We start from the raw sequence: 129,896 nt of genomic DNA, 5'->3' as shown, positions 1-129,896 counted from the left end.
AGACCAAAACACTTCTAATATCAAACATTGAAATCAATGTAACCTATATATACACTTAAGAAAGATTAATAAAAAGAGGCCAGGCCAGGGGCTGTGGCTCACGCCTGTAATCCCAGCACTTTGGGAGGCCGAGGTGGGAAGATTGCTTGAGCCTCGGACTTCAAGACCAGCCTAGGTAACATGACAAAAGCCTATCTCTACAAAAAAAAAAATTAAAATAAAACCAAAATACAAAAAATTAGCCAGCCATAGCAGCACACACCTGTAGTCCCAGCTACCTAGGAGGTTAACATGGAAGGACCACTTGACCCTGGGAAGTCAAAGCTACAGTGAGCCATGACTGTACACCTCTCTACTCCAGTCTTGGCAACAGCGTGAGACCTTGTTTCAAAAACAAAACAAAAAATGAGGCTGGGAACAGTGGTTCATGCCTGTAATCCCAGCACTTTGGGAGACCAAGGCAGAGGGTCACTTAAGCCTAGGAGGTTGAGGCTGCAATGAGCAATGATCACACCACTACACTCCAGCCCAGGAAACAGAGTGAGACTGAGTCTCAAAAATAAATGAGAAAGATAATTATTTACCCAGTTTTTCCAGTTGAGGGTCGACAGTGGCCAAAGCCTATCCAAGCAGCTCAAGGTACAAGGCAGGAACCAACCATGGATAGGATGCTACGCTATTGTAGGGTGCACTCACATGCATGCCACCACTTACTCAGACCAGGACAACTGAAACATGCCAGTTAACCTAATGTGCATCTCTTTGGGATGTGGGCAGAAACCAGAGTACACAGAGAAAGCAGAGAGAGTCCAAACTACACTGGTGACCCAGGCTACGAAAGTGATTTGCTTTTTTTCTCATCAACATTGGAACAAAATAACATCATTCAAAGACCTGCCGTATTTTGCTTTAAAAGAAATTGCCAAACTGTCTCCCAAAATGGTTGTACCATTTAGGGTCCTTTTGACGCGTTCTCATCGTTCTTTGAGCTATTCCTTGCTTTTTGGTCTAAAATGTTCTAATCCAGGCGTCCCCAAACTACGGCCCGCCCGTGGGCCCCCTGAGGCCATTTATCCGCCCCCCTCCGCACTTCAGGAAGGGGCACCTCTTTTATTGGTGGTCAGTGAGAGGAGCACAGTATGTGGCGGCCCTCCAATGGCCTGAGGGACAGTGAACTGGCCCCCTGTGTAAAAAGTCTGGGGACGCCTGTAATCTAATTTCTTCTTACACTTTCTTTGACCCAGCCCTCAAATGAGGCATTACTCTAAAGAGCTCTGATTCTTTTCATTGAAGAATGGTATTTCAGTGTTAAGATCTAAGCACTGGCATTCATTGTAATAGATGCCACTGTCCCCAAACTCAGACCTACTTTTGCTCTCTTTCTGCCGTTAAGAAACATACTGTCACAAGTTCTACAGCTTCAAGGAAATGAATTCTGCCAACAACCTGAAGGAGATTGGAAACCTCCGATGAGAATGCAGCCCACCAATGTCATGATTGCAGCCTCTGAGACTCTGAGCAAAGGACCCATCTAAGCCATCTCCAGACTCCTGATCCACAGAAACTGTCAGATAATAAATACGTGTTGTTGTAAGCCACTAAGTTTGTGGTAATTTGTTGCTGAGACATAGGAAAGTTATGTGGGGTGTGGAGGGGTGCGCAGATGGAGGGGAGGAGAGAAGGGAAAGAAGAAGAGGAAAGGAAGAGCTCTGGAAACGTGTTTTTTTTTTTTTTTTTTTTTTTTTTTTTTGAGACGGAGTTTCGCTCTTGTTACCCAGGCTGGAGTGCAATGGCGCGATCTCGGCTCACCGCAACCTCCGCCTCCTGGGTTCAGGCAATTCTCCTGCCTCAGCCTCCTGAGTAGCTGGGATTACAGGCACGTGCCACCATGCCCAGCTAATTTTTTGTATTTTTAGTAGAGACAGGGTTTCACCATGTTGACCAGGATGGTCTCGATCTCTTGACCTCGTGATCCACCTGCCTGGGCCTCCCAAAGTGCTGGGATTACAGGCTTGAGCCACCGCGCCCGGCTACTGTTTTTTTTTTTACAAAAAAAAAAATATCGGTATAAGTAAAGGAAAAATTATTGATAATGCTTAACCTTCGGGATTGGAAGGGTGAGGTTAAGGAAACTTTTATATATAATCCTTTATATATTTTTTAAAGTCACGGATTATAGGTAAGATTTACTTTCTTGGTTGTGATTTTCAGCATTTTTATGTGTTTGTGTTGTGTGCCTCCTTTAAACCTTTTTATTTTGAAGAATCATCTAAGCCGAGCGCGGTGGCTCAAGCCTGTAATCCCAGCACTTTGGGAGGCTGAGGTGGGTGGATCACGAGGTCAAGAGATCGAGACCATCCCAGTCAACATGGTGAAACCCCGTCTCTACTAAAAATACAAGAAATTAGCTGGGCATGGTGGCGCGTGCCTGTAATCCCAGCTACTCAGGAGGCTGAGGCAGGAGAATTGCCTGAACCCAGGAGGTGGAGGTTGCGGTGAGCCGAGATCGCGCCATCGCACTCCAGCCTGGGTAACAAGAGCAAAACTCTGTCTCAAAAAAAAAAAAAAGAATCATCTAATATATATTTTTTAACTAGAAATAAAAATAGGCTGGCAACATGGCTAAAGCCTATAATCCCAGAACTTTGGAGGCGAGGTAAGCGGATCGTTTGAGCCCAGGAGTTCAAGACCAGCCTGGTCAACATAGCGAAACCCTGTCTCCACAAAAAATACCAGAAAAAATTGTCAGCATGGTGGCACATGTCTGTAGTCACAGCTACCCAAGAGGCTGAGGTGAGAGGATCACCTGAGGCTGGGAGGCAGAGGTTGCAGTGAGCCACTGCTCTCCAGCCTGGATAACAGAACCAGACCCTGTCTCAAAAGAAAGAAAGCAAGAAGGAAGGGAGAAAAGAAAAGAAAAGAAAAGAAAGAAGAAAGAAAAAAGAGGGAGTGAGGGAAGGAAAGAAGGAAGGAAGGGAGGGAGGGAGGGAGGGAGAGAAAAGAAAAAGAAATAAAAATAAAAACTGAGGTGCAGTGGCTCACACCTATAATCCCAGTACTTTGGGAGGTCAAGGCAGGTGGATCACTTGAGGCCAGGAGTTTGAGACCAGCCTGGCCAAAATGGCAAAACCCGGTCTCTACTAAAAATATAAAAATTAGCCTAGCATAGTGGCGGGCGCCTGTAATCCCAGCTACTCAGGAGGCTGAGAGAGAATTGCTTGAACCCAGGAGGCAGAGGTTGCAGTGAGCCGAGATCGCACCCCTGCACTCCAGCCTGGGCAACAGCCTATGTCTCCAAAAAATAAAGATCACAATAAAATGGAAAAAAAAAAAAAAAAAAAAAACCTGAAATGGGTGATTTCAACCTTTAACCAGTCCGAGTAGCCTCCTTTGAACTAAGAGGGCTGCAGTGAAGGTCCATGCTCACACCTGAATCTGCAAGGTCATTGGAGCTGATCTCACCTGAAACTGTCCTGCTATACAGAGAATCAGGACAAGGTATGGGGAGCCTTCAGGAACTGGGCAAACATCTGCAAGTCCAGGGAAGGGAAGGTGTGCCCAGGCCCCTATCTCCCCATGGAAATGAGTCTGTGGGCTAGCTGTGATGGTAGGCACTAGAGTTATGGAGATGAATAAAATATATTTCTTGCCCTCAAAAGGTTTACCAATGACAAATCACATCTGAAATAATAATTTTTACATAGATCTATATAGCCCCTAACAATTTATAAAACACTTCCTTCTTCTCACTTGATTCTCCCAAAAGCCATATGGGGAAGCCTCATTTTACAGATGAGGAAACTGAGACCCAGAAGGAAAGCGACTCACCCAGAAGGAAAATGACTCACTCAAAGTGCACATACCAACTGCCTTTTGCCAACTGCTTTCATAGCCATTAATTCATTTACAAGGGGCACAGCCTGGCTGAGGAGAGGGACCTAGAGAGAACAGTGCTGGGCTCTGAGATTGCGTGTGTGGTGTATTTCTATCAAGTGACACATTCTGTTCAGCTGCTTGAGCCAAGAATTCCATCCAACTCAGCAGCATGTAGGGAGTCAGTTCTATTCCAAAGGGCAAAGCTGTTCCGTACATCAGTATGGAAGGAACAAAAGGATCTCTCTCTCACTCTGTCCTCTGATTCTTACTTAGTCTACTGTCCTAGGTCACTTTGCATTTTCTGACTTCGAGATAGGGCTCGCAATGCTATATGCAAGTGTTTCTTGGTTTTCACTAGAATATTAACCTGCATAACGGCAAAAATACTTAATTTTTAGGTGTCTTCTAAGACTGTTTCCTTTTTTAAAAAAAAAAAAAACTGCTACCTTCAGTAAGAAATAAAACCCATGTATGTAGTAGAAACAACTTTTCTTAAAATAATACTTATCCTTAGTCTGTGCAAATACTGATATTTTATATTCTATTTTATATAAACGCTAATCTTCTAAATGTAATGTGGCATTCTGGATTGAAACCTAGAACAGAAAAAGGATATTAGGGAAATACAGGTGAAACCCAAATAGAATCTACAGTTTAGTTAATAATAAATGTTAATTTCTTACTTTTGGCAAATGTACCATGGTTATGGAATATGTTAACATTAGGGGAAGCTGGGTGAAAAATAGGTGGAAACTTTCTGAACCATTGTTGTATGTTTTCTGTAAATTTAAAATTATTTCAAGGCTGGGCGCGGTGGCTCAAGCCTATAATCCCAGCACTTTGGGAGGCTGAGGCGGGTGGATCACGAGGTCAAGAGATTGAGACCATCCTGGTCAACATGGTGAAATCCCGTCTCTACTAAAAATACAAAAAATTAGCTGGGCATGGTGGCGTGTGCCTGTAATCCCAGCTACTCCGGAGGCTGAGGCAGGAGAATTGCCTGAACCCAGGAGGCGGAGGTTGCGGTGAGCCGAGATCGTGCCATTGCACTCCAGCCTGGGTAACAAGAGCGAAACTCCGTCTCAAAAAAAAAAAAAAAAAAAAAAAAAAAAAAAAAAAATTCAAGCCGGGCGCGGTGGCTCAAGCCTGTAATCCCAGCACTTTGGGAGGCCGAGGCGGGTGGATCACGAGGTCGAGAGATCGAGACCATCCTGGTCAACATGGTGAAACCCCGTCTCTACTAAAAGTGCAAAAAATTAGCTGGGCATGGTGGCACGTGCCTGTAATCCCAGCTACTCAGGAGGCTGAGGCAGGAGAATTCCCTGAGCCCAGGAGGCGGAGGTTGTGGTGAGCCGAGATCGCGCCATTGCACTCCAGCCTGGGTAACAAGAGCGAAACTCCGTCTCAAAAAAAAAAAAAAAAAAAAAAAAAATTCAAAAGGAAAAATTTATTTAAAAACAAAAATTTCCAGTCTTGACCATTTAAACTGATTTCATGACCTACTCATGGGTCAGAATTCACACTCTCACTCATTGTAATGTCTACCATCTTTTTGGATAATGCTGGCGGGAATCATTGCAGTGATTTATAAAAGCTCGTTATTGCTCTTTCTCCAACACACGCACACACGCATGGGCCACGGCCCACCTCTCACAACCCTTGGTCTTCTCTGCCTTTTCTTACATTCACTTCCGTCTATATGGCCTGCCTTTGAAGGGCTCTCCCTGCCTGAATCATCTGAGCAACCTCAAAAGTACACACAATACATATTTGTTAAATGTATGCCCAAAGAAATAGTTGCATTTTTAATACACTTGCTTGTAAATTTTCCTCCCTCTTCAAATTGCAAGAAATGTTTGTTTATACATAGAAACCTAATATAAAGCCTTATGTAAAATTAAATTTTCCAAAATTGGCAGAAAGTCTTTAACTTTTCATATTAATGAGTGATACCCATTCACTACTGGAAAAAAAAGGATAATTTTTAAAGGGAGAAAAATTAAATTCTAAAAATTTACTTATAATCCTACCCGAAATATCTGTTGTTAACATTTTTTTTTCTTTGTTTTGGGATGGGGTCTCATTATGTTTCCCAGTCTGGTCTCAAACTCCTGGGCTCAAGCAGGAGTCTGGCCTCCTGAATATCTGGGACTACAGGTGCATGGCACCATGCCTGGTTTATTGTTAACATTTTGATGCGTAATCTCTTCCACATGTATACATGTAAATAAATATCCTTTTTAGACAAATGTTCCTATTATTCGTACAGTTTTAGAGATGTCTTTACTCAAACTGTTCCCTTATTCTGGAATGCATTTCCTCCTTTTTATCCTTCACTGCATGGTTCCTACTCATCTTTCTAGATCCAATCCATGCTCCCACCTCTGGGAAGTCTTTTATGCCCACTCTGCCCTTCTCAACTGTAGATAAAGTAGGTACTACCTCTTAGGTATTTCAGTGATACTTTGGTTATGCCTTTATTACATTTTGTGACTTAATTAGTTGTTTACATGCCTGTCTGTCCCAGTGGTCAGGGAATGTTGATTTATGTGAGTTGATGTGGGCCCTGGGTCCACATTGCTCCCAAAGCACTAAGTTGGTTTGTGTTGACACTGCACATGCGCACGTACACACACACACACACACACACACACACACACACACACACACACACACACAAAGAGGGAGAGCGCAGTAGGCTTTCTGTCATTTTGGCTTCTACGGAACAGAATGGATACAGCCTGGCTAAATGTCTCTCCTTCTTGACTTTCTCTTGCACTCACCTGATAAATCTGCCATCTGGCATAAGCCAACATTTCCATCTCTGCTTCTACACCTGGCTCTGAAAGTGGCTGGAAGGCCTCTGAACACACATATCTGAGATAAGGAAGTTCTGACCATAAGTGGGTGGAAGAAATTTGCTCCTTTGGAAAATTTTATTACAATCAGTTCATAAAAATGAAAATTCACAAACACAGAATTTATATAGCAAAGATGAATATACACAACTCAGATTCAACTGGGGGTCCTTCTGCCCTTAAAGATCAAGACAGAATTTACAGGACTCCTCCCTCCAATTCCACATCTGGAAATCCAAAGCCTTCCTCAAGATTTCAGTTCTAGCTGAGTGCAGTGGCTCATACCTGTAATCTCAGCATTTTAGGAGGCTGACGCTGGAGGACCATTTGAGCCCACGAATTCAAGACCAGCCTGGACAACACAGTGAGACTTGTCTCCACAAAAAATAAAAAAATTAGCTGGGTGTGATGATGCATGCCTGTGGTCCCAGCTATTCAGGAGGCTGAGATGGGAGAATTGCTTGAACCCAGGAAGTGGAGATCGCAGTGAGCTGAGATCGTGTCACTGCACTCCAGCCTGGGCAACAGAGCCAGACTCTGTCTTAAAAAAAAAACAAAAAACCCACTCCCATTGAGCAGTTTTGGGGTTAGTAGAATTTGCTGGCAGTGTGGAGGATGAAGGGGAAATACAGAAAAGTTTCACATCCATAGCAAAGCAAACAATGAAAACAGAAGGGTGGCTATCTGCCACAGGCAAGCTTCTCCAACCTTTCACTCCCCGGACTCAGTCTCTCCACTGACTCCTCTCTTCTTCATCCTTCTCTCTTCTCTCTACTTCCTGTAGTGGCATCTCTTCTCTGTGCCTGCTGAGCATTCACTGAATTTGACCCCTCTTCTCGGGTAAAAAGAAACAGCTTTCCCTTGGGGAACCACCCTCACCCCTTCTCTCAAAAGGCTTGAGCAGGGATGATCCCACCCTGTTAGTGATCCAAACAAGTGACCTGTTGGTGCATCCCTGCATCCCCCTCGCCCAGCCCCCTAACACCCCACCCCTCCCCCTCCTCCATCCCCACATTGCAGCTCAGGGACAGGCTTCTGGGAATGCTTGGTGAGTGAAGAATTCTTGCCCCCAGGGTCTCTGATAGGAAGATCAACATTGCTCCTGGTGTCTTTGCCACCCCATGTGAAGGCCTGCTTGAGAATGAATCAAGACACAGAAAAACAGAGTCAAGACATGAAGAAGAGAGCTCAGATATGTCTGAGCTCTAGTCCCTGAATCCAAACATGTCTAACTAGATACCTGGGGGTTTTTTTTTATTCCACTCTTGCCAGATAGAGTTAAATTTCTGTCATTTGCAATTGTGACCACCCTGACCAATAACTTCCTCCTTCCCCTTCCTTTTCAGAAGCAATAAACCAAATTCCTCTCTGCTTCATGCAAAGCAGCTTCCCCTTCTCTGAACTGGGAATCTGCTGACATCTGTGCCTGCTGGGAGTTTAAAATGTTTTCACTAAGATAGTTTTCTCATTATGACATATATTGGTGCCAAAGATTAAGATGTCCTTTTTTTCCCACCTTGTCACAAAAATATTTATATAATTGAGACTGTGCTGTAAATACAATTTTGTATCCTGCTTTGTGTGGTGTGTGTGTGTGTGTCTGTGTGTGTGTGTGTGTTTTCCTTTTTAAAATGTTCTTAATACCTGCCTTTTTCAGTTTTTGATCAACGGGAACTACGTATATGCCAGCCATATACAAAGGCAACTAACATTTTATGTTGGTAATCTTCCCATGTCATTAAAGACTTCAGAAATGTCTAGTATTTTCAACCAGCACAGAATATACAATCACACAGTTTTAAAACTAAACCTTTATTGTTGAACATTTAGTTTTAGTTCCAAGTTTTGTGAATCATGATAGACACATAACGCTGTCTAAATCTTTCATCATTTCTTAGGACAGATTCTCAGAAGTAGAATTTTCAGAGGAATTTTTTATTTTATCCCCCCCAGAAAAATGCAAAAAGAAATTTACCAGTCACTGCTGTAGCAGTGTCTGCCTCCTCTAACCCCACATAGCTAGAAGAGATCTGGCTTGAAGTGTCTTCAGATGGCGGAAGCATCAGGCTTCTTTGCAGGAGCTTCCTGTTCCCTCTGAGTGCCCTGCCTCAGCTGCCCTCAGGGAGTTGTTAACTTGCCAGCAGCTGCGCCACTCCACCAAGCAGTGGGCGCCCTGTCAACCGCACAGACCTTGCAAGGCTGGCATGGTGCACGTATCTGCTTGTAAAAACTGTATGAAAAGAATGGCATTCAGGGCAAGCCCAAAAAGGAGAGATACCAAGATAAGAAAGTCAGGGCTAATTGTGACCAAATTTTCTTTTCAAAGCTCTTCACTTTTTATTTTTCTTTGTTTTCCTTAAGCACGTGTGATTTATGATGGTAAAAAGTTAATTTATTGGGGAAAGCAACAACAACATGAATTTCTCAAATTTGGCATGAGACTGGAGATGATCTTCTGGCTCCTGGGAAAACAGCTGTGAGTTATCTGGCTCGGCAATGCTGCCTGCAAATCACCGGCTGACTCAGAAAAATGCATCTGCACTTTAGTCACCCGAAGGAAGGGCTGATTCCCTCTGGGGCCACCACAAAGGGCAATCGATGACTATCTTCCAGACCTGGAAGAGGGTTCCAAACTGCAGTGTGTAAAACCAAGGAGTGGAGGCTAAAACCAATCAGTGGGGAGCCTCCAAGAGACAGATCTTTTACTCACTGCCAGAACTTCTTAGCGGGCAGAGTAGTGCAAAGATAAAACCAGCTGCTCCAGGAGGTGGTGGCCTCCGCATCCTGTGCAGCATTAAAGCACATGCTGAGGCCAGCTGCCCTGGATGGGTTGGTGGCCGTTCAAGGGCAAGGCAAGAGAGCAGTTCTCAAACTGTTTGGGTTCAGGACCTTTTTACACTCTTAAAAATTATTGAGAACCCCAAAGAATGTTGTTTATGTGGGTTATATAGATTAACCATATTAGAAATTAAAATTGGGGCTGGGCCCTGTGGCTCATGCTTGTAATCCCAGCACTTTGGGGGGCTATAGTGGGTGGATCCTGAGGTCAGGAGATCAAGACCATCCTGGCCAACATGGTGAAACCCTTTCTCTACAAAAACACAAAAAGCTAGCTGGGCATGGTGGCGTGCGCCTGTAGTCCCAGCTACTCAGGAGGCTGAGGCAGTGGATTCGCTTGGACCTGGGAGGCGGAGGTTGCAGTGAGCCGAGATCATGCCACTGCCCTCCAGCCTGGTGGCAGAGCGAGACTCCATCTGAAAAAAAAGAAAAAAGAAAGAAAGAAATTAAAATTGGCAGTTACGAAGTATTAGGTCAAGCATGGTAGCTCATGCCTGTAATTCCAACTGTTTGGAAGGCTGAGATGGGAGGATTGCTTGAGCCCTGGAGTTTAAGACCAGTTTGGGCAACAAAATGAGATTCCGGCTCTACAAACAAAAGTTTAAAAATTAGCTGGGTATGGTGGCACATGCCACTGGAGAATCACCTGAGCTCAGAAGGTAAGGTTGCAGTGAGCCCTGATTGCACCACTGCACTCCAGTCTGGGCAACAGAGCAAGATCTTGTCTCAAAAATAAATAATAAAATACTTATTAATCTTTTGTTTTGTTTTGTTTTGAGATGGCGTCTCTTCTTTCTCCAGCCCAGGCTGGAGTGCTGTGGTGCAATCTCATCTCGGCTCACTGGTCTCCACCTCCCATGTTCAAGCAATTCTCCTGCCTCAGCCTCCCAAGTAGCTGGGATTACAATCACCCACCACCATGCTCAGGTAATTTTTGTATTTTTAGTAGAGACAGGGGTTTTACCATGTTGACCAGGCTGGTCTCAAACTCCTGACCTCAAGTGATCCGCCCGCCTCAGCCTCTCAAACTACTGGGATTATAGGTGTCAGTCACTGCACCCGGTCCCTATTAATTTATTTTAAAAACAACCTTAATAAATTATTTGTTAATATAACTAGCAGATTTCCATGAAAAATAACTATACTTTCTAAAGCAAAAAGAAAATAGGGATAGGAGTAGCATTCCTTATATTTTTGTGATCTCTTTACTACCTAGGTTAATGGAACACCTGAGCATTGAGCTGGATATTTGCTTCTACATCCATTTTTTTTTTTTTTTTTTTTTTTGAGATGGAGTTTCGCTCTTGTTACCCAGGCTGGAGTGCAATGGCACGATCTCGGCTCACTGCAACCTCTGCCTCCCGGGTTCAGGCAATTCTCCTGCCTCAGCCTCCTGAGTAGCTGGGATTACAGGCACGCGCCACCATGCCCAGCTAAGTTTTTGTATTTTTAGTAGAGACGGGGTTTCACCATGTTGACCAGGATGGTCTCGATTTCTTGACCTCGTGATCCACCTGCCTCGGCCTCCCAAAGTGCTGGGATTACAGGCTTGAGCCACCGCGCCCGGCCCTGCTTCTACATTCAATCTGTTTCAGTGTGTTCTTTGGGTTGAAGTATAATTTTAAAAAATCTTACGTGTGGTTAGAAAAGACAGGAGTATTCTAATTGCTTTTTTCAGATCAGTGTGAATATTCTTTGATACTGCATTAATACTAGACGAGTGGGAGTTTCTTAAAGGTTGTTGCAATGTGGAATCTGAAATCATCAATGAACTTTTCACACTGTGTATACTTGTGTGAGAATGAGACTGAAAAAGGCAAATAATATCTTAGCATTATTATGAAAGTGGGTTTAACTTTACGGACACCTGAAAGAGGTTTTGGGGATCTATCTCTGTGTGTTCTGAGATCATACTTAAGGATTGCTGAGGTAGGGACTTGAAAGAGAAGACTTTTCAGTCATTTATTCATTGCCTACACATGCATTGAGCACCTAAGGTGTTAGGCACCTGAAAACACTTATGAGTGCTTACCATTATCCAGACACCATATCAAGTATTCTACAGACATTACTTCATGTAATCTGCAAACAATCGTATGAGGGAAATTTGCCTGTTTTTACAGATGAGGACACTAAAGGGTAGACAAGTCAGATACTTCCTACCAGATCACACAGCCTGATAGCCTAGTGGAGCCACGATTTGGAGACAGGATAAGAACCATGAGGCTAAAACGGTTTCTCAGTACATTTATTTATTTATTTTTTTATTTCAGTAAAATATACATCATGTAAAATTTACCATTTTAACCATTTTTAAGTGTATCATTCAGTGGCATTAAATACATTCACAACATTGTGCAACCATTGCTACTGTTTTTTTTTTTTTTTTTGAGATGAAGTCTCACTCTGTTGCCGAGGCTGGAGTACAGTGGTGTAGTCTTGGCTCACTGCAGCCTCCACCTCCCAGGTTCAAGCGATTCTCCTGCCTCAGCCTGCCAAGTAGCTTGCCCGCCATCAGGCCCAGCTAATTTTTGTATTCATAGTCGAGACAGGGTTTCACCCTATTGGCCAGACTGGTCTCGAACTTCTGGCCTCAAGTGATTCACTCACCTCGGCCTCCCAGAGTGCTGAGATTACAGGCATGAGCTACCATGGCTGGCCATTGCTGCTATTTATTTCCCTGGCTTTTCTCATCTTCCCAAATGGAAACTCCATGTCCATTAAACAACAGCTTCCCGTTCATCTCCTCATCCCCTGGGCTTGATAACCACTATTCTACTTTTTGCCTCTATGAATTTGCCTATTCTAGGTACCTCATGTAAGTGGAATCATACAGTATTTGTCCTTTAGTGACTGGCTTATTTCTAGTAACGTCCTTAAATTTCAATCACGTCGTAGGTGTAGCAGAAATACTTTCCTTTTTAAGGATGAATAACCCATTGTATATATATGTCACATTTTGTTTATCCTCATTTGTTGATGGGGGTTTCTCGGTACATTTTAAATAAACAGTGACAAGAAGTGTGAACAGTGCTATGTCAGAAGTAAAAGCAGGTCCTAAGGGGGAACAATCAGCCCAGCCAAGTCGAGCGCCAGGGACTGCCTGAGCTGAGACTTGAGGGATTGGTGGGAGCTGGCCAGGAAAAAGGTGGCAAGGGAGGAACTCCAGAGCCTAGAGGTGTAAGAGGGAAAATTGTAGCCAGTTCATCCGGGCTCCCAGTCAGGTTTGGATGGAAAGGGGCACAAAGTGAGGTTAGAGAGGCCGGGCGCGGTACCTCAAGCCTGTAATCCCAGCACTTTGGGAGGCCGAGGCGGGTGGATCACGAGGTCGAGAGATCGAGACCATCCTGGTCAACATGGTGAAACCCCGTCTCTACTAAAAATACAAAAAATTAGCTGGGCATGGTGGCTCGTGCCTGTAATCCCAGCTACTCAGGAGGCTGAGGCAGGAGAATTGCTTGAACCCAGGAGGCGGAGGTTGCGGTGAGCCGAGATCGCGCCATTGCACTCCAGCCTGGGTAACTAGAGTGAGACTCCGTCTCAAAACAAAACAAAACAAAACAAAAAAGCGAGGTTAGAGAGGCAATGACAACTGACAACTGATATTACAAGACATTTACAATGGGCCAGGAACTGCACTAAGCCCCTTGCTTGTTTTAACTCATTTAAACATTACAGCAACCCTAGAGGAGAGAAAACTAGCTCTTCTTGAGCGTACACTGAGGGCTAGACACTATTCTCAGTGCTTTGCATGAAGTAGCAAATTTAATCACCCAACGACGTGAGGCTGGAACTGTTATCACTCCCATGTTATAGACAGGAAAGTAAGGCATAGAGAGGATTCAAAAAATTGCCCAGCATCATGCCAGATCACACTTGGCTTTGAACCCAGGTTTCGGCAGCTATGCTTGTCACTACTGTGTCTGACCATTGAGGACATAAGGACAAGGTAAGGAATTTAGATTTTTAGCTAGCAGGCCCACTGGACAGGTTTAGGCAGAAATCAGCCAGTTCTGATTTGTATTTTATAATCATCCCATTAATAACTACTGTATGGTAAATGACAGGCAGGGACAAGACAGAAAGAACAGGAAGCCAGGTGAGAAGGGGAATGGAGGAGGGGTGGTAACAATACCGGGAAATGGTGGGTGGGAGGGTTGAAAGAAATTAAGGAATCAGAATAGTTAACATATGGTGGTTTATTTATTTATTTTCTTCCTGATGGACTGTCCTATGACACATGGTGATTTACTGAAGAGGAGTCAGGGATAACTCCCAGGTTTCTGAGAGAATAACAGTGCATTTCATAGAGATAGAGGGTACATGGGAAGACCAAGCTTAGGGTTGGGGAGAAGCAAGGGATAAAAATAAAAAGAATACGAGAATGACTGAGTCTTCAGCACATCCAAGGAGAGTGATCTAAGCATATAAGCTCCATGAAGATAAAGATCTTCATCTCTTTCTTCCACTGATGTGGCCCAGTGCCAAGAACAATACCTGGCATATGAAGATAACCACATAAACAATTGTTGAATGACTGAATATGGGTCTAGCGAGGAAAAAAACTCTGAATTGGAGGTTAGGGAATTACAATGAGAAATGGAGCTACATAGCTGGCCAGCAGCATGTAGAGTGACAAGAGTTGTGAGGACAGAGCTCCAGGGACCCTAGCCTTTAAAAGATAAACAGAGGAAAAGCAAGTGAACCCTAGAGAGACTGATGAGTGGCCAGAGATAGAGAGAAACCAGGGGACGTGGGACTGTCAAAGGCCATCAACAACCAGAGCACCTTCAGGTCCTCTCGTCTTTACTGGGTCCTCTGGTCTGCTTCTCTAACCAGCAAAGGGGCACTCAGATTTGGAAGGTAAAGTAGCCTTTGCAGCTCTGTCTTCTTTAAGCTTCATGCATATTAAGAGCAACTAAGGTTTGAACAGTGCTTTCCAGTTTGTAAAACATGCTTTCTCAGATTCTTCTTTTTCGAATTTCAAATCCAATGTACTTTTTTCTTTTCTTTTCCAGACAGGGTCTCACTCTGTCACCTAGGCTGGAGTGTAGCAGTGCAATCATAGCTCACTGCTAACTCGACCTCCGGGCTCAAGCAATCCTCCCACCTCAGCCTCCTGAGTAGCTAGGACCACAGGGGCACACCGCCACACTCAGCTAATTTTTAAAAATAATTTTATAGAGATGGGGTCACCCTACATTCCCTGGCTGGTCTTGAACTCCCGTCCTCAAGCAATCCTCTCACTGTGGCCTCCTAAAGTGCTGGGATTACATGTATGAGCCACCACACCTGGTTCCTCAATATACCTTTTTACTAAACTTTTTGATTCAGGTAAAAAGTATTTATAATGAGATGCACTATTTTTTTTCTTTTTTTGAAATGGAGTCTTGCTCTGTTGCCAGACTGGAGTGCAGTGGTGTGACCTCAGCTCACTGCAACCTCCGCCTCCCAGGTTCAAGTGATTCTCCTGTCTCAGCCTCCTGAGTAGCTGGGACCACAGGCACAGATTCTAAAGGTCAGAGCAGCTAAGAATTTGCTCACGGTCTCATAAGTGGGTATTGAAGACCAGCCTTTTCTGACCTTAATTCTCTATGCCTCTCTCCCTACACAGGGATTCTTTAAAATGAGCCAGCATCTGCTGACAGGCCTGAGTCTCATGACCTCAAATGAACCCCAAAATCCATAATTTTGTAAGCCTACATTTTCACTAGTAAACTACTAAATGAATTTTCCATTATAAAATGTGATGTTCAGAAACAAACACTGGGCTGTTACAAGAGTTTAAATTTTCAGTATTCCACAAGGAAGTCTGTCTGCCAGGCCAAACTTGGCAAGCTCAGTTTGCCTCCTTCTGTTCATGGCCTCACACAGATAACTGGTGATATAGTTTGGATATTTGTCCCCACCCAGATCTCATGTTGAATTGTAACCCCCAACGCTGGAGGTAGGGCCTGGTGGGAGGTGTTTGGTTCATGTTGGGGTGGACCCCTTATGGTTTGGTGCTGTCTTTGTGATACTGAATGAGTTCTTATGAGATCTAGTCATTTACAAGTATGTGGCACCTCCCACTGCACTCACTCTTGCCCCTGCTTCTCACCATATGAAGTGCCTGCTCCTGCTTCACCTTACACTGTGAGTAAAAGCTCCCTGAGACCTCCCCAGATGCCAACTAGATGCTGGTGCCATGCTTCCTGTACAGCCTGCAGAACTATAAACCAATGAAACCTCTTTTCTGTATAAATTACCCAGTCTCAAGTATTTCTTTATAGCAATGCACAAACGGCCTAACACAGCTAGAATGCCCTGAACTTGGGGAATAGACACTGTTATCCGATCATCAAGTCCTTGGTGTTGTCTTGAGTTTGTCATGAGTTTCAATTGCTGCTGTTCTTCCACTTTAATTTTAAATTACTGTTAGTTTACCTTTCTCTTGTTGCTTTAGGTTGTTAAGTATTATAGAACATTTAGGGAGACATATTTTCATCAGCAGCATTTTTGTCCTATCATTTGCTAACAGCTAGACTTTAAGATATGTGTATGGGCCGGGCACGGTGGCTCAAGCCTGTAATCCCAGCACTTTGGGAGGCCGAGGCGGGTGGATCACGAGGTCAAGAGATCGAGACCATCCTGGTCAACAAGGTGAAACCCCATCTCTACTAAAAATACAAAAAGTTAGCTGGGCATGGTGGCGCGTGCCTGTAATCCCAGCTACTCAGGAGGCTGAGGCAGGAGAATTGTTTGAACCCGGGAGGCGGAGGTTGTGGGTGAGCCGAGTGCGCCATTGCACTCCAGCCTGGGTAACAAGAGCGAAACTCCGTCTCAAAAAAAAAAAAAAAAAAAAAAAGATATGTCTACTTTGTGATTCCATTATGACATAGCCATACCTCCATTGCAAAATCCAATGTAAATATTACCTCTCTAAATTTTGTTTTCATGATCATACTTCGGTAGTGATATGTGTGACTCCCTGTGAAAGGGTGCTAGTTAAACAACTTGCAACATGCTCTCAATATAATGCAGTAAATCACTGAGTTATTATTAACTTTATCAGGAACTGTTTATCACTCAAAATTGTATGAAAGTACATGTTCTTCCAGTTATATATACAACTGTTATTATTTAATGTGGTAACAAGTGGGAACAAGGAAATGGGAAAGTTTATTGAGGTTTAGGAACTATTTCTACACTGTATACCAGGAGGCGGTAATATGACATAGTTGAAAACTCAGGCTTTGGAATAAAAATGACTTGTCTACACGCCAGATGTGTGACTGAGGGCAAGATGCTTCTCTGTTTGTTTCAGTTTCCTTGTGTTTAAATGAACCAAATACCCATTACCATAAACACATATTTTGAAGGTTAAATGAGATAACTATATGCCTGGAACAAAGTAAATTATATCATTACTGTTTTTCCCTATATGTTCTCTTATCAGGTAAAACCACAGAACTTGCCTTCCCTATGGCTTCTCCAAGATTTCACCAGGTACACAAATACTATTTGGTGATACAATCTGTCAAGCGACCAAGATCTATCTTTTTGAAAAATCTGAGTAGAATTCTATTTTAATAACTGGACAGGCCAGGTGTGGTGGCTTACGCCTGTAATCCCAGCACTTTGGGAGGCTGAGGCGGGTGGATCACCTGAAGTCAGGCATTCAAGACCAGCCTGGTCAACATGGTGAAACTCCATCTCTACTAAATATACAAAAATTAGCCAGGCATGGTGGTGGGGGCCTGCAATCTCAGCTACTAGAGAGGCTGAGGCAGAAGAATCACTTGAACCCAGGAGACAGAGGTTGCAATGAGCCGAGATCACGCCATTGAGCTCCAGCCTGGGCAACAGAGCAGAACTTCATCTCAAAAAACAAACAAAAAAAACCTGCCCAATCTTGTAGACTCGTAAGTTATTTCTTTATCCCACATCCAGAACATAAAAGTTCAAGGCCCCGCTTTCAGTTATTTTTGGTACAGTGTATACTCAGAAGTGAAATTGCTGGATCATATGAGAATTCTATTTTTAATTTTTTTAGGAACCCCCATACTTTTTTTCTATAGCAGCTGTACCATTTTACATTCCCACGAGTAGTCCACAAGGGTTCCAAAACTACTTACTTTTTATGTATTTTTAAACTTGTAATATGCAATACTAATTTTATTTTATTTTGAGACAGCATCTTGCTCTGTTGCCCAGGCTGGAGTGCAGTGGCACAATTATGGCTCACCACAACCTCAGTTCCCGGGCTCAGGTGATCCTCTCACCTTAGCATCCTGAGCAGTTGGGAATACAGGAATGTGCCACCACATCCAGCTAGTTTTGGTATTACAGTACTAATTTTTAAAAGTAAGATGAACATTATTGTTAGTTCTTTAAAGATCTTTCAGAGATAGACTAAGCCTAGACACAAAAATCCAATTTTGGAGTCATTAGCATATAGACAGTATTAAAAGCTATGAAGACTGGATAAGCTCTTCTAGGGAGTGTTAAGTGCTTACTATGTGAAGCACTATTCTAAATGCTTTACAACTACTATCTCATGTAACTCTTATAATAACCCAGTGAAGTAGTTATTAACCCCCACCTTACAGTAATTTATCTAAGGTCCTGTGGTGGTTAAGTGCTTAAGTGCTAGAGCTGGACTTGGAACCAGAGCAATCTGACTCTAACTCACAGAGTCAGACTTTAGCTCCATGACTCTAGCTCATGGAGATGAAGCTTCATAGCCTCTCCCTCAACAGGTCCCTTCCTAGATTGGCAGCAGTATAGCTGCATGGTCATATGTTTTCAAAATTTTGCAAAGGTAAAATTGACTCATCACAATCACTTGAAACCACTTTTTCTTTCCCCTGCAACGACTCCTCATGTAGGGCAGCAGTGGAATGACTACAGACATTTTTGGAACACAGCTAAGGGGAAGTTGAATTGAGCATACCTTTAGTTTGGATTTACGTAGTTGGAGATTGCTATGGTTCCAATGTCTTCTCTAAAACTCAGGTTGAAATTTAATTGCCATTGTAACCATATTAAATGGTAAGACTGTTAAGAGGTGACAGGGGCATGAAGGCTCCACCCTCATAAATAATGTCACTATCAGGAGACTGGGTTAGTTATCTTGAGAGTGGGTCTGTTCTAAGAATCAGTTTACCAGCACTTTGGGAGGCTGAGGCGGGTGGATCACGAGGTCAAGAGATCGAGACCATCCTGGTCAACATGGTAAAACGCCGTCTCTACTAAAAACACAAAAAATTAGCTGGGCATGGTGGTGCGTGCCTGTAATCCCAGCTACTCAGGAGGCTGAGGCAGGAGAATTGCCTGAACCCAGCAGGTGGAGGTTGCGGTGAGCCGAGATCGCGCCATTGCACTCCAGCCTGGGTAACAAGAGCGAAACTCCGTCTCAAAAAAAAAAAAAAAAAAAGAATCAGTTTAGCCCCCTTGTACCTGTTCACTTTGGCACACTCTTGCCTTTCTGCCTTTCACCATGATGACACACCAAGAAGTGCCTCACCAGATGTCAAGCAGATGTCAGTGCTATGGTCTTGGACTTCTCAGTCTCTAGAACTGTGGGCCAAATAAATTTCTTTTTTGAAATAAATTGTCCAGTTCGCAGTATTCTGTTATAGCGACACTAAATGGACTAAGATATACTTATGTAGCTCACAATAACCTTTACATATGGTTATTGAACCAACAGAACCGACATTATGACATGATGATGCAGAGACAACAATATTTATCAGTATTTAATATGAATGCATACTATGGTGTCCAGCATGACACATATGTGGGCAATGGAAGAGAAGCAAAAGTTGACAATAATGGAACTAGAAGTTAGTCTGTGGAAAAATCTTCCAGTCATCACATGTGCAAAATTATAACGGGAGGATTTAGTACTCACTGACAGCTAGTTGAAATAGAAGTTCTCTTATGTCAAGAGTATCCTCAATAATTCAGCAATCCTTTTTTTTCTTTTTGGATAAAAATTGTATAAAATTGAATTTATCAAAAATTGTATTTTTTAGGGCACATTGCCAAAAATAGCGAATAAGTCTGTGTGTAGCATCTTCTAACACCAAATAAATGTCATTTTTCCAGAATAGTTCTCCAATTCTCTGACACCAGCTGCGTGTCCAGCAAGTCAATTCAATATTGATATTAAGTCCCAGAGGTAGCACTGATCTCAGTCTCTTGCTGAGCATGCTCTTGCTTCAGATGCCATTGGTGAATGGGGGCCCAGGATACCTATACTTCTGCCCAGCCAACTACAAATTCAGGGGTTTTCATGACACCCTTCTTAGACTCAATAATTCATTAGAGTGACTCACAGAATTCAGGAACGTGCTACACTTACAGTTTTATTATAAAGGATACAGATGAACATGAACAGTCAGATGAAGAGGTACATACCACAAGGTCTAGAAGAGTCCCAAACACAGGGACTGTGGAGTCAGGGTGTTCCACCCTTTTAGCACATGGATGTGTTCACTTAACTTAAAAGCTTGCCAACTCTCGTTATTCAAGAGCTTTTATAATTCAGTCTCCAGCTCCCTTCACTTTCCTGGAGGTCAGAGGGTGAAGCTCAAAGTTCCCACCTTCAACCTGCATAGTGGCTCACTCCTGTAATCCCAGAATATTGGGAGGCCAAGGTGGGAGGATCACTTGAGGCCAGGAGTTTGAGACCAGCCTGGTCAATACAGCGAAACCCCATCTCTACTAAAACTACAAAAATTAGCTGGGCGTGGTGGTGTGTGCCTGTAGTCCCAGCTATTCAGGAGGCTGAGGTGGGAGGATGACTTGAGCCCAAGAATTTGAGGTTACAGCAAGCTATGATTGTGCCAGCGAGCTATGACTGTGCCACTGCTTACAATGAGCTATGATGACGACTCCAGCCTAAGTGACAGAGGAAGACTTTGTCTCTGAAAAAAATAAAAATAAAAGTTCCCACCTTCTAATAATGGGTTTGGTCTTTCTGGAGACCAGCCCCCATCCTGAAGCAATTTAGGGCCTCCACCCTGAGTTGCCTCATTAGCATAAACTCTGGTTATGGTGCAAAGGGGTGCCTAATGAACAACAAAAGACACTCCTATCACTCAGGAAATCAGGGTTTTAGGAGCTCTGTGCTAGGAACTAGGGACAAAAAGCAAATATACATATATATATATATTTTTTAGACCACAGTCTGTGTGTGAAGTTGCATACACATCCAAATCAGAGTTCTAATTTCTCATTTATTTTATTGAAACCTTTAAAAACATCTTTCCAAATTTCAATTTAAAGTAGAATGTAAAAATTATATCAACTTTTTGAAGAAATTTTGACCATTTTATTTGTGTTCAAGTTCCTCTTCCAAGTCTTTGAAAATATATTTTAGCATTCTTCTTTTTCTTTTTCCAAGATGGGGTTTCACCATGATGGCCAGGCTGGTCTTGAACTCCTGACCTCAGGTGATCCACCCACCTCGGCCTCCCAAAGTGCTAGGATTACAGGCGTGAGCCACCACGCCCGGCCCTTATTTTAGCATTCTTTTTTTTTTTTTTGAGATGGAGTTTCGCTCTTGTTACCCAGGCTGGAGTGCAATGGCGCGATCTCGGCTCACCGCGACCTCCCGCCTCCTGGGTTCAGGGAATTCTCCTGCCTCAGCCTCCTGAGTAGCTGGGATTACAGGTACATGCCACCATGCCCAGCTTTTTTTTTTTTTTTTTTTTTTTTTTTTTTTTTTTTTTTTGTATTTTTAGTAGAGACAGGGTTTCACCATGTTGACCAGGATGGTCTCGATCTCTTGACCTCGTGATCCACCCGCCTCGGCCTTCCGAAGTGCTGGGATTACAGGTTTGAGCCACCGCGCCCGGCCTATTTTTAGCATTCTTAATGCTAAAATGGATGGACTATTTTGCTACATTTTAACTCTTTTCTTTTTGAGACAGAGTCTCACTCTGTCACCCAAGCTGAAGTGCAGTGGCGAAATCTTGGCTCACTCTAACCTCTGCCACCCGGGTTCAAGCAATTCTCCTGAGTAGCTGGGATTACAGGCACACACCACCACACCTGGCTAATTTTTATATTTTTAGTATAGACAGGGTTTCACCATGTTGGCCAGGCTGGTCTCGAACTCCTGACCTCAGATGATCCACCCTCCTTGGCCTCCCAAAATGTTGGGATTACAGGCATGAGCCACCTCACCTGGCCTACATTTTAACTCTTTTTTTTTTTTTTTGAGATGGAGTTTCGCTCTTGTTACCCAGGCTGGAGCGCAATGGCACGATCTCAGCTCACTGCAACCTCCGCCTCCTGGGTTCAGGCAATTCTCCTGCCTCAGCCTCCTGAGTAGCTGGGATTACAGGCACGCGCCACCATGCCCAGCTAATTTTTTTGTATTTTGAGTAGAGGCGGGGTTCCACCATGTTGACCAGGATGGTCTTGATCTCTTGACCTCGTGATCCACCCGCCTCAGCCTCCCAAAGTGCTAGGATTACAGGCTTGAGCCACCGCGCCCGGCCATTTTAACTCTTTAAAGAAAAGTTCAAATTGGTCTATGTGTTCAAACTACTACATGTATAAAACAATACACACAAAAAATCATACAAAAAGCAAATGTTATAATTCAAACCATCTAATTCATTTTCTTCTTGATATCCTCATAGTCAACAGAGCATCTACAAATAGGATGCTATGAAACAGGAAAAAGTCTTGAAAATTAAAAATATAAATGCTAAAAAAAAATCAATGTAAAAGTTCTAAGATGGTAAAAGAAACCTCCCATATACTAGGAAAAAAAAATGCATCAAATTAAAGACAAAAATAGCAAGTCTAGCATATAACAAACAAGAGATCCAGAAAGAGAGCAGACAAAATGGCAAAGACAAAACTGACAAGTGTTAATAGAAAAGAATTACCTGAAGTTAAAGGACATGAGTCCTCAGACTTAGAAGTTCACAGAAACCTAGCATGATGAGGGACTTAAGGTCCACACTCAGACACACTGTTGTGAAATAAAAGGGTCACAAAGATAAAGAGGAAAAAAACACAGGTCACCTATGAAGGATGGCATCTAACTGACATAGGATGTATCCTGAGAAATGGGATATCTGAAGACTGTTGAATAATGCCTTCCAAATTCTGAGCAAATAAGACTTTACAGTTGTACAATTTAAATTGAGAAGCAAGAATATCACTGAGAATAATATAACATCTGTGTCCATCTTCAAAAAAAACCACATTAACAGTTTTTCTTTTTTTTTTTTTTTTTTTTTTGAGACGGAGTTTCGCTCTTGTTACCCAGGCTGGAGTGCAATGGCGCGATCTCGGCTCACCGCAACCTCCGCCTCCTGGGCTCAGGCAATTCTCCTGCCTCAGCCTCCTGAGTAGCTGGGATTACAGGCACGTGCCACCATGCCAAGCTAATTTTTTTGCACTTTTAGTAGAGACGGGGTTTCACCATGTTGACCAGGATGGTCTCGATCTCTCGACCTCGTGATCCACCCGCCTCGGCCTCCCAAAGTGCTGGGATTACAGGCTTGAGCCACCGCGCCCGGCCAGTTTTTCATTTTTGTTTTAGAATTTTTAGAGTGAAAAACATAGAAAACCCCTTACTCCAAGGCAAATATTCTCACAAATTAGATTGTAGTTTTTAGTCTACATTTTCATACTTTTAGAACCTGTGTGTGTGGCTATAAGCAATAAAGGGTGAGATTCATGTGTTTGAAAAGTATCTGAATTAAAATCTTTTTTTTTTTTTGAGACCGAGTTTCGCTCTTGTTACCCAGGCAGGAGTGCAATGGTGCGATCTCGGCTCACCACAACCTCCGCCTCCTGGGTTCAGGCAATTCTCCTGCCTCAGCCTCCTGAGTAGCTGGGATTACAGGCACGTGCCACCATGCCAAGCTAATTTTTTGTATTGTATTTTTTAGTAGAGACGGGGTTTCACCATGTTGACCAGGATGGTCTCGATCTCTTGACCTCATGATCCACCCGCCTCGGCCTCCCAAAGTGCTGGGATTACAGGCTTGAGCCACTGTGCCCGGCCTTGAATTAAAATCTTACAGTGTCTAGCCTTCTGTTCACTTGCCTCCTTCTCTATTCTATTTATAAGCAATGTAGCTGACTGCCGGGCTACATCCTGATTTAATTGGCCCTGAAACTTATACAATTTGGAGGACTTCTTTAAGAAAAAGAATATTAAATTATGAGCATAAAATTATATCTGATAGTAAATTTGTATTAAGAGTGGGAAAGGAAATTATAACAAGTGACGAGTTTTACAGTTGAGAGCCAAAGAAATACAATATTTTTATTAAATAACTGCATGACACAGTTCTGTATATTTATTTTCTCTACAACTTTTGGCTGTTTACTTTTTGATAGCCTCTTCCTAGGACAATGATTTTGTAATATCATTTGCTTTTTTTTTTTTTCTGTTTCTTTTTTTTTGGAGACAGAGTCTTGCTCTGTCACCAGGCTGCAGTGCAGTGGCACAATCTTGGCTCACTACAACCTCCAATTCCCTGATTCAAGCTATTCTCCTGCCTCAGCCTCCCGAGTAGCTGGGATTACAGGTATGCGCAACCACACCCAGCAAATTTTTGTATTTTTAGCAGAGACAGGTTTTCACCATGTTGGCCATGATGGTCTCAATCTCCTTACCTCATGATCTGCCTGCCTTGGCCTCCCAAAGCACTGGGATTACAGGTGTGAGCCACCGTGCCCGGCCTGTAACATCATTTTCAATTCAGCAAATGGAAAGATACTCAGTTTTGTCTCTATGGTTGACCAAAGTTTGTTCTTTGCAACTGATAATTTGGAAAAGTTTCTTTCTGCTTCACATACGACATTATTGGTAATGTTCTCTAAACTGTTAGGATTGTTATCAACTTTGGGAAAGCCTCTCTCTTACATTTTGAGTTCTTCCCTTTTCATAGCAACCTGTTCTTATGTTGTGGATGCAACATCTTTATGAGAATACCAAAGAGATGATTCTTTTAAATTTGTTTAGTTTATTTGGCTTATTCCTCTGAGTTATCTCCCCTTTCCTTCAGTTATTGCTTTATTCCGTTAGTTTAACTCATCCTTTTTATTTTACTGAAATGTTTTTGCTTGCACATGTTTGAGAAGGAGGGCAAAGAAGAGCTGACGGTGACTTCTGTGTGGGAAGGTAGGTGGGAGTTGTGTTACTGAAAGCTATTTATGATGACGAGCAGACAGGGAACCAACCATTATACAGTATTTGGCAAACCTGAAATAGAGGCTAGTCCTAAATCATTCAGTTTCTTTAGAATAAAACATCTTTCTTGCAAGGGTTGAGGAAGGAGCCTGGTGGCTTTGCACACAGGGAAGTGGGCCGGACTGATTATTAAGGTTTCAGCTTGCTAGCTCAATTCTGCCATGATAGTGGTGGCAAAAACATCGAGAACACCAGCATACACACCTCCACAATGATTTGTCTGGAAGATCTATCACCTGTTAAGGTTACCCTTCCTAGGAGTCTGTCTTGCCATCATCTTTTCAGTGTCAGCACTGGCTTAGATGCCTTTTTATAATTTTTATTCCTTTCAGCATTAAGTCTCAGAGACAGCTATGTGTTTGGAGTATTGCCTGCAAGCTATACAACGCCCTCAGCTCCGAGGCCCCTCCCCTTCCATCCTCACTGCTCAGAAAATACTTCCCAACACCCATCTCACCAGAGGGAAAGCAAGGTGCCAAGAGGTGACAAATAGCAATGCCACATTTTTAATTTTTAAAAACTAGGTCAGTCACAGATCTGAATAGCACTGAAACAAAGCTACTTTAATTTTTTCCCCCTAAGTCAAGGTCTAATTATAAGTTGCAAGAGCAACTAAATCAGAAGTGTGCATTTGATTAAAATATGAACACTGTCTTTGACAGGTGGGTTTTGCATTGACTCTATGTCCCAGCTCACAGTGAGGGTAGTCTCCAGTTTGACTTAGAAACACAGAGCCCCAAATCCTTAGTGTTTGTAGCTTGCAATATGCATAACAAGGTAGGGGCAGGGGCGGGGGGCGTTCCACACCATCCCAACACAAAGGCGAGGTCAAGTTGATCATGTCCAGTGGCACTTTGGTAGGTGGATAAGGATTTTCCTTCAGGGCACCATAACCCCTTGAGAAGGCCTGGTCCCCTCACTTTCTGTTCCGGGGCTTACAAGAGTTGATACTGCTAACATGAGAAGGATCAGATGGGGAAGGAAAGCTGGCCACTGCCTCCAGGGCAGAGAGCTCATTTCAAATCGGATGCTCATGGGCAACCAAATTTTGCAGGCAGTTGTTAGTCCACTCCAGACAGCAGCATGAAGGACAGCTGGTCGCCGAAGCAGTTCCCCTTTGTGGTTCCTCCTCCCTCCAGTTTTCTCTCTCCTCCCCCTATTTCAGATTTATCCACGTCTTCCTCTTCTGTGGTCCATGGTGAGTGCCACCCCCACCCTCTTCTCCTTCTACACCAGACTGCGGTCATTTATTTTGTCTCTGTGAGCAAGAAAACCTGCAAGTTTGCAGACCAAACTTTGTGTTTGGAGCAGTATTTCTAATCTTTGGAGGTGACTCATGTCTACCGGTACAGGCCAGGAGTGGGGATGGGAGCTAGCATTAGGGATAGCAATGGTTACCGGTACAGGTTTGATGCTGTCTGTGGTACTGGTAGAGCATGGTGAGGGGAGGAATAGTTCTATCTTTTTTAAAAAAAGATTCCCTCCTGTATAAACTTTTTCAATTAATTGACCAACTTCTAGTTCACAGAAGAGGTCTCTTACTATGCTATTACTAGCTATAATACATTGAATATCTATGAGTACCTATTATGTGTCAGCAGTGGTTTAGATGTTTTTCACTATTTTTATTCCTTTCATCAACCTTCCAAGGTGTATGCACTTATATCTGCATATGATAAAGAAAATGAGGTTCCTAGCAGGGTGTGGTGGCTCACATCTGTAATCTCAACACTTTGGGAGGCTGAGGCAGGCAGATCGCTTGAGCCCAGGAGTTCGAGACCGGCCTGGGCAACACTGGTGAAACCGCATCTCTACAAAAAATACAGTAACTAGCTGTACATGGTGGCAAATGCCTGTAGTCCCAGCTACTTGGGAAGCTGAGGTGGGAGGATGGCTTGAGCCCAAGAAGTTGAGGCTACAGTGAGTCATGATGGCACCACTGCACTCCAGCCTGGGTGATGGAATAAAACCCTGCCTCAAAGAAAAAGAAAACAAAATGAGGTTTCCAGAGGCTCTTTACCTCACTCAAGATAATCCTGCAAGTAAATAATGGAATACGAATTTGATTAATAATCTTTCTGGCCAGGCATGGTGGCTCACGCCTGTAATCCCAGCATTTTAAGAGGCTCAGGCAAGCAGATCAACTTGAGGCCAGGAGTTCGAGACCAGCCTGGCCAACATGGCAATTCCCATCTCTTCTAAAAATACAAAAAATTTAGCCTGGCACGGTGGTGCATCCCTGTAGTCCCAGCTACTCAGGAGGCTCAGGTGGGAGAATCACTTGAGCCCAGGAGATGGAGGTTGCAGTGAGCTGACACTGGGCCATCGCACTCCAGCCTGGGTAACAAAGCGAGACTCCATCTCAAAAAAAAAGTCTTTGGCCGGGCGTGGTGGCTCAAGCCTGTAATCCCAGCACTTTGGGAGGCCGAGGCGGGTGGATCACAAGGTCGAGAGATCGAGACCATCCTGGTCAACATGGTGAAACCCCGTCTCTACTAAAAATACAAAAAATTAGCTGGGCATGGTGGCACGTGCCTGTAATCCCAGCTACTCAGGAGGCTGAGGCAGGAGAATTGCCTGAACCCGGGAGGCGGAGGTTGCGGTGAGCGGAGATCTCGCCATTGCACTCCAGCCTGGGTAACAAGAGCGAAACTCCGTCTCAAAAAAAAAAAAAAGAAAGTCTTTGTATTGAAAGACTGAGAAGAGACTATGTGTAGGGAGAGGCCAATAGGCTATCCAGACCAGAATCTTTGTGATAATGGTGGAAAGGAAGCACTGATGGAAGGCCTGTCTGTTACTCCTTAACTCATGATCAAGAGTGTCCTCTCTAAATTCCCGTCTACTTATATCCCCCTATTAGGAAACTAACACATTTATTAGGTATTTACTATGTGCCAAGTACGGTGCTGGACACCTGCCACTTCATCTCATTTGCTCCTTATTCCATTCGCATAAAATGAGAATTATTAGCCTCATTTATCTGACAAAGAAATTGATAGGGTCATTAGATCACTTTCCCAAGGTCAAACAGCCAGTGAATGATAGAGCTATGATTTGAACCCATGACTTGGAGAGATTCCAGAGCCTGTTCCATGTGGCTTCCATGAGAGGGAACCTATTCCTTTTGAAGTTACTCCTGTGGCCCCTTTAAGTTTCAGGATAAATCATTTTGGGACTAAGTATAAGAGAGTCATGGCCGGACACGGTGGTTCACACCTGTAATCCCTGCGCTTTGGGAGGCTGAGGCAGGCTATCACTTGAGGTCAGGAGTTTGAGACCAGCCTGGCCAAAATGGTGAAACCTTATCTCTACTAAAAATACAAAAAATTAATCGAGCTTGGTGGCTGGCACCTGTAATCCCAGCTACTTGGGAGGTTGAGGCAGGAGAACTGCTTGAACTCAGGAGGCAGAGGTTACAGTGAGCCAAGATTGAACCACTACACTCCAGCCTGGATGACAGAGACTCCATCTCAAAAAAAAAAAAAAAAAAAGACAGTCACCTGTGCTGGAGCTCTTCAAGCCTTCAGGATGAGTTAACAAATCAAATGTTAACTGAGAACCTGGATGACATAATGGTGTCGGTGTCTAAAAACATCTAGAAAAGTTTCCATCTACATTTATGAACATCTGCTTCAGCTCACTAAGGGACATGTGGAGACAAGAGCATGCAGTGATGTGCTAGTCTGAGGCTTCCTGGGGCAGGGACTGTCTCATTCATCAGCTTCCACAGCTCCTAACACAGGATCAGCACATCAGAATTAGGGCCATTTATTGTGTACCTACTGTGGACCAGATAACAAGCATCATCTCACTTAATCTTCACAAAATCTAACAATCCTATTGGCTCCAATTCACAGGTACAGACCGTAAGGCTCAGAGACACTAAGCAACTTGCCACTAATGAGTAGGTGGAACTCAGACCATCAGAAGTTTCTCAAAAAAGGTCATAGTTGAGCTGGATCCTGGAGGATACATTTGAAGAGGAAAATATGAACAAAGTCCTTCTAATTAGCAGCAACAGGCAAAAAGGAGGAAAAGAGCGTGATGTTACCTAATCCAATAGCAATAATTTAATTTAGAGTAACTGTTAAGTCTTTCCAAAACATCCAAATTAGCTTTCATAGACATATTAGCTCAACTTCTTTTTACACTCATATTTCATAGGTTTCCATTGTACATTTAATTTAATTTAATTACACCATGTGTGCCTGGCAAAAACTGGTTTGTTAGCAAACACCATTGACTCCTGGTAAGCATATAATTCAATTGCTGCTGAGTCAAGTCCTTTATGCCTCATTTTTCTCATTTGTAGCATGGCAGTGTTATGTGGCTTGAATGAGTTAATCTGTATAAATCTGTATAAAGAGATTTATAAGCACTTAATAAATGTTTGGATGAAGAAGCATACAGGTATAACTTAGTTGATATGTTTCCCTCAAGGAATGTGGAGCATCAGCAAACCTTGTGCGTGACTTGGTTACATGAAGGAACATTACCAGCTTCTCCTGTGTTATGGGGTGGTTTTATTAGACAAGGATGTCTTCTGTGGATCACAGAAAATTCCCACCCAAATGTTATTTTCATTCTCATTCTCATTCTCTGGTTTTCTGATGAAATGTGCACTTTGTCCCCAGGATACCTGATTCATTCCTTATCCAAAAGCCTTCTTATTTGCAGGTCTGGCCTGAAGGCAGGAAGCAGCACAAAAGCAGTGTCTCCTCCTTCAACATTTGAATGATTGCCATAAAAATAAACAAATAACAGCCTTTTTATACTCTCAAAGGGACACTTACAACAAGTGTCTTAATATCTCCCCAACTACAGCAAATATATGTTCAGGAGTATCAGGTTGCAAGGTATACACAAATTCCAAGAGCACTGCTGCAAGCAAAATATGCCATACTCTCTGATGTTAGAGAATTCTCCAAGTTGACTCCATTTTTTGGTTGCTGGCAGCCAATCATAAGCATCCTAGAAATGCTGCACCTTTAGTGGAAAAGTTGGAATCTAAGGCCATCCAGGGTAAGATGACGGAAACAGGAAAGGCTTTAGAGGCAGACATGACTGGATCCAAATTCAGGCTGTATCACTTGTTTTTAGCTGTGCAATTTGGTCAAGTTACTTAACCTCTCTAAGCCTCAGTTTCCTCAAATACACAAAGAATATTCTTTGCTGCATTAAATTCTTAAAAAGTCTTAATGTGGCAAGGCAGAAATCCACCTAGTTTAGAACTGGACACACAGTGTGCATTCAATGATGGTGGCCATTATTATTTATTATTTTTCAGTGTAACTCCAACATTGACCCTTAGGTGTAATGAAGCTATAGAATGTCATGCTTAAAAGCCAGGCTAGGGCCGGGCGCAGTGGCTCAAGCCTGTAATCCCAGCACTTTGGGAGGCCGAGGTGGGTGGATCACAAGGTCAAGAGATCGAGACCATCCTGGTCAACATGGTGAAACCCTGTCTCCACTAAAAATACAAAAAATTAGCTGGGCATGGTGGCGCGTGCCTGTAATCCCAGCTACTTAGGAGGCTGAGGCAGGAGAATTGCCTGAACCCAGGAGGCAGAGGTCACAGTGAGCTGAGATTGCGCCATTGTACTCTAGACTGGGTAACAAGAGCGAAACTCCGTCTCAAAAAAAAAAAAAAGAAAAAAGCCAGGCTACCTGGGTTTGAATTCCAGATTTTCTGCTTCTTAACTGAGTAAATATGGACAATTTTTTTTTTTTTTTGAGACGGCATTTCACTCTTATTACCCAGGCTGGAGTGCAATGGCGCGATCTGGGCTCACCGCAACCTCCGCCTCCTGGGCTCAGGCAATTCTCCTGCCTCGGCCTCCTGAGTAGCTGGGATTACAGGCACGTGCCACCATGCCCAGCTAATTTTTTGTATTTTTTTAGTAGAGACGGGGTTTCACTATGTTGACCAGGATGGTCTTGATCTCTCGACCTCGTGATCCACCCACCTCAGCCTCCCAAAGTGCTGGGATTACAGGCTTGAGCCACCGCGCCCGGCAAATATGGACAATTTTTTAAAACTATCTGTGCTTCATTTTCCTTCTCTAAAATGGAAAAAGTAACACAACCTATCTCAAAGTGTTGTTATCAGAGTTAAATAAGTTAGCATATGTAAAATGTTTAGAATAGTGCTTAGAACACATTAAGGACTATATGAGTGTTAGGTATTATATAACTGCTGTATTATAACTGTCTCTTTAACTGTGAGCTGTGCGATATGGATTCTTTTCTTTTGTATCTCCAGGGTGGCAAAGTGACTGGAGCAGATTAATAGTAATTGAATAAATGAAGCATCCCATATGCCATGCTAGTCAAGACTTTCCCTAATTTAACCAGTTTAAACTAACTATATGGTGGCTCGTGTCTATAACCTCAGCACTTGAGAGGTTGAGATGGGGTGATCAGCTGAGCTCAGGAATTCAAGATCAGCCTGGACAATATAGTGAGATCCTCTCTCTCCAAAAATAAAAATAAAAAATAGCTGGGTGTGGTGACACATTCCTGTAGTACCAGCTACTCAGGAGGCTGAGATGGGAGGATTGCTGAAGCCCAGGAGTTCAAGGCTGCAGTGAGCCATGACTGTGTCACTGCACTCTAGCGTGGGTGACAGAGCAAGACACTATCTCAAGAAATAAAATAATAAATAAACTAAAGAAAAAATAAGGCAATTTATTGCTGCTCATATTTAAATAATCCAGGAGTGAATTTTGCTTCAGGCATAATTAGAACCCAGGGCTCAAATAATTTAAGGAATTGTCTCTGGCATTTCTGCTTCATTGGCTCTCTCCACATGGATGACATTATAGCCACCAGCAACCCAAGCCTCAGAGCCAGCCACTGTAGCACTCAGTGGAAAAAGAGACTCTTCCAAAATATCTGGCCAGGATGGAATTTTAATGTGCTCAGTTTGAGTCATGCACCCATCCTAGTATTAACTTCTGTGGTCAAAGAAATGAAGTAATCTGATTGGTTAGGTCTGCCCCATGGTGTAGAAAGGAAGGGGCAACCCTATGCAAACATACAGATTTCCCCAAAGGAAATAAGATTCTATTACAAGGATGAAGGGAAAGGGATGCTGGGCAGGCAAAAATGCCAGATGCCCGTACATAGGCCAAAGAACAGTTGTCAAGCCCATTGGTCCTAGATCAGTAGTATCCCAAACTTTTTGGCACCAGGGACCGGTTTCGTGGAAGACAGTATTTCCACAGTATGTGTGTGTGGGGGGAGGGATAGTTTCAAGATGAAAGCTGAAACCTAATGCACAAGTGCATTGTATTTATTGTACACTTTATTTCTATTATTATTACATTGTAATATTATTACATTGTAATATGTAATGGAATAATTATACATCTCACCATTATGTAGAATCAGTGGGAGCCCTGAGCTTATTTTCTTGCAACTAGACAGTCCTACCTGAGGATGATGAGACAGTGACAGATCATTAGGCATTAGATTCTCCTAAGGAGCACACAGCCTAGATCCCTGACATGCACAGTTCACAATAGGGTTCATGCTCCTAAGAGAACCTAATGCCATCTGACAGGTGGCAGAGTTCAGGCAGTAATGAGAGCCATGGGGAGGGGCTATAAATACAGATGAAACTTTGCTCGCCTGCCACTCACCTCCTGCTGTGTGGCCTGTCCTAGATTATTCCAGACAATAAGATTCTGCCTACTTTTAACAGACCTTTTAAGAAGAATACCTTAATCTTTCTAAGTCATTATTCCAGATTTCAATAATCCCCACATAAAGTTATTCTTAAATTCAATATTAGTTTAACTTCCTTGGTATTCAGGGTATTTTTCTTTTAGTTTGTTCTACTGTAGAAATGAAAAAAAAAAGGCTAAGCAAGTTCTTTAATCTATAAATTAACCTGAATACTTTTTATGTAGGAATGACAAATAGATATATTATGACTATGGGCTACCTGGAGAAGCATGGTGAGAAGTCAGATCTAATGGGAAAGAAAGCTGTGATCAATTAGTGAAGTCTGCTTGTCCCAGGTTCTAGAGAGGAGAGTGGTCACACGGTTGGCTGTGTTTGCCATCTCTGATTTTTGTAATTCTTCACCTTAAAAACAAAAGTTTTATCTACTTACAGGGTTAAAAATTATCCCCCAGTGAATCAGCAAAGAGAGTGTGATTAGCATGTTTTTGATGCAAAAGAACACTGAAAACCACTCAGCACTCTGCTTGGATTTGCTGAGGTGCTACCTCAGGTGTTAACAAAAATGAGATGTGTGAGAGGAAAAATCATTATACCCACCAGCAGCACTTCCTTCCACTCTGATCTCATTGTCTGAAGTGTAATCACTGACACCAGATGTGTTTTTGTGGCATCGTGGCAGCTGACAGCTAACGATGAGCAAGTTAGTCTGATTTGCAGTAACTTTTCCTATTTATTTTGTTCCATTAATATACATGGACCAGACTGAATTGTCTTCCAGAAGATTCTATTTTGCCTGTCTCCATACTACCTTTTTTATTACAAGCAATTTATAATAAACAAAATTAAAATAGTATTGTTTAAATGCCCACCACTCACATTCAACAATTATTAGAATTTTGCCATATTTGCTTCATCTATCCCTCTCCTTTTTCTATGCAAGTATTTCAAAGCAAGTCTCAGATTTCATGCTATCTCTCCCTTGATACTGAATACACAGATATTTTCTTACATAGCCACACTGCCAGCAACATACCTAACAAAAGTAACAACTCTTCGGTATCATTGAATACTTAGACAATTTTTATACTTTCCTGTTTAATAAATATATTTTTTATGGTTAATTCACTAGAATCAGAATCTGAACAAGGTCCTCACGTTGCATTTGAAGGTTATGTCTTTTGAGTCTGTTAAAATCTACAATAGTATCTCCCAGCTCTACCCCACCCTTTTTTTCATGTCATTGCTTTGTTGATTAAACTAGCTCAATAGTTCAATAAAATATTCCATATTCTGGATTTATCCATTTATTGATAAGTGTCACTTAAACTTGAGTCTGTATCCCCTATATTTCACATAAACTAGAAATTAGTCCCAAAGGCCTTATTAGATTTGGATTCTTTTTCTTTTTTTTTTTTCCTCCCATAAAGGGGGTATCTCAAGAGGTACATAACTGTCTGGCTGTCCCATTTGAAGCATAGTTAACATTGATCAGTGGTTCCAGGGGTGTGGATCTTTCTATTGTAAAGTTCTCCCAAGCATTGCTTTTTTGAGACTGAGTCTCACGCTGTCGCCCAGGCTGGAGTGCAGTGGCACGATCTCAGCTTACCACGACATCCGCCTCCCAGGCTCAAGCAATTCTCCTGCCTCAGCCTCCTGAGTAGCATCACCATACTGGCTAACTTTTGTATTTTTTAGTAGAAATGGGGTTTCAGCATATTGGACAGGCTGGTCTCAAACTCCTGACCTCGTGATTTGCCCACCTTGGCCTCCCAAAGTGCTGGGATTACAAGCATGAGCCACAGCACCTAGCCTTCAGAAGCTTTTTATCTAATGCTTTCATCCCTTATTAATTTTTGCAAAGTGATGACCACCCCCCCAAAAATTCTATAATTCCTATCACATTTTTTTAGCTAGAATATGTCTGTAAAGAACTTTTCCTCATCAGTTAGTTCTATTTGGTCACCTGGAAATGTAGATTATATTGGGAAGGCAGGATAATACTGTTGCAGGATTTTGCTCCTTAATTCAGCTAATACCAGGTTCTAGTCACAAGTCAGGAAAATTTAGACATGTGGACACACTGAAGGGTGAGTAGAGCAGAATTTCACTGGGCAAAAAGGGGAAGAAAGAAAAAACTCAACAAAGTGAGATGGAGTCCTACTAACAGGCCTCTCACCTCAGGGAGTGAATCCCAGGCCACCACACAGGAACTGGAGGCCAGGTTCCTCCCCCTGCCAGGGGCTTCACCCCATTTCCCCAGTGCATATGTGGGCATGCTCAGACAAAGCCCTGGGCAGGTATGCCTAGGCATTTGGCTGCCTCATTTCCCCCTCTAAAGAAGTACACCTAACTGTTCTAAAGATAAGGATAGGGATGAAGACCACTCCTTTTTTTTTTTTTTTTTTTTTTAAGATGGGGTTTCACCATGATGGCCAGGTTGGTCTTGAACTCCTGACCTCAGGTGATCCACCCACCTCGGCCTCCCAAAGTGCTAGGATTACAGGCGTGAGCCACCACGCCCGGCCTGAAGACCACTCTTTTTTTTTTTTTTTTTGAGACGGAGTTTCGCTCTTGTTACCCAGGCTGGAGTGCAATGGCGCGATATCGGCTCACCGCAACCTCTGCTTCCTGGGTTCAGGCAATTCTCCTGCCTCAGCCTCCTGAGTAGCCGGGATTACAGGCACGTGCCACCATGCCCAGCTACTTTTTTGTATTTTTAGTAGAGACGGGGTTTCACCATGTTGACCAGGATGGTCTCAATCTCTCGACCTTGTGATCCACCCGCCTCAGCCTCCCAAAGTGCTGGGATTACAGGCGTGAGCCACCGCGCCCGGCTTGAAGACCACTCTTAACTGCTTCCTGCTGATAGGGGAACTCTGTCAAATCTCCCTCAGAGGTCTATCTAAGGGTCCCCAGTAAAAAGGGCCATTGTCCAAGGCTCTGGTTACATGAGCATTTGAAGTATGATTGCCTGAAGGGGAGATGAGACAAACTGGGTTATTAGAAAACATGTATCAAAATGAAAAAAGGTTGGGGTAAGGACAGCTAAAAAATCCTGAGACCTTTTACCGGTTTGCACAGGGAAAGGGAGACCAAAACCCCTAGCTGGTGAAACAAAAACTTTTACCCTTTTACCAGCATGCCAGGCTCTGGCTTCCCTTCCCCTAAGCCCAATCCTAAGCCAACCAGTTTAAGGTTTGGGAAATTAACTTTTCCCAGTTTGAAGGATGCATCTGAGAGGAGTGTCCCATACTATGGAGACACAATTACCTGTCAGTGAAGAGAGGACAGAGAAGGAAAAAGGAAAAAAGAAGGCATTTTTTCAAAGGAGTCCCAGGGGGTCAGGATGCATTTGAAAGGGGTATAGAAAGATGAATGGCTACTCATCTAGAAAAAGGGGAGCAGGCATCCCTGGTTCCTTTCTCTTCCTAGGAAATATTGGGGGTTTGTAAGGGAGAGAAAGTGAGGTGTTGTGCTTTCTCCTATCCTTATATCCCTATGTCCTGGTGACAGTGACAGGGTGCCACCCATGGGTGTCGAAGTGGCTTTCACCTATGTTAACAGGGAGGCCCCGGGAGTGGGAGTATCTATCTTACCCATATATGCCCTATGTCCCCTGCTGTCCGTAGCCTTGAATTCCCTATACCTCATTTATGCCATGGATACTAGCATGACCTTTACGGATCTTTATGAGAACGTTGGCTTAACTAGAAGGAAGTAGGCATGCTGTGCCTTTTAACTTCTGTTATTGTCTGCCTCCGGATCCCTCAGATTCAGTTTTCTTTCCTACGGCTTTGACTCAAAGCTTAGAATTGAGTTTGGGTCAAAAATGTGCCTCAGGGTGAGGGCAGGTGCATGCACTCCTTATCATAAACCGAATGTGAAGGTGCAGCTGGGGAATTGAGTCTTCCTCGGAGGGAAAGAAAAGGATGTCTTGTGACACACCCAGATATCTGGTGGCTATAGTTATGCTTGCCAAGATTCTATAGTTACGCTTGCCAAGATTCGGGTGCATGGGGCTTGGCTTGGTTAGCTCCCTTGCTTGGTATTACTTTCCCAAAAAGGAAACGTCCAGGGCATCCTATTTATTCCCATCACCTGGCAGAATCTGCAGGCTAATAGCTCAGACCAGAATATGGATCCGGATTTTTACGTTACCCATCCCTTTTGTTCTTTCTGGGCTGCAGCCAGAGATTGCTGGTTGGTTCACAGGAACAAGCAGGGTTAGCCTAAAATATAGGCAAAACCTTAAAAACACCTAATAAAGCTAGAATTTAATGATGATATTTGAAACATCATTTTACTCTCTCTTGTCCTCATTTTCTTTCTTTCTTTTTTTAATACGGAACGCTTCAGAATTTGCGTATCATCCTTGTGCAGGGGCCATGCTAATCTTCTCTGTATCGTTCCAATATTAGTATATGCGCTGCCGAAGCAAACACCTAGTCCTCATTTCCATTAAAAACAAATAATGACAGGACTGCATTGTTTGTAAAACAAACTTTAGTCTTATTCTTGGCCTAATTATTTGCATAAAATATAGCAAGAATAATTATTTCTACATCTGACTTTTAGATTACTCTGTTTCACCAGGAATCTCAGATGAGACCTTTTAAAGCCAAGCCCAGCCATGGGTTTGTATCCTCAAGTATCTGCAAGTTGAGTAAACTCCTCTTTCCTTCAGGTCCCAGGAGCATGTGGTTCCTGGGCCTGTTGGAAAGTGACATTCTTTACTCACCACAGGTTGGGAATCCTATATGGGGACTGTATAGACAAGGGTGTGAGACCAGTTTTCCCAAGGGGCTTTTCTCAGTTCTGCAAGTTGAGCTTGACTCCTTAAATGGAAGCATATCCTTCCGGTCAAAGCCTTGGTAAGACAACCAGTTTCTCCAATTGCATCCTGTTGCAAAAGAAAACAGATTTTTATTGCACTGATATAAACAACTATATTGCCATAAGGATACTCACAGATGGTTTCCAAATTCTAGAGGAACCAGGCAAACAGAAACAAACATGCCCCAAATTTCGTCCATAGGAGTATACCTTTCTCAAGTATTAAAGTCCATAACTAGCTCAAAATAAGTTTCCTTGAGTCTGAAAACAAAACAAGGATTAGCAACGTTCCAAGCAAAAGTCAAAAAGATTACTTCAGTTTTCTATTAGTTCAGTCCATTCAGTTAGCTCCTGCTGTGCTTGACATTCATAAACATTTCACCTCTTCGTGAGTCTTGACTGCTTTTCCTTTATTCCAGTGTCACAATCTCCGAGGTTATGAGAAACCTGTATTTGAGAGCACCTGTCAGAGTCCTATAGCTTATTATAGACCATCCTTTGAAAAGGACCGAAACAAGACAATAATTGTCTGTGAATAACAAAATATCCAAGGTAGTTACAGTCAGAAATGCAATTGACAAAGAAGTTTGGTTATCTCTGTGGCTTACAATAACGTAACAACCTTGATTATGACTGACAGCATATATTTTAGACATTAGAATTTTAGAAATATCATACAATTTTGGAACATACATTAGTATTATCCACCAAAATATAATCCAAAGAAGACTGAACACCATTTTGGCAATACCATGTAACTAAACATGTAAAATAATCCTGCTTACCTCTCTTTTGGATACTCCAGGGGCCTTCTGTAGCATCCAAAAACCAGGCATCAGGAAAGACAGTTTTGAAACTGAAGTTTGATTTCTGTTAAATATGGTAGCATCTGTTAAATATGTTGATGTTATGAAATAGAATTGCAGATTACAAGTTATTTTGCCAAAATTATGACTCAGAAATTGAAGAAAGCAAAAACTTTTATAACCCTTTACAAATTTTGCTAAAGAGCAGATTAGTGCCTTAAGACTACCTTGTTGTCCTTTTATTTCAATGCTTAATCTACAAAAAAAAAAAAAAAAAAATCCAACCATATAATGCCCTTTTGAACTTTGTCAGTATGTTCACACACAGAATTTTTGCAAGATTAAATTTTACAATTCTTCCATCATTTGTTTAAACCTTCAGCTTTATCTTCTCTAATTCAAAAGAATCCTTCAACCCTAGGCAAAATTTTACATTTCCATGACTTCTTATAATATTTTACTAAAAACACATCTTACTGTTCTTACATGCCTTGCACATAAATCTATTTCCAGTTTAAATTACATGTTACAATGGTAACTTATAGCAATTTTTAACTTTAATGTAAAACCTGGTAAGTTGTTTTAATTATGTGCTACATGCAGCCAAGGTTTGACTCCTTCCAGCATAATTAAGGGCACGGTCAATTCCATATGTCCGCAGGCCTTACCAACTGTGAAGCAGGCAAGTCAAACAGTTCTCAAAAACCAAAAAGGCAGTTTATAACCTTTAAACATTTAGCAAACCTAGTATTTGAACTGCATAATTTAGTTCACCAATTTACATTTTGACAGCATCTGCATTTCACCAATAATCTCTAAGGCTGTTTTTGTTTCTCAAAGATTAAAGTCACATGAATGAAAAAGTACCACAGCTTTTATCTTCCCTTTAAAAAATAATTCATCCAAGTGCTTATCTTCCTTTAGGCCAGCCGATTAATTAGGACTCTTTTTATAGATATCACACATACAACATATATACAATTACACAGACAGGCAGAAAAGGATGCAGTGGTTATAAGATTTTTCATTTACCAGTCTCCTAATTGGCTTATTGGCCTCTTACACATGAATTAAGAGTGGCAAGACAAAATAGAGAAAAGAATTCAGTCAACTGAGAAAAAAACACTTTTTCCAGCAAACAAGATCCAAGAAAAGAAAAACAAAAAAGCCTTTTAAATATCCCTATAATTTGGATATCTTTTAATTAAGCTGAGCACTCTTTAAGAAAATCCTTTTAAATACCTTGTTCCCCAACATTAGCCACTCGAAGTGGCCAATACTTCTGGCTTTCAAACTTTACTAAAGGTGACCTCAGAGAAAGGAAAATACAAGGTGGTTCATGGAGGGGAAGAGGAACAACAAACAGCAAAAGGTTTTGCAGATACCGAACCAGAAAGGACTCAGTCCCTAAGCCAGGATTGAACCCAGCTGCCACTATAAAACGGCAGAGGCTAAACAAAGCATTGCTGTGTTACAGGTCATGCTTTCAAGAATGTGAAACAAGATGGAGGTCTGCAGCAAAGTTTGCTGCTGACTATACAGAAAGTCATGCAAAGCACACTAGACAGCCTAGACCAACAGCCTAGACACACTAGACCAACCTTACAAATCCTTTTTCCTTTATCAAACCGGTTTTTTTTTTTTTGAGACAGTCTCACTTTGTTACCCAGGCTGGAGAGGAGTGGTGATCTCAGCTCACAGCAGCCTCTGCCTCTCGGGTTCAAGGGATCATCCTGCCTCAGCCTCATGAGTGGCTGGAATTACAGATGTCCAGCACCATTCCTGGCTAATTTTTGTATTTTTAGTAGAGAGAGTGTTTCACGGTATTGGCCAGGCTGGTCTCCAAATCCTGACCTCAGGTGATTTGCCCACCTCGGACTCCCAAAGTGCTGGGATTGCAGGTGTGAGCCAATGCACCTGTCCCCTTAATCAAAACTTTACAGAGAATATAAACAGTGATGGGATCCTGGCCTAGAAAAAATTATTTCTTAAAGGAAAAAGAGTCTTTTTTTTTTTTTTTTTGAGACAGAGTTTTGCTCTTCTTACCCAGGCTGGAGTGCAATGGCGCGATCTCGGCTCACCGCAACCTCCGCTTCCTGGGTTCAGGCAATTCTCCTGCCTCAGCCTCCTGAGTAGCTGGGATTACAGGCACGCACCACCATGCCCAGCTAATTTTTTTTGTATTTTGAGTAGAGACGGGGTTTCACCATGTTGACCAGGATGGTCTCGATCTCTTGACCTCGTGATCCACCCGCCTCGGCCTCCCAAAGTGCTGGGATTACAGGCTTGAGCCACCACGCCCGGCCTTGGAAAAAGAGTCTTTAACTTAAAAGCTAATTCCTGACAGGGTGGAGAAAAGGAAAAAAAAAAATTAAAAGTGCAGGGTTGGAAAGATGCCTGGGGAAATAACTTCTTTTTTTTTTTGAGACCGAGTTTCGCTCTTGTTACCCAGGCTGGAGTGCAATGGCGCGATCTCGGCTCACCGCAACCTCCGCCTCCCGGGTTCAGGCAATTCTCCTGCCTCAGCCTCCTGAGTAGCTGGGATTACAGGCACGCGCCACCATGCCCAGCTAATTTTTTGTATTTTTAGTAGAGACGGGGTTTCACCTTGTTGACCAAGATGGTCTCCATCTCTTGACCTTGTGATCCACACACCTCGGCCTCCCAAAGTGCTGGGATTACAGGCTTGAGCCACCGCGCCCGGCGGAAAGAACTTCTTAAACAAATGGGTTCCTCCAACAGGGAGAGAAACTTAATTGCTGTGCCCTATTGGGCACCCTTGGGCCAGAGGCCATGTGCCCCAGCCCTGGCCAGGAAGGAAGAGGGAAAGCCGCCATTTGCCCATTCACCCTGAAAATAGCAGGCAGAGGCTGACATTCCCAAACCCCAGGAGCGACTGTGGGGAAAGGAGGCATAATTTCCTCTACCCTCAGAAGTACAAGGACAAAAAAGCCTAGAAGTGAAGGGGAAAAATATTTTTTGGCTTGCATCTTACACTTCCTCAAGCCCATGTCTGGGCACCAAAATATTGCGGAATTTTGCTCCTTAGTTCAGCTAAAACCAGGTTCTTGTCATAAGCCAGGAAAATGTAGGCACACAGGCACATTGAAGGGTGAGTACAAAGGATTTTATCGGACAAAAAGGGGAAAAAAGCAAAACACACACACAGACACACACACACACTCTCCGCAAATGAGAAAGAGTCCTGCTAACAGGCCCCCCACCTGACAGACTGAATATCCCACCACAGAGAAACTGAAGAGGCCAGGCTCCTCCGCCTCCCTCCGGCTCCACCCTGTTCCCCTCGTCCACCGTGAGCATGGCCAGATGAGGCCCTGGGTAGGTTCCCTCATCTGCACAAAAGTATCTGATGTAGACACTTGTGGGGCGGTTGAGAGATTCGCCAGTGACCCCCTTTTTTGCCCAGGCATTTGGCTGTCTCAGGACTTAGTTATTTCCCTCTAATTGCCAATTTTCAAAGTAAGGATTAGATACAGCCCATGGTATCCAATAAGTTTGTTTATCTATTTATTTGTTTTGGCACTCTTTCCCCTCATGCACACATTGGGTTTTTACATATTCTATGTATTTCAACTGCATTCGGTCACTACTTTTTCAGAAACTTAAATTATTCCATCTTTCGCCAGCTGGAGCCCCTTCCTGTTGGTTCATGGGTTATTTTTAAACAACCCACTGATCTTTGGTAACTTTACAGCTTTTAGCTCAGCAAGATAGTTTAGCCTCATCTTGTACATGTACCACCCTAGCTTTGGAATCAGCCATCCAAGAAGTTCTGATTCCTTTTTGTGGGAAATGTCATTTAGGGACCACAATCTGGGCACCATAAGTTGCTCATTGCTCATGGGTTTTTCATACTTCCAGGCCTTTCTGAAAAGTACAAAAATAGGATATATGTACTTTAAAATGGAGGAAAAAAACTTTGACGTTTACACTGATATTTCTAATTCAAATTTATATTGATTTATTTATATTAATGTCTTTGATTTTATATCTCTCTTCTCTTAAAAATCTTGGTTCCTAACAATATTAACATAATTACAATATAATTATTACTTTATCTTAAACTATATAGAAAATAGCTTAAAAATACTAATGTAAAGACTACCATACCCAGCCTAAGTCATCCATTCTGATGGATATCTATTATTATCTCTTGGAACCTGGCACCTTTTGAACACCCTTTTGATGTTTGGAGAATTTCCTGTTTCGAGCCCCACCAAATTAGAAGGCAGAATACTTACTCCTCCTCTCCTTCATTTGCAGCTAGGACACAGGGACGTGATTGGTGCTCCTCCGATCACATGCACTTGTGAGAAGTTGGTGAAAGGGGCAATGTAAGAGTTAGTTTCTGACACAGAAGTGACATTGATGCCTTCAACAGCAGCAGTTACAGTCATACTGAGCTCCTTGCAGGATAGTCGCTGAGTGGTAATGGGCAGTGGCCGCAGATTTCTCATCAGGCCAATGTGCTACATAATTGGGGGTGATTTTCTTGGAGGCTTAACCTCACGATTGTTTCTTCGAGCCTTCTCAACAATTCTGAGTCAACCAATGGTCTTTTAATAAACCCTTTTTCTGCTTCATCTGTCACCATCAGCTTCTGTCACTTGCAGCCAGGAAACAGCTGACACAGCAGACCCTGGAGGTCAGAAGGGGATAATTTTAGGCATCACAGAGGCCTGATCATCCTCTTTCTCTCCCACCCTTCACTGTAAGAGTGCTTGTGAGTTCTGGGATAGAAGGAACTGTGGCAGACTGAAAAGAACTGGGTCATTAGGGCCCCAGCAGCTCCTCCGCAGGAAAACCCTTTGAGAACAATCAGTCGTAAGAAGCAGAGGGTGCTTCCTTGATTTCTGGAGGGGAAGAGGGTCAGCTGTTGGTAGCTGAGATGAGGTCAGCAGAGACCCAGCAGAGCTTCTGGGATCCAAAGAGCAGAAGGATGTGAGATCAACAGACTAAGCATCAGACTAAATCCCTATCCCCATCCCAAAGGCTCTTTGAAGGAATAATTGGAGCAGGAAGTCCTGAGGAAAAAATAAAACTTGCAAATAATAAAAAAAAAAAGGTGGGTCTAAAGAACCAGCATTGTGATCATCCTTTTTTTTTTTTTTTTTTGATACAGAGTTCCACTTTCATCACCCAGACTGGAGTACAATGGCATGATCTCAGCTCACTGCAACCTCTACCTCCCGGGTTCAAGCAATTCTTGTGCTTCAGCCTCCCGAGTAGCTGGGAGTACAAACGTGCGCCACCAAAACCTGGCTAATTTTGCATTTTTAGTAGAGATGGGCTTTCACCACATTGGCCAGGCTGATCTCAAATTCCTGTCCTCAGGTGATCTGCTTGCCTCAGCCTCCCAAAGTGCTGGGATGACAGACAGGCATGAACCACCATGCCAGGCCTGACTTGGGGTAATCTTGCAAGTGGATCCTTCTGGACCCAGTGGCAGGCTAGACCAGGTCACATGTACTAAGGTTGCTAACCTGTCATTCATAGCAAATATTTTCCTTCGGATTGTCATTTGTCCCTTCATCTTGTATTTGTTGACATAGATATTTTAACTTTATTTTTAGTCAATTCTACTGATATTATTCTTTGTGATAGCTTCCATTTCTTTTATGTTTAGACGGTTTCTTCCTTTTCCAAAAATATGTTCAATTTCTCTTATGTTTTCTTTCCATTTTAAAGATGGTTTTTATTTATTATTATTATTATTTATTTATTTATTTTTTTGAGATGGAGTTTTGCTCTTGTTACCCAGGCTGGAGTGCAATGGCGCGATCTCGGCTCACCACAACCTCCGCCTCCTGGGTTCAGGCAATTCTCCTGCCTCAGCCTCCTGAGTAGCTGGGATTACAGGCATGTGCCACCATGCCCAGCTAATGTTTTGTATTTTTAGTAGAGACGGGGTTTCACCACGTTGACCAGGATGGTCTCGATCTCTTGACCTCGTGATCCACCCGCCTCAGCCTCCCAAAGTGCTGGGACTACAGGCTTGAGCCACCGCGCCTGGCTTTATTATTATTATTATTTTGAGATGGAGTCTCGCTCTGTCACCCAGGCTGGAGTGCAGTGGCGCAATCTCAGCTCACTGCAACCTCTGCCCCTGGGGTTCAAACAATTCTCCTGCCTTAGCCTCCTGAACAGCTGGGAATACCGGCACATGCCACCACACCTGGCTAATTTTTGTATTTTTAGTAGAGATGGGGTTTCACCATGTTGGTCAGACTGGGCTCAAACTCCTGACCACATGATCTACCTGCCTTGGCCTCCCAAAGTGCTGGGATTACAGGTGTGAGCCACCGTGCCTGGCCTTTTATTTATTTATTTATTTTTTGAAATGGAGTCTCTCTTTTCCCCAGGCTGGAGTGCAGTGGCATGATCTTGGCTCATTGCACCTCCATCTCCTGGGTTCAAGCAAGTCTCCTGCCTCAGCCTCCCGAGTAGCTGGGACTACAGGTGCTCACCACCACTGCCAGCTAATTTTTGTATTTTAGTAGAGACGGGGTTTCACTATGTTGGCCAGGCTGGTCTTGAACTCCTAACCTCATGATTCACCTGCCTCAGCCTCCCAAAGTGCTAGGATTACAGGCATGAGCTGAACGTGGTAACGTTCAGCTGCTAAAAATGGTTTTATTTTTTACATTTAATCATTTACTCCATCCATAATTCATTTTCTTTTGTTAGATGTAAGAATTGTGAATATGTTTTTAAAATAGGTTCTTCAGCTGGGCACAGTGGCTCATGCCTGTAATCCTAGTACTTTGGGAGGCCGAGGAGGGTGAATCACCTGAGGTTAGGAGTTCAATAGCAGCCTGGCCAACATGGTGAAACCCCATCTCTACTGAAGGTACAAAAATTAGCCAAGCATAGCAGCACACACCTGTAATCCCAGCTACTCAGGAGGCTGAGGCAGAAGAATGGCTTGAACCCAGGAGGCAGAGGTTGCAGTGAGCTGAGTTTGTACCATTGCACTCCAGCCTGGTGTCAGATAGACTCCATCTCAAAAATAAATAGGCCAGGCGCAGTGGCTCATGCCTGCAATCCCAGCATTTTGGGAAGCTGAGGCGAGCAGATCACCTGAGGTCAGGAGTTTGAGACCAGCCTGGGTAACATGGTGAAATCCCATTTCTACTAAAAATACAAAAATTAGCCAGGTGTGGTGGTGCACACCTGTAATCCCAGCTACTCAGGAGGCTGAGGCAGGAGAATCACTTCAACCTGGGAGGCAGAGGTTGCAGTGAGCTGAGATCGCACCATTGCACTCCAGCTTGGGAAACAAGAGCGAAACTCCGTCTGAATAAATAAATAAACATGTTCTTCATATACAAAAATTAGCTCAGGAAGGATTAAGGACTTAAAAAAGTAAAACCTAAAACTGAAAATCCTAGATGAAAACCTAAGAAATACCCGTCTGGACTCAGCCTTGACAAAGAATTGATGACTAAGTTATTGAAAACAACTGCAATACAAACAAAAATTGGCAAATGGGACTTAAACTAAAGAGCTTCTGCACAGCAAAGGAAACTATCAACAGAGTGGACAACCTACAAAACAGGAGAAAATACTTGCAAAGTATGCATCTGACAAAGGCCTAATATCCAGAATCTATCAGGAACTTAAATCAACAAGCAAAAAACAAAGAACCCCATTAAAAAGTGGGCGAAAGACACTTTTCTTCTCAAAAGAAGACATATAAGCAACCAACAAACACATGAAAAAATGCTCAACATCACTAATCATCAGAGAAATGCTGATTAAATCCACAATGAGGTACCATCTCACACTAGTCAGAATGGCTATTACCAAAAAGTCAAAAAACAAAAGATGTTATTGAGGCTGCAGAGAAAAGGAAATGCTTGTACACTGTGTTGGTAGGAATGTAAATTCATTCGGCCACTGTGGAAAGCAATTTGAAGACTTCTCAAAGAACTAAAAATAGAACTCTCATTTGACCCAGAAATCCCATCACTGGGCATATACCCAAAGGAAAATAAATCATTCTACCAAAAAAACACATGCACTCATATGTTCATCACAGGGCTGTGGCTGTGCACAATAGCAAAGAAATGGAATCAACCTAGGTGCCCAGCAATGGTGGACTGAACAAAGAAAATGCCATACATACACACTATGGAATATACAAGGCCATAAAAAATTACAAAATTATGTTCTCTGCAGCAACATGCATGCAGCTGGAGGCCATTATCCTAAGCAAATTAATGCAGAACAGAAAGTCAAATGCGTGTTCTCACTTACAAGTGGGAGTGAAACATTGGGTATATACGGACATAAAGATGGGAACACACTGCAGGCTGCTAGACAGGTGAGAGAGACAAAGGCGCAAGGGTAGAAAAACCATCTGTATGGTACTATGCTCACTACCTGGGTGATGGGGTCAATTATACCCCAAACCTCAGCATCATGCAGTATATCCATTGCGCAAACATGCACGTGTACCCCCGAATCTAAAATAATAGTTGAAAGTTTTTTTTAAAAAGGTACTTATCCTTAAGAGATGCATACTAAAATATATAATATCTGAAATTTATGTCAAAATAATGCAATGGTCAAGGAGAGGGAAGGATATAAATAAAACAATTTTTGGTTGGGACTTGTTAATTATTGAAGCTGGATGATGGGCACGTGAGGGTTTATCATTCTATTCTTTCTACTTTTAAAATATGCATTATTGTAGAATTTTTCCATAATAAAATGTTTTTCAAAATGAGAATTTAAAAAATATAATGACAGTGAAGTTGCAATGGGAACTGTACATTTTTCCAATCGGGTGAAGTCCCAGTTTTTCAGAGTGTTGTGTTTGGACCAGATCACAGTCTTGTATAATCTGGCTGCACCTTGCCAGTGTCAGAGAACATCAACAACAGCAAATTTTTACTGAGATCCTGCTGTGTGTCAAGTCCAATCAGACAGAAGCGTTCTTTTATACCAATAGAGAGGCAGACAGAGATGTTCAATATACTGGTAATAAAAATAGGAGAATGAAATCATTGCTTCCACAGAAAGGCCCCAATGAGTCTTCCAAAATAAACACATATTATTTGTGTGATTTTTCAACTATACCTTTATCAAGAAAAGAATAAAACATAATCAGACCATGGTGTATTGCTGTTTAAAATGATCCACTAATGTTCTAATTGTCATCAGGACAAAGGCCCTTAGACATGCCTGCGTCACATCTGGACTTTTCCTCCTTCTCCAGCTCCGTCTCCTGCCCATCCCCACGTACTTTAAATTCAGCTACAGGAAGGGACTTACAGTTCCCAGAACACGGCCCCTGGAGTTTGCACTCCGCCAGAGAAGTTTCATTCATTTCATCTGCATTCATCGATCTCCTAGCATGACTCATGTCACCTGCATGCCGTGCTTGCTCTCTTCCCTACCTGGATCGCCCTTCTCCCTCAGTTTCATTCTTCAAGTTTCATCTTACTTGTCATCTTCTTTGAGAAACTTTCTTTGAACCCAAGCTGAGCAAGCTTGCCCTCTTCTGTATTCTCTGTGTAGGGGAGGATTGGAGGAAAGAAGGGCACACATCTTATTTCTCCCACTAAATTCTGAGGTTAGGGCTAAAATCCTGTTTATTCACAGTATGTGGCTCAAGGCCTGAGTCATAGTAGAAGATCAGTGAGTGAGTGTTAAATGAATGAATGAATGAATGAATGAATGAATGAATGAAGCTTCCTCACTAGAATGTAAACCCACAGGGCAAGAATTTTTGTTGTTTTGTTTTGCTTTCTCTTCAGCACACGGGACAGTACGTGACACACAAATATTTGTCAAAATAATTAAAATTACCTGTCAAAGAAAAAGCAACAAGTCTATGTTAAGGTTCATATCCAAACTAACCATTTGCTGGTTGTCAGCCTATCTATGGATTAGTAGAAGACTTTGACCTTGAGCTTAAAAACAAATTAAAGACAAAAAGTGCTTTGAATGTTGAATACAATGAAATGTTTTTCAAACTTTACTGAGTTATAACTTGGATTTTAAAGTGTGAAATATGCCGGGCACTATAGCTCACTTCTGTAATCCCAACACGTTGGGAGGTCAAAGCAGGCAGGTTGCTTTAGCCTAGGAGATTGGGACCAGCCTGAGTAACATGGCAAAATCCAAAATCTACCCCCTCTCCCCAAAAAAATGCTGGGTGGCATGCACCTGTAGTCCCAGCTACTAGGAGGCTGAGGCTGGAGGATCACTTGAGCCTTGGAAGCAAATCACACCACTGCACTCCAGCCTGTATCAAAAAAAAAAAAAAAAAAAAAAAAAAAAAGGTCGGGGGAAAAGCATGAAATTAAAACTTATCTCTAAGTCCAAGAATGATTGGGACTTTTTTTTTTTTTTTTTTTTGAGACAGGGTCTCACCCTTGTAGCCCAGGCTGGAGTACAGTGACAGGATCTCAGCTCACTGCAACTTCCACCTCCTAGGTTCAAGCCATTCTTCTGCTGTAGCCTCTGGAGTAGCTGGGACTACAGGCATCACCACCACGCCCAGATAATTGTTGTATTTTTCATAGAGACATAGTTTCACCATGTTGGCTAGGCTGGTCTAGAACTCCTGACCTTGTGATCTGCCTGCCTAAACCTCCCAAAGTACTGGGATTACAGGCATGAGCCACCATACCCGGCCAAGGAGCAGGCCATTTTCTATGTGGCCGTATTATTGACCCAAAGGAAAAAAAAAAAAAGAAATACATGCAGCCAGGGAGCAACTCATGATTTCCCACATCAGGAACAACCAGGACGCAAGGAAAGCCTTACATCATGAATGACATCACTTTAGTGACCTAATTTCTACAGGACAATGGAAAAATTTCTTCTTGCACAAACCTTGCAGCAGCTTGGACCAGCAACTTCATAGTGGGAAGATGGGAGGGGTCCATGGACAAAGGACAATTGTTGGCCTTTCCTTGACAGAAGGGTGGTTTACAAAGTGGTCTTTCTCAGGAGTCTGCCTGGAATGAATTGTACAGCACATGACAGGTGTTCTTACATAAGTAAGGCAGAAGTGGATTCAATTGGGTTTCTTTTCTTTTTGAAACCATCTTTCTCTGGAACTGTCCTCTCTAAAAGTGACTAGAACAACAGGAGGGGAAAGTGAGATCTTGAACTACCCAGGGAATCAGGGTGGCATTTCCTTCCCCTTTCTTTCCTCGTCTACCTTTGCATGCTTGTCATCCGCTGGGACCTCTTTGGAGAGGAGGTTTTATTCCCCTGCTTTCTTTCAGAATCCTGCCTCACATAATCTTTACTAGCTCTTCCTAAAGAAAACTAGGACTCCCATTTATTTTATTCAGCCCACCACTACATCCAGCCTTGAAAACATTGCAACCTTTGCCTCCTGAGTTCAAGTGATTCTCCTGCCTCAGCCTCCCAAGTAGCTGAGATTATAGGCACACACCAACATACCTGGCTGATTTTTATATTTTTAGTAGAGACGGGGTTTCACCATGCTGGCCAGGCTGGTCTTGAACTCCTGACCTCAGGTGATCTGCCCACCTCAGCCTCCCAAAGTGTTGGGATTACAGGCGTGAGCCACCACGCCCAGCCTGTCTGTTCTTATTTACTCCACATTCACTGTAGCTTCTGTCCTGGGCCAAGTTCTGATGATAAACAGAGGGGAAGGCCCAGGTCCTGTCCTCCAGGGGTCACAATCACCTATCCTGATGTAACAGAGAAATGTCTAGAAGGCTCTTGGAGTACAGGAAAGACACTCCCCGACTACAGAATCAGGGACAGCATCTCAAAGGAGAAGATGTTTAGCAGAATTTTGAAAGACAAGCAGAAAGTAAGGGGAGGGCATTCCAAGAAAAGAGAAATCCCATACAAAGGCAAGGAGATGGGAAAGAGTAGGCCCTTTCAGAGGACTGCACATGGTAGTGAATCACTGGAGAGCAACGTTTATAGGGAGGAGTCGTCGTGCTGGAGCAGTGACGGGGTAGGCCATGAGGAGCCAGGCCAAAGAGTTAGGATGTCCCTGAAGGACGTACAGCATAAGAATGGCAGAGTCTGATTCATCTTGTCTATCTTTTTCCCAAGTACATTTTCTTCCTCTTTTTTCTTATTGAAGTGAAATTTACATAACATAAAATTAACTTTTTTAAGCTGAATACAGTGGCATTGAGTACATTCATAATGTTGTAAAACAACCCCCTCTATCCAGTTCTAAAACATTTTCACCATCCTAAAAGGAAATTTTTTTTTCTTTTTTTTCTTTTTTGAGACGGAGTTTCGCTCTTGTTACCCAGGCTCTTGTTACCGAGTGCAATGGCGCGATCTCGGCTCACTGCAACCTCTGCCTCCCGAGTTCAGGCAATTCTCCTGCCTCAGCCTCCTGAGTAGCTGGGATTACAGGCACGTGCCACCATGCTCAGCTACTTTTTTGTATTTTTAGTAGAGATGGGGTTTCACTATGTTGACCAGGATGGTCTCGATCTCTCGACCTCGTGATCCACCTGCCTCGGCCTCCCAAAGTGCTGGGATTACAGGCTTGAGCCACCGCGCCCGGCCCTAAAAGGAAATTCTATACCCATTAAGCAATTACTCCCCATTCCTCTCTCCTCCAAGCCCCTGATAACCACCAGACAGTTTTCTATCCCTGCGGATTGACCTATCCACTCAGTGCTTTCTTCCTTTAAAAATTTATGCAAGTAAAATGGATTTATTGTAAAAGAATCAAGATAGATGAACAGAAAGAGAAAACTAAATATTGCTATCATCTTAGTACCTTGGGTAAATTTTGTATGCTGTGTATCCTGCTAAACAATTTTCTAAGGCTTCTCTCTCTCCGCTCCTCCGTGTGTCACCCAAGCCCCATGTATTTCACAAGGTCCTCCAACCTTCTGGAGTCTCCTCAACCTTTGATATTATAAAATAATTGGCCAGGCGTGGTGGCTCATGCCTGTAATCTCAGCACTTTGGGAGGCCAAGGCAGGCACATCACCTGAGGTCGTAAGTTTGAGACCAGTCTGACCAACATGGAGAAACTCCATCTTTACTAAAAATACATAATTAGCTGGATACAGTGGCGTATACCTGTAATCCCAGCTACTTGGGAGGCTGAGGCAGAATCTCTTGAACCTGAGAGATGGAGGTTGCAGTAAGCTGAAATCAGGCCATTGCACTCCAGCCTAGGCAACAAGAGTGAAACTCCATCTCAGGAAAAAAAAAAAAAAAAAAGAGAGAGAGAGAGAGAGATAAAAGAATCCTGCTCAAACCCCTATCCTATGAATGTCACAAGTCCCAAGTCCCTACCAATAGCTCTGAAGGGTCTCATATTGGGCCAAAGGTATGTTTCTTTTCATCAACCTCTACCTCTGATTTTCTGCCTTGATCTCCACCCCTCATTATACTTCCTGGGCACCTTGCCCCTTCTTCTATAATGTATAACCCTGTTGGATACTTCCTCAATGTCTTCTCTCCCCAAAAGATGGCCTAAATATGGTTGTGTGTTTAGCAAACTTTTAGGAAAGATTTGGAGGCTAGAGGGGATAGCTTATATTGAAGCTAGAGAACATCTTGAAACCAAGTATTGGAGAGCAGTTCTTTTAAGAGTCCACCAGTCACTCCTGGCACTGGACAGTTCTCACTGCCCATGCCTCCACCAGCTGCCCACCTTCTCCCCTTCCTCCCCTTTTCATTTTCCAAATTTAATCTCCTCCAGCTGTAAACTCCAAAGCACTCATTTCCAATTCCCATTTCCTTTTATGCAGGGCCATTTGTTCCTCCTTTTGTTTGTTCCAACTGACAGATTCTAAATTATTCTGCTAACTCAAAACAGTCTCTCTCTATCAGAACACTAGTGCCAGCTTGTGAGACTAATATTTTCCCCACCACTGGCTGCATTTCCAGATTGCCTTGTTATTTTAAATGTCCTTCCTTAATTTGTCCAGGGGGTTTTCAGAGTTTGTTGTTGATGTTGTTTTTAACTTTTAAGTTCAGAGCTACATGTGCAGGTTTGTTATACAGTTCGCAGGGCTTTAGCGTACAGATTATTTTGTCACCCAGGTAATAAGCATAGTACCCAATAGGTAGTTTTTGGATCCTCTCCCTCTTCCCTCCCTCCACCCTCAAGTAGGCCCCAGTGTCTGTTACTTGTTTCCTTCTTTGTATCCATGTGGACTTAGTGTTTAGCTCCTGCTCGTAAGTGACAACATGTGGTATTTGGTTTCTTGTCCTGCTTTAATCTGCTTAGGATAATGGCTTCCAGCTCCATCTATGTTGAGTTTTCAAGTTTTTACTGGAAAACCCCCAATAAAAAACTAAGTAAATAGGTGGGGGGGGGGGGGGGTGGCTCATGCCTGTAATCTCAGCACTTTGGGAGGCTGAGGTGGGTGGATCACTTGAGGTCCGGAGTTCAAGACCAGCCTGGCCAACATGGTGAAACCTCGTCTCTACTAAAAATACAAAAATTAGCCGGGAAAGGTGGTATGCACCTGTAATCCCAGCTATTCAGAAAGCTGAGGCAGGAGAACTGCATGAACCCAGGAAGTGGAGACTGCAGTGGGCCAAGACTGCACCACTGCACTCCAGGCTGAGTGACAAAGCAAGACTCCATCTCAAAAAAAAAACCAAAAAACAAAACTAAGTAGATAAATATATCCTTCTATAAATTTTTTTTTTGTTCCTAGCCATTCTTTGACTTCCGTTGAAATGCCTATATATTTCTAGTCAATAGTGTATTTTCTTTTTAATTTAATTTTGTTTTTAGGCTAGTCAAGTGAAGCAGTGTGAATGAAAAAGTATTTTCACTTATTGATTTGAAGAAAGTCTTTGAATGTTAAAGAAAATAATCTTTGGTCTGGATGTGGTGGCTCAAGCCTGTAATCTCAACACTTTGGGAGGCTAAAGTGGGAGCATCACTTGAGCCCTGGAGTTTAAGACAAGCTTGGCCAACATAGTGAGACTCTGTCTCTACAAAAAATGAAAAAGTTAGCTGGGCATGGTGGCACATGCCTGTAGTCCAAGCTACTTGGGAGGCTAACGCAGGAGGATCACTTGAACCCAAGAGTTTGAGGCTGCAGTGAGAAGTACTCCTCTGCACTCCAGCCTTAGCAACAGAGTGAAACTCTGTCAAAGAGAAGAGCAACAAAAAGAATCTTTGGTTAAGGATACTTTCCTCCAATGTAATTTGTCTTTCAATTTAGTTTATGATAAATTTTACTACAGAAAAGTTTTATATTTTCATATAACCAGATCTATCATCCTTTATATTTTAAGCCTTTTAGTTTCATCCCTTACCCCCAAAGTTTTATAAATATTCACCTGTATTTTCTTCTACTTACATTATAATTTTTAATCCTTCTGGAATTTATCTTAGTGTACTATGTGAGTTTGGATTTAACTTTGTTTTAATGATTATTCATCTTCACACTCTCTCCACTGACATGAGGTAGATTTATTATATTCTAAACTCATACCCATTTGGATGTATTTCTGAACTGTCTCTTTTTTAGCTAAAACAGCAATGTTTTAGTTATTATATCTTCCTAGTTCACATTAATATCTGATAGGAAAAGAACTTTTAACTACTGTTCTTCCTACAAGTGTGCTTGACATTCTTCATTTGTTTATTTTCTAAATAAATCTTAAAATAGTTTATTTTTACATTCTAAAAATGTTCCTAGGTATTTTTATTGGGATTTTGTTAAATTTATAGGTTTGGCCAGGCACAGTGGCTCATGCCTATAATCCCAACACTTTGGGAGGCCTAGGTGGGCAGATCACCTGAGGTCAGGAGTTTGAGACCAGCCTGGCCAATATGGTGAAACCCCATCTCTACTAAAAATACAAAAAATTGGCTGAGCATGGTGGTGCACACCTGTGATCTCGATTGGTTTGAGATCAATATTCTTTAACATATAAAATGTTAACGATGATTTTTCTTAAATCAAAAATGTATGTTGAGAGGAGTGACATTAACTATGTGGCAGAGTAGGAAGCTCTACAACCTCCATCCCTCAACCTCCATCCCTTTCAATAGCAGAAGGAAAACTGGAAAATTCATAAATATGTGAGAATTAAACAATACACTCTTGAACAACTATTCTGTCAAAAAAGAAATCAAAAAGGAAAATTTAAAATACCTGAAACAAAAATGAAAAAACAACTTACGGGATGCAGCAAAAGCAGTATTAAAAGGGAAGTTCATAGTGAAAAATGCCTACATTTAAAAAGAAGAAAGTCCAGGCACAGTGGCACACACCTGTAATCCCAGCACTTTGGAAAGCAGGCAGATCACTTGAACTCAGGAGTTCGAGACCAGCCTGGGCAACCTGGTGAAACCCCATCTCTACAACAGATACGAAAATTAGACAGGTGTAGTGGCACATGCTTGTAGTCCCAGCTTCTTGGTACTCTACGGTAACAGGATGGCTTAAACTCAAGGAGGCTGAGGCTGCAGTGAGCCAAGATCAGGCCCCTACATTCCAGCTGGGCGAATAGAGCCAGACCACATCTCAAAAATAAAATAAAATAAAATAAAAAATAAAGAAAGATTTCAAACAACATGACTTAACAAGCCAAGGAAATTTTTTAAAAAGAATAAACTAAGCCCAAAGTTACCAGAAGGAAGAAAATAACAAAGATTATAGCAGAAATAAATCAAATAAAATAACACAATAGAATCAAATTAATAAAACTGAGCTGGTTTTCTTAAAACATAAAACTAAATTGACAGACTACGAAAGAAAAGAGAGAATACTGAAATAAATACAATCAGAAATGAAAGAAAAATAGATATCACAGAAATAAAAAGGATAAGAGACTATTATTACATGAACTATTACATGCCAGCAACAAGCTGGACAGTGTAGAAAAAAAGAACAAATTTCAAGACACATCCAATCTACCAAGACTAAATGAAAGTCTGAACAGATTTATAACTAGTATGAAGATTGAGTCAGTTACCAAAAGTCTCCCAACAACAGCAAGAAAAATACCCAGGGCCAGATGGCTTCACTGGGGAATTCTACCAAACATTAAAGAAGAATTAACATCAATCCTTCTAAAACTCTTCCAAAGAATTGAAGAAGGAATACTTCTAAACTCATGAGTATAGCAGTACCCCAGTACCAAAGCTAGACAATGACATCACAAGAAAAGAAAAGTATGGTCGGGCACGGTGGCTCACACCTGTAATCCCAGCACTTTGGGAGGCTGAGGCCAGTAGATAACCAGAGGTTGGGAGTTTGAGACTAGCCTGATCAACATGGAAAAACCTCATCTCTACTATAAACACAAAATTAGCTGGGAGTGGTGACATGCACTTGTAATCCCAGCTACTCAGAAGTCTGAGGCAGGAGAATTGCTTGAACCCAAGAGGCAAAGGTTGTGGTGAGCCGTCATTGTGCCATTGCACTCCAGCCTGGGCAAGAAGAGTGAAATTCTGTTTAAGAAAGAAAAAAAAAAGAGAGGAAAAGCCCTGATGAATATGGATGCAAATATTCAACAAAATATTAGCAAAACAAATCCAGTAACATATTAAAAGGATCATACATCATGATCAAGTGAGATTCATCCCTGGGATGTGGGGATGATTCAAAATATACAAATAAATAAATTTAATATATCACATTAACAGAATAAAAGATAAAAATCACATAATCTTCTGAATAGGTGCAGGAAAAGCATTTAACAAAGTTAAACACCCTTTCATGATAAAAACTCAACAAATGAAGATGAGAATGAAATTACCTCAACATAATAAATACTATAAATGAAAAGTTCTCACCTAATATTACACTAATGGTGAAAACAGAAGAACAAGGCAAGGATACCTACTCTCACCACTTCTGTTCAACATAGTACAGGAAGTCCTGGCCAAAGCAATTAGGCAAGAAAAATAAATAAAAGGTGTTCAAATTAGAAAGAAAAAGTAAAATTTTCCCTGTCTGCAGATGACAATTTCTCATATGTAGAAAACCGTAAAGACACTATCCAAAAAAAAAACCAAAAACCTATTAGAACTAATAAATAAATTCAGTGAAGCTGCAGGGTATAAAATATAAAAATCAATTGCATTTTTGTATGCCTACAATGAACTATATGCAAAGGAAATTAGGAAAATAATTTAATTTAAAATAGCATCAAAAAGAATGAGATACTGGGCCAGTGCAGTGGTTCACGCCTATAATGCCAGCACTTTGGGAGCCCAAGGTGGGCAGATCACCTGAGATCAGTTCGAGACTAGCCTGGCCAAGATGGCAAAACCCCATCTCTACTAAAAACACAACAATAAGCCAAGCATGGTGGCAGATACCTGTAATCCCAGCTATTTGGGAGGCTGAGGCAGGAGGATCACTTGAACCCAGGAGGCGGAGGTTACAATGAGCCAAGATTGTACCACTGCACTTCTGCCTGGGTGACAGAGGACAGAGAAAGACTTCATCTCAAAAAAAAAAAGAATGCAATGCCTAGAACTAAACTTGACTATAAGGGTGAAAAGTTGTATACTGAAAACTCAAAAGCATAAATAAATGAAAAGACATCCATTGCTTAAAGATTGGAAGACTTGGTATTTTTAAAAATATCTATCCTGAGGGATCCAAGATGGACAATTAGGAGCAGCTCAGAACTGTAGCTCCCAGTCAAAGCACAGAGGGTGAGTGGATGCCACATTTCCAAATGGATTTTTATTGCCCACAGACCAGGAGATTCCCAGGGGGAGGAGCCCCATGGGTCACCAGCATGGCTGTTTTGGCTGGTGTGGCTGTTTTGCTGGAGCCGTGGCACCGTGATTCTCCGTACAAAATACACAGGTCCAGGCACCATTTTAGCTTGTGATTGGAGCTCCGGGAAGGCAGAGTCACCTATTCATCTGATTAAAATGGGGACTGAAACAGGAAACCAGGCAAGGAGATTTCCAGGCAAAAAAAATGCCATGAATCTCAGCGCTGCTGTTTTATCCAGCACAGTGGGTCACCACATGGGAAATCAAACAGATCCTGGCACCTTTTCAACAGGTGACTGGAACACCTGGGAGACAGTCAACCGTTCAACTAAAAAAAAAAAAAAGGCTCTGAGGCAAGGAGCCTGGTGATCAGGCTTGGCTGCTCCCACCCCCACAAAAAAACAGCAATCAGAAATGCTCTGGATTGAGAGTTTCACAGCAAGCACAGCTGAACCTGGGATGGTCCAGCTCTGTGGGGGAGGAGTATCCACCATTATCAAGGCAGTCCACCACTACAGAGGTACTTTGCCATTGCTGAGGCAGCCCGCCATTGCCGAGGAAGCCTGCCATTATAGAGAGAGTCTGCCATTATAGAGGCAGTTCTAACTACACTCGTATAAACAGGACTGCAGGGAAGTTCATATGGCAGCTGGGCGGAGTGCACAGCAGCTCAGCAAAGCCTCTGCAGGCAGACAGTGACTAGGCTGCCTCCTCGCTGGACAGGGCAGCCCTGAAAAAAAGACAGCAGCACAACAGAAACTCATAAATAAAGCCCTAACTCCCCGGGACAGAGCACCTGAGGAAAAAAAAATTTTTTTTAAGGGGGGTTTATGAGTTCTGCTGCAGCAGACTTAAACATACCTGCCCAGCAGCTCTGAATGAACAACGGAGCTCACAGCTCAGCACTTTAGCTCCTATAAAGGACAGACTGTCTCCTTAAACAGCTCCCTGACTCCCATATATCCAAAGAGTCACCTCATAAAGGAGAGCTCAGACTGACATCTGGTGGGTATCATTGTGGGACAAAGATAGCAGAAGAAGAAACAGGCAGCAACCCTTACTGTTCTGCAGCCGCTGCAGGTGATCTCCAGGCAAGCAGGGCCTGGAGTGGACCTCAGCAGTCCTACAGCAGAGGAGCCAGACTGTTAGAAGGAAAACTAACAAACAGAAAGAAATAACTTCATTATCAACAAACTGGACATCCACTCAGAGACCCAATCTGAAAGTCAACAAGTACAAAGACAGGTGGACAAATCCACAAAGATGGGAAGAAACCAGCACAAAAAGGATGAAAACACCCAAAACCAGAATGCCTCTCCTCCTACAAGGGATCCTACAAGGGATCACAACTCCTCACCAGCAAGGGAACAAGGCTGGATGGAGAATGAGTGTGAAGAATTGATAGAATCAGGCTTCAGAAGGTGAGTAATAAGAAACTTCTATGAGCTAAAAGAACATGTTCTAAACCAATGCAAAGAAACTAAGAACTTTGAAAAAAGATTTGATGAAATGCTAACGAGAATAAACAACTCAGAGAGGAATATAAGTGAATTGATGGAGCTGAAAAACACAACACAAGAACTTCATGAAGCATACACAAGTTTCAACTTCCGAATTGACCAAGAAGAAGAAAGGATATCAGAGGTCGAAGATCAACTCAATGAAATAAAATGAGAAGGCAAGATTAGAGAAAAAGGGTAAAAAGGAATGAATAAAGTCTCTATGAAATATGGGACTATGTGAAAAAACCTAATTTACATTTGATAGGTGTACCTGAATGTGATGGAGAGAATGAATCCAAGCTGAAAAATAATCTTCAGGCTGGGCGCGGTGGCTCAAGCCTGTAATCCCAGCACTTTGGGAGGCCGAGGCAGGTGGATCATGAGGTCAAGAGATCAAGACCAACCTGGTCAACGTGGTGAAACCCCGTCTCTACTAAAAATACAAAAAATTAGCTGGGCATGGCGGCGCGTGCCTGTAATCCCAGCTACTCAGGAGGCTAAGGCAGGAGAATTGCCTGAATCCAGGAGGCGGAGGTTGCGGTGAGCCGAGATCGCGCCATTGTACTCCAGCCTGGGTAACAAGAGCGAAACTCCGTCTCGAAAAAAAATACTAAAATAAATAAATAAATAAATAATCTTCAGGATATTATCCAGAAAAACATCCCCAACCTAGCAAGGCAGGCCAATATTCAAGTCCTGGAAATACAGAAAACACCACAAAGATATTCCTCAAGAAGAGCAACCCCAAGGCACATAATCATCGGATTCACCAGGGCTGAAATGAAGGAGAAAATGTTGAGAGCAGCCAGAGAGAAAGATTGGGTTACCCACAAAGTGAAGCCCATCAGACTCACAGCAGATCTCTCATCAGAAACCCTACAAGCCAGAAGAGAGTGGGGGCCAATATTCAACATCCTTAAAGAAAAGAACTTTCAATCCAGAATTTCATATCCAGCCAAACTAAGCTTCAGGAGTGAAGGAAAAATAAAAATAAAAAAGTACTTGCGAACAAGCAAGTACTCAGAGATTTCATCACCACCAGGCCTGCTTTACAAGAGCTCCTGAAAGAGGCACTAAACAGAGAAAGGAATAACCAGTACCAGCCACTCCAAAAACAAACCAAATGGTAAACAGCATCGACACAATGAAGAAATTGCATCAACTAATGGGCAAAACAGCCAGCTAGCATCAAAACGGCAGGATCAAATTCTCACATAACAATATTAACCCTTGGCCGGGCGCGGTGGCTCAAGCCTGTAATCCCAGCACTTTGGGAGGCCGAGGCGGGTGGATCACGAGGTCAAGAGATCAAGACCAGCCTGGTCAACATGGTGAAACCCCATCTCTACTAAAAATACAAAAAATTAGCTGGGCATGGTGACGTGTGCCTGTAATCCCAGCTACTCAGGAGGCGGAGGCAGAAGAATTGCCTGAACCCAGGAGGCGGAGGTTGCGGTGAGCCGAGATCGTGCCACTGCACTCCAGCCTGGGTTAACAAGAGCGAAACTCCATCTCAAAAAAAAAAACCAATATTAACCCTAAATGTAAATGGACTAAATGTCCCAATCAAAAGACACAGACTGGCAAATTGGATAAAAAGCCAATACCCATTGGTGCGCTGTAGCCAGGAAACCCATCTCACATGCAAGGATACACAAAGGCTCAAAATAAAGGGATGGAGGAAGATCTACCAAGCAAATGGAGAGCAAAAAAAAGCAGGAGTTGCAATCCTAGTCTCTGATAAAATAGACTTTAAACCAACAAAGATCAAAAGAGACAAACTAAAAAGTTTCTCCACAGCAATAGAAAAAACTTAACGCAGTGAAAAGGCAACCGAAAGGATGGGAAAAAATATCTGCAAACCATGTAACTGGTAAAGGATTAATCTAATAAAATATATGAAACTTCTACAATTCAATCGTTAAAAAAAAGAACCAAAACCTAATACCCTAATACACTATTGAAAAACAGGCAGAGGACCTGACCTGAACAGACATTTCTTCAAAGCAGACATATAATTGGCCAATAGGCATACGAAAGAATGTTCAACAGTATCACTAATCATCAGGGAAATGCAAATCAAAACCACAATGAACTATAACCTCCAGCCTGTCAGGACGACCACTATCAAAAAGACAAAAGATAACAAGTGTTGGTAAGGATGTGGAGAAAAGGGAACACTTGCACACCATTGGGGAGAATGCAAAATGGTACAGCTACTATGAAAAACAATGAAATTTCTTCAAAAAGTTAAAAATAGAACTGCCATTTGACTCAGCAATTCCACTTCTGGATATTTCTCTAAAAGAATTGAAATTAGGATCTTGAAGAAATATTAGCATTCCAATATTCACTGCAGCACCATTCACAACAGCCGATGTAGACACAACCTAAATGTCCATCAACAGATTAACAGATAAAGAAAATGATGGTACATACAGACAATGGAATACTATAAGTGACAACATGGATGAACAAGTAGGACATCATTTTAAGCAGAAAAACAAATATGGCATAATTCTACCTAGTCCAATTCATAGAATCAAAGAGTGAAATGGTGGTTACCAATGGCTGAAGGAGGGGGAAACTAAGAATTAATAATCATGGTGTATAAAGTTTCAGTCAAGTAAAATGAGTAAGTCTAGAGATCTGCTGTACAGCATTGAAACTTGGTCAACAATAATGTAAACTTCAAAATTTGTTGGCCGGGCACAGTGGCTCACATCTATAATCCCAGCAATTTGAGAGGCCAAGGCAGGTGGATCACCTGAGGTCAGGAGTTCAAGAACAGCCTGGCCAACATAGTGAAACCCATCTCTAGTAAAAATACAAAAATTAGCCAGGCGTGGTGGTATGCACCTGTAGTTTCAGCTACTCAGGAGACTGAGGCAAGAGGATTGCTTGAATCCAGGAGGCAGAGGTGGCAGTGAGCCAAGATTGTGCCACTGCACTCCAACCTGGGTGATGGAGCAAGACTTTATCTTAAAAAAAAATTGTTAAGAGGGTAGATCTCATGCTAAATGTACTTATCACAATAAATTGTTTTAATGTATATTGATTTTTATCAAATTTTTTAGCATTCTGTTGAGATGATCATATGATTTTTCTCCCTTAATACATTGATTATATAAATTAAGTAACTAGGTACATTTTTTTAGAGATGGTCTTGCTCTATAGCCCAGGTGGAGTATAGTGGTGCAATCCGAGCTCACTGCAGCTTCTAACTCCCAGGCTCAAGCAATCCTCTCACTTCAGCCTTCTGAGTAGCTGGGACCACAGGTGCATGTCACCATGTCCAACTAATTTTTTTAAAATTTTTTTCTAGAGACAGGGTCTCACTATTTTGCCCAGACTGATCTCAAACTCCTAAGTTCAAAGGATCCTCCTGCCTTGGCCTCCCAAAGTGTTAAGCTTACAGACATGAACCACCACATTCAGCCTAAATAGGTACTTATAACATTAAATTATTCTTATATCCATGAAGTAAACACTGTTTCATTATGGTGATTTGCATTTTAAAAATATAACTGTAGGTTCATTTTGGGAAATGGATTGAAAGAAGCCAAGGCCAAAAGCAAAGAGAACATTTAGGAGGCAATTACAGTTTTGAAAGAAAACAATGACAGTAGAAATAGAGAAGAGGTCTGGATCTAAGAGCTATTTAGGAGGAAAGATCAATAGGGACTTACTGGACTGGGCACAATGGCTCATGCCTGTAATCCCAGCATTTTGGGAGGCTGAGGCAGGCAAATCATTTGAGATCAGGAATTTGAGACGAGCCTGACCATGATGGTGAAACTCCATCTCTACTAAAAATACAAAAAAATTAACTGGCATGGTGATGGTTGCCTGTAATCCCAGCTGCTGGGAGAGGCTGAGGCAGGAGAATTGCTTGAACCTGGGAGGCAGAGGTTGCAGTGAGCCAAGATCACACCACTTCACCCTAGCCTGGGCAACAGTACAAGACTCCATCTCAAAAAAAATAAAAAATAAAAAATAAAAATAGTGATTTATTGAATGTGAGATGTGAAGGAAAGATATGAGTTCAAGAGAACTGCCCAGTTTCTGGTTTTGTGACATTTACCAAGACAGAGTCACAGGAAGAAAAGCAGGTTTGGTGGAGCTTGGGGGGCAGTATAGAGAATGAGTCAATTTTAGCAATGTTACATTTGACATCCTGAGTTGTGTAGGGCTGAGGGTCCCAAAGGGTCGTGAGGTGTCCCTTATGCTGTGCTGAGGCACAGGATCCGAGAAATAAAGAGACAGGACACAGAAGTACAAGGATAATGCAGCTAGGCTTGAGGGGCCACACCACCTATGAGCGGAGTCAGGCGAGGCCCTGAAAGTCCAGAAGCATCAGTAATTTATTGTGTATAGGGGGCAGGGCAGTAAGCAAAGGCATCTTTAAGGATAGTGACAGGGTTGTGAGCAATAAAACAAGGGGTCCACCCCCATTAGGTCACCTAGGCTAGGAGGTGGACAGTGTGCAGCAAGGGGTCCATTCCCATTCGGTCATCGAGGCAAGGAAGTGGGCCATGTGTAGTAGGGGGTCCACCCCCATTAGGTCACCAAGGCATGGAGGTAGGCCATGTGCAGTGAAGAGGGTGCAGTGTGCAATACTTCTATCTATGGGCATGCTACTTCTAAGATTTACGGGAGGATGCTTTAAGTCACACAGCAGTAACAGAGCTGTCAGGGTTACCGCCACCTGCTGGCAGCTTCCAATGAGTTCTATAGGCAGATGCTTTTCAAGCAGCACAGTAACAAGAGCTGATAAAAAGTTCACAGTCACCAAGGTGCGATTATCCAGAGGGGTTTTGAGCCCTTGGATGCTCGGATGCTCGAGAGATTGCCGGTCTCAGGGCAGCCCTCCACAAGAACTGGAGCAAGGTCCTACAACTCCTTTATCAGGAGGAGTGGCTCTTGCCCCAAGCCTGCCATACAGCAGGTATCTTTACAATACTGAACATTCTCCCCTGGGCCATGGATTCTTGTCCTGGTATAACCGTTTTTCCCTTAAATCATGCTCTGCACTGTGTCTGCTCTAGACATTCCTCCGATAATAAGCTGCTTATTCCTTAAATCATGCTCTGTACTGTGTCTACTCTAGGCATTCCTCCGATTATGAACTAAGATATTATGTGTGTGTGTGTGTGTGTGTGTGAGAGAGAGAGAGAGAAAATAACTGAGTGGTAAGATAATCTTTAGGCAGGTATCTTTACAATACTGAACATTCTCCCCTGGGCCATGGATTCTTGTCCTGGTATAACCGTTTTTCCCTTAAATCATGCTCTGCACTGTGTCTACTCTAGACATTCCTCCGATTATAAGCTGCTTATTCCTTAAATCATGCTCTGTACTGTGTCTACTCTAGGCATTCCTCCGATTATGAACTAAGATATTATGTGTGTGTGTGTGTGTGTGTGTGTGTGTGTGTGTGAAAATAACTGAGTGGTAAGATAATCTTTAGGCACTCATTCTATGAAATAATATATGATTATATATAGAGGATTATATAAGGAAAATAACTGAGTAGTAACACTATAAACTGAGATATTCTCCAAGCCCTAATCCTATAAACTAATATATGATTATATAAAGCATTATATAAAAGGAAATAACTGAGTAAACTGAGATATTCTTCAGGCCTTAATTGTGCCAGGATTCTGTTCTGCTTAGCTCTCCTTCCTCGGTACCTACATGGGAGGTTACCCACAAGTTGAACATCCAGGTAGAGACAGGTAAACAGTTACACACATAGATCTGGAACAGAGAGATTTGGGCCTCAGATACTGATTTAGCAATGATCAGCACAGAGAAGACAGCTAAATGTGGAGAGTGAGAATACAAGAAATAAGGCTGAAAATGGAACCACAGAAAATAGCCAGTTTTAAGAGATAGAAAAAGGAAGACGTCCTTAAGAAGATACAGCCAGAGAGATAGGAACATAACCTATTCTGTGAATCAGGAAAACTTTTAAAAGGAGGACAGAGCTTCAGGTAGAGCATGGCCAGCTGTGTCAGATGGAGCAAAGCTGTCCAATAAGACAAGGACTAGAAAGGGTTCTCTGGATTTTCCAAGACCTCTTTGACGACCTCAGCAAAAGAAGTTTCAGTAGGAAGGTGAGGGCGAAGTCACCTGTGCTGTTAATGGGGCATAACCTCGTGCTCCCTGTCATATCCCTTCAACTGCTTCCTTCACTCCAAAGACACCACTCGCCTCCTACACCCCTGGGCCTCTGCTGAGTTACCTGAGTTACCTGAAGTCCTTGACTTGTGTGGCCTACACACACTCCCTTCTGCATTAAATTGCTCCTCCACTTTCAGAGAGAATGAAACATTTGCCACACCTACCACAGGGCATGGAATTTTGCTTCCTGAGCTGGTACAAATGGACCAGACGATGCACCATGGAAGCTGCACAGCAGAAGTAAGAGGGAATTATTTTCTTGTGGGGCAAACTTGACAAATGGGAAATAAGAGACAGAAATGAGGCAAACAGATACATTTTTCTCATTGTTCCCTTCCATTTTAAGGTATGATTCCTCCTTGCAGCCGTGCCAGAGAACTCCCGTGGCTAAAGGACCCTACCTGCTAAGTCACCTGCTGTTTCTCATTGTGGCTTGTTTGAAGCAGGGACAAGCATTGTAACACATCATCCTGCCTCTGCTGATTTACCTTTGTCTTCATTTTTCCCTTTCTAAGCTCCCAAAAAGGGAATCAGCACCTGAATCCTGACCCCAGGCTCTGCAATCTAGAGAACCTGGGCTAAGACACAGTTTTCTAGGTAAATTGGTAAATTGAATGGGATATAACATAGTAGAGAAAGGCAGTGTAGATAATATTTTCAAGAAATTCCCTTCCCAGTGAAGAAAAGGAAAAAAGTGGATTTGGGGGAGGGAGAGGAAACAGGTCCCAAAATTGTTTAGAAAGTGCCTGCAAAGCTGATATAGTCTTTGGTTAAAGTTTTGCTATAAGAAAAAACATTTGGGCAGGCACCATGGTTCACGCCTGTAATCCCAGCACTTTGGGAAGCCAAGGCGGGCAGATCACAAGGTCAGAAGTTTTAGACCAGCTTGGCCAATATGGTGAAACCCTGTCTCTACTAAAATTACACACACACAAACATTGGCTGGGCATAGTGGCATGTGCCTGTAATCCCAGTTACTCATGAAGCTGATGCAGGAGAATCACCTCAACCCGGGAGGTGGAGGTTGCAGTGAGCCGAGATCCCGCCACTGCACTCCAGCTTGGATGATACAGTGAGACTACATCTCAAAAAAAAAAAAAACATTTAAATCAACTCTTCATTTAGACTACTTGAGCCAATAGGCTGTCTAGAGCATGTGTTCTGTTTCTCTGATGTTTCAATATAATGTAATAAGAAAGGGAATAACAAGGAGGGTACCATAATGGAGTGAATAGGGATTAGATTTGAGAAAGGCAGAGTTGGACAAGGTAGGAAATTGTCAAATTAGAAGATGAACGGAATATTAAACATCTGTGTTAACGCAGTTATTGATCCGGCTCAGACTCACATATTTGCTGTATTTCCTAGGTCAGGTTATCCAAAAAACACAGTAATATGGTTTTATTTATAGATGACTACCAAAAGTACTAGTAACATCCAGGAAAAGCTATCATCCAGAGACGTCTATTTACTTTGCTACAACAGAACCAGCCTTTAACCCAATTCAACTTAACAAATATTTATTTGCCCCTGCCATGTGGGGGCTCTATGGAAGTAGGGTGGTTGGGGACATAGGGACTCTTCTCAGATGAATAAGATCCACTGGTAATCTAAAGATGACTATAATCTCAGAGTTAGAAATAAAATAGAGCATACAGATTATTAACATTGAAGGTCTGTGGTGGTTAATTTTATGTGTCAATTTGACTGTTAAGAGATACCCAGATTACTGGTAAAACAAGATTTCTGGGTGTGTCTTTGGGGGTGTTTCCAGCAGAAATCAGCATTGTAATCAGTAGACTGAGTAAAGAAGATCCCCTTGCCGGGCACGGTGGCTCAAGCCTGTAATCCCAGCACTTTGGGAGGCCGAGGCGGGTGGATCACAAGGTCGAGAGATCGAGACCATCCTGGTCAACATGGTGAAACCCCATCTCTACTGAAAATACAAAAAAATTAGCTGGGCATGGTGGTGTTTGCCTGTAATCCCAGCTACTCAGGAGGCTGAGGCAGGAGAATTGCCTGAACCCAGGAGGCGGAGGTTGCGGTGAGCCGAGATCGCGCCATTGCACTCCAGCCTGGGTAACAAGAGCGAAACTCTGTCTCAAAAAAAAAAAGAAGATCCCCTTGCCAATGTGAGCAAGCATCATCCATTCTGGTGAGGTCCTGGACAGAACAAAAAGTCAGAAGAAGGGTGCATTTGCTCTCTCTTTTTGGAATGCCAATCCTCTCTCTTGCTCAAGGGCATCAGAGCTCCAGATTCTCTGCCTTTGAACTCTGGGACTTACACCAGTGGCCTCCCAATTTCTCAGCCTTTTGCCTTGGACTGAGAGTAACACCATCAGCTTCCCTGGTTCTCAGGCCTTCAAACTGAATTAACCACCTGCTCTCCTGGTCCTCCAGCTCAAAGACAGCATATTATGGGTCTTCTCAGCCTCTATAATTGCATGAGCCAATTCCCATAACAAATCCTCTCTTATGTATCTAAATATATTCTGTTGGTTCTGTTTCCCCAGTGAACCCTAATACAAGATCAGATAAAAGCCATAAAAAAGGACACAAACAAAATTCCAAGGAAGTCCGAGGCAAGGAGATATTATGTTAGTGGAAAATAATTAAGAAAAACTTAATTGAGAGAGGTGATATGCTTCTTAAACATAATTTTAATAGTTGGATATGGGGGGAGGCTGGCCGGATATGAGTACATCCAAAGGCACAAAAGCAGGAAATAAGAGTAGAACTGAAGAATGGTAGACCTTGACAGTTTTGAAGGATACATCCAAGATCTTTTAGAACCTTAAATGTTCCTATGCACCACTATATGATGAAATTTTTCTCATAAAATGCACACATGATGCTGAGTATATAGCTACCAAGCTACACATGCTATAAAGGATGGACCATCAGCTAGGCTAACTTAGTAACTAACTATGTGACTTGCTTTTTTAAAAATAATAAATGCTAGAAATTCATTTCTCCCAGTTCTGGAAACTGGGAATGTCGAGATCAGGGTGTTGGCAATGGTCAGGTTCTGGTGAGGGACTTTGGGGTTGCAGGCTGCTGACCCTTCATGGCATCCTCACACGTTGGAGAGCAGAGCCCACCGGCTTGCCTCTGTATGTCCATGTCCTAGTGCACAGGATTCAGATTTAGGTGTCAGCAAAATGATGCATGACCAGCATTTACTCAGGAATGGTAAAAACCTTAAATGTTAAATCCATAAATATCTACTGCCCACAGCAGTTCCATTTGGCTGCAGTGCTCAGCACGAATCATCCCAGAGACGAATCCTGCTTATTTTAAAATGAATGAGAACATTCTATCATTTGTTGGAAATTTCGTAATATTTCTTCTATGATGAGTCACTTCTGCATGAACACACTCGGTGTTTTGTCTTCTCTCCTATCCCACCTCTTAGCTAAAACAAAGGGAAAATGGATTTGCAGATCAAGAATTGGAGAGACCCAGCCTTTCAGGAGGCTTTGTAGGCCCATGATAGCTCCCTGACCATAGGTCAAGAAATACTGTCTGCCTTTTCTTTCTTTTCTTTTCTTTTTTTTCTTTTTTTTGAGACAGAGTCTCACTCTTGTCGTCCAGACTGCAGGGCAGTGGTGCAATCTTGGCTCACTGCAACCTCTACCTCCTAGGTTCAAGCGATTCTCATGTCTCAGCTTCTGGAGTAGCTGGGATTACAAGCACCCACCACCACACCTGGCTAATTTTTGTATTTGCAGTAGAGTTTCACCAGGAGTGCCAAGCTGGTCTCAAACTCCTGCCCTCAGGTGATTCACCTACCTGCCTCGGCCTCCCAAAGTGCTGAGATTGCAGGCATGAGCCACCACGCCCAGCCTGAAATAGTTTTAAGCACAAATTTTAGAGATAAGCAAGACCTTATCATACTGACTGGAAAAAAAAAAACCCTAACATTGGTCACATCCCAGTTTCTCTCTGCTTCCTCTGGCAGCCTTTAAGCTATAGAAAAGGAGATTGCATAAAGAAACACATTTAAAATTGCATAAAACAAACAACAATGACAACAGCAGCAAAACCCACAAAACCATGGTCTTCACCACTTGACTCACTGCCAGAAACAGTAGGCACTGGCCAGGCACAGTGGCTCATGCCTGTAATCCCCACACTTTGGGAGGCCGAGGCAGGCAGATCACTTGAGGTCAGAAGTTCAAGACCAGCCTGGCCAACATGATGAAACCCCATCTCTACTAAAAATACAAAAACTAGCTGAGTGTGATGACATGCACCAGTAATACCAGCTACTAAGATGGCTGAGGCAGCAGAATCATTTGAACATGGGAGGCAGAGGTTGTCCTGCACTCCAGCCTGGGCAATAGGGCGAGACTCCATCTCAAAAAAAAAAAAAAAAAAAAAGTAGGCACTGAAAGAACAAGAAGCAATGACCAACAAGAACCTCTGTCCACAAAGCAAAGCCCTGATGAATAACTGACTAACTGAAGCCTAACTATGTTTTCAGATGCTGCAACTGAGGGCTTTAGCAGGCAGGAGCTATGATCAGAGCACTGACTATTTGAGAAGAAATAAGTACCGATTCGACTCATGGTCATTATCTTGAGCTACTAATACTGCAATTCTGATTCTGACAAAAACCTCTAAAATCAAAAAGAAAATGTCCTACTTATTGGAAAAATATTTTTCTGTTCTCTTGGTGTTGTAACACATTGAATGGATACTGTAAAAAAGAATTAAAGCCGTCCTTGAGCACACTGCTTAAATCATGAATTAAAAAGGGGAGAGAGCATTTCTTTTTTGTCAGCAATCCCTAAACTTCATCTCTAAAGGCCTTAAAATGGGTAAATTGACAGACTATTGGTCAGCAGTTAAATGTGATCCTTAAGAGGCCGGCAGATCACTTGGGCCTGGGAGTTCAAGACCAGCCTCAGCAACATGGAGAAACCTTGTGTCTACTAAAAACAGAAAAATTAGCTGGGCATGGTTCTGTTCCCCTAGCTACTCGGGAGACTGAGGTGGCAGAATCACCTGAGCCTAGGACACAGAGGTTGCAGGGAGCTGAGGTTACACGACATTACTCTACTCCAGACTGGGCCACAAAGCAAGACACTGTCTGAAAAAAAAAGAAGGCTATATATGGCCGGGCAGGGTGGTTCAAGCCTGTAATCCTACTTGAGTTCAGGAGTTCAAGACCAGCCTGAGCAACAGCGTGAGATCTTGCCTCTACAAAAAATTTTAAAATTAACCAGATGGGGGGGGGGGGACACATGCCTGTGGTCCTAGCACTCAGGAGGCTGAGACAGGAGGATTGTTTGAGCCCAGGAGGTCGAGACTGCAGCAAGCTATGATCATACCACTGTACTCCAGCCTGAGTGACACTAAGACCCTCACTTACAAAAAAAAAAAAAAAGCTACATAGAAACATGAGTAAATGACCCTTGAAATAATGTTTTGAGTGAAAAAAATCAAAATAATAGCCTGCACTTATTTACAATAGAATTTACAATAGAAAAAAGTGAAATGGTTGTATTAGAATGTGAGATTTGGGTAATCTTTATTTTCTTCAAAACTTTGATATTCTTAACACAGCAACTGATCAATTAAAATAAATATAATCAAATAAAGGCAAACTAATGGCCGGGCATGGTGGCTCATGCCTGTAATCCCAGCATTTTGGGAGACTGAGGCAGGCAGATCCCTTGAGGTCAGGAGTTCAAGACCAACCTGGCCAACATGGCAAAACCCCGTCTCTACTTAAAAAAAAAAAAAAAAAAAAAACAGGCTGGGCGCAGTGACTCACACTGTAACCCCAGCACTCTGGGAGGCTAAAGTGCATGGATCACGAGGTCAGGAGATCGAGACCATCCTGGCCAACATGGTGAAACCAAGTCTCTACTAAAAATACAAAATAAGCCGGGCGCGGTGGCTCAAGCCTGTAATCCCAGCACTTTGGGAGGCCGAGGCGGGTGGATCACGAGGTCGAGAGATTGAGACCATCCTGGTCAACATGGTGAAACCCCGTCTCTACTAAAAATACAAAAAATTAGCTGGGCATGGTGGCGCGTGCCTGTAATCCGAGCTACTCAGGAAGCTGAGGCAGGAGAATTGCCTGAACCCAGGAGGCAGAGGTTGCAGTGAGCTGAGATCGCGCCATTGCACTCCAGCCTGGGTAACGAGAGCAAAAACTCCGTCTCAAAAAAAAAAAAAAAATACAAAATAAAAAATTAGCCAGGCTTGGTGGCTTGTAGTCCTAGCTACTTGGGAGGCTGAGGCAGGAGAACTGCCTGAACCACAGAGGCAGAGCTTGCAGTAAGCCAAGTTTGCACCACTGTTCTCCAGCCTGGGTGACAGAGCAAGACCTGAGGTGAATGGATAAATAAAATGGTACACATACACAACAGAGTATTATTCATCCATGAAAAAGAATAGAATCCTGTTATTTGGAACAACATGGGTAGAACTGGAGATCATTATATTAACTAAAATAAGCCAGACACAGAAAGAAGAATTTTGCATGCTCCCAGTCATTTGCGGATGCTAAAAATTAAAACAATTGAACTCCTGGAACTAGAGAGTAGAATGATGGCTACCAGAGGCTGGGAAGGGTAGTGGGTTGGAGGGGGTGCACAAGAATAATTAATGGGTACAAAAATACAGTTAGAATGAATAAGATATAGTACTTGGTAGTACAATAGAGTGGCAATGGTAAACAAGCTATTTTAGAATAGCTAAAAGAGGCCAGGCATGGTGGTTTATTCCTGTAATCCCAGCATTTTCAGAGGCTCACCTGAAGAGGATCACCTGAGGTCAGGAGTGTGAGACCAGCTTGACATGGCGAGCGCCTGTAGTCCTAGCTACTCAGGAGGCTGAGGCTGGAGAATCACTTGAACCTGAAGGGGTGGGGCAGATGTTGCAGTGAGCCGAGATTACACCACTGCACTCCAGCTGAGGAGACAGAGCTACATTCCATCTAAAAAAAGAAAAAGAAAGAAAAAAGGAAAAGAGCATAACTGAATTGTTTGTAAAACAAAGAAAGGACAAATGCTTAAGGTGAGGGGTATTCCATTTACCCTGATGTGATTATTACACATTGCATGACTCTATCAGAACATCTCATGTACCCCATAAATATATACACCTACTACGTACCCACAAAAATTAAAAATAAAGCATTTTTAAATCCCCAATCTTGGCCACATTCCAGTGCTTTTTGAGGTCAGGATGGAAGAATCACCTGAGTCCGGAAGTTTGAGATCCACCTAGGCAACACAGCAAGACTCCCGTCTCTAATAACAATAAAAAAAATATTAGCCAAGCCTGGTGGGGTCAATGCCTATAGTCCCAGCTACTTGAGAGGTTGAGATGACAGAATCCCTTGAACCCAGGAGAGGTTGAGGCTGCAGTGAGCTATGATTGCCCCACCGCACTCCAGCCTGGGTGACAGAGTCAGACCATGTCTCTTTAAAGAACAAACCAATCCTAGCATGACCTGACCCTGCCTGCCACCTCTATTCTTTTCCTCTTGCCCATTATGCATCAGGCATCTGGGCTTCATTTCTGCTCCTGTATATGCCAAACGGTTTCCTTCTTCAGGACCACTGCACATGCTCTTCCCTGCCCGAAATGGACTTCCCACGCCTCCTGCCACAGCTGGATTTAGCTCATGTTTCAGACCTCAGCTCACACATCACCTCTGCAGAGAAATTCTCCCTCATCCCGTGAAGGGGAAATCATCCTCCTCTGCACTGCCTCGCCCTGCCTGGTTCTCTCAAAGCAGATATCACACTCAAAAATCAGCTTGTTATTTATTGAATTCCTTGTCTGCATGTTCTCCTCCCAAACTCACGCTGAATCAGAACAGAAGCTCCCTAAGGCAGGAGTCTCATCTTGTTCATTCTTAGAACCTAAACTAGTAATTTCACATCGTAGGCACACAATAAATGTTATTAGAATGAATAAGTATTAAGGGGCCAGTCGACGTAGCTCATGCCTGTAATCTCTGAGCTTTGGGAGGCTGAGGTGGGTACAGGAGTTCGAGACCAGCCTGGCCAACATGATGAAATCCTGTCTCTGCTAAAAACACAAAAATTAGCTGGCTGTGGTGGTGCAAACCTGTAATCCCAGCTACTTGGGAGGTTGAGGCAGGAGAACTGCTTGAACTTGGGAGATGGAGGTTTCACTGAACAAGAGTTTGCAGTGAGCCAAGATTGTGCCACTACACTCCAGCCTGGGCAACAGAGTGAGGCTCCACCTCAAAAAGAAAAAAAAAAGAAAAAAAAGGTAAAAGGTATGGATAAGCATCAAGGAAAGATTTTGTGATTTGTCACGTTTTCATGGAAATCCTACTTAACATTGACATTTTCTATTTGATAGTATTTCTATAATAGGAAATTGAAACTGAGTTAATTGCAAAAAAAAAAAAAAATGAGGCTGGGCATGATGATTCATGCCTGCAACCCCAGCACTTTCGGAAGCCGAAGCAGGGAAATCAGGTGCACTAGAGGTATAAGATAAGCCTGAGCAACATACAGAGACCCCTGTCTCTGCAAAAATAACTTTTAATTAACCAGGTATGCCAGGTGCTGTGGCTCACGCCTATAATCCCAGCATTTTGGTAGGCTGAGGTGGGTGGATCACCTGAGGTCAGGAGTATGAGACCAGCCTGGCTAACATGGCAAAACTCCGTCTCTACTAAAAATACAAAAAATAGCCAGATATGGTGGTTAATGCCTGTAATCCCAGCTACTCAGGAAGCTCAGGCAGGAGAATTGCTTGAATCCAGGAGGCAGAGTCTGCAGTGAGCCAAGATCAGGCCACTGCACTCCAGCCTGGAGAAGAGTAAAACTCCATCCTGAAAAAAAAAAAAAAATTAACCACATGTGGTGGGACGTGTCTGTACTCTCAGCTCATCAGGAGGCAGAAGTGGGAGGAGCACTTCAGCCCAGAAGATAGAGGCGGCAGTGAGCCATGATTTCACCACTGCACTCCAGCCTAAGTGACAGAGCTACACCTTATTTCTAAAAACAAAAAAAAAGCCTGGGCATGGTGGCTCTCACCTCTAATACCAGCTCTTTGGGAGGCCGAGGCAGGTGGATCACCTGACGTCAGGAGTTCGAGACCAGCCTGACCAAGATGGTGAAGCCCTGTCTCCACTAAAAAATACAAAAATAAACCCAGCATGGTGGCAGGTGCCTGTAATTTCAGCTACTTGGGAGGCTGAGGCAAGAGAATTGTTTGAACCTGGGAGGCAGAAGTTGCAGGAGGTGGAGGGACAAGAGTGGGAGCAGGACATCTGGTGAGGAGCTGCCATATCAACATCTTTTGATCACTCCTGGCCACGTTTTGAGCGGGGCCTCTGCAAGAATGTGCCCCAGCCTCAGATACGTTAATTCTGACACTCAGTGCTGGTGGAGGCCATGTGAGGTCACACTGTGGAGGCTTCTTGGGAAAGTGTTGGCTCTTCAGAATCAACATCTTGGCTAATTCCTTTGATGCTGGAGACAATGACCTGTTTCTCCTGATATGTCTGCTCAAGATAGTTATAAATTTAGTAAAGATGGGGTTTCGCCATATTGCGCAGGCATGTCTTGAACTCCTGGCCTCAGATGATCTGCCCCCTCGGCCTCCCAAAGTGCTGCGATTACAGGTGTGAGACATGGCGCCCCACTATTCTTCCATTCCTGCTCAATTTTTCCTTTTCTTCTCTCTCTTTCTGTCTCCTTTTATTATTTTTTTCTTGAGATCCTGGAAACCATAGGGAATATACATGAATCTTAATTCCAAGGGCAATTAAAAAAAATTTTTTTTAGAGGCAGGAGCTTGCTCTGTCACTTAGGCTGGAATGCAGTGGTGAGATCTTGGCTGACTGCAACCTCCACCTCCTGGGCTCAAGCGATCCTCACACCCGAGCACACAAAGTAGCTGGGACTACAGGTGTGTGTGCAGCACTGCACCTGGCTAATCTAAAAAACAGTATTTTTGGAGCAACAGAGTTTTACTATGCTACCCAGGCTGGTCTTGAACTCCTGGCCTCAAGTGATCCTTCTGCCTTGGCTTCCCAAATTGTTAGGATTACAAGAATGAGTGACTATATCTGGCCATTTTTGTAATAGAGAAGCGTCCAAGAAACACTACCTCTGATAAAAAACACCGGCTAAACTCTTCAAGTGTCACTTTTCTTCACTCTCCATTATTTCCCTTTCCTTGTCTCTTAACATCAAAGTTCATTAAACCCTCAAGATACAACTTTCCAATTCTCTTTTTTTTTTTTTTTTTTTTTTTCCTGAAGACAGAGTGTTACTCTATCCCCCAGGCTGGAGTGCAGTGGACCTATCTCAGCTCAGTGTAACCACTGCCTCCTGGGTTCAAGCAATTCTCATGCCTCAGACTTCCCCAAGTTCCTGGGATTACAGGCACCAGCCACCATGCCTGGTTAATTTTTGTATTTTTAGTAGAGATGGGGGTTTTTATCATGTTGGCCAGTCTGGTCTCGAACTTCTAACCTCAAGCGCACGCCTGTAATCCCAGCTACTTGGGAAACTGACACAGGAGGATAGCTCGTACCCAGGAGGTGGAGGTTGCAGTGAGCTGAGATAGCACCATTGCACTCCAGCCTGAGTGAGAGTGAGACTCTGTCTCAAAATAAAAAAAAAATGCTTTTTTTTTTTTTTTTTTCTGCCACCCCAGACTTCTGGAAAAGGAGTCTGGAGCTGTGCCCAAGGATCCCAGCCTTTGCCCTCAATTGCAAACAGAGTGGAGTGCCTCTTAGCTCAGGAGTTTGTGCTGCTCAAGAGTTTGCACAAACACAAAGTTGAGAAACATTGCTTGCTGAAAGGGGTGTAAAAGGCAAAGGACAAACCGGTTGTCCTCTGAAGTGGAGATGTTTCTATTCTATGTTGGGCTAAGATCTTGGAGAATTCAGGCAGGAACAAGTTTTGCCGGTTTTCCAATGAGAGACCCCCCTGTGGTAAGAGAAGCTCTTCTCTCTTTACCTGGTGAGTTACTTCCTTTCTTTGGTACCCAATTTTCTCATGTTTAAAATTAGGGAGCCAGGCACTGTTGCTCACACCTGTAATCCCAGCACTTTGGGAGGCCAATGTGAGCAGATCACGAGGTCAAGAGATCAAGACCATCTTGGCCACCATGGAGAAACCTTGTGTCTACTAAAAATACAAAAATTAGCCAGGAATGGTGGCAGGTCCCTGTAATCTCAGCTACTTGGGAGGCTGAGGCAGGATAATCTCTTAAACCTGGGAGGTAGAGGTTGCAGTGAGCCGAGATTGTGCCACTGCACTCCAGCCTGGGCAACAGAGTGAGACACCACCTAAATAAATAAAAATAAAATAAAATAAGGAAGTAAAACCACATGTTCCCTAGGATCCTTTCCTCTTAGTCTTTCTATGAATTAATTAAAGAGATTTGTTTTCTCATAAGCATACATCCAAAAAGGTACTCAAGGTAGGTTTTCCATGTTTTCTGGAATCTTGTAATTGCCCCAAATGATGTGGGAATATTTGAAGGAGAAGTTCTTCCTTGCTTCCTTTATTTTTTTGTTTAGAGATGAAATCTCTCCCAGTCACCCAGGCTGGAGTGCAGTGGTACAATCCGGGATCACTGCAACCTCAAACTCCTGGCCTCAAGTCATCCTCCAATTCCAACCTCTGGAGTAGCTGGGACAACAGGCACACATCACCATGCCCAGCTAATTTTTAAAATTATTTTGTAGAGACAGGGTCTCACCATGTTGCCCAGGCTAGTCTCAAACTCCTGGCCTCAAGTGGTCCTTCTGCCTCAGCCTCCCAAAGTGCTGGTATTACAGGTGTGAGACATGTGCCTGGACCTTCATTGCTTTTTAATAACCTTAATTACCTTCTTTTGAATATTTTTAGAACTACAATGTTTTTGTCTTTTGAGGCTAGAGTTGAAGCTGATTTCCATAAGTAGTCATTTTGAGTCAAGTCTTTTAAATAAAGTGAGTGGCCAGAGATGATAATGCAATTTTCGTTAAAACAGTTTACAAGAGAGCGCACGGTGAACTCTAAAATATGTGTGCTGGATCCAAGATGGCCGAATAGGAACAGCTCTGGATTGCAGTTTCCAGCAAAAACACAGACGGTAAGTAATCACTACACATCCAAAGAATTTTTACTGCCCACAGACCAGAAGATTCCCAGGCAGAAAAGCAAGAGTCACTAGCATGGCTCTTTCAGCCGGCGCAGACGTCTCCACCCAAAAACTCATACAAATCTCAGCGCCCTTTCAACTGCAGCGCCTGGGAGACAATGTAGCCTGTTCAACTGAAAAAAATGGGGACTGAAACAGGGAGCCAGGTGATCTGGCTCAGTTGGTCCCACCCCTACAAAGAACAGCAATCTGAAATGCTCTGGATTAAGAGTTTCACAGAAAGCACAGCTGGAGCCAGGTTAGTCCAGCTCTATGGGGGGAAGGGCGTCCACCGTTACTGAGGCAGTCGACCACTACCGAGGCAGTCCACCATTACCAAGGAAGTCTGCCATTACTGAGGCTGTCCACCACTACCGAGGCAGTCTGCCATTACCCAAGAAGTCCACCATTACTGAGGCAGTCCACCATTACTGAGGCAGTCCGTCATTACATAGAGAGTCTGCCATTACTGAGGCAGACCACCATTACCGAGACAGTTCTAACTATACCCCTAAAAACAAAACTGCAAGGAAGTTCACACAGCAGATGGGCAGAGGCCATGGCAGTTCAGCAACACCTCTGCTGGCATACTGCGACTAGGCTACCTCCTCACTGCAGAGGGCATCTCTGAAAAGAGGCAGCAGAACAAGAAGAACATATAAATAAAACCCTACCTTCCTGGGACAGAGAACCTGGGGAAAAAATGGCGTTTATGAGTTCCACTGCAGCAGACTTAAAAGTACCTGCCCAGAAGCTCTGAATGGAACAACGGAGCTCACAGCTCAGTACTTGAGCTTCTATAAGGGACAGACTGTCTCCTCAAGCAGCTCCCCAATCCCCATATATACAAAGACTCACTTCATAAAGGAGAGCTCAGGCTGACATCTGGCAGGTTTCCTTGTGGGACAAAGATAGCAGAAGAAGAAACTGGCAGCAACTCTTACTGTTCAGCAGCCACTGCAGGTGATCCCCAGGCAAACAGGGTTTGGAGTGGACCTCCAGCAGTACTACAGTAGAGGGGCGTGACTGTTAGAAGGAAAATTAAGAAAGGGAAGGACCTAACTTCATCATCAACAAACTGGGCATCCACTCAGAGACCCAATCTGAAAGTCACCAACTACAAAGACGACAGGTAGATACAGAGACGGGAAGAAACCAGCGTAAAAAGGATGAAAACACCCGAAACCAGAACCTCTTTCCTCCTCCAAGGGATCACAACTCCTCACCAGCTAAGAAACAAGGCTGGATGGAGAATGAGTCTGATGAATTGACAGAAACAGGCTTCAGATGCTGGGTAATGACAAACTTCTCTGAGCTAAAAGAACATGTTATAACCCAATGTAAAGAAACTAAGAACACTGAAAAAAGGTTTGATGAAATGCTAACAAAAATAAACAGCTTAGAGAGGAATATAAATGAATTGATGGAACTGAAAAGAACAACAAGAGAACTTTGCAAAGCATACACCAGTTTCAACAGCCAAATCAACCAAGCAGAAGAAAGGATATTCAGAGATTGAAAATCGACTCAATGAAATAAAATGAGAAAGCAAGATTAGAAAAAAAAAAAAGAGTAAAAAGAAATGAACAAAATCTCCAAGAAACATGGGATTATGTGAAAAGACCTAATCTACGTTTGATAGGTGTACCTGAATATGACGAAGAGAAAGAATCCAAGCTGGAAAACACTCATCAGGATATTATCCAGGAGAACTTCTTCAACCTAGCAAGGCAGTCCAACATTCAAGTTCAGGAAATAGAGAGAAGACCATGAAGATATTCCTCAAGAAGAGCAACCTCAAGGCACATGCACACGTATGCTCATAGTGGCACTGTTTACCATAGCAAAGACCTGGAACCACCCAAATGCCCATTGATGATAGACTGGACAAGGAAAATGTGGCACATATATACCATGGAATACTATGCAGCCATAAAAAATGATGAATTTGTGTCCTTTGTAGGGACATGGATGAATCTGGAAACCATAATTCTCAGCAAACTGACATAAGAACAGAAAATCAAACACTGCATGTTCTCACTCATAGGTGGGTGTTGAACAATGAGAACACATGGACACAGGGAGGGGAGCATCACACATTGGGGTCTGTTGAGGGGGCCAATGGAGGGACATTGGGGGAGTAGGGAGGTCAGGGAGGGATAACATGGGGAGAAATGCCAGATGTAGGTGACGAGGGGATGGTGGCAGCAAACCACATTGCCATGTGTGTACCTATGCAACAATCCTGCATGATCTGCACATGTACCCCAGAACCTAAAGTACAATTTAAAAAAAGAAAGAAAATAATGTAGCTTATCTTCACAAAGAGATACAAAAACCCCTGATTACAAAGGAAAAGTCAGAAATGTTCAACTAAGTTAAAATTAAGAATTTCTGGGCCGGGCGCGGTGGCTCAAGCCTGTAATCCCAGCACTTTGGGAGGCTGAGGTGGGTGGATCACGAGGTCGAGAGATCGAGACCATCCTGGTCAACATGGTGAAACCCCGTCTCTACTAAAGATACAAAAAATTAGCTGGGCATGGTGGCACGTGCCTGTAATCCCAGCTACTCAGGAGGCTGAGGCAGGAGAATTGCCTGAATCCAGGAGACGGAGGTTGCGGTGAGCCGAGATGGCGCCATTGCACTCCAGCCTGGGTAACAAGAGCGAAACTCCATCTCAAAAAAAAAAAAAAAAAAAGAATTTCTTTAATCAGAGAAATGCAAATCAAAACTACAATGAGATATCATCTCATTCCAGCTTAAATAGTTTTCATCAAAAACACAGGAAATGACAGAGGATGGTGAGGATGGGGAAAAAGGGGAACCTTTGTACACTGTTGTCGGGAATGTAAATTAGTACAATCGCTATCCTTAAAAAAACTAAAAATAGAACTACTGTGTGATCCAGCAATGCCACTGCTGGGTATACACCCAAAAGAAAGGAAATTAGTACATTGAAGAGATTCCTGTACTCCCATGGTTACTGCAGCACTACTCACAACAGCCAAAATATGGAATCAACCTACATGTCCATCAATAGATGAATGAATAAAGAAAATGTGGTACTTGTACACAATACAGTACTATTCAGCCATCAAAATGAATGCAATCCTGCCATTTGCAACAACATGGATAAAACTGGAGGACATCATGGTAAGTGAAATAAGCCAGGCACAGAAAGACGAACATTTCATATTCTCACCCATATGTGGGAGCTAAAGAAAAAAACTGAACCCATGTAGACAGAGTAGAGGAGTGGAAGGGAAGTGGGAAATAAGGAGGGATTAGTAAATGGGTACAAAAATACAGTTAAAAAGAACAGATAAGTTTAGTGTTTAGCAGCACAGTAGGGCAACACACTTAACAGTAATTTATTTCATATTTCAAAATAATAGACTAGAATTCGAATATTCCTAACAAGAAGAAACAATAAATGCTTCAGGTGATGGGGTACTCTGCCCTAATTTGATAATTATGCATTGCCTGCTTGCATCAAAATGCCACATCTACCCCATAAATATGTACGGTTATTATGTATCTGTAATAATTAAAAATAAAAATTAAAAAAAATGTTTCTGTTAGTAAAGAGACACCTTTAAGAGAATAAAAAGGCTAGCCACTAGTTAGTAAAAGATAGCTACAACACAGATATGGGGCAGAGAGGGGAGGGGATCAATATATTGATCCCTCATACAAACCAATAAAACAAAGAACACCTACCAGAAAATTAGGCAAAAGACTTCAGTGAGCTTCTCAAACAGAAGATACACAAATGGCCCAAAAGAAACATATAAAAGGCTGCTCAGTCTCATTAGTAATCAGGGAAATGCAAATTAAAACCGACATGGAGTGTGAATTAGTACAACTACTTTGGGAAACTATTCTGTGACCTAGAAATCCACTCTTAGATACATACGTGAGAGAAATAAGTATATATAAGAATGTTCACAGCAGCTTAACTGACAATATCCAAAACCTAGAAATAATCAATCAGAAAATGAAAGACAAAGTGTAATATAATCATACAGCAGAACTCAGCAAGAAAAAAAAAGTAACCAACAACTTGTGTAAATTGCAAAAAACCATTATGTTGGGCAAAAGAAGCCAGATACAGTAGAGTCCATACTGTCTGAGTTCATTTATGTGAAGTTCAAAACCAAGCAAAACGTATGTATAGTGGCCGAAGTCAAAACAGTGTGGATAAAATAGCAGCTTCTTTCTAGAAAAGAGCATGAGAGAACTTTCTGGGGTGTTGGAAATATTCTACATCTTCATCTGGGTAATGTTTACATAGATACATTTATATGTAAAATATTCTCTCAAGCTGCACATTTTCACATTTTATTGTGTATGACATACACCTCAGTTACACACAAAAAACCAATATGTAGCTAACAGAATGGTTAATAAAATTTAAAAGATTGACAATTCTAAGCCTTGGCAAAGAGGTGGATAAGCAGGATTCTCATACATTTTTGCTAGGAATCTAACCTAGTGCAACCACTTTGAAAAATAGTCTGGCATGACTAAGTAAAACTGAAGATATAAAAAAATGTTCATAACAGTATTCATAATGGCTATAAACTGGAGACGAATATCCATCAGAATGAGAATGAAGGCTGGGCATGGTGGCTCACATCTGTAATCCCTGCACTTTGGGAGGCTGAGGCAGGTAGATCACCTGAGTTAGGGAGTTTGAGCTCAGCCTGGCCAACACGATGAAACCCCATCTCTATTAAAAATACAATAATTAGCCAGATGTGGTAGTGCACACCTGTAGTCCCAGCTGAGGCAAAAGAATCACTTGAACCTGGGAGGCAGAGGTTGCAGTGAGCTGAGATCGCACCATTGCACTCCAGCCTGGGTGATAAGAGTGAAACTCAGTCTCCCAAAAAAAAAGAGAGTGAATACAATAATTGTGTTAGATTCGTAGTAGAGATTAGATTAGATTCAGCAATGACTAATGAACAACGTACAGCTCCATAAAACAAAGGTGAATCTCACAAAATGACACTGAGTGAAAGCATCCAAGTAAAGAAAACAAACTAAATGGTTCCATTTATATAAAGTTCAAACAGCAGGGAAAACTAAACTACCAAGTTTGGGTGCAGTCTTAGAAAAGTAAGGAAATGATTTTCATGAAAGTCAGAAGAGAGGTAACATTTTTGAGAAGGAGGAATAATATAGCTGATTAGGGCTTTTAGGAGTGCTGGCATTGGTCTATTTAATGACCTGAATATTGGATACAGAGTTAAGTTTTGTTGATTACAACAAAAGATGCACCACTCAATGATTTTTCTGCGTGTGTGTGTGTGTGTGTGTGTGTTTTGTTTTGTTTTTTAATTTTTATTTTTGAGATGGAGTCTCACTGTGTCACCCAGGCTGGAGTGCAGTGGCACAATCATGGCTCACTGCAACCCCCGCCTCCCGGATTCCAGTGATTCTCCTGCCTCAGCCTCCTGAGTAGTTGGGACTACAGGTGTGAACCACCTCGCCCAGCTAATTTTTGTGTTTTTAGTAGAAATGGGGTTTCACCATATTGGTCAGGCTGGTCTCGAACTCCTGACTTCGTGATACACCCATCTTGGCCCCCTGAAGTGCTGGGATCACAGGCGTGAGCCACTGCACCTGGCCCTGTGTATATGTTATAGTTGACAATAGAAGAAGGTTAAAAATAATCAATGGGACCTGGTGATTGATTGAATTTTGTGGGGGAGGGGAGGAGAAAGAAAGAATCATGAACAAGTCCCAGGTTTCTGACTTGCACAATTGCTTGGGTGGTGATGTCTTTCTTTTCTTTTCTTTTTGTTTGGAAATGGAGTCTTGCTCTGTCACCCAGGCTGGAGTGCAATGGCACAATCTCTGCTCACTACAACCTCTGCCTCCTAGATTCAAGTGATTCTCCTGTCTCACCCGCCCACATAGCTGGGATTATAGGCACCCACCACCACGCCCAGCTAATTTTTTGTACTTTTTCTTTTTTTTTTTAAGTAGAGATGGTTTCACCATGTTGGCCAGGCTAGTCTCAAACTCCTGACCTCAGGCAATCCACCCACCTCGGCCTCCCAAAGTGCTGGAATTACAGGTATAAGCCACCATGCCCAGCCAGTGACAGCTTTCATTAGGATAGCAAACAGCATTTTCAGAGGAAGAATATGAAATAAATCTTGGACATGCTAAATTTAGAATACTTTTGAGACATCCAAGTAGAGATGTCCAGTAGGCAATTAGGTATTAGCAGATGGAGTCCTCAACAGCAGAGGCTAGGGTAAAGATGAAAATGTTGGATTAGCCGGGCGTGGTGGCTCACGCCTGTAATCCAAGCACTTTGGAGGCCAAGGCGGGCAGATCACCTGAGGTTGGGAGTTCAAGACCAGCCTGACCAACATGGTAGGTAAAACCCCATCTTAATACACACACACACACACACACACACACACACACGCACGCACACACATATATATATAATTTAAAAAAATAAATATAAATAAAAATAAAAGAAATCTATGCTTTAAAATGGTAAAAAAAAAAAAAAAAAAAAAAAAAAAAAAGACGCAAGTTTAAAAAAAAGAAAATGTTGGATTCACCCATGAGTGAGGCCATTGACATGGCTGTGACTGCTCAGGAAAAGAAGAATCACAGAAGGGCTTAGGGCTGACTGGTGGAACATCAACATTTAATGCCCAAATACAGGAGAATAAGCCAGCAAAAAAAACCAAAAAACAACAAAAAAAAATTAAGAGTGGTAGAAGGAAAATGAAGAACATGTTATGAACCATTAAGCAAGAGGAAAAAGTGTCTCAAAAGTAAGAAGTCACTCTCAGCAGCTTGATGCATATCTCAGGGGTGTGGGGGACATGGATTATGTGTAATTCTCAGCAAGTCAGTTTTTACTCTATCTCTTTCTGGCTGACTTGACACAAGCAGCAACCCAACAGAAAACCAATGCTTCTGAGAATGGCTGCAAGTTTTTATGTGCTGTCTTTTGAGGTGAGAAGTCAAGGTTGAGCTCTTCTTTCTCCTGATTCTCAGGGAGGAGAGAGGCAGATGTGAGAACACTGATTAGGTATGTGTGTCACTGGGCAGCATCACTGTTAAAAGGTCAGCACACAGATCCGAGCTCACTTTTCTCCCTCCATGTGACTAAAGTGGTTGAGAAGGTTGTCACTCCCCACCTATACCCTCAACTGTCAGGGACAGCCAGGGCCAAACCTACTGCTTGGGCAGAAGTGGCCAGGGCAGGTGTCCAAGGGGCTCACTCTGGTTACATGACCCAGGGCAACTGACAGAAAGGAGTGAGACGTGGGGAAGATCTCAGTGTGTTTGAGAACTGGGGAGATGAAAAGGGTTCATCTCTTGTCCTGCTTTAGTTTGAAACAATTTAAACTTAGATTCCAAAAAAAACCAGTGTTTCCACATGAACCAGCTGGGCTCATCAGTCTTCTATCCTGATGTTTGCTGCCCAAGTCCTAGTTAAGAATAAAATGCACAGTCCTTTTGTTTTCCATTTGTCAGTGCAAATATTTAATACAAATCTTTCTCCCAGGGACCTCATAGACTTGAAAACTGGCTATAGATTGGAGGTGATTCTGATATTCCAGGGATCCTTGACCAGAATAATATGAAATTACCAGAATTACTCACATAAACTCACACACGTAAACTGCATCTCTCTCTCACACACACACACACACACACACACACACACACACACACAGAGAGAGAGAGGCAGGCTTACCTACCTCTCAGAAAATTACACAGATTCAACAAGAATAAATATTAACTAATGTATTCCTTAATGGCTGATGAATAATAATGTTAACTAAAACAAAGACGTTTTATTTTTAAACTCACTACTGTTCCCACCAAATATTTAAATCATAGAGTCTAAACTGACAGAACAGCAAATTAAGACAGTCCTTTGGGAGGGAAATCTGGTGATACGTATTAGAAACCAATCCTATTATTTGTTGCTTTTTTTTAAAAAATGACAAAAAATAGTGACAAAATGATGTTTCATAGATCTTAGTATATTCTTACAATGAATACCATGTAAACACTTTAAAAATGAGATGCTTGAGTGAGAACTAGCTTTGAAGGAGACACGAGGTGTTTACAAATTATATTGAATGATAGCTAGTATTTGTGGAACACCTATGGACTAGGGCTGTGCTGACTGATTGTACACCTGCTGTTTAATTTTGTAATAACCTTACAAGGCAGTGGCACAACTAACATCATTTAACAAATAAAATGAAAACAGAAGCTTAAGTTTAGTATCTAGTATTATTGAGGAGGGACATAGCAGAATCAGGATTTAAAACCATGAAACCTTGATTTCAGAACCTATACTTCCACTCACTGTGCCAATGTCATAAAAAATACATACCTTTGAATAAATTACTTAGTATGCATCAATGTTATATATTTCTTTTTTTTTTTTTTTTGAGACGGAGTTTCGCCCTTGTTACCCAGGCTGGAGTGCAACGGCGCGATCTCGGCTCACCGCAACCTCCACCTCCTGGGTTCAGGCAATTCTCCTGCCTCAGCCTCCAGAGTAGCTGGGATTACAGGCACGCGCCACCATGCCCAGCTAATTTTTTGCACCTTTAGTAGAGACGGGGTTTCACCATGTTGACCAGGATGGTCTCAATCTCTTGACCTCGTGATCCACCCGCCTCGGCCTCCCAAAGTGCTGGGATTACAGGCTTGAGCCACCGCGCCCGGCCATATATTTCTTAATATACAGCAATGTACATAAAACATCAATGTTATGTATTTATCTGATATACATCAATGTATGAGTTCACAGCTCTTATCACTAAGGATTTTTGGGTTTCTTTAGTAAATTTTTTTTTATATACTATCTAGTCTAAGGTATTTTGTTATTCTTTAGTAAATTTTAAGAAAACTGTCACGAATTAATAGTACGGATGATACAAATATATGGCAAAAGTAACAAGGAGGCACTTCAGTGACTGAAGTTTGGAGAACAAAACTCTCACCTTCTCAAAAGGCACTTTCTTCTTTCTAAGCTGCAATACTGTATGAAACTTTCACAACTACATAGTACTTCAAGAATTTTTTCAAAAAAATAAAACAACCCCTCCTGAAGTATTTTTCAAATAAAACAAGAGTAAAAGCACTATCTTAATGGGTACTCTCAGAAATTGGAAACATCTTTCACATCTAACATAGGAGTTAAGTACGGTTATCAGCTTGATTAAATAGTCCTTAATCATTACATTAATGATGATAAGAAAAAGAGATCATACCATACTCTCAATTGTTACAAGAGCCTGAGTATACATATACTGTGTATCATGATAAAGTCTCTTTAGACCCAAAATTAAAGGTGAAAAGAGAAATGAAAACAGGGAGAGATGATATGAGGCTTTTCCCTCAACTAATTTACTCTAATACTATCTTTGTAATACATGTGTTTAGAACAAAACAGTGCTACAATGACCATCTAGGTTAAAACCATTATCAGAGAGGCAACTCCAGAATAGACAGACACAGTATGCTCCTCGATGGAAAGACCTGCTAGTGAGAACTGACTCCTTCCCATATTCATCTATAAATTTAGCACAACTCTAATCAAAATCTCAATGGAATTTGTCTTAAAACTCATCGAAATAATTCTAAAATTCACCAGAAGCAGTAAATTCATCAGAATAGCTAAGAAAAATTTTAAAATGAGCATATTTGCCCTATTAGATATCAAACTTCTATAAAAAGCTACAGGGGAGAAGAGGTAATAGAATAAGCACAGACAGACCTGTCACTGGAACAGAACTGAGAATCCATAAAGAGGCCTTATGTATGCAGGAAAACCTTGTGGCATTTGAAATATGAACAAGTCAGTGAACTGAGAGATGCAAAAGCCTTTCCATTTGGGAAAAAATTAGACTCCTACCCTCACACTAGACACAAAAGGAAATTCCATACACACTAAATGAGCTCAGTGTGAAAAAAATTTTTCACATAAAATATATGAAAATATTTAAAAGATAATCTTGGGATGGTAGAGATTTTGCTGAACAAGAAAAAAAAAAAACCAAAAACCCAAAAGCTATAAAGAAGTGATTTTCAAATTGAATAATGAAGAATATTTTTTAAGTTAAAGATTTGACCACATAAGTTAAAACTTCTATATAAAGACACCATAAACAAAATTAAACGACAAGTAACAAATGAGAAGAAAATACGTGTAGCATATATAACAAAAGATTAACCATCGTGATATTTAAAGAACTCTTATAAAGCAATAAGAAGAAAAGATAAACAACCCAGAAGGGGGAAAAATGGGCAAAGGTATGAACAGGCAATATCCAGAAGACTAATGTAACACCTAGTAAACTACGATCTAGGGGATTAAAGAAGTCATGTTTGTTAAAACTAACAAATTACACATATTTACATGACATAAGAATGGAAAATACCCTTCTAAACTTGAATCTACAGACAAAAATGACCAAGAAAAATCATTAATATTTTCATAGACTTAAAAAGACCTTTGTACTAGCATTTGTCTAAATCAACGTGAAAAATTCTAAGATTTATCTAGGCAGGAGAAGAAACACAGTTAATAAAAACATGAAAAACTCATTATCAAACAAGGTGATTAAAAATTAAAAAATACTTTTACTGGTGGAATTTTTAACAACATGGGAAAATAGTTGTGATATTTTGTCTGTTTGTTTGTTTGTTTTTAAACAGAGTCTCACTGTCACCCATGCTGGAGTACAATGGCACAATCTTGGCTCACTGAAACCTCTGCCTCCCTGGTTCAAGTGATTCTCCTCCCTCAGCCTCCCAAGGAGCTGGGATTAATTTTTGTATTTTTGGTAGAGACTGGGTTTCACTATGTTGGCTAGGGTGGTCTCAAACTCCTGACCTCAGATGATCCATCCACCTCAGCCACCCAAAGTGATGGGATTATGGCCACCACACCCAGCCGCAATATGTTAAGTGAGAAAAAGACATATTAAACATACAGTAAGATCTCAACCATGTTCTAAAATAATGTTTTATGAGTACCTTTATGCCAGGGACCAGGACTATTTACATGTACTAGTGCACTTCATAGTCACAATAATTCCATGAGTTAACACTATTAGTACCCTCATTTTATGGAAGAAGAAACTGAAACAAGAGATCAAGTGACAGAGCCAAGACTTCAACTCAGGTTGACTCCAGAGTCCCAGATCTTAACCACTAGCACAATGTACAGAAATTAATCAAACCCTTTAAACACAGTGGAGTTGAGTATACTGTCTACTTTAATTCCCTATTTTGTTAGATTTTCTACTACTTTATTTCTCAAATACAATGATTTTTAAAAGGATCAAAAATCATAAGACAGCAACAGTGTCCCTGAAATTCCCATAGAGATGCTAACTACAAAATAAAACTTTAATCCAAATCATAAGCTTTAAACATTTTAGTACAAGAACATTTTTCTAAATGAATTTTATGTGGATCTATACATAAGAAACAGATTAAAGCAGTATTTTTTTTTCTATCAGTGTATTTTAAAGCTCAAATGTGGCAGAGTATGGTGGCTCATGCCTGTAATCACAGCACTTTGGGAGGCTGAGGGAGGGCATATTATTTGAGGTCAGGAGTTCGAGACCAGCCTGAACAACATGGTGAAACCATGTCTCTACTAAACACACACACACACACACACACACACACACACACACACACACACACAGGATTAACAGGACATGGTGGCACATGCCTGCAGTCCTACCTACTCAGGAGGCTGAGGCAGGAGAATCGCTTCAAGCTGGGAGGAGGTTGCAGTGAGCCAAGATTGCACCACTGCATTCCAGTGACAGAGTGAGACTCCATCTGAAAACAAAAAACAAAAAACAAAATTCTAATGTAGAACATGTATAATGAGAACAATAAAATTCTTCTGATGAACACAAACTTTAAACTATGGATGATTAGGCAGTCTTAGGTCAAATTTGTTTTGTTTTGATTGCATGTTATCAAGAAAAACCTGACTGACAAAGATGAGTAGATGATAAAGCTTGTTTTGCAAATGATAAAGAATGTTTTTCATGTGTTTTTTAAATAGTATATTTTTCTAAGGATTTAATTACACCTGTCCAGAAGTTTTAAAAGTAGGACATTTCTAAATTAATTCTGTAATAATGTTAAGGAATTGAATACTTGGTAGTTGTAAACTTTTTGGTAAAAAATAAAAACTTTACAGTATGTACTAATGCCGATATACGCATAAGGCAGTCACGTCATTGCACAATGCAGTTAGTACTGCGAGTACTCAATATGCTTATGTAATGTTACCTGAGCAAACAAGCACCACCCTGAAATTTCAAAATATCAACATAAAACTATAGTCTTACTAATCAATAATATTTTTATCCTTTCTGAGAAGGAAAAGAAAAAAACAATTTTAATTAAAAAATAAAATGGTTTTTTTTTCCTGAGACGACGACTTCTCAAATGACAGTCTCGCTCTGTTGCCCAGGCTGGAGTGCAGTGGTGTGATCTCGGCTCACTGCAACCTCCACCTCTAGGGTTCGAGCAATTCTCCTGCCTCAGCCTCCCTAGTAGTAGCTGGGACTACAGGTATGTGCCACCATGCCCAGCTAATTTTTATATTTTTAATAGAGAAGGGATTTCACCATGTTGTCCAGGATGGTCTCAATCTCTTGGCCTCGCGATATACCCACCTTAGCCTCCCAAATGCTGGGATTACAGACATGAGCCACCACGTTCAGCCTAAAAAAATAAAATGGCATTCAAAAACTTTCAAGTCTATACACAGAGTGAGAAATTCTATTCCAAGGATTGTTGTCCTGGGTATGAGCATTATAGACAATTTACATTTTCTTCCTTTTGCTTATTTTCTCTCAAATATTCTAAATGCATTGGTTTTTGTTTATTTGTTTGTTTGTTTGTTTGCCTTTTGACTTTTTACATTATTTTGAGACGGAGTTTTGCTCTGTGGCCCAGGCTGGAGTGCATTGGTGCAATCTCAGCTCACTGCAACCTCTGCATCCCAGGTTCAAAGGAATTTTCATGCCCCAGCCTCCCAGGTGACTGAGACTACAGGTGCACACCCCACCATGCCTGGCTAATTTTTGCATTTTTGGTAGAGACGGGGTTTCACCATATTGGCCACGCTGGTTTTAAACTCCTGACCTCAGGTGATCCACCTGCCTCAGTCTCCCAAAGTGCTGAGATTATAGGCGTGAGCTACCATGCCTGGCCAACTTTTTATTTTAAAAGTACCATAATTACAAATCATAGGAATTTTCAAAAAAGTAGCACACAGGGAGGTCCCAAGTTCACTCACCCAAATTCCTCCAATGTTGTAACTTATGTGACTCTAGTACACTGTCACCATCGGGAAACTGACCTTGGTACAATCCCAAGTTTATTTAGGTTTCAACAGTTTTGTACGTAAAATGGGACTTGAGAATGCTAGGATTTGTATGCAGTATGCGTGTGTGTGGTTGTATGAAATTTTGTCACATTTGCAGCTTTGTATAATGACACCTGAGATAGAGAACTGTTCCATCCCTACACAGCTCCCTCATGCTACCACTTTATAACCACACCAACCCTCACCTCCCATTCCTAACTCCTAGCAACCACTAAATCTGTTCTCCACGTTTGCAATCTTGTTATTTCAATAATGTTATATAAATGCAATCATACAGTATGTAACCTTTAACTCTCTCTCTCTCTTTTTTTTTTTTGAGATGGAGTCTTGCTCTGTCACCCAGGCTGGTGTGCAGTGGGCACAATCTTGGCTCACTGCAATCTCTACTTTCTGGGTTCAAGTGAGTCTCCCACCTCAGCCTCTTGAATAGCTGGCTTACAGGCTTGCACCACCATGCCAGGCTAATTTTTGTATTTTTTGTAGAGACACAGTTTCGTCATGTTGGTCAGACTGGTCTTGAACTCCTGACCTCAGGTGATCCACCCGCTTTGGCCTCACAAAGTGCTGGGATTACACGTGTGATCCACACCGAGCCTTCACTCAGTATAACTCTGTCGAGATAACCTGGCAGTACAAATCAGTTGTCCTCATATATTAAAATTTAGCACGATATGCGCTTGAGTGTATATACACATTTATAACATTTTAAAGTTTAAAACATTAAAATGTGAATCAAAGGTGTATGAAATCCCTGTTTCACTGACACAGAACAAGGATTCTGAGATACAAATTGTGAAAACTGGTAATCTAACACATGTCTAGCACAATCCATTAGAGGTTGAGTATTCCTTATCTGAATGCTTTGGAGCAGAAATCTTTGCATTTGGAATTTTTTCAGATTTGGGAATATGTGCATTATATACTGGTTGAGCATCCCAAATCTGAAAGTGCAAAATCCAAAATGTTCCAAAATCCCAAAACTCTGAGTGCCAATATGACACTCAAATGAAATGCTCACCAGGGAATTTCAGAGTTTGGATATTCAGATTGGGGATCCTCAGCCTGTACGAGCACTTTATAGAAGAAAGGCCCAGGGCTCAGTGCTATGTCTTACCAGTGTTTACAAGAGGACATGGGTTACCAGAACACCTGGTTTTGCACTTTTTATGGCCAAGCTCTGGATTCTGGTTCTTTCCCAACCTAGTTGAGTATGTTACATTCAAATATGACCACTTGCTCTTCTCAAATGACCACAGTTTGCTCCCCTTTCAAGTTCTTCCTAATGATTGAGAAAATAAACTCCTCTTAAATTTCCGGATCCGGCTAAATCCGGGTGGTGCTTTAGATAGCACCACACCTCAAGTCCAGTTCTCCCGTCTCTGTGTACAGCAGGTCCACAGGACAAGGCCTCCCTCAGAAAGAGCTACCCCAACCTAGGACAGATTCAAACAAACTCTTTTCCCCTTCCCTCCCTCCAGGTGCCGAGATTCCCGATCTCCTTCCTCTGTAGGCTAACTGGCTGTCTTCCCGATAGCTCACCCCCACTGCCTAGCGGTGAGCTAACTGGGTGTGACAAACCAAGTCCGCACACCTGGTTTAGAAGGCAAACACTCTAGGAACTTACTTCTCAAATACCAATACCTTCACAGTAATTTCCCTGCCTTTCCAAAGAGTGTTCTAAACAGGTAAAAGCTATAATAAAACTCTACATATTTTTGTTATACAGATCAAAAGTGGCAGCATTTTTTTTTTTTTGCAATTTTAAGAATCTGGTTGATGTAGTTATCGCTCTAACAATATTATCTAAATGGAATTAGAAGTAGTGGTAAAAGGCTGGTTGTGGTGGCTCACAACTCTAATCCTAAGCACTTTGGGAGGCCAAGGTGGGAGGATTGGTTGAGGCCAGGAGTTTGAGACCAGCCCAGGCAACAAAGTGAGAACTTGTCACTACGAAAAATAGAAAAAATGAGCCAGGCATGGTGGGGTGTGCACCTGTAGACCCAGCTACTTGGGAAGCTGAGGTGGGGGGATTACTTGATGTGGGGAGGTTGACGCTGCGGTAAGCCATGATTGCACCACTGCACCCAGCCTGGGGAGACGGAGTGAGACAATGTCTCAAAAACTAAAGGAAAGAAAAGAAAAAAGGAAAGGAAGGAAAGAACGGGAAAGCAGGGAAGGAAGAGAAGGCAGGAAAAAGGAGGGGAGGGGAGGGGAGGGGAGGGGAGGAGGACGGAGAGAGGGAGGGAAAGGAAGAAAAAAGAAAGAAGGGAAGACAGGAAGACAGAAAGAAAGAGTAGTGGTAAAGAGATTGGACTCTTGAGCCAGACTGCCTGGGTTAGAATCAGGCCTCTGCCACTGTACTACCTGGATCAAGTGTGTCAGTTTGTGTGGCTCAGTTTACTCATCTGTAAAATGGTGATAAAAGCTACCTGCCTCGTGGGACTGTTGTGAGACTTTAATAATATATGTAAAGCATTTAGACCACCGCCTAGCACATAGTGTTATCTGTAAGTATTAACATTTATCTCTACTACAGTCCAGATTCACTTCTTTGTGATATTTCTCTATTCTGCTAGGACTCTTTTCAGTTCAACCTGCTTCTAAAATTTCCATACCAAGAAACAATGACAATGTTAGGAATTTTATTTCTTAAATTCATCTTGGTTAGTCAAAACTACTAGAACAAATTCTCTTTTATGTCCTAGCAGTTATTAACAATTCACTAAATATAAATGCTAGCATTTAAAGTACAGGAGTAATGGAACAAATGCCAAGCCAAAGCAGGCTATTTATCAGAACACATACATGACATTCCCATTAAAAAAAAGAAAAGGAGGAATAATATGGTCATATGGATGTTTGTCTATGTGTCAAATGGCTCTGGAAAGTTTCACAGCGGCCTACTGACAGGGAGAACTGTCTGTTTGGGGGAAGGGATATGATGACTTTTCACTGTACATGCCTTGTTATCTTTCAAACCTGAAGCAGCAAATGCATCACCTAGACAAGATTTAATTTTTAAAATGGGGGTGCAGAGGTGACTCTAAATAAGTACTCTGGAAGCCAGGTGTCAAGTCTCAATTTGCTACTACCTGTGTTAGCTGGGGCAAGTTGCTTAACCTCTGAGTCTCAGACAAAGCAAGGAGCAATAAATACTTCTAAGTTCTATATATATTTTTTTTGAGACAGAGTTTCGCTCTTGTTGTCCAGGCTGGAACGCAATGGTGCGATCTCGGCTCACTGCAGCCTTCACCTCCTGAGTTCAAGTGATTCTCCTCTCTCAGTCTCCTGAGTAGCTATTACAAATGCCCACCACCATGCATGGCTATTTTTTTACTTTTTCTTTTTTTTTTTTTTTTTTGAGATGGAGTTTCACTCATCGCCCAGGCTGGAGTGCAGTGGCGTACTCGGCTCACTGCAACCTCCGCCTCCAGGGTTCAAGCGATTCTCCTGCCTCCACCTCAGGAGTAGCTGGGATTACAGGTGCACACCACCACACCCAGTTAATTTTTTATATTTTTAGTAGAGACGGAGTTTCACCACGTTGGCCCGGCTGGTCTCAAACTCCTGGCCTCAGGTGATCTGCCCACATCAGACTCCCAAAGTGCTGGGATTACAGATGTGAAACACCACACCTGGCCCTAGGTTCTATTCTAAAAGTTTTATTATCTCAATGGGGTAGTAAATAGATGGTACTTTTTTATTAAGGTATGAGAGAGGTAGTAATCCAAGATTTTGTAAAACAAGGCAACTTTTTTTGTGGACTTCATTTTCAAATACAGTGGACCCTTGAACAACACGGGTTTGAGCTGCATGGGCCCCACTTATATGTGGATCTTTTTCAACCAAATGCAGACCTGCATATATGGAGGCCCAACTTTTCACATACCCAGGATCTGCAGGGCCCATAGCGGGGACCTGAGAATGCTAGGATTTTAGTAGAAATAAGGGTCCTGGAACCAACCCATATGGTATATGTCCTATGCATATACCATAGGACAACCAGACTACTTTTACAGTGTTAAGAAACATAAATTTGTCAAGCCTATTAACCTTTCCAGATCATTTGTACTACTCTTACATAGAAACCCTTCTTAGAGGGGATCTAACATATAGAAAATACCTACATAAAATATTCTGCATATTAGGGCTGGGTGCAGTGGCTGATGCCGGTAATCTCAGCACATTGGGAGGCTGAGGTGGGCAGATCACCTGAGGTCAGAAATTCAAGACCAGCCTGAACAACATGGTGAGACCCCGTCTCTACTAAAAACACAAAAATTAGCCAGGCATGGTGGTGGGTTCCTGTAATCTCAGCTAGTTGGAAGGCGGAGGCAGGGGAATCACTTGAACCCGGGAGGCAGAGGTTCCAGTGAGCTGAGATCACACCACTGCACTCCAGCCTGGGTGACAGAGCAAGACTTCATCTCAAAAAAAAAAAAAAAAAAAAGAATATTCTGGGGCCGGGCGCGGTGGCTCAAGCCTGTAATCCCAGCACTTTGGGAGGCCGAGGTGGGTGGATCACAAGGTCAAGAGATCGAGACCATCCCGGTCAACATGGTGAAACCCCATCTCTACTAAAAATACAAAAAAATTAGCTGGGCATGGTGGTGCGTGCCTGTAATCCCAGCTACTCAGGAGGCTGAGGCAGGAGAATTGCCTGAACCCAGGAGGCGGAGGTTGCGGTGAGACGAGATAGTGCCATTGCACTCCAGCCTGGGTAACAAGAGTGAAACTCCTACTCAAAAAAAAAAAAAAAAAAAAAAAAAAAGAATATTCTGCACATTAGTTTCTCTTGCACAACTTCAAAAGTGTTTTAAATGAACACATCTTTTTTTTTTTTATTGCATTTTAGGTTTGAGGGTACATGTGATGAAGATGCAAGATTGTTGCATAGGTACACACATGGCAGTGTGCTTTGCTGCCTTCCGTCCCCTCACCTGTATCTGTCATTTCTCCCCATGCTATCTCTTCCCACCTCCCCACCCCCCCGCCCCTCCCCCATTTCCCCCCAACGGACCCCAGTGTGTAGTGCTCCCCTCCCTGTGTCCATGTGTTCTCATTGTTCAACACCCGCCTATGAGCGAGAATATACGGTGTTTGATTTTCTGCTCTTGTGTCAGTTTGCTGAGAATGATGGTTTCCAGGTTCATCCATGTCCCTACAAAGGACGTGAACTCATCGTTTTTGATGGCTGCATAATATTCCATGGTGTATATGTACTACATTTTCCCTATCCAGTCTATCATCGTTGGGCATTTGGGTTGGTTCCAGGTCTTTGCTATTGTAAACAGTGCTGCAATGAACATTCGTGTGCACGTGTCCTTGTAGTAGAATGATTTATAATCCTTTGGATATATACCCAGTAATGGGATTGCTGGGTCAAATGGGATTTCTATTTTTAGGTCCTTGAGGAATCGCCACACTGTCTTCCACAATGGTTGAATTAATTTACATTCCCACCAACAGTGTAAAAGTGTTCCTATTTCTCCACATCCTCTCCAGCATCTGTTGTTTCCAGATTTTTAAATGATCGCCATTCTAACTGGTGTGAGATGGTATCTCGTTGTGGTTTTGATTTGCATTTCTCTGATGACCAGTGATGATGAGCATTTTTTCATATGTTTGTTGGCCTCCTGTATGTCTTCTTTTGTAAAGTATCTGTTCATATCCTTCGCCCATTTTTGAATGGGCTTGTTTGTTTTTTTCTTGTAGATCTGCTTTAGTTCTTTGTAAATTCTGGATATCAGCCCCTTGTCAGATGGGTAGACTGCAAACATTTTTTCCCATTCTGTTGGTTGCCGATTCACTCTACTGACTGTTTCTTTTGCCGTGCAGAAGCTGTGGAGTTTGATTAGGTCCCATTTGTCTATTTTGGCTTTTGTTGCCATTGCTTTTGGCGTAATGAACACATCTTTAAGCTATGCCATGAAGTCAGCAATAAAATACATTCAAACAATTAATGTTTAAACATATAAATGACTATATACAAGAAATTTACACTTAAAGGCATTTATTATTAAATACTGAAAAAAAAAAGTAACATCTCCAATCAATGGTAACAGCTATAACTGAGGACAGACTTTATTTCAGGAACATATAAGTAATGACTTTTCATCCTAACATTCATCTGGCAAAGTAGGTTGGTTGGTTTGTTTCTTTCGAGACAGGATCTCTCTCTACCACCCAGGCTAGACTGCAATGGCAAAATCATGGCTCACTCCACAGTGATCTCAGCCTCCCGGGCTCAAGTGATCCTCACACCTCAGCCTCCCAAGAAGCTGGAACTAAAATCATGTACCACCATGCCCAGTTAATTTTTCTATTTTTTGTAGAGACAGGGTTTTGCCTTGTTGCCCAGGCTGATCTAAAACTCCTGAGCTCAAGAGATCTGCCAGGTGTCAACCTTCCAAAGTGCTGGGATTACAGGTGTTAGCCAGGCTGTAAGTAGGTGTAAAAATCCCTATTTCACATAAGAAATTGAGGCACTATGCAAGGCCACAAGTCTAAGAACTGGGAGAGCTGGAAGCCCCGCCAGATCCATTAGATTTGAACTCAGTGCACCAAACCAAGGGGACAGGGAGGGCTAACTTAATCGTAGCTGGCAGGCTGCTGTAAGTTTGCAGCAGAACTTTCATTGATTTATAGGAAAAATCGTGAAAAGTAAGGACACAAAACTAAGCTTTTTTTTTTTGAGACAGAATTTCGCTCTTGTAGCCCAGCTGGAGTGCAATGGCACCATCTCTGCTTACTGCAACCTTTGCCTCCCAGGTTCAAGTGATTCTCCTGCCTCTGCCTCTGGAGTAGCTGGGATTACAGTTGCATGTCACCACACCCAGCTAATTTCATATTTTTAGTAGAGAAAGGGTTTCACCATGTTAGCCAGGCTGGCCTGAAAGTAAACTTTTCAATATAACTAAATGATTCCATTTAAAGATCTTTTATTCTGGCCAGGTGCAGTGGCTCATGCCTGTAATCCTAGCACTTTGGGAGGCCGAGGCAGGCAGATTACAAGGTCCAGAGATCGAGACAATCCTGGCCAACATGGTGAAACCCCATCTCAGCTACAAATACAAAAATTAGCTAGGCGTGGTGGCGCATGCCTGTAGTCCCAGCTACTCAGGACACTGTGGCAGGAGAATCACACAAACCAAGGAGGTGGAGGTAGCAGTGTGCCAAGATTGATGGTCCCACTGCACTCCAGCCAGGCGACAGAGCAAGACTCCATCTCAAAAAATAAAAAATAAAATTTATTGTGACAGATTCTGTTCTTTCCAGCTGTTTGAGTGAAAATATCCTTTAGTTAAATAAAATGATGGTGATAAGAGACAGTGGTCTCATATTTGTTTTTATTGGCTGTACCTGGTAGAAATAAAAAATCAGGCCAGGCATGGTGGCTCACGAGGTCAAAAGATCGAGACCATCCTGGCCAACATGGTGAAACCCTGTCTCTACTAAAAATGTAAAAATTAGCTGGGCACGGTGGCATGTACCTGTAATCCCGGCTACTCAGGAAGCTGACACAGGAGAATCACTTGAACCCAGGAGGCAGAGCCTGCAGTGAGCTGAGATCACACAACTGCACTCCAGCCTAGCGACAGTGCGAGACTCCATCTTAAAAAAAAAAAAAAAAAAAAAATCAGCATTTCTATTGTATCCTCCTAATTTTGGGAAAATATTTCTTTAGAGATCTAAAAGTCTTGCCCTTTACATCATTATGGGCCCAAAATAATAGGGGACTTTGCACACAGATAATACATGCCCCTCAAGATTCTCTCTTTAACCTTACCTTATTCTGTTTGGATTAGGACATTTGGGGATTGTGAAATGAGAATAAAGTTGAGTATAAGCAATCCAAAACCATGTGTTGACACTGGATCCTGGAAAAGGACTTTCTTCAGTGTCTTTTTCATCTGTTAAATTTTCTCTGGGCTCAAACTTTTCTCTCTTTCTTTTTTTTGAAATGTAGTTTTGCTCTTTTTGACCAGGCTGGAGTGCAGTGGTGCGATCTTGGCTCACCACAACCCCCACTTCCCAGGTTCAAGTGATTCTCCTGCCTCAGCTTCCCAAGTAGCTGAGATTGTAGGTATGCACCGCCACATCCAGCAAATTTTGTATTTTTAGTAGAGACGGGGTTTCTCCATGTTGGTCAGGCTGGTCTCAAACTCCTGACCTCAGATGATCCACCCGCCTCAGCCTCCCAAAGTGCTGGGATCACAGGCATGAGCTAGGTGGCTTCAAACTTTCTTATTTATTTATTTGAGATGGAATTTCACTCTTGTTTTCCAGACTGGAGAGCAATGGCGTGATCTCGGCTCACCACAACCTGTCTCCCAGGTTCAAGCAATTCTCCTGCCTCAGCCTCCCACGTAGCTGGAATTACAGGCATGCACCACCACGTCCACCCACCTAATTTTAGTAGAAACTGGGTTTCTTATTTTTAGTAGAGACTGGGTTTCTCCATGTTGGTCAGGCTGGTCTCGAACTTCCGACCCCAGGTGATCCACCTGCCTCGGCCTCCCAAAGTGCTGGTATTACAGGCATGAGCCACCACGCCCTGCCTGGGCTCAAACTTTCTTTTCCTAAGAGTCACATCTTTGAGTAGTACATGGTAATCACTACTCAAAAGAAACTAACTTGAGGTTTCCAATAATCAACTTTCATTTAAAGTCTCTTTCAGCTTGACAAAATAAAAACTTTCAATGTTTTATCTATCTACATCCAAAAGAAAATTAGTCTATATGTGTATAATATACATGTGATTTTGATCAGCCTTTATAAACTATTTCCAAAATAAGTTGACCTGTAAATTCATTTATTAAATGAGTTTATAAACTACTTGATTTTTGCAAGTAGTTTATAAAACAGGCTGATCAAACTGAACAAATTTCTTAAAATAATTTCACTGTATAGAAAGCGAGTTATTTACTCTTCTTATTAGCATATCTTATTTTTACCTATCCTTTAACAAGCATCTAAGTCAAACTGTTTTATTTCCACAGCTACACACTGAAAGTTTCAGTCACAATATATTAAACTCACATTTTAAACTATAAAGAGATCCAGTTACCTTTAGTCTTATATGTACTTACATGTACTTTTAATATACTTCTTGATGTTTTACAATGCACAAACACGCAGCTCTTGCAGGATATATAACTATGAGAATATTTAGAGTGTTTGCTAATTAAATGGTTCAAAACTCTCTTTAAAGAAAGTCAATTTTAAGAACTTAAGCATACAGTAAAGTACTCCTTCCATGCCCCAATGTTAAAAGATCCATTTATTTGACTTGTTTCAAAAAAAAAATCTAAAATTGATCATAATTCTGCTTAAATTCCATATTAACCTAGGATCAAAAGTTATTTTTAGTTCTTGTTTCTTAAATACTTGAAATGTGCTGCTGCATAGTTTTCCTTATATATTTATTCATTCCACTAACTTGAGGTGGAAGTACTTATGAGTTTAAAAGTCCTTTCCCAAAGTGGAAATAACATAAAAATTTTGCATAAGACACTCAATGTTTCTCAAAGGGTATCTGAGAGTCTAAGCAGCTTATTAACTTGGTTCAGAAAAACCACCACCAACAAAAGTGAGCTTTTTGTCACTCTGTGTATTTTCCCCTGTAAACTAATACCTACATTTTAAATGCATTTTCAAAATGTTTCATTTGGCCACGTGATAATTTTTTCCCCTGTAAAAAGCTACAGGATTTTGGTTTAAGAGCAAATAAAAAAGAGTATCTGGTCCATGAGAAGGCTAAGTAGAAAGATCCGCACCCTGAAGTTTGTAACCAATAAAAAGACAAACTCCAATGCTACCTTGTTCATGTAATCAACAATAAGTGAGTCGAAATAAACTAGTGAGCTATACATTTCTGTTTGCATACCAATTTACCAATCAACAGGAGGGGAAGAAATTGCTCAAATGTGACTACTGTTAACAAACATATTAACAAACATCTAAATATTAGACATAATCTTTATTAAAATTGTAACCTATCAATTCTGAAATCATTCCTTCAACTTCTGTTGTTTTTAAAACCCCCCAAAAAAACAAGCAAACAAAAGAGCAGCCACCTTTAAAATGTAAATTCCTCCCTTTTTCAAAGTAACTTGCCTGGGAAAATTTAACGGGTTAAAATAAAACGTAACAGACAAACCAATTACAACATTTAAAAAAGAAAAACTAAAACAATCAGTAACACAAACCAATGGCTCATAGTTTAGCAAAGCGTGTGTTTCTAATCTGTTGTGGGTATCCTATTATACTAATAAGCAACAACGTTTAAGTCATTCCAATGCCTAAAACACCACTAGACACGCAACATACTTGTTCTTTACTCCAAGAACAAGCTTAACCTCAGACCCAAACTCAGACCATTTCACCCTCCTGGCACACTGAAATATACGAGGGGAAAATCCAAGAAATCAGAAATGTTAAGTGGCGGTATCTAGGGTCAAATTCGTGTTTGCCCGCAAATGTCACCGTGCCAGTAAGTCTGCAAATTCTCACTAGCGCTGGAGTACAAAGAAGCCTGACCACGGAAACACCTGTCCTAGCACCAGGAAGACACTGGGAAACGCTAGGCCCCTGAGTCCGCGCCGGCCCCGAAGCCTCGGCGGCAGCGATGCCGGGGCAAGAGGTGGCTGCTGGCCTCGCGGGTGCGACGGACAGGGTCCCACACCCCCAACCCGCCTCCCGAGAACCAGAAAATCTGTCAGGCCAGCCGGGCCCCACCCTCCTCAGACCCTCGCGCTCCAGCCCAGCGCGGACCCCGCCAGCCCGACAGCACCGCGACCGCTCCGGCCTCCCGGCTGCATTCTGTCACCTCATCCCTCCCTGGCTGCCCCGAGACCCCGCCACCGTCGCCGCGCGGCCTGGGCTCGGGCCGCCCCTGGGGCGGGAGCGCCCAGCCGCCGCCACCCGGCCGGCTGGACCCCGTCCATTCCCCCGCGGCCCGGTCCGCGCCGCCCGGAGACCCGAGCTCCTGCCTCGCGCTCCCCACTCCCAGCCTCTGCCCTCGCCCCGCGTGGCCGCTCCAGACCACTCTTGAACCCCGGCTACCTGGAGGCAAGGACGGCGGAGCACTTCACCCAGGGCCCTAGGTTGCAGAGGGCCCGATGTCGGGGTCCCCCTCCTTCTCCCGCTCCGTGTGGTCGGCCTAGATGGAGAGCAGGATCCTGGAGGCGCACACGGCTTACTAGGCCACCCGCTCCCATGGCAGCACCGACACCCTCAGCGGGACAGCCACCAGCCTCCTCTGCTCTTCGCCGCCGCTTCACCGCCGACTCCTGCAGCTTCCACCCGCCTCCACCTCGTACACCGCTGCCCGCAGGGGCCTGAGCCAGCCGCCCCGGTCGCGCCCCATTGGCAGGGCCGCTTGCTCCAGGCACCGCCCCCACAGGCGCGGGGCCCAATGCTCGGAGAGGAGTGAGCCTGGCGGAGCGGGAGGGCGCTCAGGAGCACGGGAGGAGGAGGTGGGGCGCTCAATCCCCCAGGAGGCCGAATTGGTAGGCGGAGACTGACGCGGCGCGTAGGGCGGGGCCGGGTAAGGGGCAGGGCCCGGTAAGGGGCGGGGCCCAGGGTGCGGGACGCGACCGCGCGGGAGGGACTTAGGGGAACCATTGCCAGGAACAGGTTGCAAGGATCCCACCGTGGGTGGCTGGGTGAGCCCTCGGCCGGCCCCTCCCTCTGGGGATGGCAATCAGTTGCCATTCTTTTTCCCTTTTTCATCTTTATCTATTGATATTTCTTACGCAATCCAAATCACCCCTGGCCAATGCTTGGGGCTTCTAAGCCACCCTCCTATGACCTGATCTTCCCACCACCACCTCAGGGAGCTTTGTGTTCAATCTGTGCAAAACTTTTTCTTTTTAATGTGCAAAACTATATTTTAAATTAAACAACTATTTTTTTAAAAATGATGTATAGGCTGGCTGTGGTGGCTCATGCCTGCAATCCCAACACTTTGGGAGGCTGAGGCAGGTGGATCACTTGAGGTCAGGAGTTTGAGACTAGCCTGGCCTACATGGTGAAACCCCCGTCTCTAAAAATAAAAATAAAAAATTAGCCAGGCATTGTGGTGCGACTGTAATCCCAGCTACTTGGGAGGCTGAGGCACGAGAATCACTTGAACCCCAGAGGCAGAAGTTGCAGTGAGCCAAATTCACGCCACTGAACTCCATCCTGGGCCATAGAATAAGAGTCTCAAAAAGAGGGATCCAAGATGGCTGATTAGAAGCACCTCAGGATTGCAACTCCCAGTGAAAGTGCAGAGGGTGAGTGGACGCTGCATTTCAAGACGCATTTTTATTGCCCACAGACCAGGAAATTCCCAGGCAGAGGAGCCCCATGGGTCGCCAGCGCGGCTGGTTTGACCAGTGCAGCTGTTTTGCTGGCGATTCTCTGTACAAAATACACAGGTCTGGGCACCATTTTAGCTGGTGATTGAAGCTCTGGGAAGACAGAGGCGCCCATTCAACTGATTAAAAAGAGGACTGAAACAGGGAGCCAGGCCAGGAGATTCCTGGGCAAAAAAGTACCCTGAATCTCAGCGTGGCTGTTTCAGCCAGCATAGGCGCAGTGGGTCACCCCATGGGAAATCACACAGATCCCAGGGCCTTTTTAACAGGTGACTGGAACACCTGGGAGACAGAGTCCACCGTTCAACTAAAAAAAAAAAAGGGGGGGGCTCTAAGGTAGGGAGCCAGATGATCAGTCTCAGCTGGTCCCAGCCCCACAAAAGAACAGCAATCGGAAATGCTCTGGATTGAGACTGTCACAGGAAGCACAGCTGAACCTGGGATGGTCCAGCTCTGTGGAGGAGGGGCGTCCACCATTACCGAGGCAGTCCACCACTATGGAGGTACTTTGCCATTGCTGAGGCAGCCTGCCATTGCCGAGGCAGCCCACCATTGCCAAGGAAGCCCGCCATTATAGAGGTGGGCCACCACAGCAGAGGCAGTTCTAACTACACCCATATAAACAAGACTGCAGGGAAGTTCACACAGCAGCTGGGCAGAGCCCACAGCAGCTCAGTAAAGCCTCTGCAAGCAGACAATGATGACTAAGCGGCCTCCTCACTGGGCAGGGCAGCCCTGAAAAAAGCAACACAACAGAAACTCATAAATAAAGCCCTAACTCCCCGGGACAGAGCACCTGGGAAAAAAAATATTTTAAAAAAAGGGGGGTGGGATTTATGAGTTCTGCTGCAGCAGACTTAAATGTACCTGCCCAGCAGCTCTGAATGAACAATGGAGCTCACAGCTCAGCACTTTAGCTCCTATAAAGGACAGACTGTCTCCTCAAGCAGCTCCATGACACCCATATATCCAAAGAGTCACCTCATGAAGAAGAGCTCAGACTGACATAATGTGAGTATCCTTCTGGGACAAAGATAGCAGAAAAAACTGGCAGCAATCCTTACAGTTCTGCAGCTGCTGCAGGTGATAACCAGGCAAGCAGGGCCTGGAGTGGACCTCAGCAGTCCTACAGCAGAGGGGCCTGAATGTTAGAAGGAAAACTAAGAAACAGAAAGGAATAATTTCATCATCAACAAACTGGACATCCGCTCAGAGACCCAATCTGAAAGCCAACAACTACAAAGACAACAGGTGGATAAATCCACAAAGATGGGAAGAAACCAGAGCAAAAAGGATGAAAACACCTGAAACCAGAAGGCCTTTCCTCCTACAAGGGATCACAACTCCTCACCAGCAGGGGAACAAGGCTGCATGGAGAATGAGTCTGATGAATTGATAAGAAACAGGCTTCAGCCGGGCGCGGTGGCTCAAGCCTGTAATTCCAGCACTTTGGGAGGCTGAGGCGGGTGGAGCACCAGGTCAAGAGATCGAGACCATCCTGGTCAACATGGTGAAACCCCGTCTCTACTAAAAATACAAAAAAAATTAGCTGGGTATGGTGGTCCATGTCTGTAATCCCAGCTATTCAGGAGGCTGAGGCAGGAGAATTGCTTGAACCCAGGAGGTAGAGATTTGGTGAGCCAAGATTGCGCCCTTGTACTCCAGCCTGGGTAACAAGAGCGAAACTCCATCTCAAAAAATAAAAATAAAAATAAATAAATAAATAAAAAGAAACAGGCTTCAGAAGTTGGGTAATAAGAAACATCACTGAGCTAAAAGAACATGTTCTAACCCAATGCAAAGCAACTGATAATCTTGAAAAAAGATTTGACAAAATGCTAACGAGAATAAACAACTTAGAGCGGAATAAGGTTAACTGACAGAGCTGAAAAACGCAACACAAGAAATTCGTGAAGCATACACAAGTTTCAACATCCGAATTGACCAAGCAGAAGAAATGATATCAGAGGTTGAAGATGAATTCAATGAAATAAAACGAGAAGGCAAGATTAGAGAAGAAAGGGTAAAAAGGAATGAACAAAGTCTCCAAGAAATATAGGACTATGTGAAAAGACCTAATCTACATTTGATAGGTGTGCCTGAATGTGACAGAGAGAATGAATCCAAGCTGGAAAATACTCTTCAGGATATTATCCAGGAAGACTTCCCCAGCCTAGCAAGGCAGGCCAATATTCATGTCCCGGAAATACAGAGAACACCACAAAGATATTCCTCAAGAACAGCAACCCCAAGGCACATAATCATCAGATTCACCAGGGTTGAAATAAAGGAGAAAATGCTAAGGCCAGCCAGAGAGAAAGGTTGGGTTACCCACAAAGGGAAGCCCATCAGACTTACAGCAGATCTCTCATCAGAAACCCTACAAGCCAGAAGGGAGTGGGGGCCAATATTCAACATCCTTAAAGAAAAGAATTGGCCGGGCGCGGTGGCTCAAGCCTGTAATCCCAGCACTTTGGGAGGCCGAGGCGGGTGGATCACGAGGTCGAGAGATCGAGACCATCCTGGTCAACAAGGTGAAACCCCGTCTCTACTAAAAATACAAAAAGTTAGCTGGGCATGGTGGTGCGTGCCTGTAATCCCAGCTACTTAGGAGGCTGAGGCAGGAGAATTGCCTGAGCCCAGGAGGCGGAGGTTGCGGTGAGCCGAGATCGCGCCATTGCACTCCAGCCTGGGTAACAAGAGCGAAACTCCGTCTCAAAAAAAAAAAAAAAAAAAAAAAAGAAAAGAATTTCATATCCAGCCAAACTAAGCTTCATAAGTGAAGGAGAAATAAAATCCTTTATGAACAAGCAATTACTCAGAGATTTCATCACCACCAGGCCTGCTTTACAAGAGCTCCTGAAAGAAGCACTAAACATAGAGAGGAACAACCAGTACCAGCCACTCCAAAAAAATACCTAATCATAAACAGCATCAACACAATGAAGAAACTGCATCAACTAATGGGTAAAACAGCCAGCTAGCATCAAAATGGCAGGATCAAATTCACACATAACAATATTAACCCTAAATGTAAATGGGCTAAATGCCCAATCAAAAGACACAGACCGGCAAATTGGATAAAAAGCCAAAACCCATTGCTGTGCTGTATCCAGGAAACCCATCTCACATGCAAGGATACACAAAGGCTCAAAATAAAGGGATGGAGGAAGATTTACCAAGCAAATGGAGAGCAAAAAAAAGCAGGAGTTGGCCGGGCGTGGTGGCTCAAGCTTGTAATCCCAGCATTTTGGGAGGCTGAGGCGGGTGGATCACGAGGTCAAGAGATCAAGACCATCCTGGTCAACATGGTGAAACCCTGTCTCTACTAAAAATACAAAAAATTAGCTGGGCATGGTGGCACGTGCCTGTAATCCCAGCTACTCAGGAGGCTGAGGCAGGAGAATTGCCTGAACCCAGGAGACGGAGGTTGCGGTGAGCCGAGATTGTGCCATTGCACTCCAGCCTGGGTAACAAGAACGAAACTCTGTCTCAAAAAAAAAAAAAAAAAAAAAAAAAAAAAAAAAAAAAAAGCAGGAGTTGCAATTCTCGTCTCTGATAAAATAGACTTTAAACCAACAAAGATCAAAAGAGACAAAGAAGGACATTACATAATGGTAAAAGGATCAATGCAACAAGAAGAGCTAATGATTCTAAGTATATACCCACCCAATACAGGAGCATCCAGATACATAAAGCAAGTTCTTAATGACTTACAAAGAGACAGACTCCCACACAATAATAGTGGGAGACTTTAACACCCTATTGTCAATATTAGACAGATTAATGAGACAGGAAATCAACAAGAATAACCAGGACTTGAAATCAAGGCTGGACCAAGCAAACCTAATAGACATTTATAGAACTCTCCACCCCAAATCCACAGAATATACATTCTTCTCAGCACCACATCACACCTACTCTAAAATTGACCACATAATTGGAAGTAAATCACTCCTCAGCAAATGCAAAAGCAAAGAAATCATAACAGTCTCTCAGACGACAGTGCAATCAAGTTAGAACTCAGAATTCAGAAACCAACTCAGAACCACACAGCTTCAGGGAAACTGAACAACTGGCTCTTGAATGTTGACTGGATAAACAATGAAATGAAGGCAGAAATAAAGGTGCTCTTCAAAACCAACAAGAACGAAGACACAACGGGGACACATTTAAAGCAGTCTCTAGAGGAAAATATATAGCAATAAATGCCCACATGAGAAGCAAGGAAAGATCTAAAATCGACACCCTATCATCAAAATTGAAAGAGCTAGAGGAGCAAGATAAAAAAACACTCAAAACCTAGCAGAAAACAAGAAATAACTAAGATCAGAGCAGAACTGAAGGAGATAGAGACACAAAAAAACCTTCAAAATATCAATATATCCAGGTTTTTCAAAAAGATCAACAAAATAGACCACTAGCCAGATTAATAAAAAAGAAAAGAATAATCAAATAGATGCAAAAAAAAAAAAAAAAAACAATAAAGGGGATATCACCACAGATTCCACAGAAATACAAACCATCATCAGAGATTATTACCAACAACTCTATCCACATAAACTAGTAAACCTGGAAGAAATGGATAAATTCCTGGACACTTGCATCCTCCTAAGCCTAAACCAGGAAAAAGTTGAAACCCTGAATAGACCAATAACAAGGGCAGAAGTTGAGGCAGCAATTAAGAGCCTACCACCCCAAAAAAGCCCAGGTCCAGATGGGTTCACAGCCGAATTCTACCAGACATATGAAGAGGAACTGGTACCATTCCTTCTGAAACTATTCCAGACTATTCAAAAAGAGGGAATCCTTCCCAAATCATTTATGAGACCAACATCATCCTGATACCAAAACCTGGCAGAGACTCAACAAGAAAAGAAAACTTCAGGCCAATATTCATGACGAACATAGATGCAAAAATCTTCAATAAAATACTGGCAAGCCGATTGCAACAGCGCATCAAAAAGCTTATCCACCATGATCAAGTAGGATTCATCTCAGGGATGCAAGGCTGGTTCCACATACACAAATCTATAAATGTAATTCACCACATAAACAGAACCAAAGACAAAAACCCCACGATTATCTCAATAGATGCAGAAAAGGCCTTTGACAAAATTCAACAGCCCTTTATGCTAAAAACCCTCAATAAACTAGGCATTGATGTCCACTTATAAGGACCAGATAAATATGATACATTCATGCAGTGAAATTATATGCAGTTGTTAAAAGTGAGGTGGTGCTAAATATAATGATATGAAACAAGTTCCAAGACATATTATTAAGAATACCAGCCGGGAGCGGTGGCTCAAGCCTGTAATCCCAGCACTTTGGGAGGCCGAGGCGGGTGGATCACGAGGTCAAGAGATCGAGACCATCCTGGTCAACAAGGTGAAACCCCGTCTCTACTAAAAATACAAAAATTAGCTGGGCATGGTTGTGCGTGCCTGTAATCCCAGCTACTCAGGAGGCTGAAGCAGGAGAATTGCCGGAACCCAGGAGGCAGAGGTTGCGGTGAGCCGAGATCGCGCCATTGCAGTCCAGCCTGGGTAACAAGAGCGAAACTCCGTCTCAAAAAAAAAAAAAAAAAGGCCGGGCGCGGTGGCTCAAGCCTGTAATCCCAGCACTTTGGGAGGCCGAGGCGGGTGGATCACGAGGTCGAGAGATCGAGACCATCCTGGTCAACATGGTGAAACCCCGTCTCTACTAAAAATACAAAAAATTAGCTGGGCATGGTGACACGTGCCTGTAATCCCAGCTACAAAGGAGGCTGAGGCAGGAGAATTGCCTGAACCCAGGAGGCGGAGGTTGCGGTGATTGCGGTGAGCCGAGATCGCGCCATTGCACTCCAGCCTGGGTAACAAGAGCGAAACTCCGTCTCAAAAAAAAAAAAAAAAAGAATACCAACGCCACGCACAGTGGCTCACACCTGTAATCCCAGCACTTTGGGAGGCTCAGGTGGGAAGACGGCTTGAGCTCAGGAGTTTGAGACCAGCCTGGGCAGCATAGTGAGATCACATCTCTACAAAAATTAAAAAATTAGCCAGGCATGACAGTGCACACCTATGGTATCTGCTACTTGGGAGACTGAGGTGGGAGGATCACTTGGGTCCATGAGGTTGAGGCTGCAGTAAGCTATGATTGTGCCACTGGGATCCAGCTTGGGTGACAGAGCAAGACCCTGTCTCAAGAAAGAAATAGGATGAGGCTGGTCATGGTGGCTCACGCCTGTCATCCCAGCACTTTGGGATTAGCCGGGCATATTGGCAGGTGCCTGTAATTTTAGCTACTCAGGAGGCTGAGGCAAGAGAATTGCTTAAACCTGGAAAGCAGAGGTGTCAGTGAGCCGAGATCGCACCATTGCATTTCAGCCTGGGCAACACGAATAAAACGCGTCACAAAGAAAAAAAAAAAAAAAAAAGTTTCTGTGTTAAAAAAAAAAAAAAGAGGCCAGGCGCGGTGGCTCAAGCCTGTAATCCCAGCACTTTGGGAGGCCGAGGCGGGTGGATCATGAGGTCAAGAGATCGAGACCATCCTGGTCAACATGGTGAAACCCCGTCTCTTCTAAAAATACAAAACATTAGCTGGGCATGGTGGCGCATGCCTGTAATCCCAGCTACTCAGGAGGCTGAGGCAGGAGAATTGCCTGAACCCAGGAGGCGGAGGTTGCAGTGAGCCGAGATCGTGCCATTGCACTCCAGCCTGGATAACAAGAGTGAAACTCTGCCTCAAAAAAAAAAAAAAAAAAAAAAGAAAAGAAAAGAAAAGAAAAAGAAAAGAAAAGAAAAGAAAAAGAATGTCCATAATATATTATTACAAAAAAAGAAAGTTGAAAAAATGAAAATAAAGTTGCAGAACAATGTGATTTGGGGAAAATATGCATGCGAATCAACTTGCTAAGAAAAAAGACTTAGAAGATACACAGAAAAGCATTCATACTGGCTACACATGAAGAGTGGAAGCAGGGCTGGGAGTGGGAGTGCACTTTTGCTTTATGCAAGTCTATAAGGCTTGATTTCTTTTTCAACAAATGTGTGTATTCCTTTTGTCATAAAAAGAAATTAATTGACCAGGTACAGTGGCTTACACCTGTAATCTCAGCACTTTGGGAGGCCAAGACAGGTGGATCACCTGAGGTCAGGAGTTTGAAACCAGACTGGCCAACATGGTGAAACCCTGGCTTCATTAAAAATACAAAATTAGCCAGGCGTGGTGGTGCACATCCGTAGTCCCAGCTACTTGGAAGCCTGAAGCAGGAGAATTGCCTGAACCAGGGAGGTGGAGGTTGCAGTGAGCCGAGATTGCACCATTGCACTCCAGCCTGGGCAACAAGGGCAAAACTCTGTCTCAAAAAAAAAAAAAAAAAGAAAAAGAAAAAGAAAAGAAAAAAGAAAGAAATTTATCAATAACAACCGCAACCTTAAAGCATGATAAAGCAGAGCAGGAACCGCTGGGTCAATTAGCCTTGGAGAACAGCAATAAACATTAAACAGTGTGGAGGGCCACTGTGGTGGGAGGTGAGAATAATGAATAAATAGTGACTGCAGTGCTAAAGGCTCTGGCTGATTTAGAAGAAGGTGGGATAAACTTAGTCAAACACAGAGCAGAAAAAAGGGAACTCACTTCCATATACGATTGATCTGAAGACATTGTTGAGTCCACAGCCTGGCTGGAAGTCACCCCCATTGGGGTAGATGTCAGTGTGACCCACAGGCATCTGAATATCAACGCTCAAGCAGAAGGAATGTGTGGATGTGGAGGACATTGACAAAATCTGCATCGTCAGGAGAGAGCCTCTTGTGGAGGTCCGCCCCTTCAAACATGGACCCAGCAAGAGCCAAACCTGCAGCAGAAGGGGCCCCAAACAGCTACATCAGGTGCACCCAGTCAGTGAGTCCTGATTACAAGTTAAGTCTGCATGTGCAGAATGAAGGTGCCTTCTGAGCCCAGCCTGAAGAATCAAGACATGGAAAGCGTGGAAGAAAAGAAGAGGCCGGGCGCGGTGGCTCAAGCCTGTAATCCCAGCACTTTGGGAGGCCGAGGCGGGTGGATCACGAGGTCGAGAGATTGAGACCATCCTGGTCAACATGGTGAAACCCCGTCTCTACTAAAAATACAAAAAAATTAGCTGGGCATGGTGGCGCATGCCTGTAATCCCAGCTACTCAGGAGGCTGAGGCAGGAGAATTTCCTGAACCCGGGAGGCGGAGGTTGCGGTGAGCCGAGATCGCGCCATTGCACTCCAGCCTGGGTAACAAGAGCGAAACTCGGTCTCAAAAAAAAAAAAAGAAGAAGAAACCCATGTCCATATGCAATTGACTCCAAGACATCATTGCAGAAATTAAATTATACAGTTATGGAATTCATACTTTCTTCTGAAGCCTTTGTGCATCCCGACACCTCAACCAAACCCAGTAAACTAGCCACAAGGTTCAGGCTGCCACACAGCTCCAGGGAACTGCTCCTGTTAAAACTGAAGCAGTTCTAGAAAGAACTCAGACTGCCTAAAATCAAACCATTTGTCCCATTCATTCTGCCACTGAGCAGCTTTCACGTCCTTAATTTTAGCAGAATTTTTACAGAATAACTAAGCTGCCTATATCCTTCTGGAAGGAGAACAGGAGGGCACTATGCCAAAAACAGCTGGCAATCCAGTCCAGTTGGCTACTCATAGGTTCCTGGAGCCAGTCAAGTTGCTTTAGTTAAGTTCAGCTCTCAGGGAGGGACAGCTCCCTCTAGGCAGAAGTTGACGAGTGTAATTAAGCGTAATTAGAGGGATCCTTAAGAGCCAGTGGAGCTGGGCTACAGCCCTCAGGAGAGCCACTTTCTGAAAGGCCATTGTGTGCCAGCATTAATACCACCCGACTGGAGTCCCGATTGGCCCTTAGTGAATGACTGTTACATTCTTCACAGCTGTCTGAAATACAAGCAGCACACAAGGAAAGAGGGGAAGAGGTTCTGGATTCTGGAAACACCAGAATTCTAATTGACCAAAATAAAGGAAATGAAATCTTGTATAAAGCCACAGAACTCCCTCCCTGGGCTCATCGTCCATCTGTGAATGATGAAAAAGATTTGATCGGTCATGTTGAATCCACAGTCTCCTAAGGGCTGGCTGTGGCCAAAGGAGAGGTACCATCCTTCATGCTCTGGGTCCTTGGAGGTGCAGAGGTTGAAGCTCACAGAGGGTTTGATCTCAGCCTGTACAGTTTTGGGTTTGTGGGGCTCATCTGGAGAGACAGAACAGAGTGGGTGCATCAAGCAGACTTGGGGAGTGAGAGACCTGGGGTCTGGTTCTAGTTCAATCATGAGCAAATTGGTTAAGCCACCTGGGTTTCAGTTGACAACTGCTGAATGTTCCCTTTCCACCTCCCAGAAAAACTATGAAGATATGAAAAGGACAGCTCATCTATACTTAATATTAGTTAGTCACTAGTATTAATTACTGTCACTCTGAAATAAATAGGTCTCTCTTGCTTTTTCCTCTTCTTTCCTATCAAAAGGCATTCTCCTTCCTTTCTACCTTTTTTTTTTTTTTTTTTTTTGAGATGGAGTTTCTCTTTTGTTTCCCAGACTGGGGTGCAATGGCACAATCTCAACTCACTGCAACCTCTGCCTCCCGGGTTCAAGAAATTCCCCAGCCTCAGCCTCCTTTTTTTTTTTTTTTGAGTCTTCACTGTCCATTTTTATTTAGTGGGTTTATATCTTGTTCATCGCTACAATGAACATCCTAATTTCATACAAAGGGGTCACATGCTTTCCTTCTTAGGTGGAGGGAGTAGTTATCTTCTGTGTTTGCAAAGAGAAGATAGATGATATTTAGCTTCCCAAACAGCTTGTGGGTAAATTTTCTAATAAGGCTTTTGATACAATAAATATCCTGTGATTCTGTTCTTCGGCAATGAACAACTTCTACCTTTCCTCTTGGAGAAGTGAGTACTGACATTTTTTATCCTGGGGATGCACCCTTGACGCCCTGAACCGCAGTCCCTTTGTCGCTGCGAGGCAGACCGGCGCTACCCACCTCACTCGCAGCTCCTGAGTTGCTGGGATTACAGGCATGAGCCAACAAGCTCAGCTAATTTTGTATTTTTTTGTAGAGACGAGGTTTCTCCATGTTGTTCAGGCTGGTCTGGAACTCCCGACTTCAGGTGATCCACCTTCCTTGGCCTCCCAAAGTGCCGAGATTACAGGTATGAGCCACCAGCCCCAGAACCTTTCTATTTTTGGAGTACAGGTCCTCAATTCTTTTTCTGAAATGCTTGGGACCAAGTGAGTTTCAGATTTCAGAAGTTTTAAGATTTTAGAAAGGCATTATAGAGCATACACCATATATTATATAATGCTGCCGGTGGGCCTGAGCTATCCCCTCAAATCAAATGCCCTAATATTTCTGCAGAGAAACACATAATCACTCACACTTGAGGGCAAACACAAAGATAATCAATAGCCTCCTGTCATCTTGGGCCAGGTTTTTGCTGCCAAATTAGTTCAGATCAGGTAAGGCCAGATTTTGCTGCCAAACAAGTTACCAAACACATTTTCCAATTTTGAGAGACTGGATTTCAGAACTGGAGGCAAGAGGCTGTGGACCTGTTGGGAAATAGGCTTCCCCTAGTGTTCCCATCTAGGGAAACTCAGGTATCCTCAGCACCCTTTCTAATGGTGGCATGTGCCAGGCAATCATCTAGTTTGTTAAGTGAATGACTAAAGCCACGGAGAAACTCCCACGAGCAACAAAATCCCTTCTTCCCCCTCCCTGCTCATGCACAGTGCCACCTGGGAGACGGCCCTGCTCCCAAAGTGCAGCTGAGGTTACTGATGGCTCCTGTGGCTGAACACTGGGTAGGTACTGTCGTCATGACACTGTTTCAGAAAGTCATACGTGGCCCCACCCAGCACTCTTCCAGCCATCCTGAATGCATCACTGGACAACTGGCTAGGAAGTGAGAGTATCAGAGTCTCCTATCAACTGGCAGGCAAGGATGCCAAACAACCATCTTGGAGTTAACATATCTCAGAGTTAAGAAGCCAAAGGAAAAAGATACCAAAAGGAAAGAGATATAGCGGTGGAGAGGGTGGAGCAAAAGGAGGGGGAGGGTAGAAGAATGCAGCAGATGGAAAAGGAATAAGGTTCCAGAAAATGCTGCTGAATATACATGAGCAGAACTCACGTTAACTGTCTTGAAAGTAATGAACAAAAGCCCCCACCAGCAGAAATGTCAATCACAGATAAAATGAGTTTGACAACTCCCCAGCTTCTACCCAGATAGCCACTCATGTGGAGACCAGATGGGGAAGTCTAAGAGAAAAAGAGGCTGCTGGCTTCCTGAGACAGATCTGTGGATAAACCCACATATGGGACAAAGACTCTTCCCCTTGGCGTCTGACCCCCTCTGGCCCCAAAGCTCTCTAGCTGCATCCCTACTACTTTTGGACTGGGCCGCTTCAGCCTCTGGGACTTTCTGATTGTTCTTCACCCAGATGTTCTTTTGCCTCCTTCTCTCACCCCCTTCAGCTCTCTACTGAACGGCCGACTTCTCCATAAGGCCTTCCCTGACCACATCCTAACATTGCCACCTTCTCCCACCAGCATGCTGCACCTTCCTCCTCTGCTTGATTTTTCTCCATAATATTGAGCACCACTGATATTTTAATCAGTACACTGTCTGTCTTCCCACTGAAAGGTGAATGTCCAGAAATCAGAGATTGCCATCTGTTTTGTTCACTGCTGTCTGCCCGGCTCCCAGAATAGTGCCTGGCACTAAGCAGGCTTGCAGTAAATACTTTTTGGAATGAATGAAATGACTCACACGTACTCAGAGGCACGAAACACAGAAGTTAGAAGGAACTTAAGCATTTCACAGGTGAGGAGCCAGAAATAAGACCTGCCCAGGCAATGCTTCTAGTTAGCACCAGAGTTGGAAACACGTCGAGTAAAGCAAGGCTTTCCATTCATTCACAGTCACCCTCTTTACATGCAGAAGCAAACACAGACCATTTGGCACAACCTCTGCAGATTCTAGTAGAAGATGAGATGATGGGGTTCAGTTGAGGTTCTCCCGAGCCTTCCCCTGCTAACCAGCTGACTTAGTTTTTCCTCTTGGTGACTGCCTCTGGCTCCCCCAGGGCAGGCTGCATCCACTGGAAAAGACTGCCACGCAAAACCCAACATGAAGAAAAGCTAGAAGCCAGAAGGAGGAAAGGAAGGAGGAGTGGGAAGAGGAAGAGTCGGGGGAGCACAAGAGTGCTGAAGAGGAAAAGGCTGGCTTCCTGGGGAATCAGCCTGCAGCTTCTATGCACAAGTGATCCACACTCGCTCCCTGTAAGCGCTAATCAAACCAAAGCAGCTACCTTTCCACTTGAACTTTCAAGACACCTACACCAAGATTAAAAGGCAGCTCTAGGAGACAGAGCTCTTTCTAAGAACCTTCTTGACTGTCAAACTTCCAGATTCAGGCATGAGGACAAGGTTTCAGAGCTGCTGGCAGGCCACTGGGCTGGCTGGACAGCACCAGCAGGGGCTGAGGGTGCCACATAAGGGAAGGAGAGGGCTAGCAAGAGCCAGCACACCCTGTCAGCCTTTGCCTCTGGCATGACTTGCCGGGGATGCCCCCTTCAGAAGCGGAGAGAGACAAGTGGACTCCAAAGTGGATTGGAGGAGAAAATGGACAGCGCAGTGGGAAAGGAAGAATTTCAGAGGAACGAGGAGGGATCGAAGAATCGGGGAGACGGAGGGGATCCAGCACAGAAAAGAAGTGGCGGGGGATGGGGGAATAAAAATAAATGCACATTACCTTCCAGCCTCCCTTCGGATCAAAAGGTGCAGGGCTCCTCGCAGCAAAGCAACAGTAGAGGCTCCAGAAACAGAGCGGAGGAACGGAGATTCTCATCCTGCACCGCCACACCCCCTCCCCTGAAACAAAAGTTTTACAAAACAAAAACCACCTCTTGGTGTTTCCAGCAGTCCCAGCCGGTAAAACCAAAAGAGAGCAGCCTTCTCCCGGCCAGGAGCTGGGGAGCTGGACGCGGAGAAGATGGAAAATGAAAACTTGACGTCGGCCGGGCACGATGCCTCACGCCTGTAATCCTAGCGCTCTGGGAGGCCGAGGCGGGCGGATCACTTGAGGTCGGGAGTTCAAGACCAACCTGACCAACATGGTGAAACCCTGTCTTTAAAAAAAAAAGAAAAAAGAAAGAAAGAAAGAAAACTTGACGGCACGAAGCCTCGGGCGGTGGCAGGGAGAGAGTGTGAACGGCTTCCACCAGAACCGGATCTGCCCTCGCCCCGAAGCCTGTCAGAGAGAAGGGCTTGCTGCGGTCACACTCCTATAGAGATAGTTTTAAAAGTATGGGAGTCATCTGACCCTTCGCCGGATAGTGATTTGCATAATTTATTCCCGTCTCTGGACTCTGATTGGTCACACCGTCGCTGACGACAGAATCGAAACTGGAGAAAGTTTGAATGAAACGGCAGTACACTTGGTTGAATGAAACGGATGCAGTGGGCTCCGCCTTGCTTCCTCCCGGACCGCTCCGCAGGCAGCTGAGTCTCCAGCAACCCTAGCTTTCTCCCACTGCCCTCCCCGAGCCCCGAAGATCCTCCTCTCGCCCCTGCCACTCCAAGTGGTGGGGCGGACATTTCCCCGAAACCCTGCGCCCTCTGGGGACCCGATCCCTGGAGAAGAAGGAGCAAAGCCACACTCTCTCTGGGAGTGGTCTGCCCTCGCTCCGGTCCAGGAGTCCGTCAGGAGAGCCACCTGGTAATCCCTTGGTCCTTCTCTCTCCCCTCCCACCCAGCGAGGGCTGCAACAGGTGCAGACCGAGCGGACACACAATAACCCGACAGAGCCTGGGCCGCGCTGGAGGATTGCACAGTCCCTGTTCGGGGTCCTCCCGCCGCCACTAGCTGCAAAACTCTAGGCCAGCCAGTCAGCTTCTCTGAGGCGGTTCTCTCCTCTGCAATAAGTGGGTGACAACAACCTATCCCCGGCTTAGGGATATTGGGAAAACTAAGAGTTCACAGAGCAAAGCACTTAGCGCGGCGCAGGGCCGGTGGCAGGCACTCTCCTCCGGTGGGGTGGAGGACTAGAGGAACACCAGGCGGCCTTCTTAAAGGGATCAGTGAGCCGAGATTTGGGGGCTAAGACCTGCCGCCAGCGGTAGTTCCTTGGTGAGTGAAATCAAGCACTTCCTTTCTCTCTTTTCTCCATCATTTCCCCCACGTTTCTCCTTCCCTTTATTGATCCGGGTCCTGGGGCAGAAAGCAGCCAGAGAGGCAGAACTTGGCCCAGAGTCTGCATCTGGCCCTGGGAGCTGGGGCTGAGCCCCGAACACTGGAGAGACAGCTGCGCCAACAGCCATTGCTGATGCTCAGAGAGGCTGCGCCCCCTCATCCAGCCTCGCTCCAGCCGGGCGGAGCCGGCTTTTCAAGGTGACACACTTGACCATGTGTAGCCCTGCAGTCGCCTGGAACAGGTCCTGTCCCTGTCTGGAGAAGCAAACCCCCCTCCCCCCGCAGCAGCCCCGTACCCCTTCCTCCCTAGCATCGGGTTTCCAGCTGGAGAGACCTGTGTGGAGAAACAGAGCCCCGGCCAGCAGAGCCTGTTCCGAGACCACTCCTCCTTACTTTTGTCACTTCAGCTGCCAGCAGAGCAGCTTTGTCCCTTGCGTGTGCTATCATTCATCAACAAGACGCGCGCTGGCTTTAGTTTTTGAGTGTAGAAGTCAGTGGTCTGCATGGGTTGGTAAATGTCACCCCTAGGTGTGTGTGCTGTTCTCTCTCTCTCTCTCTCTCTCTCTCTCTCTCTCTCTCTCTCTGCCCCACCCCCACCCCCTTCATTAGCAAACTATACAGACATAGGTCTGATGTTATCTACATTTTACAGATGGGAAAACTGAATCATGGGGACAGGCTGCAGATTTGAAGAAGATTTCAGGACAACTAGGTCTTGCTCCTCTATTCTAGGTTTGATTTGGCCAATTGACCTTTAAATATGAGCCCTTGGCAACTCAATCTCCATCTCTTTAGTGGGTGAGCCACGGGGTAAGTTGTAGTCAAAAATCTTCTTTCCTAGCCCTGGCTACATAGAGAGGCACTGTTCTCTACTAAAAAAGTTAAAAGAATTAGCCAGGCAAGGTGGTACACCTGTAGTGCAAACTATTAATACTTGGGAGGCTGTGGAAGGAGTCCTTGAGCCCAGAAATTCAGGAGGTCAGGGATGCAGTGTACCATGATCACACCACTGCACTCCAGCCTGGACTACAGAACAAAAAAGAAATCTCCTTCCCTGTTCTGAGTTGCTCACAGCCATGGTCCCTAGAACATTAACTGGATAATATGGAGGGTGTGTCTTGAGAAGCTTTGGCATAGGTGAGATAGCCCCTTGGAAGCTAGGGTATTTTGCAGGGTATTTTTGCAAGGTGGTCCTGCAAAGTTGGTTATCCTGCTTAGAGAAAAATAAAACCTGTGTTTTACAGGTTCAACAAAATCAACATCCATTTTTTAACAGTCAAGTCTATGAAACCATTTAGGTTTTCTTGCTAGTTGGTTGGAGAGCTCTCCTGTGTCTCCATATTAAAATATTATGCAAGAACTTACAAAGGACATCATGGAATTATAATTGTAGCATTAGAATATATGATATCAACTGTTCTGCTCCATATTTCCCAGAACAAGGAGATCTGAAGAGCCTCCTGTGTGAAGAAGTTCCAGCTGAGGAGTCTTGGTGAAAACTTCTGCTTTGTGGCAGTCAAAATTTCAAGGTCTCAGGCAACACATGGAAAGGTTTCCAGTCATTCTTATTTGGCAGCCTAGCATCTAAAGACCCTTCCTACGTTAAAGGAATAAGTTTTTTCTACTTAAAAAAGCTCAAAAGCAATTGCTCACCTGCCCAGCCACCCTTGCAGCTAGAGCCCCCAATTCAAAGTCAATCATGTGAACTCTGAATTGAAAGCTAATGAGGCTAGAAGCACATACCCACTCCACTCTGACAATGGGCAGCCAGCTCTGGTTCTTTGGGGCAGCAGTGGGTCACTTCCAGACTAGTCTGCACTGGGATTTGGGACATTGCTATCTGCCTGAGTATATTCTCCATGCCTGGTTCTTCTCTGCAAAGATTCCAAGTGTTACCCAGTATTCTCTTAATGAGATCCTCTTTGACATTCATTATCCAAAGACTGTTTATATTCTTTCAACTAAGAAAATGACTTAATTGCCACATGCTTATTGAGAAGCAGATGCTTATTGAGATAAACAGGCCCTCTGATGTATTGCTGGTGGGATTGCAAAATGATGTAACTTATATAGAGGAAACATTGGCAATGGTTATCAATCATCAACTCCACAATCCTACTTTTAAGAAAGTATTTCAAAGAATGACTGACCAAAATATCCAAATGTATCTCACTATGGTTTTATGATTGACATTTGGCAGCCATATGAATGCCTGTAAGTAGGAATAAACTAGGTTTCAACCATACAGTAGAACACTGTGCAGCCAGAAGAAGCAGCAAAGATGATTTCTACAGAGATCTCATAGAGTGGATAAAAATAGTTTCATGATAGTTTTTTATAAGAAAAAGGAAAGATACAAGTATATATATACACACACACATATATATGTATATATACATATATATATATTTGGGAAAAAAGCATCAAACACTGGAAGGATTAACCAAAAGCATTTATGAATATTTACCTCCAGGAACAGGAAGGTAACAGAGTGAAAAAACACTTTTGGAAGAAAGATTTCTCTGAATATATTTTATCATGTTGTTTAAGCATTAGAAACATTTTTAAATGCTTTATTTATAAAAATAAAATTATAGAGCCTGGCGCGGTGGCTCAAGCCTGTAATCCCAGCACTTTGGGAGGCTGAGGCGAGTGGATCACGAGGTCAAGAGATCGAGACCATCCTGGTCAACATGGTGAAACCCCGTCTCTACTAAAAATACAAAAAAATTAGCTGGGCATGGCGGCGCATGCCTGTAATCCCAGCTACTCAGGAGGCTGAGGCAGGAGAATTGCCTGAACCCAGGAGGCGGAGGTTGCGGTAAGCCGAGATCGCGCCATTGCACTCCAGCCTGGGTAACAAGAGCGAAACTCCGTCTCAAAAAAAAAAAAAAAAAAAAAAAAATCCTGAAGTAATTGGTTAGTTCATAACCAATACTATGGCCAAAATAAAACTCTAGAGGATTCAGCTATTCCCCGATGATTTCACTTGGAAAATGCCTTAACATTTTGCAGAAGCATCCAAGTTCAGCCTTGATTCATTCAATGTTTTTTTATTTAATTTATTTATGTTTTAAATTTATTTTTAAAACCAGAACATTTATTTCATGACTAATCGGTGAAATTCTTAAGATGAACTGGATGCTGCAACAGCTGCCCTCTTGGGTTTAGGTGTTTGTTCCTTCACGGAATCCATGCCTGAATCTGCGGTATACAATTTTTAGGTGCCTCATTCGACCAGTCCCGGTGGTGTTTCGTCTTTTAGCCTTGGCACTCCAGTTATACTTTCTCTTGCTCTTGGCGGGGTAGCCACATTTGCCGCAGGTCGACTTCTGAAGGTGGTAGGCCTTAGAGCCACAGCGGCGGCACAACGTGTGCGTCGTATTAGGACGCTTCCCAAACGATGACGTTCCCTTCGTCATCCTGCGTCTGTGACCGAGACCAGAAAGCACATTCAAGGTTTTTTACAGATTCTTGTGTTTGGAAGGAGTCTCACAAGTTCTTAAAAACATACCAATATTTAAAAAAAAACAAAAAAACAAAAAAACCAATATTGAATATTTTCTTCAGTTGAGTAATATATTAAATTCCAACATTGATCCAATCAACCAATTAGAGGTTAGTTTTGCCTCCTAGAGGTGCAAGAAGATCATTTTAAATATGTGAAGAGCGTCATTTTCAGTAAGTCTCCCTTTGTATGGTAGTGAGTATTCCTATTACTGAAGGTGTTCCAACACTAACTGAAAATCTACATGTTGGTGAGCAGAAGAAATAATTAGGCCAATAGAAGACATTCTTCCACTGGATTATGAAGTTATGGAAGACAGAAATGTAGAATTAGTTATAGTTTAGATGTAAGTGTACCAAGTTTTACTGTCAAACAGATTTGGGTTCTAATGCTGGTTTCAATTTCGTAACTGAATAATCTTGAATAGCCTATTTTAGGACTCAGTTTACTGTTATGGAATCTGAGCATAGTAATTATTTCTTCAAAGAGTAGCTGTAAGCTGAAATAGACAGCTGTAGAGAGTTTGGAAAATAACTGGAATATAGTAAGAATTTGAAAGTTATTACTATACTATTATTTTCTTTTATTCACCACTGTTATTCAAAGCTGAATAAATCAACTTATTCCATACCTAGAAGTTTCTAGTAAATGTAGCTAGTTTATCTTATTTGTGATGAGAAATTGGCCTTTCTACTTTTACAAATTCTTGAGCCCTGCCCTACAGTCTGCAACCATACACAGGGAGTAAAGATCTCCCAAGACAGTTCTTTAAATCTCATATTTCTATCTATGTCATTGCTTTTCATATAAATAGCACATTTCTTTTTTTTTGTTTTTTTTGAGACGGAGTTTCGCCCTTGTAACCCAGGCTGGAGTGCAATGGCACGATCTCGGCTCACCGCAACCTCCGCCTCCTGGGTTCAAGCAATTCTCCTGCCTCAGCCTCCTGAGTAGCTGGGATTACAGGCACGTGCCACCATGCCCAGCTAATTTTTTGTATCTTTAGTAGAGACGGGGTTTCACCATGTTGACCAGGATGGTCTCGATCTCTCGACCTTGTGATCCACCCACCTCGGCCTCCCAAAGTGCTGGGATTACAGGCTTGAGCCACCGTGCCCGGCCCTATAAATAGCACATTTCTACAGATGTCCTTGCTTTTCAGGTAAGTATGGTACATCATTAATTTCTTTTTTTTTTTTTTTTTTTTTTTTTTTTTTTTTTTTTTTGAGACAGAGTTTCACTCTTGTTACCCAGGCTGGAGTGCAATGGCGCGATCTCGGCTCACCGCAACCTCCGCCTCCTGGGTTCAGGCAATTCTCCTGCCTCAGCCTCCTGGGTAGCTGGGATTACAGGCACGGGCCACCATGCCCAGCTAATTTTTGTATTTTTTCTAGAGACGGGGTTTCACCATGTTGACCAGGATGATCTCCATCTCTTGACCTCGTGATCCACCCTCCTCGGCCTCCCAAAGTGCTGGGATTACAGGCTTGAGCCACCGCGCCCGACCTTTTTTTTTTTTTTTTTTGAGACGGAGTTTCGCTCTTGTTACCCAGGCTGGAGTGCAATGGCGCAATCTCGGCTCACCGCAACCTCTGCCTCCTGGATTCAAGCAATTCTCCTGTCTCAGCCTCCTGAGTAGCTGGAATTACAGGCACGGGCCACCATGTCCAGCTAATTTTTTTGTATTTTTAGTAGAGACGGGGTTCCACCATGTTGACCAGGATGGTCTCGATCTCTTGACCTCGTGATCCACCCGCCTCAGCCTCCCAAAGTGCTGGGATTACAGGCTTGAGCCACCGCGCCCGGCTAATTTCTTTTTAATAGGAATCCAGTTGAATCATACTTCACCCCCGAAAAAAGGTGGAGCACACGTGCTCAGCTTAAGACAGTGAATTAAAACCAGTTTGATTTAGAAATGCATTGCAAATATTAGGTTGTCCCATGACACAACTGGAAAGTGGCACAGAACAGAAACTAGGGATCACCATGTTAGCATTGTCCTTACTGTAACAATGTGAATGACACACAAACCTAATATATGTTGGGGCAATTAAAGATAGACATAGAAAAACGGTGGTCTAAAATCATCATCACAAATAAGAGGGGTTTCATTTTCTATCTATAGGAGATTTCCTTTTTGGTGTCCACATTTGCTTATAAGTTACAGATTAATATGACTTCTTCTATCAGAAAGAATTTCAGACAAGAAAAATCAAATGAGAATATGTTGGTGTATATCATAATACATTTTTATTACTGACTCTATCATTTATGTTTTAATTGGCTTAGTTTTAATTAAATAATTTTAAGGGCGGAGCGCAGTGGCTCACGCCTGTAATCCCAGCACTTTGGGAGGCCGAGGCGGGTGGATCACGAGGTCAAGAGATCGAGACCATCCTGGTCAACATGGTGAAACCCCGTCTCTACTGAAAACACAAAAAATTAGCTGGGCATGGTGGCGCATGCCTGTAATCCCAGCTACTTAGGAGGCTGAGGCAGGAGAATTGCCTGAACCCAGGAGGCGGAGGTTGCGGTGAGCCGAGATTGCGCCATTGCACTCCAGCCTGGGTAACAAGAACGAGACTCCGTCTCAAAAAAAAAGAATTTTAAAGGCAATCTGACATAATGAGGAAAATGAGACGTGAGGTTTAGAGTCAGGTATGTAAGGACAAATCCTAGTAATAGCACATCATCTCTCTACTTGATGATTGTGGGGCTTTGGTAAAGTTGCATATGTACTTAGCATTTCTATCTCTAAAATGGAGAAAATAGCCTTCTCTCAATTATCTGGGAAAATTTCACAATATAATCCCTAAGCAGTACCTGGCGGAGCATATATTAGGAGTGCAATAAATGTTTGCTTTGTCTCATTTCCTCTTTATTAAGACCTAACAGTTATTGAGGGAGTTTTCAATTTTCATAAGCTAGGATTTCATAGTTTTTAAAGTGCACCACAGGAATCTGGACTTAGTCATAATTGTTTCTAATGGTTCTTCTAATCAAGACATATGGAATGACTAATAATAGCAGTGGGTTACCATTTCTAATAGCCCGATAAAGAGAATCCATTCATAAATTGCTCATGATACTTCTCTACAGTAGAATTATAATCTGTGTATGCAAAAGCTTCCCTTGCAGATATGCACATGAAGCAACATAAATCTGCAGCTTAAATCACTTGTAATAGTTTTTTTTTTTTTTTTTAGACGGAGTTTCACTCTTGTTACCCAGGCTGGAGTGCAATGGCACAATCTCGGCTCACCGCAACCTCTGCCTCCTGGGTTCAAGCAATTCTCCTGCCTCAGCCTCCTGAGTAGCTGGGATTACAGGCACACGCCACCATGCCCAGCTAATTTTTTGTATTTTTGGTAGAGACGGGGTTTCACCATGTTGACCAGGATGGTCTCAATCTCTTGACCTCGTGATCCACCCGCCTCGGCCTCCCAAAGTGCTGGGATTACAGGCTTGAGCCACCGCGCCCGGCCATTTTATCACATTTAATACAATTTTTAATGAATATTTTGGTCTCTATGTTTCTTAGTTCTTTGACTTTTAAAATTGATCCAGAAAACAGTTTTGGTGCTTTTTAGTAGACTCTCTTTCCCTAAAGCCCATCAATTTTAAAGTCATTTTTTTGTCATATTCACTTATATTTTGTATTTTATATTCTGTATACAGATACACTTTTATATTAGTATTTGTCATATATTAAATTATAATAAAATATATTAAGACAGCCATTAAAATATTCTGTAGCTAGAAATCAATATATCTCAGAAGCACAATCTTTTTCAAGATGGATTATTTAAATTGAGTAGCTTATTTTAGTTATGCAAACAGTGATGGAGTTTGGACATCATTATCCAAAATAGAAGCAAGCTGAATTACTGTGTGATAAACAGTTTGGTAACTATAAAGAGAAATAACGGCCAGGCGCGGTGGCTCACGCCTATAATCCCAGCACTTTGGGAGGCCAAGGCGGGTGGATCACGAGGTCAAGAAATCGAGACCATCCTGGTCAACAAGGTGAAACCCCGTCTCTACTAAAAATACAAAGATTAGCTGGGCATGGTGGCGCGTGCCTGTAATCCCAGCTACTCAGGAGGCTGAGGCAGGAGAATTGCTTGAACCCAGGAGGCAGAGGTTGCGGTGAGCCGAGATTGTGCCATTGCACTCCAGCCTGGGTAACAAGAGCGAAACTCTGTCTCAAAAAAAAAAAGTGAAATAAATGGGGAAAATAATATATATATTGAAGGTTTTTTTATAATTTATTTTTCTGTATAGAGAGAAGATAATTCAATCACTGGCTTTATCTGTCACAAAGGATCCCATTAAAGGCTTCAGGTGTGGTACTTAGAGTTTTATGTCTACATCAATAATATGATATACTAAGTAACTCTTGGGGGAAAAAGACATTTTTCATTTCTTTCTTTCTTATGACTGTAATACTGATAGTGAGCATTTTATAGTCCACTTGTTTTGAACAACATTTAAATTTAGTTGAAGATTTAGATACTCAAGAAGCATCTAGTTATAATACAACTGGCTTGTCATTTAGATGGTTTCCTTATATGCATTACACCCTAGTATTAGAGTTTTTCCTTGGTCTTAATTAAGAGAAAGAAGTGGGGGGATTAGTTCAAGCCAAATGTCACAAACCTCTATTATTTCTTAAATGGAGGAATACAATTTCATGTTCAATCAGGTAAAATAAGGGAAGGTAAAATGATAAACTCACAGCCACTAAAAAGATTTTAAGTGTGTGTACAGTAACAGTAATTTCAAAATTGCCAGAAATCATTCCTGATATATATTTTAATTGCAGGTAGTTTATATTAGTTTATATCCTTAAACTATTTAAATAATTTCATGCATATTAACTGAATTATTCACATTACCTAACAAAAATTTCTGCAGGAAAATAAAGGAACATTTTGAGAAGAAAAATAATGTCAGTAGGAAAAAACTGTGAAAACTAAATTTAAGGAATATTGAGAGATTAGAAAGTGAGTAAGGGTATTAATTTCATTTCTTTCCCCCTTTATGGCAACATTTGATCAAAACTTTAAAATAATTGAAGTAAAATCATTTTGAGAGAGCACATTCTCATCACTAGAATAATCAACCTCAAGTGATTAATCCCATAATTTTTGAAGCATGGCTTATATATATAAAACACACATACGCACACACGCACACACACACACACACACACACACACGCACACACACACACACACCAAAAATGAATCTTAAGGCCAAAATGTGGCATCCATATTACCAAAATAGTAAAATAATTAAATTTTAAAATCACCGTAATTTTGACACTAAAGGAACAAGAATGTCCATGGGAAGCGCCGGTGCTTTTTGATCTCTTCTGTCTTTTCTCTGTCTTTTTCTTCTTTTCTTATCTGGAAAAATATATTTTATCTTCTGAAATACTTACAAGTGCTTTGAATCACTTGCATAATAACTAGGAAGTATGTTTTTCAAAATCTCTGAACTTTTTTAGAGAAGGAGTTACAGAAATAATTTAAATTTTACCTTTCATATTTTATTGCGTTAATAATAATTGACGTTACTCAGCCAAATAGACACAGCTTTCACAGAATCATTCTTCACAATTATTGAAATATTTTATAATTTTTTGGCTATAATAAAAATAACTTCAATGCATCACCTATTTAAATTACACCATACACTGTGCTAAGCACATTTTCCCCCCTTTTATCCTCTGACTTTAAAAAATTTTTATTTGTTGTACTTTAAGTTCTGGGGTACGTGTGTAGATCTTGCAGGTTTGTTGCATAGGTACACACATGTCACGGTGGTTTGCTGTCTTCATCCCTCCCTCACCTGCATCAGGTATTTCTCCCAGTGTTATTCCTCCACAACCTCCCTGTCCCCCGCTGTCCCTCCCCTACCCTCCCATTCCCCCAACATACCCCCGTGTGTGATGTTCCCCTCCCTGTGCCCACGTGTTCTCATTGTTCAACACCCACCTGTGAGTGAGAACATACGGTGTTTGGTTTCTGTTCTTGTGTCAGTTTGCTGAGAATGATGATTTCCAGATTCATCCATGTCCCTACAAAGGACATGAACGCAAATAGTTTTTTATGGCTGCAGAGTATTCCATGGTGTATATGTGCCACATTTTCTTTGTCTTGTCTGTCGTTGATGGGCATTTGGGTTGCTTCCAGGTCTTTGCTATTGTAAACAGTGCTGCACTGAACATATGTGTCTTTGTATTAGAATGATTTATAATCCTTTGGGTATATACCCAGTAACGGGATTTCTGGATCAAATGGAATTTCTATTTCTAGCTCCTTGAGGAATTACCACACCGTCTTCCATAATGGTTGAACTAATTTACACTCCCACTAACAGTGTAAAAGCGTTCCTATTTCTCCACATCCTCTCCAGCACCTGTTGTCACCTGGTTTTTTAATGATCACCATTCTAACTGGCAAGAGATAGTATCTCAACGTGGTTTTGACTTGCATTTCTCTAATGACTAGTGATGATGAGCTTTTTTTCAGACATTTGTTGGCTGCATAAATGTCTCCTTTTGAAAAATATCTGTTCATATTCTTTGCTCACTTTTTGATGGAGTTGTTTGTTTTTTTAAAAAATGTTTATCTAATATCTTATTCCTGAAGTAAACTTCATTGTCCTTTTTATATATTTCTAAATCAGTTTGCAAAGATTAATATTTTTGTATCTTGGTTTACAAATGGAATTGGTCTGTAAGTTTCCTCTCTCAAAGTGTCCTTAGAGTATCTTGACATTCCAGTTGAGCTAATAACCTTAAACGTTTAATACAGTTCACCTTTCAGGCTGCTGGAGTCGGTTCTCCTTCTGGCAATATTTTAAATATGGATTCTGTTTTTTTTTTTTTTTTAGTTCAGTTATAAGGCTGTTTATATCTTGGTAAATTTATTGACATATTTTCCATAACATGGCTTTTTATATGTTGCCTAATATATATTTAATGTCTGTAGGATCTTAGATGGTAATAACTTTCTCTCTTTGAAATTGATAATTTTTTACCTTTGTCTTATTTCTTATTTTCCAGATCATTCTACTTATGGGTTTATTAATTTTATCATCTTTTCAAAGAATGAGGTTCTGACTTTGACAATTCTTTCTTTTATATTGGCTTCTATTTCATTGTTTTTTATTATTTCCTTTTATCTACATTTAGTTTATCTTTATCTCTTTTCTAACATCTTGAGCTAGATTCAGAACTTATTAATTTTTTAGTCCTATTCTTTTTCTCATCTATAAAATTGAAGCTGTAAATTTCTAACTTTAGTTGCTTTTCATAACCTTGATATATAGAATCTTAGCTATCTTTTAATTAAAAATATTTTCTTATTTTCTTGTAATGTATTCATTGACCTATTGGTTGTAAATAATTATGTCTCTTAATTTCCAAAAATTATGGCAAGATATTATTGTTATTAATTTGTCTTTATTCTACTATGATCAGACATTTTCTATAGTATTTTAATAAATAAAATGTATTGGCTTTTTCTTTGGTCAGTTTTTATAAATATTTTAGGTATTCTTGGAAATAATTTGCATTCTATGGTTGTGGGGAGCAATAAACCATACGTCTTATCAAGCCAAATTTGTTAATCCTTTTGTTTAAATCTTCCATGCCTTATATTTTTCCTGTCTTTTCTGTGATATTGAGAAAGTTAATTTAAAAACCTCTATAATAATTATGAATTTCTCCTTGTAGTTATATCAGTTTTGTTTAGAATATTTTCAAATGATTATATTAGTTGCATACAAATTTAGAAGTATTTTATCTTACTGGTGAACTGAACATTTTATTCTTAAAATGTGCCTCACTTTATTCCTTTTAATGCCTGTTGTCCTTAAGTTTACTCAGTTTGAAATAATGTATTTATTTCTGTTTTTATTTTATTTTTTTTACATGGTACAATTTAAGAAACAATTTTACTTTGAAGTAATCTCTCTGTATGTTTTATATACAAACGTGTCCTTTATTATAATCTTGCGATCTTTGTCTTTTCATTGAAGTTCTGATTTACATTGAATGTAAGTATTAATCTTTTTGAGTTTAAATCTACAATCTTTATGTTACCTATTTCCCAAACCTGCTTTCTTAAAAAATGTCTTTCTGTTTGCTTTCCATTGGTAGATTACTTTATATTATGCTATTTTGTTTACTATTTATTTGGAATTCATACGTTATTGTACTTGCTATTAGTGGCTATGCTAGAGGCTATTAAAAACACATTTGACTTACTAAATCTAATATTAATTAGTACTTTTGGTCTTCTATCCTTCTCCCAGGCAATGAAAAGATCTTAGAACACTTTAAAATCAATCTATGTATGTATGAATCTCTATTTCATTCATCTATATGGATGTCTATGTGTATGTGAATATGTATCTATATATCTGTACATGATTATTTTCCTTAAAGTCTGCTGTATGAAAATTTCCTCATTATACTTTCACTCTTATTTTCACTGGGTGTGGAATTTAATGTTAGTAGCTATATATTTTTTTGCACATTTGATACGGTTTGCCTCTGTGCACCCAAATCTCACCTTGAATTGTAATCTCTGTAATGCCCACAGGTCAAGGGTAGGACCAGGTGGAGGTAATTGACCAGGTGGCCGTAACTGATCAGGTGGAGGTAATTGAATCATGGGGGAGGTTTTCCCCATGCTGTTCTCATGATAATTAGTGAGGCTCGCTAGAGCTGATGGCTGTATAAGCGGCTGGCATTTCCCATGCTTGAGCTCATTCTCTTTCTTGCTGCCCTGTGGAGAGGTGTCTTCCGCCCTAAGTTTCCTGAGGAATCCCCCGCCTCCCATGCCAGTCATGTGGAACTGTGAGTTAAATTAAACGTCCTTTCTTTATAAGTTACCCAGTCTTGGGCAGTTCTTTAGAGTAGCATGAAAACGAATACAACATTGAAAATACTAATTTATTTCCCTTGGTTCCATTGTTTCTGTTAAGATTAAGCTCTTCGTATTTTGTGTTCTTCTATTTTACCATGAGGTATCTTTTTGCAGATTTCTTTAATTCAGTGTGCTTTGGGAATAACTGAATGTTTGAATCAGTAAAGTGTTGTCTTTCATTAGCTTTGGATAACTCTTGGTTAATACTGCCTTTGTTTCATAGACTCTCTCTTTCTAAAGTTCTAAGTACAAATATGTTGGAACTTCGCAGTGTCCAATATCTCTCTTACCCAGTCTTGTTTCTGTCTCTCTGCTATGCTTAACCCTCAATAAATATTTTCTGGCGTAACTGACAGTTTTCTAATTTTCTCTTCAGCTGTGTCTAACTCACTATTAAACACATTTGATTTTAAAATTTTAGCTCTTGTATTTGTAAATTATAGATTTTTGGTTTTTTTAAAGCTGAAAAATAATTTTTATAGTTTTGTTTTCTGCTAAAATGTTTATTCAACTCTTGAATAAAACAAGCATTTATTTAAAAGTTTAAGTCTCATAATTACAGTATATTCAATCTCCCTTTCAATCTGCTATTATTAACTTTTAAATATTTTTAATAAAATTTAGTGTTATTTTTCCTTTGCTATCTCATTTTTATGTTTGCTGAATATTATATTTGAAAATTGTTTATGGACATAATCTGAGGTCTAGCATCGTGTTTTCTTCTTCTGAAGAGGATTTTATTGGTGGCCTTTTC

At 42.5% G+C, this 129,896-nt stretch overlaps 1 long non-coding RNA gene, 1 other non-coding gene and 1 pseudogene across 14 annotated transcripts; all 3 read right to left on the bottom strand.

The window, feature by feature from the left end:
* Nucleotides 1–8,525: 8,525 nt before the first annotated feature.
* LOC120360976 (uncharacterized) lies at nucleotides 8,526–101,593 on the bottom strand. 13 transcript variants are annotated; one of them, XR_012517992.1, is made up of 8 exons: nucleotides 101,158–101,593; nucleotides 88,423–88,523; nucleotides 71,734–71,785; nucleotides 71,287–71,469; nucleotides 48,987–49,111; nucleotides 42,380–47,655; nucleotides 37,217–38,181; nucleotides 8,526–9,988 (listed from the first exon to the last, which is right to left on the bottom strand). It is a non-coding gene; the product is annotated as an uncharacterized LOC120360976 (long non-coding RNA). The 13 variants fall into 13 exon arrangements; XR_012517996.1 differs by lacking the exon at nucleotides 71,734–71,785 and having other exon boundaries at nucleotides 37,217–37,378; nucleotides 37,626–38,181; XR_012517991.1 differs by lacking the exon at nucleotides 71,734–71,785 and having other exon boundaries at nucleotides 37,217–37,758; nucleotides 38,097–38,181.
* LOC120360996 (U6 spliceosomal RNA) lies at nucleotides 36,815–36,920 on the bottom strand. The gene has a single exon (XR_005577361.1). It is a non-coding gene; the product is annotated as a U6 spliceosomal RNA (small nuclear RNA).
* An 18,249-nt stretch (nucleotides 101,594–119,842) lies between the features above and the next one.
* On the bottom strand, nucleotides 119,843–120,112 carry LOC101043525 (large ribosomal subunit protein eL37 pseudogene; annotated as a pseudogene).
* Nucleotides 120,113–129,896: the final 9,784 nt, after the last annotated feature.

Source organism: Saimiri boliviensis, chromosome 6, assembly GCF_048565385.1.
Source record: "Saimiri boliviensis isolate mSaiBol1 chromosome 6, mSaiBol1.pri, whole genome shotgun sequence".
In the NCBI taxonomy this organism is placed as follows: domain Eukaryota; kingdom Metazoa; phylum Chordata; class Mammalia; order Primates; family Cebidae; genus Saimiri; species Saimiri boliviensis.
Note: the sequence above shows the minus strand (reverse complement) of the source record. Positions and strands in the feature narration are given on the sequence as shown.